The sequence below is a fragment of the Triticum urartu genome, chromosome 2A, assembly GCF_056163025.1.
Source record: "Triticum urartu cultivar PI428250 chromosome 2A, HENAU_Tu73, whole genome shotgun sequence".
NCBI lineage: Eukaryota > Viridiplantae > Streptophyta > Magnoliopsida > Poales > Poaceae > Triticum > Triticum urartu.
Window position 1 is genome coordinate 327892552 of NC_141874.1, and position 144179 is coordinate 328036730.

Here is a 144179-nt window from a genome sequence, read left to right on the forward strand (position 1 = left end):
CCGAAACAAGAATTCAGCCCAGTCGGTTTCACGGTTACCCGGACATCCGGGAGTAGGTCCGGATGATTCGGGTTCGTCAACTGGATTTCTGGCGCGTGGGGTGTCCGGACATCCGGGAGAGGGTCCAGCTGATCCGGATGATCCGGAAGCACTTCCGGATGATCCGGGCAGGTCAAACTGCTCGGGATTTCTTCTCGGGGATGAATTTTTGGGCGGAAATGGATGATTTTCGGGGTAAAATTGAGGAGATTTTGTGGATAGAAGGTGGGGAAACTTGGGGAGATGCTAGGTCCACTCGAAACCAAGCAAATCCATCGATCAAAATCAACAAAACATCATCCAAACCAACAAATTACAAAAAAATTGGGGCTATTTTTGGTGGGGATTTTTCGAAATTGGGATAAAATCAAGCTAGAAAAAGAGGGGTAGAGGATCCAAATACGTGATCAACATGGCTCACGATACCAATATGATATCATGAGACAAGCTGGCTCTGATCCAAGATGATGTAGGGTAGAACCCTAGTGGCCCGATCTTTCACGATTGGAGTGGATCCCCTCAAAGAACATGATGAACACGGGGAAGAACAGAGAGAAATCACAAAGGAAAACACTCAAGAACAAGTCCAATCACACATCCACTAGACTGAAATCCACACAAGATCCATAAAGGTACAAGAACAACAAAGGGAAAGATACAAGGTACAGTTCATCTTCAAGAGGAGATCTTCAGGTGTTCTCCGTGAGGAGGTCTTGAATCCAAGGTGGATCTTATCCAAAGAGGCACGCGGTCTCTCTCTCGATGGAGTAGATCCGTAACGGATGAGCAAAGCTCTATCTTGATGCAGAGCATCCCAAGGTCATTCCCATGGACCTACCATCATCTCACCAAGTGCCTAGCGGACCCATGACACGAGCACGTGCAAGAGCTCTCGAAACCGAGGTGACATCTCTCCTCTCACAAGTCCACTTCGTCGCACATGAGACATGGATACTACCTCAAACAGAGACATTGTGCATACTCAGGTATCAAAGAGTTAGCCATTAGGAAGCTAAGGAGCAAGGAGAATCATAAGAGGAAGATGGACGTGAAGACGGAGAAGAAGGAGAGCTGCGGAAGAAGCTACAGGCACCGGACGACCGGCCCATCCCGGATGTCTGACCCCTAGATGTCCCAACAGCCCAAGGAACTCAGGCCTGCAAACGCTACACCGGCCGGACGACCGACCAGGACCGGACGTCCAACGACTCCCAGGCTCCGGACGACCGACGCTACGCCAACAGAACGAAATTAGCGGAAGTCTGAGGAAGACCGGACGACCGGACACCTATGGACGTCCGAGGCCATGGCGATAAAACCTAATCTATGGATATCCGAAGATCTACGGACGTCCGGACCTCCGCGAGCCTCCGGACGTCCGGACCCTGGCTGTGTATAGTTTCGGGCCGAAGCCCATGTACCCCTCCACTTCGCCCCTCTACTGCACTAAGACTATAAATAGACCTCTCCCTCCTCATAGTTAGGGTTAGCAAAGGATTAGCTCATATTTCGTGTGAGAGCTTTTCTCATCCACTTGGTTACCCTCTCCTCAGAGATAGCACCTCCTTGGAAAAGATCCCCCAAGCGGATTCAAGACCCCTTCACGGGAAGAACCTCAAGACCTCCTCACGAAAAAGATCGTGCTGCTTGTATCGTCCTTAGTTGACCGTGGACCTTGTGATCTCTATGTGTAGTCGGATCTAGCATATGTGTGACTATTTCTTGTTGGTTTTAGTGATTCCCTCGTGTTCCCCCTCGTGTTTCCCCTCGTGTTCTTCGTGTTCTTTGCGGGATCCGATCCTTTCTTGAAAGATCGGCCGTATAGGGTTCCACCCTACATCATCTTGGTATCTAGAGCCATCTTGATCATGATTTCGGAGCCTCCCCGTTGTGTTTCTAGCCTTGTTTTTGTTAATTTTGTTCCTAATTTGAAAATTCCCCACAAAAATAGCCCCAATTTTTCTTTTTGTGATTTGTTGGTGTGATGAAATTTTGTTCGATTTGATCCGTGGATTTGCTTTGTCTTGAGTGGATCTAGCTTTTCCCCTTCGTCTTCACCTTTTCCATCCACGAAATAACCCGGATTCGACGAATTTTGTCCTCCCCATTACGAACCCTAGCTGTTCTTCCTGTGCCCGAATTAAGCCCAGGCAGCGGACGTCCGACCATCTCTGGATGTCCGACGACCGGACAACCGTAAACCCTCGGACGTCCGGCGTTCCCTGGCGAAACTGAATTTTATTCAGTTTGGTCTCCACCACCGCCACACCTCCGCATACGCAATCCCACGACCTCTACACAATCACCACTTCCGCATAGCACCTCCTTTGCTTACCCTTTTCGCACTCCGACTCATTTTGCAACTTTGTGCTTTGAGAATTTGAGTTGCGGTTCCGTGTCCTATTGTGTTTCAGCTATTTAGGTACGGTTCGACATCAACATCACCGCCACTCATCTTCACCACGGACGGATCATCGACAACAACTGCTACACCATTTTGGCACCACACCATAAGCAAGAACGGTAACATCTTCTTGGTATTGGATACATCATTATTGCCATTACATTGATAGCCATCATAGCCTTACTCCTTTGCGTCGCTTACCCATCGAGACTAGCCTTTGAGTATTTCCGGCAACGTGACTTGTGCACATTAGTGATCATACTTCCCATGGCATACATACATCATTGGTGCATATCTTGGTATCATCTCTTGTGTCACAAGGTTGTCATCGCATACACAATTGCTATCTTGCTTCACGAAGCATTGCATGAGAAAAGAGCTCAAACAACAAAGAGCCAAACAAGCTTTTAAGCAAAAAGGGAAAGATAAGCAAAGAGCTTTTAAGCAAGAACCATAGCATCATACAACATTAAGATTGTCATACTAGATCATCTTGGATCATATCATCGAAACAGCATAAATAGAGCATACTTGGGATAGAAGTTGTTGCATTTTTGCTTAGTAGGTTGTGCACAAGTCTTCATATCCGCCTATTGTGCAATCATACTAGCGACTTTCTAGTGTTGTGCAACAAGAGCATTTTCGTGGATTCCACATTTTGGCTCATCCTTGGTTGCACGACCCCACTTATATCTTTGCATGTGTGTTCCCGTGTACCTTATATTGCTTGGTCTACTTGTTGCATTGCAAACTTGCGAATCTTTTCCAACATTATTGAAGCTCACTAACAATTGCATCAAATTTTGTGCCACCATCCTAACCAAGCTCCACCATAAGATTTTACTTGTGTAGGTGTGAGAAACCGATAAGAATTGGTACCAATTGTGCTATTTCCTTGTTCCACACTGGAGTGATCATTGATCCACCTTCAACTTTGGTGAAGGTACATCTGGTATACGTTCTTCTCTTTCTACCACTCACATATTTTCCTTGGAATGATGGATAGGCCAAGTACTTCTACCAACCCACTCTTTCTCGAGCAAGACGACGACATGAATTCCTTCATCACAAAGAGCCACCTCTTTGGTGCACAACGTGCTTTGCATCAAGAGCACCAAGCAATGAGTGACCGCATCGACCATCTCGCCGCCGACTTGCGACTATCCGGGCAAAGTACACAAGACTTCTTCGACCACAAGCTCGACGATCACAATCAAGAGAGTGATGCAAGAATGGACGAGATTCGTGCTTTGTTGCTCAACCGCTCTTCTTCCACTTCGTCCTCATCAAGACGGAGCCACTCAAGTCGACACTCCGACTACACCATCTCCGGCTCAACTACACCGACATTGAACACTCTTCATCATGCCGCGCGTCAAGATCGTCACGCAAACCGCAATCCTCTACATGACATCGACTCTCAAAAACAAACTCATGCGCAAGAACATCGACATCGTCAAAACCAAGCTACTCTTGAGCAAGCACAAGAACAGCAATGAAAACGCCAACGAGAAGAGGAAGAGCGAGAATGCCTACACCAAGATGCACAAGATGCCGAGAAACAATGCCAAGGACAACAACTAAATGAAGCTCAAGCAATTGAGGCACAACGTGCCCTTCGAGATTCAAGTAACGCCGTCGCCACACGCAATCGCCATAGGCGTGAACAAGAAGAAGCACTTCGCGAAGAAGTTCAAGAGAGGATTTACCAATCATGTGTGCATCGTCAAGTTCCTCAAGTTCGTCCTCGAGCTCAACAAGCCCCTCCACAAGATCCACAAGAACCCCAAGTTCACCAAGAGCATGAAGACAATGGACATCCTCCACGACAAGAGCAACACGAGGTTGACAATCCTCCTCTCCAAGAGCAACATGAGTTTGCCAATCCTCCACAACATGGGCGTCATCATCCTCGACCCCAACAAAATGAAGAGCAACGCTATGGCAAGCTAAAGTTCACCAAGCCCAAGTTTTCCGAAAGCAATGATCCTGAAGAGTACCTATCATGGGCATTGAAGGTAGACAAAATCTTCCGCTTGCACAACTATGACGAAGAGAAGAAGATCGCGATGGCATCCCTTGAGTTCCAAGAAAATGTCCTCATTTAGTGGGAACAAGTCATTGAGCGCCGTGAGGAAAGAGGTGAACCACCCATCACTACTTGGGCGCAAATGAAGGCTGTCATGAGAGCATGCTTCATGCCTACCTACTACAACCGCGACCTCTTCAAGAAACTCCAACTACTCAAGAAAGGAACCAACAGAGTTGAAGAGTACTATAATGAGATGGAGATGGCAATGATGCGAGCCAATGTCACGTAAGATGATGAGCAAACTATAGCATGTTTCTTGAGTGGACTCAATCATCCCATCAAGAAGATCGCCGACTTCCAACCATACTCGAACCTCATCGAGCTAGTGCATCAAGCTACCAAAGCGGAACGTCAAGTGCAAGAAGACTTCAAGTATGCCAAGTTCTCATCCAAGTCATGCGGCTTCTCCAACACCCAAGCTTCAATGACTCCAACACCTTCTACATCAACAAAGCCTTCTACAAGCAACATCGACAAGTCGAGTTACAAGAAAGCTTCGTCAACCCCAAGTCATCCTCCTACAAAAGCAACTTCAAGCCGAGAGCTTCATCATCATCTACCCCAACCGATGAAACCGTCAAGACAAGTTCCTTCAAATGCTTCACATGCGGAGGCCGAGGCCACAAGTCCTTTGAGTGCACCAACAAGCAAACCATGATCCTCAACGACGATTGTACATACGACTCCATCAGCAAAGGTGAAATGGAAGCACTTGAGAAAGTCGCCATGCACCGGCAAGTGAACAATGAAGAGGAACAAGTATTTTGTGATGAAGATTCAAGTCCCGCTCTCGTTGTCTCCAAGGTCTTGACTCTTCAACATCACCAAGAAGAAGACCAAAGATGCCATATATTTCATACCAAGGCCGACATCAATGGAAGGTCCGTCAAGGTCATCATCGATGGAGGGAGTTGTCATAACTTAGCAAGTGAAGAACTTTGCTCCAAGCTCCAATTTCCCAAGAGGAAGCACCCACATCCCCACAAAGTTCAATGGCTTAGCGACTCCGGCACTATCCAAGTCGAGCATCGAGTACAAGTCTCCTTCAAAATTGGCGCCTATGAAGACACTTTGGAGTATGATGTCGTTCCAATGACCGTTTGCCACCTTATTCTTGGATGCCCATGGCAATTTGATAGAAGTGTCATCCACAATGGTCGAACGAACCACTACATCTTCAAGATGAAAGGAAAGTAGTACATACTTCGCCCTATGTCTCCAAGCCAAGTGATCGTCGACAAGCAAGCCACCCATCATGGAGAGACTAGTGAGAGAGCGAACCACCAAAAAGAGAGTGAGTGCCACAAGCCCAAATTGAGTGCCTCTACGATGAGCGACAAAAAAAACTTAGTTCTATTTGCCACCAAAAGTGAGATAAGAGGAGTGTGTGAGAACCCATCTAGTGTCCTACACTATGTCCTTTTGTGCAAGGACGGCGCACCAAAAGCTAACAACTCTCACGCTCTACCTTTAGTGTTGTCTTCTCTTTTGCAGGAATTCCAAGATGTTTTCCCCGATGAGCTACCTCCGTGACTACCTCCACTACGAGGCATCGAGCACCGCATCGACCTCATCCCTGGAGCACCTCTTCCGAACAAAGCTCCCTACCGAGTCAACACCGAAGAAACCAAAGAAATGCAAAGGAAAATAAAGCATCTCATAGACCATGGACATGTGCGTGAAAGTTTGAGTCCTTGTGCCATTCCCCTCATTCTTGTGCCAAAACGAGACGGTAGTTTTCGCATGTGCTCCGATTATAGACCTATCAATGCTATGACCATTCGCTATAGGTATCCCATTCCATGCCTTGATGATATGCTTGATGAACTTAGCGGTGCCACTATATTTTCCAAAATTGATCTTAAAAGTGGTTACTATCAAATCCGCATACAAGAGGGTGATGAATGGAAATCCGCTTTCAAAACAAAGTTTGGCTTGTATGAGTGGTTAGTCATGCCTATGGGTTTATCGAAAGCACCGAGTACTTTTATGTGTCTTATGAATCATGTGTTTCACCCTTACATTGGTGACTTTGTTGTGGTCTACTTCGATGATATCCTTGTTTATAGCAAATCTCTTAAAGATCATGTCACCATGTCCGAACCGTTTTGCAAACTCTTCGAAAAGAGCGTCTCTATGCTAACATGGAAAAGTGCCTTTTTGTCGTTGATAAGCTCGTTTTCTTGGGCTTTGTAGTTTCCTCTAAGGGTGTTCATGTTGATGACTCTAAGATCAATGCTATCAAAACTTGGCCCCAACCAACCAATTTGCAACAAGTGCATAGTTTCGTTGGTTTAGCCGGTCTACCATAGATTCATGAAGGACTTTAGCACCATTTCTTCACCTTTCATTGCTTTGAGAAAGAAAAATGCGCCTTTTGTTTGGGGACCATCCCAAGATACCGCTTTCAATGAGCTTAAGAATTTGCTTACTCATGCTCCCGTGCTTGCATTACCCAACTTTGACAAGCCCTTTGAGATTCATTGTGATGCTAGTGGTAATGGCATAGGAGGTGTCTTAATGCAAGAGAAGCGCCCCATAGCTTACTTTAGTGAGAAACTTTCCGGAGCGCAACTCAATTACCCCATCCATGACAAAGACTTATATGCTTTAGTGCGAGTTTTGCATGAATGGGAACATTGTCTTCGCCCTCATGAATTCATCATTCATACCGATCATGAAACGCTTAAATACCTTAAGGGTCAAACTAAGTTGAACAAGCGTCATGCTAAATGGAGTGAATTCATTGAGTCTTTTCCTTATATCATCAAGTACATCAAAGGTAAGGAAAATGTTGTGGCGGATGCACTTTCCCGTATATGCATGCTTGTTACTCAACTTGAATTTGATATCATTGGCTTTGAGCACATAAAAGACTTGTATGAGCATGATCCTACTTTTGCTATTCCTTATGCCAAATGTTATGCATACCTCTTGGGAATGCTATTACATCAAAAATGGATATCTTATGAGAGCTAATAAGCTTTGCATCCCCGAGTCTTCTCTTCGTTTGTTGCTTTTGCAGGAATCTCATGGAGGAGGCCTAATGGGTCATTTCGGACGTGACAAGACTTTCGGTATGCTCTCCAAAAACTATTTTTGGCCCAAGATGTTTCGCGACGTCAACCGCTTCACCAACCGATGCTCCACATGTCGCAAAGCTAAGTCTAAAGCTCAATCTCATGGCCTTTACATGCCTCTCCCAATTCCATATCAACCATGGGAAGATATTAGGATGGATTTTGTACTTGGATTGCCTACGACTGGGAATGGAAAGGATTCGGTATTTGTTGTTGTGGACCAATTCACTAAGATGGCACATTTTATACCATGCAACAAGATAGACGATGCTTCGCATGTTGCCAATCTCTTCTGTAAGGAAATATTGCATCTACATGGAGTGCCAAAGACGATTGTCTCGAACCGCGACGTCAAGTTTCTAAGCTACTTTTCGAAGACCCTATGCGCCAAGCTCGGAATCAAGCTACTCTTCTCCATGGCGTACCATCCACAAACCGACGCCCAGACGGAGGTGACCAACCGCACACTCTCCGCTCTACTTCGCGTGCTCATCAAGAAGAATATCAAGGAGTGGGAGGAGTGTCTACCTATCGCCGAGTTCGCCTACAACCGCGCAAGACACTCAACAAATGGCAAGTCCCCCTTCAAGGTCGTTTATGGATTCAACCCATTGTCCCCATTGGAAATTCTTCCTCTACCACTACAAGAGAGCCTCAATATGGACGCAAGTGCACGTGTGAACCATCTCAAGAAGGTGCATGAAGATACAAGGCACGCCATCGCGCGCCAAGTACAACGACTTGCGACCAAACTCAACATCAACAAGCAACCCATGCTATTCCACATTTGTGATCTTATGTGGCTACACCTTCGCAAGGACCGCTTCCCCAACGAGCGCAAGTCAAAGCTTCTACCACGAGCCGATGGACCATTCAAGGTGCTTGCACGCTACAACAACAATGCCTACAAGATCGACATCCCATGCGACAAGTACTCCGTGAGCGACATCTTCAATGTCAAGGACCTCTCGCCCTACCATGGTGATGAAGAATTTGATCTGAGTCGGATCTTTCCCAGGTCATCCCCATGGACCTACCATCGTCTCACCAAGTGCCTAGAGGACCCATGACACGAGCATGTGCAAGATCTCTCAAAACCGAGGTGACATCTCTCCTCTCACAAGTCCACTTCGTCGCACATGAGACATGGCTACTACCTCAAACGGAGACATTGTGCATACTCAGGTATCAAGGAGTTACCCATGAAGAAGCTAAGGAGCAAGCAGAATCAGAAGAGGAAGATGGACGTGAAGACGGAGAAGCAGGAGAGTTGCGGAAGAAGCTACAAGCACCAGATGACCGGCGCATCCCGGACGTCTGACCCCTAGAGGTCCCAACAGCCCAAGGAACTCAGGCCTACAAACGCTACAATGGTGATGAGGACATCAATACCATTGTTACACCCACAACCCCTGCTGTCGGTGTCAAAACCGGCGGATCTCGGGTAGGGGGCCCCGAACTGTGCGTCTAGGATCGATGGTAATAGGAGACAGGGGACATGATGTTTACCCAGGTTCGGGCCCTCTCTATGGAGGTAATACCCTACTTCCTGCTTGATTGATCTTGATGAATATGAGTATTACAAGAGTTTTCTACCATGAGATCGTAATGACTAAACCCTAGAAGTGTAGCCTATGGTAATGAGTATATATGGTGTCCTTCCGAACTACCCCCTCCGGTTTATATAGCCACCGAGGGGATCTAGGGTTTACATGGAGTCGGTTACATAAGAAGGAATCTTCGATCACTAAGCTTGCCTCCCATGCTAAGTAGAGTCCAATCCGGACACGATGCAGTCTTCGTCCTTCATGTCTTCATAGCCCATCAGTCTGGCCCAAAGGATAATAGGCCGGACGCCCGAGGACCCCTTAATCCAGGATTCCCTCAGTAGCCCCTGAACCTGGCTTCAATGACGAGGAGTCCGGCGCACAGATTTGTCTTTGGTATTGCAAGGCGGGTTCCCTCCTTCCGAACTCCAGAATAGTCTTCGGATGCGACGATTGTATCTGGACCTGTCGCACACACCATATATAACCGCAGAGAGAGTATATATTCTTACACGAGTTTAATCCACTAACAGCTTTTACAACATGACATCGCGTTTGTCCGGTCGTAATTTCGAACCGTTTTTCATCTACCGCTCCACGTTGCGAGATGCGGTTGTCATTGGCATGTCTTATCTAAGCAAAGATCATGCCCCCTTATCACGGGATTCTCATCAATACGGGCATGGGTAACCCAACCGTGCCATTTTGCATGACTCTCGGGAATAGGCGAGTTCAAGGCGAGTGGGGAGGCGCTCGATATTCGCGGTCTTTATAAGGGGATAAGGACATTCTTCCTTTACCCACGTCCTTCTTCATCTCCAGTCCCTCTGTCCTTGAGCTCTAGCGCCCAAGCTTTCGGCTTTTCCTCGTTCGAGAAGACATTCCAATCATGTCCGGATCCTAGGCTGGAGGCAAGTGGATGGCCTCCTCCATTAAGGAGAAGAACATCACGGAGCTCCGGGAGGCCGGCTATCTAGCCAAGGAGATTGCTCACTGACTCCCGGAAAAAGGGCAGATTGTCCCTACTCCCGATCCCCATGAGAGGGCTGTTTTTCTCACACACTTCATCCATGGGCTGGGATTCCCTCTTCATCCATTTGTTTGTGGATTGATGTTTTACTATGGGTTGGATTTCCACGATCTGGCCCCCAACTTTATCCTCAATATCTCCGCATTCATAGTTGTGTGCGAAGCCTTTCTCCGCATCCCACCTCACCTGGGCCTATGGCTGAAGACTTTTAATGTAAAGCCAAAGGTGGTGTGCAGCCAACAGGCCGAGTGCGAAGGTGCCATGGTGGGCAGGAAGCCCAATACCACCTGGCTCGAAGGCTCCTTCGTAGAGATGGTGAAGGGACGGCAATCGGGGTGGTTCTATATCACCGAGCCGCGCGACGCCAAGTGGGCGGCGGCTCCCAAATTCCGATACGGAGTCCCGATGCGGCTTACCACCTGGTAGGAGAAGGGCCTGACCTGGGGATCTCCGGAAGAGATCACGGGGCTCCAAACGTGCCTCCAGAATATGATAACCCGGAAGATCAAGCTAGTTGATGTGATCTAGGTCATGCTTGTACGCCGGATCCTTCCATGTCAGCGCCGGACCTGTTATTTGTGGGAGTTCAATCTGGCCGAGCACCAGACGCTGCTAAGGCTCTTCGGCATGACACACGAAGATATATGGAAGGTGCTCTTCAAGGGGAGCAAGACGCCGCCACCCTTGACTAAAGACCGCGGGCTCAACTTTAAGCGTCAGGCCAATTCGGTAAGCCGTCAAGGTGTAGTCTTTAAGGACACATTTCGAGGGAGGATACTAAGCCTTCTTATGAATTTCTTTTTTAGGACAGGGTCAATCTAGCGGGACGGATTAATAGTCCGGCTCCGCTGCCCGAAGATGAAGAAACCCCACTTCTTACCAAGATGCTATTTCTAGCGCCTTACGACATGCCAGAGAAGAAGGTCAAAACCACGGTCAAGGGGACCAGGCATGGGCTTCGCCGAAGGAGCACCTTGGTCGTCTCGTCTGATGACGAGACATACCCCTCAGCCACCGAAGACGACGACAAGGAGGGAGGCGACTCCCCCTCCCCTACGAGAGGAAAGGAGAAAAGGGAGTCCTCCCCGAGTTTGGAGGCGGAGGCACCCAAGAGGCGGAGAGGCTCCTTCACGGATAACTCGTCGGACCAAGCCTCGGGCCGCCTCGTGAGTACCAGAATCAAAAACATTCGGCCTTCTCGGTTTGCAATATTGATGCATATTAAACTTGTCGTTGCAGTCCGGCACGCGACGGCTCCCCACGATCCTCAACAAAGGATTCGCTGGACTCAAAGGAGATGGCTAGCATGTCACCGCCGCATGCTCATTCCATCTCACCCAAGGGTGACGACGAGGTGGCGTCCAAAAAGACTTTCCCAAGCCGGGGGGAGATTCTAGACACCATCGGGGTGATGCCCCAGGATGGCTCCTCAGCCGTCGGACATACGGGGGAAAAAGCCCCCACGGGGACCGGTGATGGTGCTCGAGTTCCCTTCGGGCCTCAGCCGGATACCATTTCGGAGATCTACAAGGCTCCGGGGTCTAGTGAACGGCATTCCCCCCATGGAGGGAACATGCATGTTCCACCGGTGACCTCTAATCCAACCAGAGGCACCGGATAATCTGCTTGAGGCGCTACGAGGTGCCTCTATCGTGGATGAGCATCCTGTTCTTATGGACACGGTAATAGACAAGGTCCAGTTTGTCAAAATCAAACTGACTGAAGCCTGCACCAGCCTTCTAACGGGCTTTGAGGTGAGTAATGTGATTGTAGGAAAGATATCGCCGTATAGACAGTAGCCCCTGATGCTCTGTTTGGTGTTCGGGAGGAAAAGCCAAACCGAGGTTCGAAAATAAATATCGCAGGAGTCTAACATGAGTTGTCTATGTGAATAAGCAGGTATCGCCGTAGGCTGCCACTGCTCATGCCGCGGAAGTGTCCGGACTGAAGCGGAAGCTGGAGCGGGCCGAGGAAGAGCTCGGCCTCGTGAAGAAGCAGCTGGAAGACAGCCAAGGTATGCAGTAACCTATGGGTATATTTTGAAAAAATGAGCAGTCCAGCCGGACTAAAGCGTCATAAACTTTATTAGTGGCCATGACTGACATGGCGGCACTTAAGAATGCGTTAGCCGAGGCCGAGGACAAAGCGGCCACGGAACGTGCTGCGTGCGAGAAGCACGAGGCCCAGGTTGCCGAGGCGCTGCAACAGCTCTAGGGCGTGATCGAGATATTTGAGTCCTTGGAGCGCAATTGTAAGGTGCAGGAGTCCAAACTGGCGGAGGCCCGCCGGAGTGCACATGATGCACGAGCCGAAGCCCAGGACGCTCTCCAGAAGACTCAGGCGGCTAAGAAGATTACGGCGGGTAAATCTTTCACTCTGCATAGCAAGTGTGTGTGTAAGAGACGTTCCTTGCACTTATCCAGATTCGTGTTTTCTAGGGTCGTTTACGGATCTTCCGCGTAGTATATCTGATGCTGCTGAGTATTACAGAGCCGAAGAAGGAATGTCTATAGAGAAGCTATTCTGGTCCCAGTATCTTGGACCCAAACATCCGTTGCCCTTCATTGACCAGCTGAAGCAGTTGGTCGAGCTGCACAAGTCAGCGGAGCTAGCCATGAAGGACCTGATAGTCTGGTTGTGGCCTGCCGAGCTTGTACCTAGCAGCTATTTCAAACTTGTAAAGCGACTTGTTAACGCCTGTCCGTGGCTCGGTCTGCATCGAAGGTGCACGTATGGCCTTTGCCCGCGTCAAGACGCATTGGGCAAAGCTGGATGCCAAGAAGCTGATGACCGAGGGACCGCCAGAGGGCAAGGAGCATTGTCGACCTGAGCTCTATTTTGACGGCGTCTTGGAGGGGTCCCGCCTTGTGGCGAAACAATGTTCGAAGGATATCATTTTCCCATGAGAACATTTGTATTATACTGTCCTGTAATATGGATCAGTGATGTTATGTATTATAATGCTTATGATTTACATTTTACCTCCTTGGCGGCCGTTTATGAAATATGAGGGTTGACCAGTCGTCGGCTTCTGTCCCCATGTAGATGGTACAGGGGTGTTCGGGATAAATCTAAACACTCTTTACTCCACATTCTGGTCCTTAAAGGAGGTGTTTAGTGCAACGAACAAGGCAATCAGACTATGCGGCCTTTACCGCCCTCACTTAGCCATAGGAGTTTGACAATTAAAAAGTTTGGCGAAGCCCCTAGTATTCGGAAAGCCGAACTAGGGGCTCTATACATGCCTAATCGGAGGAATCGATTCTTCACGCAAAGCAGAAAAAATCTCTAACGGTTTGGAACCTCTCGAACAGCTGACCGGCTCTCACCGCATCATGACAGTCAGTTTTCGGCTTTCTCTACTGAGGTGCTCGTCCGGAAGAACCGGGACACAATCGCAGTAGTTCTCCCTTTACTACCCTAGCCGATATAGCGGAACGTAAGGTAGTAAGCACAGGAACCGGGCAACCCAACTATTGACCAAACACATGATTCGGAGCCGATGCATATAATGCTATAAGTTCGGGGTGCCGGACTATACTATAAAGTGTTCGAACTTTTTATTGCCGTAGTGTTGGGTGTAATGAAGCCCCTAGCGTAGTAATATGTACCATAGTGTACGTGTGCGGTAGGTGATTAATACCGAGGCGAGTAAACGGAAAAAATGAAATAATGAGCTGACACTACCGTGTATTCACCATTGTGATGTAACTAGTACGTCAGGGCATACTTTGCACAAGTAATATGATAAGCAAAAATAGGGCTATTTAACCTGCCGCAACCAAGGGCGAGCTACATGCGGGTATGAAGAGCAAGTATGGCAATCGTTTAGTGGAGACCACCTGGGGATTCCCTTGTAAGCCAAAGCTCCTTGCCTCCTTGGTGTGTTATGCAAGCAGGTTGTCCGCATAGACCTTCAAAAGAGAAGAAAACTCGTGAAAAGGAAAAGTGAAATCATGCAAATCCCAGGGTTGGGCGAGCCGTACAGTGGATCGCGAACGAGTTATGCCTCCGTCAATTCCCCTAGGGTTTTGAGTGCGTAGTTTATGTACGCGCGGTATTGGTGTCGTTGCCTTATCAGGGCTGGGACGGGGGTCGAATTGCTAATTCGGCCGAGCTGCGCTGTCCTGCTGCAGTGTGGTCCGGACCCTCTTGATGATGTCCAGGGGCTCGGCAGCCGGATTATAATGATGCTCGAGAAGGCCGCTCTGTACTTATGCTGCTAGGGCGGCGGTGTGTTCCTCTATACGGAGGGAGTGTTCCGTGTTACCATTTACTATAATGATGCCACGTGGGCCGGGCATCTTGAGCTTGAGATAAGCGTAATGTGGCACCGCATTTAATCTAGCGAATGCGGTTCGTCCGAGTAGAGCGTGATAGCCGCTGCGAAATGGGGCGATATCGAAGATTATTTCTTCGCTTCGGAAGTTATCTGGGGAACCGAATACTACCTCCAGTGTTACTGAGCCCATACAGCGGGCCTCTACGCTTGGTATGACTCCTTTAAAGGTAGTCTTTGTGGGCTTGAGCCGTGAGGGGTCGATGCTCATTTTACGTAGTGTATCGTGATAGAGCAGGTTGAGGTTGCTACCACCGTCCATTAGGACCCGCGTGAGGTGAAATCCATCGATGATTGGGTCGAGGAACAGTGCGGCTGAACCACCGTGGCGGATGCCGGTTGGGTGATATCGGCACTCGAAGGTGATCAGGGATGTCAACCACGGATTGAATTTCGAGGCGACTGGCTCTAACGCATAGACGTCTCGAAGTGCGCGCTTGCGCTCCCTTTTGGGGATGTGTGTAGCGTATATCATGTTCACCATTTTGGCTTGAGGGGGGAATTTCTTTTGCTCCCTAGTGTTCGGCTGCCGGGGCTCTATGTCATCGTCCTCGCTCTGTGATTCTCCTTCCTTGTTTCTGCTGTTGACCTTGCTGGCTTGTTTAAATACCCGGCAATCTCTGTTGGTATCGTTGGCCGGTTTGTCTGGGGTGCCATGTATCTGGCAGGGACGATCGAGTATGTGGTAGAAGCTGGATGGTCCTCCACTACTCTTTTTATAGGGCTTCTTTCGCTGGCAGATGCTGTGTTTAGCCTCGGAGGGGCCTGTTTCGTTGATTGTGTTTTTACTGCGAGCCAGCCAACTATCCTCTCCCACGCAAAAGCGGGTCATAAGTGCCGTGAGGGCTGCCATGGATCTCGGCTTTTCTTGGCTGAGGTGGCGGGCAAGCCATTCATCCCGGATTCTATGCTTAAAGGCCGCTAGGGCTTCAACCTTCGGACATTCGACGATCTGGTTCTTTTTGGTTAGGGACCTAGTCCAGAATTTTTTGGCTGATTCTCCAGATTGTTGAACTATGTGGCTTAAGTCATCGGCATTGGGTGGCCGGACATATGTACCTTGGAAGTTGTCGAGGAAGGCCTCTTCCAAGTCCTCCCAGCTGCCGATGGAGTTCTCAGGTAGACTATTTAGCCAGTGTCGAGCTGGTCCTTTGAGTTTTAATGGGAGGTATTTGATGGCATGGAGGTCATCTCCTCGGGCCATGTGTATGTGAAGAATAAAATCTTCCATCCATACTGCGGGGTCAGTTGTTCCGTCGTATGATTCAATATTGACAGGCTTGAACCCTTCGGGGAACTGATGATCCAGCACATCGTCTGTGAAGTAGACAGGGTGTGCGGCGCCTCTATAATGGGCCATGTCACGGCGTATCTCCGATGACGTCCGTCTATGATTATCGGCCCGGATGTGATTAAGTTTGTCACGTCCGAGTAGGTAGCCGTCGTCGCGCCTCGAGGCACGTCCTCGTATACGTAGATCGATCTTGTGTGTCCTGCTCTACTATCCAGGGTCTGTCAGAGGTCATACGTATGATTCTGGACTCTTCCATCCCTATTTTGACGGGGTGGTGGGGTGGTCTGCTGTTCGGCCTGAGTTGCCGCTTTATCTCGACCACGGGGTGGCCGTTCTGCCGCCCCGTCCCGACCACGTGGTGGTCGATCCACATTGCGTGAGGGAGATATATGCTCTGGCGCTTCCTCATCGAATTGAGGTAGCAGTCTGCGTTTCGGGTAGCTCTTGGCTGGGCGGTTGAGCCCATATTCCTCGGCTGTCAGGACGTCAGTCCATCTGTCGACGAGCAGGTCTTGTTCAGCTTGAAGCTATTGTTGTTTCTTTTTCAGGCTCCTTGCAGTGGCTATGAGCTGAAGCTTAAAGCGCTCCTGCTCAAGAGGATCCTCAGGCACGATGAAGTCTTCGTTGCCGAGGCTTGTATCCTCCTCGGAGGGCGAATGGTAACTATCATCCTCCGAGTTATCTTCTATGGCCTGTTCGTCAGTGTTGTCTTGCCTGCTGTCGTGTTCCTGTTCGGATGTAGCCCCAGCGGGGTCTTCACTGTTTTCGGCGTCGCCCAGAGTACTATTTTCTCTGGTGCCAGTGTTGTCGTCCTTTTAGTGACGGGGCTTAGGGCGGTGTTTGGGCCGCTGGCGCTTGGACTATGTCTCGGAGGTTTTGTTCGTATCCGGCTCTTCTTTGTCGTCTCCAGATCCTTTAGGTGTATCAACCATGTACACGTCGTATGAAGAGGTGGACGTCCAGCGTCCAGTGAATGGCGGGTCTTGGCCTTGCTCCTTGTCGGCATCGTCGTCCATACCGTCGATGTCTTCGGAGCCATAGTCAAGCACGTCGGTTAAGCCATCGACGGTGGCTATGAAGTGGGTGGCGGGTGAGAAGCGAAATTCCTCATCATCTGTCTCTAGCTCAAACCGGACATAGTTCGGATGTGAGTCCTTTTCCAAGGACAAATTCTTTAAAGATTTTAGCACGTCACCCAAAGGCGAGTGTTGGAACACGTCAGCGATGCTAAACTCGAGGATCGATAACCGATCTAGCTCGGTGTCCTTAGGTGTACACAATCCGGAACTTGTAGCCGAAGACGAGTCCGAAGTTCCGTTAAAGCGAATATCATAGGGCATCGAGTCCACGTGCGGCTCCAACACCGCGGACTCTGAGGCTTCGGATGGCTCGGTCTGCTTTGGCTCTAAGGACATTGTAGTCGTAGGAACCATCTCCTGGGTGTGATCCGATGACAGATTTAAGTCACGTTCATCGGGATGAGGGGGAGCGATCCCCGTGGGCTCCAGTCCCTCGAAGATCAAGTCTCCATGGATATCCGTGGCATGGTTCAAGCTTCCGAATCTGACCTGATAGCCAGGGGCGTGGCTGTCGATCTGCTCCAGATGGCCAAGCGAGTTGGCCCGCAGTGCGAAGCCGCCGAATATGAGGATCTGTCCAGAGAGGAAGGTTCCTCCTCGGACACCATCATTATTGACGATTGGGGGGCCATCGAACCATTTGTTAATGACATAGTGGAACTCTCAATGAAAGCACCTATGCGTCTAGGATCAATGGTAATAGGAGACAGGGGACACGATGTTTACCCTGGTTTGGGCCCTCTCTATAGAGGTAATACCCTACTTCCTGCTTGATTGATCTTGATGAGTATGAGTATTACAAGAGTTGATCTACCACAAGATCGTAATGACTAAACCCTAGAAGTCTAGCCTATGGTAATGAGTATATATGGTGTCCTTTTCGGACTACCCCCTTCGGTTTATATAGACACCGAGGGGATATAGGGTTTACATGGAGTCGGTTACATAAGAAGGCATCTTAGATCGCTAAGCTTGCCTCCCACGCTAAGTAGAGTCCAATCCAGACACGATGCAGTCCTCAGCCTTCATGTCTTCACAGCCCATCAGTCCGGCCCAAAGGATAATAGGCCGGACGCCCGAGGACCCCTTAGTCCAGGACTCCCTCACCTGCTGCTATACATACTGGACCAATTACTAGAGCTCGTGCACGCCAATTAAATTATCAAGTACTTTCGTTTCTTCGTAATGATTCTAATGTTCATGAGAATATAATGCTGCCTAATTTGGATACATTTGTTTTGCTTACAAATGAAGGGCCCGACATGGATAAGAGGGATGAACACTGGAGCAAAACCAAGCATGGAGATGATGGCATGCGCAGGGGGATCAAGAACGGACTTACAAGTGATAATTTCAGGACTTTGAAGCCACCATAAGGAGTGCATGAAGCCTTGGACGAAATATACAAGATGCCACTTCATAAATTTTGTCCAGAGGCTATTCTAGGTGTTGCGTCACCTTATTATTCGGCCAGGCCCATGTATTTTCGAAATACTTAAGTATAGTCTGTTTTTAAAGTCCGTATGTGTGGGGAAACAAGTGTTAGGGTTAGTTTCAGACCCCTCCTCCAAGGGCCACGAAATTCCCCCCCTCTTCCTCCATATATACAGCCCTTAGGGCGTCGTTTAGATTTTGGGTTTTGTTTAGATTAAAGTTCACCATAGCCGCAACTTCACGTACTTCGTTTGTGTTCAATGACCAGACAAAGGCGTCAGAGAACCCCACCTTGATCAGTAAAGCTTTCCTCTTATATTCGAAATATCCAGATTGCAATCTCAATTTCTTGCTTGTTCTTCGTTTGCCTGCAGGAAAAGAGCTTCGTGGTCAGGTTGATCGTGCTCCGGCGTGGTCAATAAACTCTCGGAGTTGGTTTAGCGATTGCTAAGGCGCGACGTCCTCGCACGTTCGTAGTCAGATCGTCAAAGTCGACTTCCTCCAAAACGATTGCCACCATCTCACCGAAAGATGGGACACCTTTGCCTCTATCAAGTGGTATCAGATTTCTAGGTTGCTCGGTGATATTTTACAGTTTTTCGTAGTTTAGATCGAGTCTGTTCTTCATACCTACAGTCCACAAAAAAATTTAGGGTTAGTTCAACATATCCGAACCAATCTGAGCCTTTGCATAGTCTTTTTAGAGTTTTGCTTTGTTGAATTTGCGGTTGCATCATTGTGTCGAGTTGTTGGTCTTAGCATCTAGTCCCTTAGAGTTTCGAGTTCTGTTGACAGGTTGTCACGCCACCGCCGCACCATCATCATCATCATTGCCATATACCACCACCCCACCATATACGTCGTCACTGCCATATACAACCACCAATCCGAGTCCACATATACCATCACCATATACAACCACCAATCCGAGTCCACATATACCATCGCCATATACCATAACCAATCCGAGTCCAGATATACCATCGCCATATACAACCACCAGTCTGAGTTCCACCAGTTTCATCTCCGCCACTAGTTCTAGTCCGAGTCCAGTATTTGTTGCTTTGTTTTTGAGTTCCAGATCACACGATACTTCGAGTCGTGATAGAGTAGGACTCCTGAACTTCCGTGTTATCCGCAGTAGAAAAATAGTTCCAAACTCAAAAGAAAATTGGAAAATTCTGGCTAGGCAATTTTTAGACAGTTTTTAGACTTTTTCGTAAAAAAATGTTGCGGAGCAAAAAAACAGGAAAAAAAGTGAAAAAAGGAAAAAAAATCAGAGTGTGCTCCTTCCTTGTTTACGTGCAACGCCGTGATTTTGTTCATGTTCTATGCTCGCGTCTCTAGCACAGTCTAGCCTAGGACCAGCACACTACCGTCGTTGAGCGTTTATTCAACTTTGCATCTCTGAATTGATTATTGCTGATATTTTTGCTACCATATCATAAGCCTTCCCAGCTCCACATACATCTACGTCGTGCGTTTGACTCTCCCTGGTAATCGCTCTATCCAAGCTTTGAGAGTTTTGACTACATCCTTTGCCGATCACCGCCTGCTGCTGGGTAAGAACTGGTAAGAATTTGAGATTTGCTTGACGGTTTTGTGACACCCACCACCACCATTTTCTTCCCAGATGGTAGATAAGTTCCTGATATATATCTTACTTGGGAGTTAGAAACTGAACAACGTTTTACATGTTTACAATATCCCGAGGAGAGACGTGTTCCTGCTGTTGTTTGTGCTTTCACTAGTTTTGCATGTGTTTGGTGGTCTGAACATTGTAGATTCTATCCCATTCCAGCTACTTGGGCTGCTTTGAAAACTACTATGCGTACTCGTTGGGTTCCACCATATTATCAACGTGAATTACTTCAAAATTGTAGCGTTTAAGACAAGGAAAAAAAATCTATAGAGGAATATTATCAGGAATTACAAACTGGCATGATTAGATGTGGTATTGTTGAGGAGAATGAGTCCATGCTTGCACGTTTTATGGGTGGATTAAATAGAGAGATTCAGACCATTCTAGAGTATAAGGAGTATAATAATATCACTCATTTATTCCATCTTGCTTGTAAAGCTGAACGTGAAGTGCAGGATCGACAGGCATTGGCGCGGACTAACTTTTCTGCAGGTCGACCTTCATCATGGACACCGCGTGCATCCTCTACTTCCACACATTCTACTGCACCGACACCTCCATCAGTTGTTACCTCCAGCCGTGATACAAGGAAGCAGGCACAACCACCATTATCTGCCCAGAGCACACCTATCGGGCCTGCACAGAGTTCTTCTTCTTCCATGGCATCAGCAGGGCACACAAGTGATATTATTTGACGTTTTTGTAAGGGAAGAGGACATTTGGCGAGAGAATGCAAATCTCAGTGTGTGATGATTTCTAGTGATTATGCTGGGTATGAGTCCTCTAGTGACTATGATGAGGAGACTTTGGCTCTTATTACACGTGAAGAACACGGTGGAGATAATTCTGATCATGAGACGCAATACATGGCTCCTGAAGATGCTGACAGGTATGAATGTTTAGTTTCTCAACGTGTTTTGAGTGTGTAGGTCACACAAGCTGAGCAAAAATCAAAGGCATGATTTGTTCCATACAAAGGGAGTTGTGAAGGAATGTTCTGTTCGCATCATCATAGATGGAGGGATCTGCAACAACTTGGATAGCATGGAGATGGTGGATAAACTATCTCTCACCACAACACCGCATCCACATCCTTACTACATCCAATGGTTCAACAACAACGGCAAGGTTAAGGTAACACGTACTGTTCGTGTGCATTTTAGTATCTCTACATATGCTGATTATGTTGACTGTGATGTGGTACCCATGTAAGCATGTTCCTTATTTGATGTAGGGTAGGAACCCTAGGGGGCGATCTTTCACGAAACGAGCGGATCCCACGAAGAACACGAGGGGGAAAACGAGGGAAATCATGAGTGGAAACATGAGAGAATCACTAAACCAACAAGAAATAGTCACACATATGCTAGATCGATGAACACAAAGGAAGATACAAGATCCACGGACAACTAAGGACGATACAAGTAGCACAATCTTCTCCGTGAGGAGGTCTTGATGGTCTTCCCCGCGAGGAGGTGTTGAATCCAAGTGGATCTTCTCCGTAGGGGCCGCGGTCTCTCTTGTGGAGTAGATCTGATATGGATGAGCGAAGCTCTATCTCTCAAATGAGCTATGACAACGCTAACCCTAAAACGTAGGTAGGAGAAGAGTATATATAGTCTAGGTGGACGAAGGGGTACACGGGCCTCGGGCCCTTACACTGTGCGCAGACAGGGGAGGTCGGACGTCCGGGCGTCAGGCTGGATGTCCGGGCGTTGGCAGAGTGCCGGATGTCCGGGCTGGAGGGACCGGATGTCCGGGCTGGCAGGGTTTCCCTTCTGTTCCATGTAGCAGCTTGTCCGGATATCCGGGCGAGAGGCCGGATTTCCGGGCTGGGGCCGGATGTCCGGGGCCTGTAGATGCTCGGTGGCTGGAATGCTGCTGTAGTTGGAGTCTCCAGCAGCCGGATGTCCGGGCTCGGGGCCGGATGTCCGGGTCCTGGAGCTACCTTCTTCTCCTTTCGGTGTTCCTCTTCATCCGTGGACTTGGCGGCTTGTCCGTCTTCATGTGCATCTTCGGGAGGGTCCTCTTGGTACCTAATCATGCACAACATCTTAGACTTAGGTAGTAGCCATGTCTCCAGGGGATCATATGGAATATCACTAAGGAGAGAAGTCACCTCGATCTCGAGAGCTCTAGCTCTAGCTCGAGTCATAGGTCCTCTTGGCACTTCATGAGACGATGGTAGGTCCATGGGGATGACCGTAGGATGCTCCGCATCATCTCCTCTCCCTTGGGGAAGATCCGACCTCGGATCAAAATCCTCATCACCATGGTAGGGCTAGAGATCTTTGACGTTGAAGATGTCGCTCACGGAGTACTTGCCACGTGGAATGTCGATCTTTTAGGCATTGTTGTTGTAGAGTTCAAGCACCTCGAAAGGTCCATCCGCTCGTGGTCGAAGTTTGGACTTGCGTTCGTGGGAGAAGCGGTCCTTGTGAAGGTGTAGCCACACAATATCTCCAATGTTGAATACCATGGGGTGCTTGTTGATGTTGCACTTGGTCACAAGTCGTTGTACTTGGCGCTCGATACTTTGCCTTGTATCTTCATGCACCTTATTGAGATGGTTCACACATGCACTTGCGTCCATATTGATGCGCTCTTGTAGTGGTAGAGGAAGAATGTCCATTGGGGACAAAGGGTTGAATCCGTAGACGACCTCGAAGGGGGACTTGCCGGTTGTTGAGTGTCTTGCGCGGTTGTTGAGTGTCTTGCGCGGTTGTAGGAGAACTTAGCGATAGGTAGACACTCCTCCCACTCCTTGATGTTCTTCTTGATTAGCACTCGAAGTAGAGCGGAGAGTGTGCGGTTGGTCACCTCCGTTTGGCCGTCGGTTTGTGGATGGTATGCAGTGGAGAAAAGTAGCTTGATTCTGAGCTTGGCGCATAGGGTCTTCCAAAAGTAGCTTAGGAACTTGATGTCGCGGTCTGAGACAATCGTCTTTGGCACTCCATGTAGACGCAATATTTCCCAACAAAAGATATTGGAAACATGTGAAGCATCATCTATCTTGTTGCAAGGAATGAAATGTGCCATCTTAGAGAATCGGTCCACAACAACAAATACCGAATCCTTTCCATTTCGAGTTCTAGGCAAAATCCATGCTGTTGTCTTCCCATGGTTGATATGGAATTGGGAGAGGCATGTAAAGGCCATGGGATTGAGCGGTTGACGTCGTGAAACATCTTGGGCCAATAGTAGTTCTTGGAGAGCGTAGCAAAAGTATTGTCACGTCCAAAATGTCCCTTTAGTCCACCTCCATGAGATTCCTACAAAAGCAACAGATGAAGAGAAGACTCGGGGATGCAAAGTTTGTTAGCTCTCATAAGATATCCATTTTTGATGTAATAGCGTTCCCAAAAGGTATGCTTCAAACATTTGGCATAAGGAATAGCAAAGGTAGGATCATGCTCATACAAGTCTTTATGTGCGCAAAGCCAATGACATCCAATTCAAGTTGAGTAACAAGCATGCATATGCGGGAAAGATCGTCCGCTACAACATTTTCCTTGCGTTTGATGTACTTGATGATATAAGGGAAAGTCTCAATGAATTCACTCCACTTAGCATGACGCTTGTTCAACTTAGTTTGACCCTTAAGGTATTTAAGCATTTCATGATCGGTATGAATGATAAATTCATGAAGGCGAAGATATTGTTCCCATTCATGCAAAACTCGCACTAAAGCATATAACTCTTTGTAATAGATGGGGTAATTGAGTGGCGCTCTGGAAAGTTTCTCACTAAAGTAAGCTATGGGGCGCTTCTCTTGCGTTAACACGCCTCCTATGCCATTACCACTAGCATCACAATGAATCTCAAAGGGTTTTTCAAAGTTGGGTAATGCAAGGATGGGAGCATGAGTAAGAAAATTCTTAAGATCATTGAAAGCGGTATCTTGGGATGGTCCCCAAACAAAAGGCGCATTTTTCTTGCTCAAAGCACGCAAAGGTGAAGCAATCATGCTAAAGTCCTTCACAAATATATGGTAGAAACCGGCTAGACCAAGGAAGCTACGCACTTGATGCAAGTTGGTTTGTTGTGGCAAAGTTTTAATATCATTGATCTTGGAGTTATCAACATGAACACCCTTTAAGGAAACGACAAAACCCAAGAAAACGAGCTTATCAACGCCAAAAAGGCACTTTTCCATGTTAGCATAGAGACGCTCTTTTTTAAGAGTTTGTAAAACGGTTCGGACATGGGTGACATGATCTTTAAGAGATTTGCTATAAACAAGGATATTATCGAAGTAGACCACAACAAACTCACCAATATAAGGGCGAAAGACATGATTCATAAGACGCATAAAAGTACCCGGTGCTTCCGATAGACCCATAGGCATGACTAACCACTCATACAAACCAAACTTTGTTTTGAAAGCGGTCTTTCATTCATCACCCTCTTGTATGCGGATTTGATAGTAACCACTTTTAAGATCAATTTTAGAAACTATAGTGGCACCACTAAGTTCATCAAGCATATCATCAAGGCGTGGAATGGGATACCTATGGCGAACGGTGATAGCATTGATAGGTCTACAATCGGAGCACATGCGAAAGCTACCGTCTCGTTTTGGCACAAGAATAACCGGAACGACACAAGGACTCAAACTTTCGCACACATGTCCATGGTCTATGAGATGCTTTACTTTACTTTGTATTTATTTGGTTTCTTCGGGGTTGACGCGGTAGGGAGCTTTGTTCGGAAGAGGTGCTCTGGGGATGAGGTCGATTCAGTGCTCGATGCCTCGTAGTGGAGGTAGTCTCGGAGGTAGATCGTCGGGGAAAACATCTTGGAATTCCTGCAAAAGAGAAGACAACACTAAAGGTAGAGCGTGAGGGGTGTTAGCTTTTGGTGTGTCGTCCTTGCACAGAAGGACATTGTGTAGTACACTAGATGGGTTCTCACACACTCCTCTTATCTCACTTTTGGTGGCAAATAGAACTAAGTTCTTCTTTTCGCTCATCGTGGAGGCACTCAATTAGGAGTTGTGGCGCTCACTCTCTTTTTTGTCTTCGCTCTCTAACTATTCTCTCCATGATGGGTGGCTTGCTTGTCGGTGATCACCTGGCTTGGAGACATAGGGCGAAGTACGTACTCCTTTCCTTTCATCTTGTAGACGTAGTGGTTCATTTGGCCATTGTTGATGACACCTCTATCAAATTTCCATGGGCGTCCAAGAAGAAGGTGGCAAACGGTCATTGGAATGACATCGCACTCCAAAGTGTCTTCATAGGCACCAATTTTGAAGGAGACTTGTACTCGATGCTCGACTTGGATAGTGCCGGAGTCTCTAAGGCATTGAACTTTGTAGGGATGTGGGTGCTTCGTCTTGGGCAATTGGAGCTTGCAGCAAAGTTCTTCACTTGCTAAGTTATGACAACTCCCTTCATCGATGATGACCTTGACGGACCTTCCTTTGATGCCAGGCTTGGTGTGGAAGATATGACATCTTTGGTCTTCTTCTTGGTGATGTTTAAGAGTCAAGACCTTGGAGACAACGAGAGCGGGACTTGAATGTTCATCACAAAAGACTTGTTCTGTGTCTTCTGTGTTCACTTGCCTGTGTATGGCCACTTGCTCAAGGGCTTCCATTTCTCCTTCACTCATTGAGTCATAAGTGTCGTCGTCGTCATTGAGGATCATGGTCCGCTTGTTGGTGCACTCATAGGATTTGTGGCCTCGGCCTCCGCATGTGAAGCATTTGAAGGAACTCGTCTTGACGGTCTCATAGGTTGGGGTAGATGATGATGAAGCTCTCGGCTTGAAGTTGCTCGTTGTAGGAGAATGACTTGGGGTTGACGAAGCGTTCTTATAACTCGACTTGTCGATGTTGCTTGTAGAAGGCTTTGTTGAGGAAGGTGGTGTTGGAGTCGTTGAAGCTTGGGTGTTGGAGAAGCCATATGACTTGGATGAGAACTTGGCATACTTGAAGTCTTCTTGCACTTGACGTTCCGCTTTGGTAGATTGATGCACTAGCTCGATGAGGTTCGAGTATGGTTGGAAGTCGGCGATCTTCTTGATGGGATGATTGAGTCCATTCAAGAAACGTTCCATAGTTTGCTCATCAACTTCTGTGACATTGGCTCGTATCATTGCAATCTCCATCTCCTTGTAGTACTCTTACGCTCTTGGTTCCTTGCTTGAGTAGTTGTAGTTTCTTGAAGAGGTCGAGGTTGTAGTAGGTACGCATGAAGCGTGCTCTCATGACATCCTTCATTTGTGCCCAAGTAGTGATGGGTGGTTCACCTCTTGCCTCACGGCGCTCAATGACTTGTTCCCACCTAATGAGGACATGGTCTTGGAACTCAAGGGATGCCATTGCGATCTTCTTCTCTTCTTCATAGTTGTGCAAGCGGAAGATTTTATCGACCTTGAATGCCCATGAAAGGTATTCTTCGGGATCATTGCTTCCATTAAACTTGGGAATGGTGAACTTTAGCTTGCCGTAGTGTTGCTCTTCATTGTGTTTGGGTCGGGGATGATGACATCCTTGACAAGGAGGATCGTCTCTCATAACTTGCTCTTGCCGTGGAGGATGTCCAATGTCATCTTGTTGTTGTTGAACTTGATGTTCTTGGCGAGCTTGTGGAGGAACTTGTCGAGCTTGACGTTGCACGCGAGCTTCATATCTTCGTTCGTGAACTTCTTCGCGAAGTGCTTCTTCATGTTCACGAGCTTGTCGGCCTCGGTTGGCTACGGCTCGACTTGAATCTCGGAGGGCTTGTTGCGCCTAAAGTGCTTGAGCATCTCGCAATTGTTGCTCTTGACGTTGTGCCTTGACATCTTGTGCTTCTTGGTGTAGATGTGCTTGCTCTTCCTCTTCGTGTTGGCGTTGTCGTTGCCGTTCTCATTCTTGCGCAAAGGTCGCTTGGTTTTGATGATGACATTGTTCTTGAGAGTTGTTCTCACGTAGAGGATTGAGTCTTGCTTGACGATCGTTGCGCGCGGCATGGTGAAGAGTGTTCGATGTCAGTGTACTTGAGCCGGAGAGGGTGAAGTCGGAGTGTCGACTTGAGCGGCGCCTTCTTGATGAGGACGAAGTGGAAGAAGAGCGTTTGAGCAACAAAGCATGAATCTCGTACATTCTTGCGTCGTTCTCTTGCTTGTGATCGTCGAGCTTGTGGTTGAAGTAGTCTCGTGTACATTGTTCGGAGAGTCGCAACTCGGTGGCGAGGTTGTCGATGCGTTCACTCATTGCTTGTTGCTATTGATGCAAAGAACGTTGTGCACCAAAGAGGTGGCTCTTTGTGACGTAGGAGGTCATGTCGTCGTCTTGCCCGATGAAGAGTGGGTTGGTAGAAGTACTTGGCCTATCCATCATTCCAAGAGAAATATGTGAGTGGGATAAAGAGAAGAACGTATACCAAATGTACCTTGACCGAAGTTGAAGGTGGATCAATGATCACTCCAATGTGGAACAAGGAAATAGCACAATTGGTACCAATTCTTGTCGGTTTCTCACACCTACACAAGTAAAATCTCATGGTGGAGCTTGGTTAGGATGATGGCATAAAATTTGATGCAATTGTTAGTGAGCTTCAATAATGTTGGAAAAGATTCGCAAGTGTGCAATGCAACAAGTAGACCAAGCAAAATGAGGTACACGGAAACACACACGCAAAAGAATAGTGGGGTCGTGCAACCAAGGATGAGCCAAAATGTGGACTCCACAAAAATTCTCTTGTTGCACAACACTAGAGAGACGCTAGCACGATTGCACAATAGGTGGATACGAGGACTTGTGCACAACCTACTAAGCAAAAATGCAACTACTTCTATCCCAAGTATGCTCTATGTATGGTGTTTCGATGATATTATCCAAGATGATCCAGTATGACAATCTTAATGTTGTATGATGCTATGGTTCTTGCTTGAAAGCTCTTTGCTTATCTTTCCCACTTGCTTAAAAGATTGTTTGGCTCTTTGTTGTTTGAGCTCTTTTCTCACGCAATGCTTCACGAACCAACATAGCAATTGCGTATGCAATGACAACCTTGTGACACAAGAGATGATACCAAGATACGCACCAATGATGTATGTATGCTATGGGAAGTATGATCACTAATGTGCACAAGTCACGTTGCCGGCAATACTCAAAGGCTAGTATCGATGGGTAAGCAACGCAAAGGAGTAAGGCTATGATGGCTATCAATGTAATGGTAAGAATGATGTATCCAATACCAAGATGATGTTACTGTTCTCGCTTATGGTATGGTGTCAAAATGGTGTAGCGGTTGTTGTCGATGACGCGTTTGTGGCGAAGATGAGTGGCGATGATGTTGATGTCGGCTCGTACCTAAATAGCCGAAACACAATAGGACACGGAACCGCAACTCAAATTCTCAAGACAAAACGGGAAAAAATTGTCGAAGTTGGTAGAGGTAAGCGATGGTGGTGTATGTGGTATATGGTTGTGCTATGCAGAAGTGGTGGTGGTATGCGGATGTGTATGTGGGCACCAGAACAAAATTTTGCGAAATATGGACGGAAAATGGGGCGGCGGATGGAGATGTTGCTGCCAGGGGCCGGATACCCGGGCTTGATGGCCAGATGTCCGGGGTGCCGGATGTCCGGGCTATCAGGCCGGACGTCCGGGCTCTAGATTCGGATGAACTCCGCGTGGAAGGTGGCAAATCCGAGCAAAATTTGGAGGAATTTGTGGTTGGAAATTGGGGAAAAGTGGATGGAAAGCTAGATCTACCTGCAACACACGAAATCCGCGGATCAAATCCAACAAAACTTCATCACACCAACAAATCACAAAAAAAATTGGGGCTATTTTTGTGGGGAATTTTTGAATTAGGGACAAAATCAACAAAAACAAGGCTAGAACCACAACGGGGAGGCTTCGAAATCATGATCAACGTGGCTATAGATACAAAGATGATGTAGGGTAGGAACCCTTGGGGCCGATCTTTCACGAAAGGAGCGGATCACGCGAATAACACGAGGAAAACAAGGGGAAATGAGGGAAATCACGAGGGGAAACACGAGAGAATCACTAAACCAACAAGAAATAGTCACACATATGCTAGATCCATGAACACAAAGGAAGATACAAGATCCACGGACAACTAAGGATGATACAAGTAGCATGATCTTTTCTGTGAGGAGGTCTTGATGGTCTTCTCCGGGAGGAGGTCTTGAATCCAAGTGGATCTTCTCCGTACTAGGGCCGCGGTCTCTCTCGTGGAGTAGATCCGATATTGATGAGCGAAGCTCTATCTCTCAAATGAGCTATCACAATGCTAACCCTAAAACGTAGGTAGGAGAAGAGTATATATAGTCTAGGTGGGCGAAGGGGTACACGGGCCTCGGGCCCTTACACTGTGCACTGACAGGGGAGGCCGGACGTCCAGGCGTTCACGGTGGGGCGAATGTCTGGGCTAGAGGGGTCGGGTGTCCGGGCTGGCGGGGGATCCCTTCTGTTCTCTGTTGCATCTTTTCCGGATATCCGGGCGAGAGGCCGGATTTCCAGGCCGGGGCCGGATGTCCGGGCCCTGTAGATGCTCGGTGGTTGGAATGCTGCTGTAGTTGAAGTCTCCAGCGGCCGGATGTCCGGGCTCGGGGCCGGATGTCCGAGTCCTGGAGTTGCCTACTTCTCCTTTCGGTATTCCTCTTCATCCGTGGACTTGGCGGCTTTGTCCGTCTTGACGTGCATCTTCGGGTGGGTCCTCTTGGTACCTAATCATGCACAACATCTCGGACTTAGGCAGTAGCCATGTCTCGAGGGGATCATATGCAATATCAGTAAGGAGAGAAGTCACCTCGGTCTCGAGAGCTCTAGCTCTAGCTCGATTCATAGGTCCTCTTGGCACTTAGTGAGATGATGGTAGGTCCATGAGGATGACCGTAGGATGCTCCGCATCATTATTACTTGGTAGACCATGGCAATTTGATAAAAATTCTATACACCATGGTAGAAATAATCAGTATACTCCTGTTCATAAGGATAGCCATATTACTTTGCTTCCTATGACTACTGATTCCATTTTGAAAGATGATATTAATAGAGCTAATAAAGCAAAACGGGAGAAATATAAGAGTGAAAATCAGATTGTGGCAAAAGAATTTGAGCAACAAATGAAACCTAATAATAAACCATCTAGTGTTGCTTCTGAACTTAAATTGAAAAGTGCATGTTTACTTGCCACAAAATCTAATATTGAAGAGCTAGATTTCAGCAAATCTGTTTGCTATGCTTTTGTGTGCAAAGAGGCATTATTTTCATTCGAGGACGTTCCATCCTCTTTGCCCCCTGCTGTCACTCACATTTTGGAGGAGTTCGCTGACGTCTTTCCACAAGACGTGCCACCGGGATTACCACCTATTCGAGGGATTGAGCATCAAATTGACTTAATTCTCGGTGCATTGCTACCCAGCCGTGCACCATACCATCCCAATCCAGAGGAGACGAAGGAGATTATGCGTCAAGTACAGGAGCTGCTCCACAAAGGTTATATACACGAATCTCTTAGTCCTTGTGATGTTCTTATTATACTAGTGCCTCAAAAGGATAGACCGTCGCGTATGTGTGTTGATTGTAGAGGCATTAATATATTACTATTCGTTATCGTCATCCTATTCCTAGGCTAGATGATATGCTTGATGAATTGAGTGGCTCTATAATATTCTCCAAAGTTGATTTGCGTAGTGGATACCATCAAATTCATATGAAATTGGGAGATGAATGGAAAACAACATTTAAAACTAAGTTTGGATTATATGAGTGGTCAGTTGTAGCGACCAGACCTCAAACAGTCTGATCTCTGTGCTCCGGTGTCATCCCTGGATCAGTAATGCTGACACCACACAGTACTCGGAGGATTTATAACAGAGTAGAAATCACACACTTACTACATCGACTGTCTCAAAAGAGAACTTATTACAATAAATATGGCTTAAGGCCATCTAATAACGATAACAGCAGAAGGCTTGGAAGATAAGTGAGTCCATCAACTCCAACGGCATCACTGAGTATAGAACCACGACCTAAAAACTCCTTAATCGTCGTCTGAAAAGTCTGCAACATTAACGCTGCAGCCCGAAAACGGGTCAGCACATGGAATATGCTGGCAAGGTAACACATAGAGAGTAATGGAATGCAACAGCTATACTATATGCATATTTGGATGGTGGAAAGCTCTATGGTTACAGTTTTTGCGTAAAGCCAATTTTCCCTACTTCAAAGGAATAAATTTAATTACTATCATGGTGGTTGTTAAACATTGAGAATGGTTGACAGCATTCTCAATCCCAATTAAGTAACATCATTAAAACCCAACAAAATCAATTTAGAGTAACATGTTGAGATTCACATGATAATCCAGGTACTAGATACTCAAGATGTCCATAACCGGGGACACGGCTAACCATGATTAGTTTGTTACACTCTGCAGAGGTTTGCGCACTTTTCCCCACAAGACTCGATCGCCTCCGTTTGGTTTCTCGCACTACAGGGTGTTTGAGAAATGGATGATCGAGACATAGTCTTTCAGAAGCGCTAGCACCTTACGATCGGGTAGACCGTACCACCTACATCCCCTACATCTGCTAGTCTACCACTGTAAGAGTTCGCACAACTTAGTCAACTATGCCAGAGCCCATAATGGCTTGTGGCTGCACACGGAAGTTTCTAGTATGAATAATCTCATGATCCCTTTGAGCCTGGGTGGCGGTCCAAAAGAAAAACAGGCAAGTCCTGGAAACCCCAGGTGCCTCAATCCACCCAGATGTGTGTTAGGTTGCCACCTTAGATAAACCATTAATTAACAATCTCACATCTGCCATGGATATCACTCACCCAATCCACGTCTACTAGCATAGCATGGCATAATAAGCAAACGTAGAAGTAACTCCCAAAGGTTTGATAATAAACAGGTAATAGGTACTACCTCATCTACTTCCCATCCCACAATTTAATTAGATCCTAATCATGCAACGTGTGAGGATTGATCTAATGCAATAAAACTGGGTTGTAGAAAAGGTATGATCAAAGTGTTACTTGCCTTGCTGATGATCCGCGAAACCTAGAGATTCGAAGTAACAGGCGGCGCACTCCGGGTATTCTATCACAGACAAACAAACAAGCATACAATAAGTACTCATCTAGTGCACAGGTAAAACTCAAATAGAAGATCTAACCAGAAAGTTCAACTTAAGAACCCTGGTTGGCAAAAAGAATCAAATCGAATGAAGCAAAAGAAATCAAACGGCGAAAGAAACAACTTCGTTCTAGTAATATGGATCTAAGTCAAATTTTACAGTAGAAAAAACATGTTTAAGTTGATTATTCGGAAAGAGGGTTTCGAGATGAAACTCCAGGCGCTTGAATCGCCTGATTCCGACAAACGAGCGAAAAGTTATACCAAAACGAAAATCGGATCAGAAATCGCGATCAGAAAATAACCGCGGAAAAATCCGATGAAAAAAAACGACGAACAATTTTTTTTAAACAGCACGGAAAACGAGGCGGCGGCGAACCTCGGGCGGCGCGCAACTCCGGCGGCGGCGGCGGCGGGCGGCGGCGGCGGCGGCTGGGGCTGGGGCTGGGGCGTGCTAGGGTTAGGGCGGCGGCGGTGGGCTGGCTCGGCTCGGGCCTCGGGCGAGCCTTATAAAGGCCCCGGCCAGGCGGAGTCCTGGCCGAGTATGGCCCAAAGTCAGTTCCGCGTTTTTTTTAATAATTACGCTCGGAAGAAAAATAAAAAGAAATACTAAACGGACTCCAAAAATCACGAAATAAATTTTTCCGGGTTTCTAAAATCAAGCCCGATAAAGTCAACATTTATCTGGGCCCAAAATACAACTTTGAAAAACACGCATTTTTCCTAAATTCAAATAAAAATACCGAAAAACTCCGAAATAAATCTTATTTGATTTTTTTTATTAAATCCTCAATATTTCTATATTTTGGGGAAGTCATTTTATTCCCTCTCTCATATTTTTGTAATAGAAATAATTGATGATAAAATAAATAAAATCAAATGATCCTGTTTACATAATTTGAGAAACCTCAAATATGTAAATAACAAAATCCCCAACTCTCTCCGTGGGTCCTTGAGTTGCTTAGGATTTTCTAGGATCAAAACCAAAAGCAAAATAAAATATGATATGCATGATGATCTAATGTATAACATTCCAAATTGAATATTTGGGATGTTACAAACCTACCCCCCTTAAGATGAATCTCGCCCTCGAGATTCGGGTTGCCTAGAAAATAGGTGAGGGTGGTCTTTGAGCAAATCTTCCTCTCGCTCCCAGGTGGCTTCATCCTCCGTGTGGTGGCTCCACTGAACTTTGCAAAACTTGATAACCTTGCTACGAGTAACTCGGCTGGCAAACTCAAGAATCTTGACTGGTTTCTCCTCATAGGTCAAATTGTTATCCAACTGAATTGCTTCCAATGGCACTGTGTCTCTCAAAGGTATGTCAGCCATCTCCGCGTGACACTTCTTCAACTGAGAAACGTGAAACACATCATGAACTCCTGTTAATCCTTCTGGCAATTCCAACTTGTAAGCCACTTCTCCCATACGCTCCAAAACTTGATATGGTCCTACAAATCGTGGCGCTAACTTCCCCTTAACTCCAAAGCACTTAATCCCTCGAAGTGGGGATACTCGAAGATAAGCTCTATCTCCGACTTCGTAAACTGTCTCCTTGAGTTTAGAATCTGCGTAGCTCTTCTGCCTGGACTGGGCTACCTTGAGCCTATCGCGAATCAACTTCACCTTCTGTTCAGACTCCTTAATCGAATCTGGTCCAAACAACTGGCGGTCTCCAACTTCGTCCCATGACAACGGTGTCCTGCACCTCCTTCCGTACAAAGCCTCAAAAGGGGCCATCTTCAAACTGGTCTGATAGCTATTATTGTAAGAGAACTCTGCATATGGCAAATTATCGTCCCAACTAGATCCATAATCTAGCGCACAAGCTCTCAGCATATCCTCCAAAATCTGATTGACTCTCTCAGTCTGTCCATCTGTCTGCGGATGAAAAGCTGTACTAAATTCTAACCTAGTACCCAAAGTCTCATGCAACTGCTTCCAGAACTTTGAGGTAAACTGGGTTCCTCTATCTGATACGATGCTCCTCAGAACTCCATGCAAACATACGATCCTGGTCATGTATATCTTTGCCAACCTAGCACTGGTGTAAGTGGTCTTTACTGGGATGAAATGAGCTACCTTCGTTAATCGATCAACTACGACCCAAATCGAGTCATAGCCTGAACGAGTCCTTGGTAATCTCGTGATAAAATCCATGCCTAGCTTATCCCATTTCCATTCGGGTATCGGCAATGGTTGCAACAATCCTGCTGGCTTCTGATGCTCTGCCTTTACTCTCTAACATACGTCACAAACTGCTTCATACTCTGCAATATCCTTTTTCATTCCGGTCCACCAGAAAATATCCTTCAAATCCAAATACATCTTGGTATTTCCTGGGTGAATCGAATACGGTGAATCATGTGCCTCTTGCAGAATCAACTTTCTGATCTCCGGGTCATTGGGCACGTAAACACGGTCTTCAAACCATAGGGTGTCGTGCTCATCCTCACGAAATCCTTTAGCTTTTCCCTTGCTCAGTTTCTCCTTTATAGCGGCAATCTCTTTGTCAGTTTTCTGAGCTTCTCTTATTCTGTCCATCAAAGTTGACTGAATTTCCAACGTTGCTACATAGCCTCTCGGAACTATCTCCAAACATAGCTCACGAAGATTTTCTGCTAACTCCTTGGGTATTTCTCCCGTCATTAACGTATTGACATGGCTCTTGCGGCTTAATGCATCAGCTACTACATTAGCTTTTCCGGGATGGTAATGTAATTTCATATCATAATCCTTGATGAGATCCAACCATCTCCTTTGTCTGAGGTTCAACTCCTTCTGCGTGAAAATGTACTTCAGACTCTTATGATCCGTGTACACCTCACAATGATTTCCAATGAGGAAATGTCTCCATGTCTTCAATGCATGCACTACGGCTGCTAAATCCAAATCATGCGTAGCATAATTCAATTCGTGAGGCTTCAGTTGTCGTGAAGCATACGAAACAACTCTCCCTTCCTGCATAAGCACTGCTCCAAGTCCTCGACGTGAAGCGTCGCAATACACCTCATAGTCCTTGGTTTGATCTGGCAAAATCAACACTGGTGAGGTAACCAAACGTTTCTTCAATTCCTGAAAACTTTCCTCACACTCATCAGTCCATTTGAACTTAGTATCCTTCTTCAACAACTCCGTCATAGGCTTCGCAATCCTTGAGAAATTCTCAATAAACCTCCGGTAGTATCCTGCGAGTCCAAGAAAACTCCGGATCTCTCCAACGGTAGTTGGGGCTTCCCACTTGGTCACGGTTTCAACTTCAGCGGGATCTACTGCTATACCTTCTCCAGATATAACATGTCCGAGGAATCCTACTTCCTTCAACCAAAATTCACATTTGCTGAACTTGGCATGTAATTGATGTTCTCTGAGCTTTCCAAGTACCAAACGCAAATGCTCCTTATGCTCCTCTTCATTCTTAGAATATACCAGGATATCATCAATGAACACTACGACGAACTTATCCAAAAACTCCATAAACACTTTGTTCATCATGTTCATAAAATAGGCAGGCGCCTTTGTCAGTCCAAATGACATAACGGTATACTCATACAGCCCATACCTGGTGGTAAAAGCTGTCTTCGGAATGTCCTGCTCTCGAATCTTCAACTGATGGTATCCTGATCACAAATCGATCTTGGAAAACACTTTAGCTCCTTGCAATCGATCAAATAGATCATTGATCATTGGTAGCGGGTACTTGTTCTTGATTGTTACTTCATTCAATCCTCGATAGTCAACAACCATCCTTAACGATCCATCCTTCTTCTCTACTAGAAGTACTAGTGATCCCCAAGGCGAAGAACTTGGGTGAATGTAACCTTTATCCAGTAACTCCTTAATCTGCTTCTTAATTTCCACCAAATCTTTTGCTGGCATCCTATATGGTCTCTTTGATATTGGCCCAGTGCCTGGCAAAAGCTCAATCAAAAACTCAATGTCTCTATCCGGTGGCATGCCTGGCAACTCTTCGGGAAATACATCAGGAAAATCCTTTACCACTGGTACTTCCTCCTGCACAACTCCTGATAAGGAATTTACTTGTGTCCTCTTTGGTGCATGCCGGGATACATACTTGATCCTTCTCCCTTCTGGTGTGGTAAGCAAAATTGACTTACTAGCGCACTCAATATTCCCTTCATACTTTGATAACCAATCCATGCCTAATATCACATCCAATCCTTGAGATTCCAATACTATTAGGTCTGAGGGAAAAACATAGTTACCAATCCTTAATGGTAACCGATCACACCATAGGCTAGCCACATACTCTGCTCCTGGCGAGGTTACTAACATGGGTGACCTAAGGGCTTGGGTTGGTAGGTTATACTTATCCACAAATCCCCTTGATATGTATGAATGCGATGCACCAGTATCAAAAAGAATGAGTGTAGTAAATGACTTAACCAAAAACTTACCTATTATTGCATCGGGCTGAGCTTCAACCTCCTCCACGGTAACGTGGTTCACCTGTCCCCTGTTGAAAGGGTTCAGCTTCTTCCTAGAACTTCCATTGCCGTTTTGGCCTTCAGGACATTCATTTACATAGTGTCCTGGCTTCGAACACTTATAGAAAGTGACGTGGCTCAAGTCCTTCTTGGCTGGGGTGGATGGGGTGTTGCGGTTCTGTCCGTTGCTTCTTCCATTCCCATTACCATTCTTGGTGCCATTGTGATTGTGCAAGCTACCTACTCCATGGGTATGCTAAAAATGTCCTCCTGGCCTAGGGGTAAAACGAGGCTTCTGCTGAGCTCCTGAATTATACTTTCCTTGTCCATACATCCTCTTGCGGTTCTCAATTTGCTGCTGCTTCCCTTCAATCATAAGAGCACAATCTACCAACTCCTGGTAGTTGTTGAAGGTGGCTACCATCAACTGCATACTCAACTCATCATTCAATCCTTCCAGGAATTTCTCCTGCTTAGCTGCATCTGTAGCAACGTCATCTGGGGCATATCGTGCTAGCTTACTAAACTCCTCCACATACTGGCCAACTGTCCGTCCTCCTTGGCGCAAGTTACGAAACTCACGCTTCTTCATGGCCATTGCTCCTGCTGAAACATGGGCAGTACGAAAATCCTGCTGAAACTGGTCCCATGTGACAGTGTCGACTAGGAAGGTGGCTGTGAACTTCTCCCACCAAGATGCTGCGGGTCCTTCTAACTGATGTGCGGCAAACTTAACCTTCTCCATATCTGTGCATCCTGCTGTGGTCAACTCCCTAGCTATCTTGCGGAGCCAATCATCTGCTACTATCGGCTCGGTGCTACTGGAAAACACTAGTGGATTTAGCCTAAGAAAACGGGCTAAGTGGTCAACAGGTGGTGGTGGTGGGTTATTGTTGTTGTTCCCTTGATTCTGATTCTGAACTAGCAACTGCATCAAGGTGTTCTACCGCTGGATCAACTGGGTGAGCTCCGGCGGAAAGGCAAGTCTGGGGTCACGTCTCGGAGGCATTTGAGGGTTTAGAAAAGATGAGATATAAGAATAGAGGGGGTCTAAAGGGAAAACACTACCCATATGCACATGAGGCAAAAACAAACAATTCACTTCAATCAATCAAACAAGGACATACAATCGATCTAGCTATCGCAAAAGTGCTCGGACTACTATATTTACATGGTGGACTACTACTACTGATGAGGTGGTCTACTAGAAATATTCTACGGTTGTAGACTCCATGATATCTGCTCCTACTTCATCCACATAGTCATCATCGCTACTATCTTGTTCCGAGTCGGTGCCGTCAATGATGATGTAGTCTTCCGGGCTAATCTCCTTGGGTTCCTCGTCTTCATCTACTGGTGTCGGGCCTCCCATAAATATTCCAATCTTCTTGATCAGATCGTCATTCTTCTCCACCAATACTTCAATTTCTTCTTCATAATCTTCACGTGTAGCCTTGAGTTCTTCCTCTAGTTCCTTGATTCTAGTCTTAGCCTTCTTCAGATCTATCATGTCGGTGCACATCTGATTCTCCTGTCGTCGAATGTGCTGGTTTAACTCCTGAATAAAAGCTGCAATTGATCTATCTTTCCTTTTGCTGATCATTTCCCAGTGTTCATCTCCGCGCCCACAAATCTGGTAGATAGTATCCTTGAGATCCTTGCGGTAGACTTCTCCAATGCGTCCCATGGCGATGTGAGCTGCCATACTCTTTCCTAGACTCCAAGTTGGTGCATCAAAAGAAAACTCTATGGGCTTAGTGACTGGCATGAACGTCCTTCCTGGAACTTGAACTTGAATCATCCAGCGCTCTTCTTCAGGTAAAGTGGCGTTGTAGGTTCCCGTGAAGCTTGGTACTCCTATGTTCAGGTATCTAGTGACTTCCTTCAAGTGGCGTCCAAAGGGTGTATCTTCATCTGGTTGGGTGAACTTGTTCCTTGCATCCGCCATCCTAAAGAGTAGAAAAGATGAGAAGTCAGAAGAGATGAGAGTGAGTAGTGATCTAGGTCTTTAGCTTAGTGGTCGTGTCCTACAGTCAGCGTGTGCTCTGATACCATCTCTGTAGCGACCAGACCTCAAACAGTCTGATCTCTGTGCTCCGGTGTCATCCCTGGATCAGTAATGCTGACACCACACAGTACTCGGAGGATTTATAACAGAGTAGCAATCACACACTTACTACATCGAGTGTCTCAAAAGAGAACTTATTACAATAAATATGGCTTAAGGCCATCTAATAATGATAACAGCGGAAGGCTTGGAAGATAAGTGAGTCCATCAACTCCAACGGCATCACTGAGTATAGAACCACGACCTAAAAACTCCTTAATCGTCGTCTGAAAAGTCCGCAACATTAACGTTGCAGCCCGAAAACGGGTCAGCACATGGAATATGCTGGCAAGGTAACACATAGAGAGTAATGGAATGCAACAGCTATACTATATGCATATTTGGCTGGTGGAAAGCTCTATGGTTACAGTTTTTGCGTAAAGCCAATTTTTCCCTACTTCAAAGGAATAAATTTAATTACTATCATGGTGGTTGTTAAACATTGAGAATGGTTGACAGCATTCTCAATCCCAATTAAGTAACATCATTAAAACCCAACAAAATTAATTTAGAGTAACATGTTGAGATTCACATGATAATCCAGGTACTAGATACTCAAAATGTCCATAACCGGGGACACGGCTAACCATGATTAGTTTGTTACACTCTGCAGAGGTTTGCGCACTTTTCCCCACAAGACTCGATCGCCTCCGTTTGGTTTCTCGCACTACAGGGTCTTTGAGAAACGGATGATCGAGACATAGTCTTTCAAAAGCGCTAGCATCTTACGATCGGGTAGACCGTACCACCTACATCCCCTACATCTGCTAGTCTACCACTGTAAGAGTTCGCACAACTTAGTCAACTATGCCAGAGCCCATAATGGCTTGTGGCTGCACACGGAAGTTTCTAGTATGAATAATCTCATGATCCCTTTGAGCCTGGGTGGCGGTCCAAAAGAAAAACAGGCAAGTCCTGGAAACCCCAGGTGCCTCAATCCACCCAGATGTGTGTTAGGTTGCCACCTTAGATAAACCATTAATTAACAATCTCACATCTGTCATGGATATCACTCACCCAATCCACGTCTACTAGCATAGCATGGCATAATAAGCAAACGTAGAATTAACTCCCAAAGGTTTGATAATAAAAAGGTAATAGGTACTACCTCATCTACTTCCCATCCCACAATTTAATTAGATCCTAATCATGCAACGTGTGAGGATTGATCTAATGCAATAAAACTGGGTTGTAGAAAAGGTATGATCAAAGTGTTACTTGCCTTGCTGATGATCCGCGAAACCTAGAGATTCGAAGTAACAGGCGGCGCACTCCGGGTATTCTATCACAGACAAACAAACAAGCATACAATAAGTACTCATCTAGTGCACAGGTAAAACTCAAATAGAAGATCTAACCAGAAAGTTCAACTTAAGAACCCTGGTTGGCAAAAAGAATCAAATCGAATGAAGCAAAAGAAATCAAACGGCGAAAGAAACAACTTCGTTCTAGTAATCTGGATCTATGTCAAATTTTACAGTAGCAAAAACATGTTTAAGTTGATTATTCGGAAAGAGGGTTTCGAGACGAAACTCCAGGCGCTTGAATCGCCTAATTCCGACAAACGAGCGAAAAGTTATACCAAAACGAAAATCGGATCAGAAATCGCGATCAGAAAATAACCGCGGAAAAATCCGATGAAAAAAAACGACGAACAATTTTTTTTTAAACAGCACGGAAAACGAGGCGGCGGCGAACCTCGGGCGGCGTGCAACTCCGGCGGCGGCGGCGGCGGCTGGGGCTGGGGCTGGGGCGCGCTAGGGTTAGGGCGGCGGTGGTGGGCTTGCTCGGCTCGGGCCTCGGGCGCGCCTTATAAAGGCCCCGGCCAGGCGGAGTCCTGGCCGAGTACGGCCCAAAGTCGGTTCCGCATTTTTTTTAATAATTCCGCTCGGAAGAAAAATAAAAAGAAATACTAAACGGACTCCAAAAATCACGAAATAAATTTTCCCGGGTTTCTAAAATCAAGCCCGACAAAGTGAACATTTATCTGGGCCCAAACTACAACTTTGAAAAACACGCATTTTTCCTAAATTCAAATAAAAATACCAAAAACTCCGAAATAAATATTATTTGATTTTTTATTAAATCCTCAATATTTCTATATTTTGGGAAAGTCATTTTATTCCCTCTCTCATATTTTTGTAATAGAAATAATTGATGATAAAATAAATAAAATCAAATGATCCTGTTTACATAATTTGAGAAAACTCAAATATGTAAATAACGAAATCCCCAACTCTCTCCGTGGGTCCTTGAGTTGCTTAGGATTTTCTAGGATCAAAACCAAAAGCAAAATAAAATATGATATGCATGATGATCTAATGTATAACATTCGAAATTGAAAATTTGGGATGTTACATCAGTCATGCCTTTTGGGTTAGCTAATGGACCTAGTACTTTCATGAGACTAATGAACGAAGTTTTACGTGCTTTCATTGGACGATTTGTGGTAATCTACTTTGATGATATACTGATTTATAGAAAGTCTTTGGAAGAACATTTGGAACATTTATGTGTTGTTTTTATTGCTCTACGGGATGCACGTTTGTTTGGTAACCTTGGGAAGTGCACCTTTTGCACCGACCGAGTATATTTTCTTGGCTATGTTGTTACTCCATAGGGAATTGAAGTTGATAAAGCTAAGATTGAAGCTATTGAGAGTTGGCCGCAGTCCAAAATGGTCACACAAGTGAGTAGTTTTCTTGGCCTCGCTAGATTCTATAGGTGTTCTATGAGAGATTTCTGCACCATTGATGCACCTCTCAACACGCTTACAAAGAAGGATGTGCCTTTTGTTTGGGGTACCGCACAGGAAGAAGCCTTCACGGTATTGATAGATATGTTGACACATGCTCCTTTACTCCAACTTCATGATTTTAATAAGACGTTTGAGCTTCAATGTGATGCTAGTGGAATTGGATTAGGAGGTGAGTTATTACAAGATGGCAAACCTGTTGCATACTTTTCTGAAAAATTGAGTGGGCCTAGTCTGAACTATTCTACTTATGATAAAGAATTATATGCTCTTGTTCAGACGTTAGTAACATGGCACCATTATTTATGGCCCACGGAATTTGGTGTACATTCTGATCATGAATCTTTGAAACACATTAAAAGTCAAGCAAAACTGAACCATAGACATGCTAAATGGGTTGAATTCATTGAGACTTTCCCTTATGTCATTAAAAACAAGAAGGGTAAAGAAAATGTTATTGCTGATGCTTTGTCTCATCGTTATACTATGCTTTCACAACTATGTCCATGATGCTGATTTTAAAGATGTAATGCAGAATTGTAAAGAAGGAAGAACGTGGAACAACTTTTTCATTAATGATGGATTTGTGTTTCTTGCTAACAAGCTATGCATTCCAGCTAGCTCTGTTCGTCTTTTGTAGTTGCAGGAGGCACATGGAGGAGGATTAATGGGACACTTTGGCATGAAGAAGACGGAGGGTATACTTGCTACACATTTGTTTTGGCCAAAGATGAGACGTAATGTTGAGCATTTTGTTGCTCGCTGCACTACATGTCAAAAAGCTAAGTCACGACTAAATCCTCATGGTTTATATATGCCTTTGCCTGTACCTAGTGTTCCTTGGGAGGATATATCTATGGACTTTGTTTTAGGTTTACCTCGAACAAAGAAGGGGAGGGATAGCATATTTGTTGTCGTGGATAGATTCTCGAAAATGGCACACTTTATACCATGTCATAAAAGCAATGGTGCTGCTAATGTTGCTGATTTGTTCTTTCATGAAATTAGTCACTTGCATGGTGTGCCAAATACTATTGTATCAGATCGTGATACTAAATTTCTAAGCCACTTTTGGAGATGTTTATGGGCTAAGTTGGGGACTAAACTGCTTTTTAGTACTACTTGTCACCCCCAAGATGATGGAAAAACTGAAGTAGTCAATTGAACATTGTCTACTATGCTTAGGTCTGTTTTGAAGAATAATAAGAAAATGTGGGAAGAATGCTTGCCTCATATTGAATTAGCTTATAATCGTTCATTGAATTCTACTACTAAGATGTGCCCTTTTGAAATTGTGTACGCTTTCCTACCTCGTGCACCTATTGATTTGTTGCCTCTTCCATCTTCGGAGAAGGTTAATTTTGATGCTAAAGAACATGCTAAATTGATTTTAAAAATGCATGAGTTAACTTAGGAAAACATTGAGCATATGAATGCTAAATATAAACTTGCTGGAGATAAGGGTAGAAAACATGTTGTGTGTGCACCTAGAGATCTTGTTTGGTTACATTTGCGTAAGGATAGATTTCCTAATTTGCGCAAATCAAAGCTAATGCCACATCCTGATGGTCCTTTTAAGGTGTTAGAGAAAATTAATGATAATGCATATAAACTTGAGCTGCCTCTAGATTTTGGGGTTAGTTCCACTTTTAACATTGCAGATTTGAAGCCTTATTTGGGTGAGGAAGATGAGCTTCCGTCGAGGACGACTTCATTTCAAGAAGGGGAGGATGATGAGGACATCAATACCATTGTTACACCCACAGCCCCTGCTGCTGTACATACTGGACCAATAACTAGAGCTCGTGCACGCCAATTAAATTATCAGCTACTTCCGTTTCTTCGTAATGATTCTAATGTTCATGAGAATATAATGCAGCCTAAATTGGATACATTTGTTTTGCTTACAAATGAAGGGCCTGCCATGGATAAGAGGGATGAATACTGGAGCAAGACCAAACATGGAGATGATGGCATGTGCAAGGGGATCAAGAATGGAGATACAAGTGATGATTTCAGGACTTTGAAGCCACCATAAGGAGTGCATGAAGCCTTGGACGAAATATACAAGATGCCACTTCATAAATTTCGTCCAGAGGCTATTCTAGGTGCCGCGTCACCTTATTATTGGGCCAGGTCCATATATTTTCGAAATACTTAAGTACTATCTGTTTTTAGAGTCCGTATGTGCGGGGAAACAAGAGTTAGGGTTGGTTTCGGACTCCTCCTCCAAGGGCCACGAAATCCCCCCCTCTTCCTCCATATATACAGCCCTTAGGGCATCGTTTAGAATTTGGTTTTTGTTTAGATGAAAGTTCGCCATAGCTGCAACATCGCGTACTTCGTTTGTGTTCAACGACTAGACAAATGCGTCACATAACCCCACCTTGATCAATAAAGCTTTCCTCTTATATTCGCAATATCCAGATTGCAATCCGAGTTTCTTGCTTGTTCTTCGCTTTCCTGCAGGAAACAGACCTTCGTGGTCAGGTTGATCGTGCTTCGGCATGGTGAATAAACTCTCGGAGTTGGTTTAGCGATTGCTAAGGCGCGACATCCTTGCATGTTCGTAGTCGGATCGTCAAAGTCGACTTCCTCCAATACGATAGCCACCATCTCATCGAAAGACGGGACACCTTTGCCTCTATCAAGCGCCCGGACGACCGACCAGGACCGGACATCCGACAACTCCCAGGCTCCGGACGACCGAACCCCTCCGGATGACCGACGCTGCGCCAACAGAAAGAAATTAGCGGAAGTCCGTGCAAGTCCGGACGACCGGACACCTACGGACATCCGAGGCCGCGGCAACATAACCTAATCTCCGGATATCAGAAGATCTAAGGACCTCCGCGAGCCTCCGGACGACCGGCGCCTCATGAACGTCCGGACCCTAGCTGATGTAGGGTAGGAACCCTAGGGGCCGATCTTTCACGAAAGGAGCGGATCCCGTGATGAACACGAAGAACCCGAGGGGAGACACGTGGGGAAATCACAAAGGGGCACAAAGAGAAACACTCAAACCAACTAGAAATAGTCACACATATGCTAGATCCTCGAGTACATAAGAGATCACATGATCCACGGTCAACAAAGCACGATACAAAGGTAGCCGGTTCTTCTCCGTGAGGAGGTCTTGATAGGGCCGCCCAAAGGGGGGTCTTGAATCCAAAGGGATCTTCTCCGAAGAGGGGCCTCGGTCTCTCTCGTGGAGTAGATCCGATGTGGATGAGCAAAGCTCTGTCTCTAATGAGCTACTACTTTGCTAACCCTAGTACAGAGCTAAGGGACAAGTATATATAGTCCAAGGGGTAAGTTGGGGGATACATGGGATGAAACCCCTTTCACTGCGCACAGGCAGGGCGGTAGTACCGGTCATGGGGATGGTTGTACCATTGGGCGCTCAGGTACCGGTTCCTAGAGGTGCTTCCGGATGTGCTCAGCGGTTGTACCGGTGCTTGGGGCGGTTGTACCGGTCAGGTGGCTGTTACGGGGATAAACCGGTGTTGCACCGGCCTTGCACCGCTCGATCACAGAAGCTTGTCCGGTTATTGGGCGGTGTGTAACACCCCAAGTGTCATGCTACAGTAATCCCCTTTTAATGGTGCCACGTCATCATGTTACTGTTGCTAATCCTTGCTTGATCCAGACCTTAATTCAAATTCACGTTCAAACTAAAGTCCAAAATTCAAATTTGCCAAACATGAAAACTAAAATGTTCAAAGTGTGGCAAATAATCCCTGGATATTTGTCATGTTGGAACCAACCTATTTTGGATTCCCAAAGTGCCATGGGAATTTTATTTAGTGGTCCAACAATAATTAAATTTGCCTTTTTAGTTTCTAAAAATGGTTAGACAACTCCTTTTGAGCCCAAACTTTTTGGTGCCATCTAAGAATATTGTATAGTATTTATATGGCATGTTTCACATTTTACTAAAGGTTGTTTGGTGGAACAACTAAATGCAAAACATGGGCTAAAAACTAAAACAGTAAAGTTTAAGAAAACAAAAGAAAAGGAGAAAAGCCCCACCATCTTTTCCCTATAGACCCAAACCTACATCCCAGACCCTGTCCCACTGGGTATTGGCCCATCTAGCAACAAAAACAAGCCTAGCCCACACCCCAGTCCTCTCTCTCCTCACGCTACAAAAGCAGGGGGCGTCGTGGTGGCCATCCCATGGCGCCCCTGGTCCCGTGGCGGCCATCCCGCGCCTCTCCGTCGTTCCCCTGCGCGTATAAGACCGCCTCGGCCTCCTAGACGAACCCTAGATCCCCAGTTCCCCCTCCCCTATCCCCTCGCTCCCTTTCTCGATCTGGACCGGCGCCCGAGCGCTGCCATGGCTGCGCCGTCATCGTCCGCATAGCCGCCGGCATCCTCTCGCCTCTCCGTCGAGTCCACGAGATCCGCCCGCTTCCGCTACGTCGTCCTCGACCACGAGTCTGAGTAGGGGATCACTGCATCGCCGCCACGCCGTCGTCTTCCTCCTCGGGACGCTGGAGCTCCACCGCCGCCGTTCGTTTGCCCCAGGCCTCCCCCGAGCCCACTCTGCTCCTCTACAGGCGCCTTGTGAGCACCTCCCTCTCCTCCCCTACTCCCCTATCGTTTCCCATGCCCGTAGGCCATCGTTGCCGCCGTAGCCGAACTCGTCGCCGCTGCTGAGCCTCTCCATTTCGATCACCACCGACCGAGCTCGCTTTCGAGCGCGGCTTCGTGCCTGTAGCGCTGCCAGGAGGCCTCCCAGCCGTCCGCGCCTCCTCCCGTGCCTCTTAGCGTGATCCCCGCCCCCCTCTTCTGCCGCCGCCGCGCTACTACAGCCCGCCGCTACCTGTGCTCTGCCGGCCACGTCCCGTTCGCCCACCCGCGTCGTCTGTCCCGCCCCTCTCTGCGCCATCGCCTGCAGCAGCCCCGACGTGCCTGGCACCCGCTGACCCGCGCCCAGCCATGCACTGCGTCGCCCGCGGCTGCTGCCCTCGCGCGCGCAGCTCGCCGTCATTCCAGCCCTGTCGCTCGCCACCGCCGCCCGCTAGCGCTGCCGCTGCTCTAGCACGCCTCCGGCAGCTCCTCCGACTGCGCGCCTTGCCGCGCCTATCCGCGCGCACGCCCAGCCGCGTCGCCTGGCTCGCCACTGCCTCCCCCCCGCTCGCCTCGCCGCCCACACGGCCCCTGCCCACCGGTGCCCGCGCTCTCCTCCCTCGCTAGCCACTGCCGCCGATGTGGCACTGGCCAGGGCCGCCCCGGGTGGCTGCCAGCGGGCCCCATGGCTCCAGTTGACTGGTCAACTGGCCAAGTTGACCAGCTGATTGGGCAGTTGACCAAGTCAACGGGGCCCCACCGGTCAGTCTCTGGTGCACCCCTGGGTGCACTGCACCAGGTGCACTGCACCAGGTGCACCCAGTTTTAACTGGCGAATTTTTTCGAAATAAAATTTAAATAAGATATTTCAGAAATTTTTTAAATCTTTGAAAATTCATAGAAATTAAATCGTAGCTCGGATCAAAAAACTTTGTACATGAAAGTTGCTCAAAACGACGAGACGAACCCGGATTCGCAGCCCGTTCGTCCACCACGCATCCCTAGCATAGAGAACATGCAACTTTCCCCCTCTGGTTCATCTTTCTGAAAACGCGAAACACCGGGGATACTTTCCCGGATGTTTTCCCCCTTCGCCGGTATCACCTCCTACCACGTTAGGTCACACCCGGCACATCTTATTGCCATGTTATGCTTTGTGGTGCTATGTTTGCTTTATATTTACTGTTTCTTCCCCCTCTTCTCTCCGGTAGACCTCGAGACCGATGCTGCCCCTGTGATCGACTACGTCGACGACGACCCCTCCTTGCCAGAGCAACTAGGCAAGCAAACCCTCCTTGAGCATTCCGATATCGCCCATTTCTTTCCCTCTCATGCTTGCATTAGAACTGCTACTGCTTTATGTATGATCCTACCCTGATGCATAGCCTGTTTTTCTTACCTGCTTTCATACCTTACCTGCTTATTCTAAACTGCTTAGTATAGGTTGGTTAGAGATCCATCAGTGACCCCCACCTTGTCTCAGTTCCCCCGCTTTATGTTCAATGACTCGATGAACGTGATCGACATACAGGCCCCGACACCGTACATCACCCCCTAGTTGTATGACTCTGCAGAGTTACCATCGAGTGCCGAGGGTGGAGCCTCTTACATCACTCCTGATGAGATCTCTGTAGTGTAGTTATACGGTCGAGGTCATCGAGGGTGATTTCCTCCTTAACCACTTCCGATACGTCTCTGTCGTGCAACCCCTCAAGTGTGAACCTCGAGGGTGGATCCTCTTATGTTCACCTTGATGATTACATCGAGTGGAAATCACCGGGGGTGATTCCTCGGGTTTTCCCCTTGGTGTTAGACACACAGTTACTATGGTTACTATGACTTTGCACTGAGCCATGTTATTAAAGACGGGTCGGCCCTAAGGGGTACCCGCGCGAGCTTAATTGCGAGTGATCTGGAGTCGGGTTGACCTGGAAGGTGCCCGCGAGATACTTACGAGGCGTGGCCGGGCATTCTTAGTCCTTGTCGCAAGTACTCTAGACGGGGCAACGAGGTCACATCTTTCATGAGTCTCTGCTTGTTACCTCGCGTTCCTAATCCACTGCGATTTGGATATTTGATCCGAGGGGCCTCTGGCCTGATAGCACTAACCATCACGTGGGCATTGTATGGGCGTTCTGCGTTGTATGTATCAGCCGAAGCTTAATAGACGTCATGCGACTGAGAGGCGCGCGCCGGGTTGGACTGGTAAGCTCCTGCCTTGTTGAAGGAGGTAGCTAGGTCTGCTCATCGGGCGCCCATGCAACGTGCAAGAGTTCCCGGGGAGATGGCCCATGACCCCTGGGGGAATAGGTTTAGTCCGGCGTGCTGACCTCTCTATTAAGCCTAGGTAGGGTTGCGGCGTATTGTTTGGCCGAGGCCGGGCATGGCCCAGGAAAGTGTGTCCGGCCAGAGTTAATCGAGCATTGTGGGTAAGTTGGTGCACCCCTACAGGGAAGAAAACATCTATTGATAGCCTCTCCTATGATAACGGACACTTGGAGTTGTATCCCGATCGATACAACTAGAACTGGATACTTGAGATGAGACATGGTTATGAGAAATGGATAGTATGGCTCTAGGATTGCTTTCTCGCTGGGAGTCGAGAAAGGATCTCTGGCCGAGGTTGATAACACTACTACTACTTCACATTATGTTGATCTGTACTCTTCTATATGCTGGAAGATGCTTGAAGATGCTAGTCTTCGATAGGCTAGGCTTTCCCTTTCTTTTCTGGCATTCTGCAGTTTAGTCCACAAATACAACCCATTTCCTTTGATACAGATGCATACTTTGTTTAGATCTGATGTAAGTCTTGCGAGTACTTTGGATGAGTACTCACAGCTGCTTTGCTACCTCTTTTTCCCCATACCCGATTGTTGCGACCAAATGACGGATCCCAGGAGCCAGACGACGCCACTGATGACTACTACTACCCGGAGGATGCCTACTACTACGTGACGGCCGCTGACGACCTGGAGTAGTTAGGAGGCTCCCAGGCAGGAGGCCTTGCCTTTTCGATCGTTGTTGCTTTTGTGCTAGCCTTCTTAAGGCAAACTTGTCTAACTTATGTCTGTACTCAGATATTGTTGCTTCCGCTGACTCTTGTGTTTTCAAGCTTATGTATTCGAGCCCTCGAGGCCCCTGGCTTGTAATATAAAGCTTGTATTATTTTAATTTGTGTCTAGAGTTGTGTTGTGATATCTTCCCATGAGTCTGTGATCTTGATCGTACACATTTGCGTATATGATTAGTGTACGATTGAATCGAGGGCGTCACACGGTGGTTGAGCGGTTGTACCGCTTGTGGGCCTTCAGCGGTAGTACCGCTTGGTGTAGGCGGTAGTACTGCTCGGGCTGTAGCAGCTGGCTCTCCTTCCCTTGCTCCCGCGCACACTTGGCCTTGGTCCTTAGCCTCTCCATGATCTCCTCGGATGGACCTGAGTATGCATAAGGTCCGCGCTTGAGGTAGCATCCATGTCTTACATGCGGAAAGGGAAGATTCGGAAAGGAGGGAGTTCACCTTATGTCCAATGGCGTATGCTTGAGGTCTCAACATGTGGGCACTAGCGGCTTGGGGAGGAGTCGTAGTGTACATGGGGATGGTCATAGGATGCTCCGCATCACTGGCTGCGTCCAGTTTCGGTCCGAAGCCCATGTACCTCTCCACTTCGCCCCTCTTTTACAATAAGACTATAAATAGACCTCTCCCTCCTCCTAGTTAGGGTTAGCAAAGGATTAGCTCATATTTTGTGTGAGAGCTTTGCTCGTCTGCTTGGTTACCTTCTCCTTGGAGATAGCGCCTCCTCAGAGAAGATCCCCCAAGCGGATTCAAGACCCCTTCACAGGAAGAACCTCAAGACCTCCTCATGGAGAAGATCGTGCTACTTGTATCGTCCTTAGTTGACCGTGGACCATGTGATATCTATGTGTACTCGGATCTAGCATATGTGTGACTATTTCTTGTTGGTTTTAGTGATTATCCCATGTTCCCCCTCGTGTTTTCCCTCGTGTTCTTCACGAGATCCGCTACTTTCGTGAAAGATCGGTTGTATAGAGTTCCACCCTACATCATATATCTCATGAGCTACTACTTTGCTAACCGTAGAAAGGAGGTGGAGGAGGTCTATATATAGTCTAGTGGGCGAAGGGGTAAATGAGGAGAGAATGGGTACACGGGCCTCGGCCCATGTCATGAACGCAGGCAAGGGCCGGATGATCCGGATGGGGGTCCGGATGATCCGGGCATCGTCCGGATGATCCGGCTCCGCCGAGTAGATTCTGCAAGGTTTGGCCCTCGCGGTGTATGGATTACCCGGATGATCCGGGGTCGGCCCGGATGATCCGGCTGAGCCCGGATGTCCGGCCAGACTTCAGCAGCCTCTCCGTCTTCTTATCCTTTCTTTTGTCTTCTCTTCCATGTTTCCCTCGCGGATGGTGTAGTCGTTCCTTGGTGCGTTCACTCCTCCTTGACATTCGTGAAGCTCCGACAATACCTATGCATGCACATGGGAGAAGTGTCAAGTAGTATACCATCCTTGAAGGGGTCAAGTGAGCACGTGAAAAGGAGATGATTCACCTTTGTGTATGTGAAGTAGATGTCGCACATGTCACTTGCCAAACAGACTCTTGACATGGTGATGTCCGTAAGATGCTCCACGTCATTTGCTCTCAAGAGCTCATTTCATCAACTCATGGGATTGTGAGGTTGACAATTGTTCATGAGTACCTACACAAAACAAAGAGAAAGGGAAAATTGTGTGTGCGTGGTATATGTACACATCATCCATCATGATGCACACATGCTTGTGTTGGTTATCACAAAATATGCAATGCTCAAATAAATGACATGCGTGATATAGAAACATGTCATCCATCATGAGAGGTTTGTTATTATGTATAGCATAATGGAGACTCAAATTGTGTAATGCATCATGAGAAATATGTAGAGCATTGTTATTCATGTAATGCATATGGTGCATGGAATTATGGGAATCATGCAAAGTATGGAATGCATCAAAATCTCCTAATATGTATGAGGAAACTATGGGGGTCTCCTCATGAGCATTAATGGAAACATCACTTGGAGAATATTGACAACATCCAAAACAAAGCATATTTGGAACAATGTGATCATGGCATGGTATAGTAGATGAATTGCGCAAATCATGTAAAGGAAGCATGGCAATATGATCACATGAAAAACAAAAGCCAAGGACCATCATCTCGTCATCTATTCCATAAGTGCAAATGGGATTGATTTTAATGGGGCATGCATAGTTACTATGTTGAGATTGAAATGATGCAATATGTGATATCTCATTCATAGCATATGACAATGTTAAAGGGTTGTCGAACATGATGTGACCAAAATAATTTTCACATGATATCCTATGGAGCATAGCATCACAACTAGGCAACTCAACATGCTCATCATCATATTCATCATAAATGGGTAAGTCATGACATGAGGAAGTCGCACTAGCATGAGGCATGGGAATAGGTGGATCAACATCATGCAAGCAATCATTGGTGAGATAGTCCACTAGTGGGACAAGACAAGTACCATCACCTGTGTTACATTTGGAGCATCGCTCATGTGTTGTAGGTGAGGTGTTGAAGACCAAGGCGTGTTCATCTTCACCTTGATGGAACCATGTGGGGGGTGCAACTTCTTCCACCGTGGCCATCTTCGTCTCCATTGGAGGTATGGACTCGTCAAGGATAGGCATGTCGTCGTGTAGGAGACCTAGCACCAAAGAAAACACACACGGAGTAGAGGTTACGTCGTTAGAAATCATAGTTGCCTCACGTACCGTGTCAACTAACTCACTCACTAAGTGTTGTGGCTCACTCACTCCCTCTTCGATGCTCTCACTCGTATGGTGGGTGGAGTCACTCAAATGGCTCTCAACCTCACATAGGGTGTGTGGTATGCTCTCATGTGTGGGGCTAGTGGTGGTCACACTCATCCTCTCATAGGAAATGCTCTCAATGTCACGTATGGTTGAGTCACTCATCTCACTCATGGGGTGGTGGCTCTCCTCACATGGCAATTGGGGCATCTCATGATATGTGGGTGTCGGAGAGATGTAGGTGCAAATGTCTCCATGCTCAATCATGTCGTAGTCATAGCCGTGGATGAAGGCCGAAGATGGCACATCATCACTCTCCTCTAAAACCGAAGATAAGGTCTCATTTGCGGTCTCATAGCTTGACTCGTGGAATGAGTCCTTTTAGGGCACCGTTTCATGTAGTTTAAGAGGTTCATGCTTGTTGACGTGGTCGAAGGTGATGGCCCTTGCGCGACCTTCTTGTCATCGTCTTGTTGTTGGAGGCCCATATGATGTGGCACCTCGTAGCTCATCTCCATGACCGATGGGAATTTCCCATGCTCGGCCATCTTCCTTGAGGGGCTTCCGAAGATGGAAGTGTCGCCCTCGCTTGTAGGTGGTCGCCTCATTTGTGAAGATGTTGATGTAGGCGAACTCATGGGAAGTAGGCAAAGATGCCGTACGCCCGAAGGCGAAGATGCCTTGAGAACACTTGGCAAAGATGCAAAAGTGGTTGGTGTAGCTGTAGCTCCGTCTTGGTGGTTCTCGTCTCGCGGTCTTCTCTTATGCTCATGTAGGTTGGCCTTGGCGTGATGTAGGGCTTGTTGGGACTTGTGCATTTGTGCTTGGCGAGCATCTTCATGATGATGGTGTCGTTGTCGTGCTTGAGCTCGATGGCGTTCGTCGTGGTCGTGCACATGATGCTTGGAGGTGACTTGCCCTTCATGGCGATGTGGATCACAAACGTGATGGTGGTCGCCATGGAGATGTGGACATGGACGACTTGCGCTTGCATCATTTTTGCACTCCAAAGACTTGTGACTTGAACGTCGCGCCTTGAGGATGATGAAGGGGAAGAACGGTTGATCAACAAGGTCCAAATCTCCTCCATCCTTGCATCTTGCTCCTCCGTTTGTGCGGAAAGCTTGTTGTCGATGTAGTCCCTTTTCCTTGCTTCGGAGTGACGAATGTCGATGGAGAAGTTCTTGATGCACTCTCGCAATCTTGATTGTGCGCCTTGCATTTGTCGTTGTAGATCGAAGATTGACGCTTTGGTGATGTAGTTGTTCACGCCGTCGTTGTTGTGGAAGACCGGAGATGAAATGCCTTGCCTATCCATCACAATACTCGAGCAAATATGAGTGGAGAAAGGAGAAGAACTATACCAAATGTAGCTTGACCGATGTTGAAGATGGATCAATGCTAACTCAATTATGTAATAAGGAAATAGCACAATTGGTACCAATTCTTGTCGGTTTCTCACACCTACACAAATAAGGCTTATGGTGGAGCTCGGTGAGGATAGTGGCACAAAAATTTGATGCAAAATGTTAGCAAGAGTCAATAATGTTGAAAGAGATTCACAAATTCACAAGTGAAACAAGTATACCAATAGCAATGAATGGCACACGGAAACACACACATGGATAGATAAATGGAGTCATGCCACAAAGGATGAGCACAAAATGTGGAATCCACGAAAAACGCTCGTATTGCACAACTCAAGAGAGATGCTAGAACGATTGCTCAATAGGCGGATACGACACTTGTGCACAACCTATAAGATGCAAAATGTATGAGCTTTTATCCCAAGTATGCTATGTATGTATGTTCCGTTGCTTTAGCACAAGATGATCCCAGATGATCGGATATGACAATCTTATATGCAATGAGGTTTGATGCTATGGCTATTGCTTACAAGCTTCTTTGCACTTTCTCTTTTTCTTTGCTTAAAAGCTTATTCTTTTTTGTATATGGCCACAGTGCGGAATGCACAAACCAAGATAGCGATTGGGTATATGCGGGAACAAACTTGAGGCACAAGAGATGATATGATGATACCAATATAATATGGTATGTATGTAATGGAAGGTGTAGACCACTAATGTGCACAAGTAACATTGGCGGCAATACTCAAATGGCTAGTCTCGATAGGCAAGTGACGCAAAATGGGCTAGGGGTTAACAATGTAATGGCACGGAGAATATACAGTGGATGGATACCACGATACCAAGATGATATGGACGTTACCGTCCGCGGTGATGATGAGTGGCGGTGTTCTTGATGTAGATACCAAGATGATGGAGACTCGTCCATATGTAGCTGAAACACCTTAGGAAACGGGAAAACAACGAACTCAAAATCTCAAAGGCAAATGTCAAATGGTGGTAGCGGGATGTGGTGGTGGTTTTGTTGAAGCTCAATGGAATTACGGAATGGCAATGATGGGTTGTGGAGTACGCAATGCGGAAATGGAGGGTAAGGTGGTGGACTATACACGGTGTCGGAGTTGGAAGAACGGTCCCTAAGTAGCCGAAACACCTTAGGAGACACAACTCACAACACAAACAAAATTGGTTTAAGTTGCAGTGGCGGAAGTGTATGGTGGTCAAGCCTATGCGGAAGTTATGGTGGTGGTGGTGGTTGATGAAGAAGCAACCATCCCTAAGTAGCCTAAACACCTTAGGAGACTCGAATCACAACTCAAACAACCACTAATGCTAAGGGGAACAAAATTGGTTAGGTTGCGGAAGGCTATGGTGGTTTTGCGGAAGTTATGGTGGAAGCTAATGTAGGGTGGAACCCTATACGGCCGATCTTTCACGAAAGGAGAGGATCCCAACTAAAAACATGAAGAACGTGGGGAAGAACAGAGAGAAATCACAAGGGGAAACACTCAAGAACAAGTCCAATCACACATCCACTAGACAATCAAACACACAAGATCCACAAGGTACATGAACAACAAAGGGAAAGATACAAGGTAGGGTTCATCTCCATGAGGAGGTCTTAAAGGGGTCCGCCCAAGAGAGGATCTTGAATCCAAGGGGATCTTCTCCAAAGAGGGGCCGCGGTCTCTCTCGTGGAGTAGATTCATAATGGAGGCGCAAAGCTCTATCTCAAAATGAGCTACTACTTTGCTAACCCTAACTAGGAGGAGGTGGAGGAGTATATATAGTCTAATGCCACAAAGGGGTAAGTGAGAAGGGGATACATGGGCCTCTGGCCCGGCTGTGCATGCGCAAGTGTTGGATGTCTGGGCTGGGGAGCGGATGTCCGGGGCTTCAGGAGGCGCCGGATGTCCGGGGCTCGGTCCGGATGTCCGGGCTGAAGTGGCCAAACTTCTGGTGTGTTCTGTCGTCGATGCCAGATTTCCGTGGAGAGGCCGGATGTCCGGGAGTTGGCGTGGCGCCGGATGTCCGGGCACACGGGCCGGATGTCCGGCCGCTGATGCTTCGGCCGTCTATTGGTGCAGCTCCTTGGAGGCTGCACAGGCGCCGGATGTCCGGGGCTTGGTCCGGATGTCCGGGCTGAAGTGGCCAAACTTCTGGTGTGTTCTGTCGTCGATGCTGGATTTCTGGGGAGAGCCCGGATGTGCGGGAGTTGGCGTGGCGCCGGATGTCCGGGCACACGGGCCAGATGTCCGGCCGCTGATGCTTCGGTCGACTGTTGGTGCAGCTCCTTGGAGGCTGCACAGGCGCCGGATGTCCGACTGTTGTAGCTTCAGCAGCTCCGTCTTCTTCCGTCATCGCTTCCAGGCTTCCCTCGCGGATGGTGTAGTTGTTCCTTGCCGCTTGCACTTCTCCTCAACATCTGTGAAGCTCCGAGAATACCTATGCATGCACACGGGAGAAGTGTCAAGTAGTATACCATCCTCGAAGGGGTCAAGTGAGCACGTGTAAAGGAGATGAATCATCTTTATGTATGTGAAGTAGATGTCACACGTGTCACTTGCCAAACAGACTCTTGACATGGTGATGTCCAGAGCATGCTCCACATCATCTCCCCTCCCTTGGGAAAGATCCGACCTCGGATCGAAAACCAAATCACCATTGGAAAGAGACGGCTTCACCATGTAGAAGTGGATGTTCACCAAGTACTTGTCATCTTGAAGGTCGAAATGGGCACTCTCCAATGTCGCACCGTATTGTGATTCCTTGAAAAGGAGTAAGGACAACAAACACATGGAAAAACAAATGTGGTTAGCATTAGTGCAAAACCAAGCATTCAAGAGGTTATTCACCAAACAAGTGTCGTCATCATGCAAAGCATATGGTGTGACAAAGGATTGTGACATGGCATGCAAGCATATCAATCGAGCACAAGCAATGAAATCATGGGAACAAACATGTGAATGTGAGGTAGTGATGCAAATATGTGTGACAGGAGAAGAAGCATCTACCTCAAGTTCATAGCAAGCATTCACAAATTTCTCAATGAAAGGTCTATGGTAGGCATAGGAAACATTCACAACACCAAATAAAATGAAGTGTCTAAACACATTGGTCAAGTGCAAGACAATCCAAGCATAATGTGCATGGGGAGTAGTGAATACCGTGTGGCACTCAACACAATGGAAAGAGCAATTGTTCATCATGTGTGAGGCAATCAAGGCAAGCATGTAGCAATCAATGGGACATGGCATATGTGAAGTGATGACATTGTTGCAACCAAACATATGAGAGGAGCAGGTAATCCAAGAATTGGATGCAACACACAAGGCATATATATCATGATGCATGGAACGATAAAAATGACAAGTCGAAGAAAGATCTCTAACATGTGTGCAATCAAGTGGTCCAAGATGAACAATAAGTCTCATGGTGCAAGCAACTCAAGTAGTATGATCCGTCATATCCATGCTCAAGAAAGATGTTACCTTGTAGGCGTGTCCTTACGCGTCCTTCACAATGCCGAAGTACAATCAAGTGCAATGTAGAATCGTCATGGTAGAAGGTGGTTCGCTCTCAAGAGCTCGGATTATCAACTCACGTGACGTGGAAGTTGATATGAAGTACAAGTATCCTACACATGCACACAACAAAAGAAAGAACGTATGCGCATGGTAGATAAACACATCATCCATCATGATGGTTCTCTTCTCTTGCACATAACCATTAGAAGCACAAGTGCATGAATAATATGCTCCAACAATGGCAATATTCATCGCACTAGGTATATGGTGCAAAGAGGTAATACAAGTATGCTTCACAAGAAATATGTCAAAATCTCCAAATATATGCGAGAATGCTATGGGGGCAAACTCATTATCAAGACTAAAGGCATAGTTGCACTCAATACATGGCAAATCATCTAGCATGAGAGAGGAACACATGGAGATATATGACAAGAAGCAATAACAATCGCGTGCAAAGCATTGTAATGGTTGTCATCAACCGCATGAAATGAGCAAGTATGAATCATCGGTGATGCAACAAGGCAAGCAATCATAGTAATCAAGTCATGCAAGCTGGCAGTGCGAAGATGCAACATACTAGAGGAAATCATGGCAATCATGTCACGTGAGAAAATAATAGGCATAGAACCAAGCACGGACACAAAGCAAGATCATAGTATCATCATAGGCATGGGGCACAAAGCAAACATGACAGTAACAAATGATATCTCCACCAAGCTTGCAAATACACATACAAGTACTAGAATCAATCATCATGTGTAATGCAAAGAATGGGTCACAAATGCATGTCAAAGGCATATGAATGAGCATATCATGCAAAGTGAACATGGCAAGATGGGCATATAATATGTAATGGATAATAGCCCATAGCCACGTGAGGGCCATGTAGAAGAAATGCACGAAGTCTTTACGCGAAGAGAGCAGTGGGAAAGACAATCCATGAGATCCAAATCATCATTGCTCTCTATAGCTTGTTTTGTCAACTCGTGGGATTGCGAGGTTGACAAGTATTCATGGGTACCTACACAAAAGAAACACAAATGAAAGAAATTGTGTGTGTGGTAAATGTACACATCATCCATCATGATGTGTATGTGCACATGAGAGTTAGCACAAGATAAGCATCGCTCAAAGAAATTTGAGGCATGGTATAAGAACATGTCATCCATCATGAAAGAATAGCTATTATGTATGACACGATGGGGACACAAATTGAGCGTACAAGTATAAGGCACAACAATACCATTTTTATTCATGGGGAGCATATTGTGCACACAAGTATTGCGATCTTGCAATGAATGGGATGAATCAAAATCTCCTAAAATGTATGAGGAAACTATGGGGGTCTCCTCATGAGAAATGTTGGAAACATCATACGGAGAAAATGGACAACATCCAAAGCAATGCATATCCGAAGCTAGGTTGTCATGGCATGGCATATGAGATAGATGATGCAAAGGGAGCATATCAATATCATCACAAGAAAAAAATGCCAATAACCATGGGCTTGTCATCCATGCCATATGTGCAAATTGGGTTTATTTTAATAGCATATGCATAGTCACTACGATGAGATTGCAAATATGACATATGGTTGATCTCATGCATAGCATATGACAAGTCAAGCGGACTGTCGAACATGATGTGACCTAAAGAATTGTCACAAGAAATCCTATGTAACATGGCATCTGATAGAGGCGAAGGTGTACCGATGTTCCGATGATATGGTGGCTATTGTTCTCTGTGGGAGTCGACCTTGACGATCCGACTACAAACGTGCGATACGTCGCGCCTTAGAAATCACTAAACCAACTTCCGACGGGTTATTGACCACGCCGGAGCATGATCAACCTGAACACGAGGGTCTGTTTCCTGCGAGCAAACGAAGAACAAGAAAGAAACTGAGATTGCAATCTGGATATTGTGAATATAATATGAAAGCTTTATTGATCAAGGTGGGGTTCTGTGACGTCTTGGTCTGGTCGTTGAACACAAACGAAGTACGCGAAGTTGCAGCTATGGCAAACTTTTGATCTAAACAAAACCCAAAGTCTAAATGATGCCCTAAGAGTTGTATATATGGAGGAGAGAGGGGGGACTTTCGTGGCCCTTGGAGCAGGGGTCCGAAACCAACCCTAACTCTTGTTTCCCCACACATACGGACTCTAAAAACAGCCTATAATCAAGTATTTCCAAGTCATGTGGTTTCTCCAACACCCAAGCTTCAACGACTCCAACACCGCCTTCGTCAACAGAGCCTTCTACAAGCAACGTCGGCAAGTCGAGTTACAAGAAAGCTTCGTCAACCCCAAGTCATCTTTCTACAATGAGCAACTTCAAGCCAAGAGCTTCATCATCATCTACCCCAACCGATCAGACCGTCAAGACGAGTTCCTTCAAATGCTTCACATGTGGAGGCCAAGGCCACAAGTCCTATGAGTGCACCACCAAGCGGACCATGATCCTCAACGACGATGGTACTTATGACTCAATGAGTGTTGTATATATGGAGGAGAGAGGGGGGAATTTCGTGGCCCTTGGAGGAGGGGTCCAAAACCAACCCTAAATCTTGTTTCCCCAGACATACGGACTCTAAAAATAGCCTATAATCAAGTATTTCAAAGTTAAATGGGCCTGGCCCAAAAATAAGGTGACGCAGTACCTGGGATAGCCTCTGGATGAAATTTATGAAGTGGCATATTGTATATTTCGTCCAAGCCTTCATGCACTCATTATGGTGGCCTCAAAGTCCTGGAATCATCACTTGTAACTCCGTTCCTGTTCCCCTTGCGTACGCCATCATCTCCATGCTTGAACTTGCTCCAAGGTTCATCTTTCTATTCCAAGCTAGGCCCTTCATTTATAAGCAAAACAAATCTATCCAATTTAGGTAGCATCATATTCTCATGAACATTAGAATTGTTACCAACAAACGAAAGTACCTGGTAATTTAATTAGCGTGCGTGAGCTCTAGTAATTGGTCGAGTATGTATAGCAGCAAGGGCTGTGGGTGTAACAATGGTATTGATGTCCTCATCATCCTCCCCTTCTTGAAATGAAGTCGTCCTCGATGGAAGCTCATCTTCCTCACCCAAATAAGGCTTCAAATCTGCAATGTTAAAAGTGGGACTAACCCCCAATATCTGCAGGCAGCTCAAGTTTATATGCATTATCATTTATTTTCTCTAACACCTTAAAAGGACCATTAGCACGTGGAATTAGCTTTGATTTGCGGAAATTAGGAAATCTATCCTTACGCAAATGTAACCAAACAAGATCTCTAGGTGCAAACACAACATGTTTTGTACCCTTATCTCCAGCAAGTTTATATTTAGCATTCATACGCTCAATGTTTTCCTTAGTTAACTCATGCATTTTTAAAATCAATTCAACATGTTCTTTAGCATCAAAATTAACCTTCTCCGAAGATGGAAGAGGCAACAAATCAATAGGTGCACGAGGTAGGAAACCATACACAATTTCAAAAGGGCAAATTTCAAAAGGGCACATCTTAGTAGTAGAATGCAATGAACGATTATAAGCAAATTCAATATGAGGCAAGCATTCTTCCCACAATTTCTTATTATTCTTCAAAACATCCCTAAGCATAGTAGACAATGTTCTATTGACTACTTCAGTTTGTCCATCAGTTTGGGGGTGACAAGTAGTACTGAAAAGTAGTTTAGTCCCCAATTTAGACCATAAACATCTCCAAAAGTGGCTAAGAAATTTAGTATCACGATCCGAAACAATAGTATTTGGCACACCATGCAAGCGAATAATTTCACGAAAGAACAAATTAGCAACATTAACAGCACCATCACTTTTATGACATGGTATAAAGTGTGCCATTTTCGAGAATCTATCCACGACAACAAATATGCTATCTCTCCCCTTCTTTGTTCGAGGTAAACCTAAAACAAAGTCCATAGATATGTCCTCCCAAGGAACACTAGGTACAGGCAAAGGCATATATAAACCATAAGGATTGAGTCGTGACTTAGCTTTTTGACATGTAGTGTAGTGAGCAACAAAACACTCAATATCCCGTCTCATCTTTGGCCAAAAGAAATGTGTAGCAAGTATGTCCTCCGTCTTCTTCACGCCAAAGTGTCCCATTAATCCTCCTCCATGCACCTCCTGCAACAACAAAAGACGAACGGAGCTAGCTGGAATGCATAGCTTGTTAGCACGGAACACAAATCCATCATTAACGACAAACTTGTTCCACGTTCTTCCTTCTTTACAATTCTGCATTACATCTTTAAAATCAGCATCATGCACATATTGATCTTTGATGGTCTCCAAACCAAATATTTGGAAGTCAAGTTGGGAAAGCATAGTGATGCGGAGCATCCCACGATCATCCCCATGGACGCATATACACCTCCAACGACACCACTTGGACCAATGACAAGAGCTCGAGCAAAGGCTATCGAAGATAAGGTGAACTCACTCCTCTCCGAACTACCACTTTCTATGCATGAGACTTGGCTACTACCTCAAGCGGAAACCCTATGTGTGATCAGGTGCTTGGAGGAAAGCCACGGACCAACTACACTCAACGGACAAGACGGTAAGGACGCCAAGCTCAATGGACAAGAAGAAGGATTGCTTGAAACTCCCAGGCTCCGGACGACCGGCGAGCTACGGACGTCCGACGACCTCCAGGCACCGGACGACCGGCCCTCTCTAGACGACCGACACACCCACACCCGAGCCGAATCTACGGATTTCCGAAGCCCCCCAGACAACCGACGCCCTGGACGTCCGACCCCGACCGGACGTCCGGCCGAAGCCCACCCGAGCCGAATCTACGGACGTCCGACGAGCACCCACGTCCAGACCCTCGCGAGCCTCCGGACGACTGGTAACTCCCGGACGTCCGACGCGTGTGTGCTGTTTACGTGTTGGGCCGTAGCCCATGTACCCCTTCGACTTCTAAGACTATATATAGATCTTCCCCTCCTCTTTTCTAGGGTTAGCATTGGTTTAGCTAATATGTGAGATAGAGCTTTGCTCATCCATACGGATCTACTCCTTGAGAGAGACCGCGGCCCCTCTTCGGAGAAGATCCACGTTGGATTCAAGACCCCCCTCTTGGGTGGACCCCTTCAAGACCTCCTCATGGAGATGAACCTTACCTTGTATTTTCCCTTTGTTGTTCATGTACCTTGTGGATCTTGTGTGTTTGATTGTCTAGTGGATGTGTGATTGGACTTGTTCTTGAGTGTTTCCCCTTGTGATTTCTCTCCGTTCTTCCCCGTGTTCTTCGCGTTCTTAGTTGGGATCCGCTCCTTTCGTGAAAGATCGGCCGTATAGGGTTACACCCTACATCATCTTGGTATCAGAGCCACATTGATCACAATTTCGGAGCCTCCCCGTTGTGTTTCTAGCCTTGTTTTTGTTGATTTTGTTCCTAATTCAGAAAATCCCCACAAAAATAGCCCCATTTTTTGTGTGATTTGTTGGTGTGATGAAATTTTGTTGGACTTGATCCGTGGATTTGCTTTGCCTTGACTGGATCTAACTTTTCCCTTTCGTCTCCACCTTTTCCATCCACGAAATCGCCCGGATTCGACGAATTTCGTCCTCCACATCACGAACCCTAGCTGTTCTTCCCGTGCCCGATTTTCGCTCAGGCACCGGACGTCCGACCGCCTCCGGATGTCTGACGACCAGACAACCGTAAACCCCCGGACATCCGGCGTTCCCTGACGAAACTGAATTTTTTTAGTTTGATCTCCACCACCGCCACACCTCCACATACGCACTCTCACCACCTCTACACCATCACCACTTCCACATAGCACCTCCATTGCATACCCGTTTCGCACTTCGACTCGTTTTGCAACTTTGTGCTTTGAGAATTTGAGTTGCGGTTCCGTGTTCTATTGTGTTTCAGCTATTTAGGTATGGTTCGACATCAACATCAATGACGCTCATCTTCGCCACGGACGCGTCATCGACAACAACCACTACACCATTTTGACACCATACCGTATGCGAGAACGGTAACATCATCTTGGTATTGGATACATCATTCTTGCCATTACATTGATATCCATCATAGCCTTTCTCCTTTGCTTCGCTAACCCATCGAGACTAGCCTTTGAGTATTGCCGGCAACGTGACTTGTGCACATTAGTGATCATACTTCCCATAGCATACATACATCATTGGTGCATATCTTGGTATCATCTCTTGTGTCACAAGGTTGTCATCTTATACACAATTGCTATCTTGGTTCGTGAAGCATTGCATGAGAAAAGAGCTCAAACAACAAAGAGCCAAACAAGCTTTTAAGCAAAAAGGGAAAGATCAACAAAGAGCTTTTAAGCAAGAACCATAACATCATACAACATTAAGATTGTCATACTAGATCATCTTGGATCATATCATCAAAACACCATACATAGAGCATACTTGGGATAGAAGTCGTTGCATTTTTGCTTAGTAGGTTGTGCACAAGTCTTCGTATCCGCCTATTGTGCAGTCATGCTAGCGTCTCTCTAGTGTTGTGCAACAAGAGCATTTTCGTGGATTCCACATTTTGGCTCTTCCTTGGTTGCACGACCCCACTTATCTCTTTGCGTGTGTGTTTCCATGTACCTTATGTTGCTTGGTCTACTTGTTGCATTACAAACTTGCAAATCCTTTCCAACATTATTAAAGCTCACTAACAATTGCATCAAATTTTGTGTCACCATCCTAACCAAGATCCACCATAAGCTTTTACTTGTGTGGGTGTGAGAAACCGACAAGAATTGGTACCAGTTGTGCTATTTCCTTGTTCCAGATTGGAGTGATCATTGATCCACCTTCAACTTCGGTCAACGTACATTTGGTATACGTTCTTCTCTTTCTCCCACTCACATATTTCTCTTGGAATGATGGATAGTCCAAGTACTTCTACCAACCCACTGTTCATTGGGCAAGACGACGACATGAACTCCTACGTCACAAAGAGCCACCTCTTTGGTGCACAACGTGCTTTACATCAAGAAATGATTGAACGCATCGACAACCTCGCCACCGACTTGCCACTCTCCGAGCAACGTACAAGGGACTACTTTGACCACAAGATCGACGATCACAAGCAAGAGAACGACACAAGAATGGACGTGATTCGTGCTTTGTTGCTCAACCGCTCTTCTTCCACTTCGTCCTCATCAAGACGGAGCCGCTCAAGTCGACACTCTGACTTCACCCTCTCCAGCTCAAGTACACCAACATCGAACACTCTTCGACGTGCTGTGCGCAACAATCGTCAAGCAAGCCTCAATCCTCTACACGACACTGACTCTCAAGAGCACTGACACCGTCAAAAACGAGCTACCTTTACGCAAGCACGAGAACGGAAACGACAACACCAACACGAAGAGGAAGAGCGAGCGCGTCTACACCAAGATGCACAAGATGCCAAGGCACAACGCCAAGAACAACAACTCCGTGAAGCTCAAGCACTTGAGGTGCAACATGCCCTTCGAGATTCAAGTCACGCCGTCGCCACACGCAATCACCATGGTCGTGAACAAGAAGAAGCACTTCGCGAACAAGTTCAAGAGAGGATTTACCAATCACGTGCGCATCGTCAAGTTCCTCAAGTTCGTCCTCGAGATCGACAAGCCCCTCCACAAGCTCCACAAGAACCCCAAGTTCACCAAGAGCAAGAAGACAATGGACATCCTCCATGAAAAGAGCAACACGAGGTTGACAACACTAGTCACCAAGAGCAACACAAGTTTGCCAATCCTCAACAACATGGGCGTCATCATCCCCGACCCCAACACAATGAAGAACAACGCTACGGCAAGCTAAGTTCACCATGCCCATGTTTTCCGGAAGCAATGACCCCGAAGAGTACCTATCATGGGCATTGAAGGTCGACAAAATCTTCCGCTTGCACAACTATGACGAAGAGAAGAAGATCGCGATGGCATCCCTTGAGTTCCAAAACTATGTCCTCATTTGGTGGGAACAAGTTATTGAGCGCCGTGAGGCAAGAGGTGAACCACCCATCACTACTTGGGCGCAAATGAAGGATGTCATGAGAGAATGCTTCGTGCCTACCTACTACAACCGCGACCTCTTCAAGAAACTCCAACTACTCAAGCAAGGAACCAAGAGCGTTGAAGAGTACTACAAGGAGATGGAGATTGCAATGGTACAAGCCAATGTTACGGAAGATGATGAGCAAACTATGGCACGTTTCTTGAATGGACTCAACCATCCTATCAAGAAGAGCGCCGACTTCCAACCATACTCGAACCTCATCGAGCTAGTGCATCAAGCTACCAAAGCGGAATGCCAAGTGCAAGATGATTACAAGTATGCCAAGTTCTCATCCAAGTCATATGGTTTCTCCAACACCCAAGCTTCAACGACTCCAACACCGCCTTCGTCAACAGAGCCTTCTACAAGCAACATCGACAAGTCGTGTTACAAGAAAGCTTTGTCAACCCCAAGTCATCTTTCTACAACGAGCAACTTCAAGCCAAGAGCTTCATCATCATCTACCCCAACCGATCAGACCGTTAAGACGAGTTCCTTCAAATGCTTCACATGCGGAGGCCAAGGCCACAAGTCCTATGAGTGCACCACCAAGCGGACCATGATCCTCAACGACGATGGTACTTATGACTCAATGATTGAAGGAGAAATGGAAGCCCTTGAGCAAGTGGCCATACACCAACAAGTGAATGAAGAAGACACGTAACAAGTCTATTGTGATGAAGATTCAAGTCCCACCCTTGTTGTCTCCAAGGTCTTGACTCTCCAACATCACCAAGAAGAAGACCAAAGATGCCACATCTCTCATACTAAGGCCGACATCAATGGAAGGTCCGTCAAGGTCATCATCGATGGAGGGAGTTGTCATAACTTAGCAAGTGAAGAACTTTGCTCCAAGCTCCAATTGCCCAAGAAGAAGCACCCACATCCCTGCAAAGTTCAATGGCTTAGCGACTCCGAGACTATCCAAGTCGAGCATCGAGTACAAGTCTCCTTCAAAATTGGCACCTACGAAGACACTTTGGAGTGTGACGTCGTTCCAATGACCATTTGCCACCTTCTTCTTGGACGCCCATGGCAATTTGATAGAGGTGTCATCCACAACGGCCGAACGAACCACTACATCTTCAAGATGAAAGGAAAGGAGTATGTATTTTGCCCTATGTATCCAAGCCAAGTGATCGCCGACAAGCAAGCCACCCATCATGGACAGAATAGTGAGAGAGCGAGCCACCAAAAAGAGAGTGACTGCCACAAGCCCAAATCGAGTGCCTCCACGATGAGTGAAAAGCAGAACCTAGTTCTATTTGCCACCAAACATGAGATAAGAGAAGTGTGTGAGAACCCATCTAGTGTGATACACTACATCCTTTTGTGCAAGGACGACGCACCACAAGCTAACACCCCTCACACTCTACCTTTAGTGTTGTCTTCTCTTTTGCAGGAATTCCAAGATGTTTTCCCCGACGAGCTATCTCTAGGACTACATCCACTATGAGGAATCGAGCACCGCATCGACCTCATCCCCTGAGCACCTCTTCCGAACAAAGCTCCCTACTGCGTCAACCCCGAAGAAACCAAAGAAATAAAAAGGCAAGTAAAGCATCTCATAGACCATGGACATGTGTGTGAAATTTTGAGTCCTTGTGCCGTTCTGGTCATTCTTGTGCCAAAACGAGACGGTAGCTTTTGCATGTGTTCCGATTGTAGACCTATCAACGCTATCACTGTTCGCTATAGGTATCCCATTCCATGCCTTGATGATATGCTTGATGAACTTAGTGGTGCCACTATATTTTCCAGGATTGATCTTAAAAGTGGTTACTATCAAATCCGCATACAAGAGGGTGATGAATGGAAAACTGCTTTCAAAACAAAGTTTGGTTTGTATGAGTGGTTAGTCATGCCTATGGGTTTATCGGAAGCACCGGGTACTTTCATGCGTCTTATGAATCATGTCTTTCGCCCTTACATTGGTGAGTTTGTTGTGGTCTACTTTGATGCTTGTTTATAGCAAATCTCTTAAAGATCATTTCACCCATGTCCAAACCGTTTTGCAAACTCTTCGAAAAGAGCGTCTCTATGCTAACATGGAAAAGTGCCTTTTTGGCATTGATAAGCTCGTTTTCTTGGGTTTGTTGTTTCCTCTAAGCGTGTTCATGTTGATGACTCTAAGATCAATGCTGTCAAAACTTGGCCACAACCAACCAATTTGCAACAAGTGTGTAGCTTCCTTCGTTTAGCCAGTTTCTACCGTAGATTCGTGAAGGACTTTAGCACCATTGCTTCACCTTTGCATGCTTTGAGCAAGAAAAATGTTCCTTTTGTTTGGGGACCATCCCAAGACACCCCTTTCAATGAGCTTAAGAATTTGCTTACTCATGCTCCCGTGCTTGCATTACCCAACTTTGACAAACCCTTTGAGATTCATTGTGATGCTAGATGTAATGGCATAGGAGGTGTGTTAACGCAAGAGAAGCACCCCATAGCTTACTTTAGTAAGAAACTTTCCGGAGCGCAACTCAATTACCCCATATATGACAAAGAGTTATATGCTTTAGTGTGAATTTTGCATGAATGGGAACATTATCTTTGCCCTCATGAATTCATCATTCATATCAATCATCAAGCGCTTAAATACCTTAAGGGTCAAACTAAGTTGAACAAGCATCATGCTAAATGGAGTGAATTCATTAAGTCTTTTACTTATATCATCAAGTACATCAAAGGTAAGGAAAATGTTGTGGCGGATACTCTTTCCCGCATATGCATGCTTGTTACTCAACTTGCATTGGATGCCATTGGCTTTGAGCACATAAAAGACTTTTATGAGCATGATTCTACTTTTGCTATTCCTTATGCCAATGTTTGGCCCATACCTCTTGGGAACGCTATTACATCAAAAATGGATATCTTAGCTAACAACCTTTACATCCACGAGTCTTGTCTTCGTTTGTTGCTTTTGCAGGAATCTCATGGAGGAGGACTAATGGCACATTTTGGATGCGACAAGACTTTCGCCACACTCTCCAAGAACTACTATCGGCCCAAGATGTTTCACGACGTCAACCGCTTCACCAACCGATGCTCTACATGTCGCAAAGCTAAGTCTAAAGCACAATCCCATGGCCTTTACATGCCTCTCCCAATTCCATATCAACCATGGGAAGACATTAGCATGGATTTTGTACTTGGATTGCCTAGGACTCAAAATGGAAAGTGTGGGAGTCCTGGATTAGGGGGTCTCCGGATAGCCGGACTATCTCCATTGGCCGGACTAATAGACTATGAAGATACAAGATTGAAGACTTCGTCTCGTGTCCGGATGGGACTCTACTTGGCGTGGAAGGCAAGCTAGGCAATACGGATATGGATATCTCCTCCTTTGTAACCGACCTTGTGTAACCCTAACCCTCTCCGGTGTCTATATAAACCGGAGGGTTTTAGTCCGTAGGACACAACAACTACAACATACAATCATACCATAGGCTAGCTTCTAGGGTTTAGCCTCTCCGATCTCGTGGTAGATCTACTCTTGTACTACCCATATCATCAATATTAATCAAGCAGAACGTAGGGTTTTACCTCCATCAAGAGGGCCCGAACCTAGGTAAAACATTGTGTCCCCTGCCTCCTGTTACCATCCGCCTTAGATGCACAGTTCGGGACCCCCTACCCGAGATCCTCCGGTTTTGACACCGACATTGGTGCTTTCATTGAGAGTTCCTCTGTGTCGTCGCCGTTAGGCTTGTTGGCTCCTACTATCATCGATAGCGATGCAGTCCAGGGTGAGACTTTTCTCCCCGGACAAATCTTCGTCTTCGGCGGCTTTGCACTGCGGGCCAATTCGCTTGGCCATCTGGAGCAGATTGAAAGTTACGCCCCTGGCCACCAGGTCAGGTTTGGAAGCTTAAACTACATGGCCGATGTCCGTGGAGACTTGATCTTCGACGGATTCGAGCCTCTGCCTTGTGCGTCACGCGGTCACGATGAGTACGATTTAGCTCTACCATCGGACAGTGTCCAGGAGATCGCACAGGCAGCCGCCCTGACCCTCAATTCGGAGCCAATTGCGCCATCCGTGGACAGGTGGATGGACCCCACCATGGAGGCCTTACCCTCAGCGGCGATCGACCCAAACATCGACCTTACCTTACATGAGAGCCATGTTGTTAAATTGTCGGATCCTTCTCCGGCCACAGACTCCGAGCCGCCTGCGCCCGTTCCTATCGAATCAGATTGGGCGCCGATCATGGAGTTTACCTTCGCGAATATTTTTCAGCACTCGCCTTTTGGCGACATACTAAACTTATTATGGTCTCTCTCCTTGTCAGGAGGATCCTGGCCGAACTATGTCCGGCAGGACTGGGATGCGGACGACGAAGAAATTCACGGCCCACCCACCACCCACTTAGTAGCCACTATCGATGACTTAACCAAGATGCTCGACTTCGACTCCGAAGAAATCGATGGTATGGACAACGATGCGGGAGACAAAAAGGAACCACTGCCCACAGGGCACTGGACAGCCACTTCACCACATGACGTATACATGGTGGACACACCAAAGGAAAACGACGACGAGGAACGGAAGGATGCAACGAAGAGTTGTTCCCTCGAGAGGCAGTCAAAGCGGAGCCATAAGCGCCGCCCCAAATCCCGCCTTGGTAGAAACAACGATCATACAGACCCAACGTTAGATCAGGGTAAACCATTGCCGGACCACGGCAACACGGAGAATCAAACCGAACAACCCGATTCTGTCAAAGATAATAGTCTGGATGACATAACACCGGACAGACACCCGGAGCAATAGAATGCTCATCAAAGGCTGGTTGCCACTTCGAGGAGTCTAAAAAAGCAGAATCAAAGGCTCAAGGCTGTGCAAGACACACTCCAAATCAGATGGAGCAAAGTACTCAACACAGCAGCGAAGTATGGCGGTAATCACCCCACCAAGAGCTACCCAAAGCGGAAGTTGCTACTTGAATTCGATGAGGAGGCCTTAGATCCCCTGCAACCAAAAATTAAAACGGCCACCTGGCCGGATAGATGACCTCACGGCCAAAATAGAGCGGCAAGCAATGCCGCACATAAGCCAATGCGTGATCCACGTGAGGGCTCGCATCAAAAGGACGGCGCAACCAGATCCATCTATGGACCACGCAGGCGCGCTCCAGCACGCGATGCAACACAACAAACATCCGAACACTACGGTCCACCCAGATACAGGGGTGCTGCACACCCCCTATGTTTCACCGACGAGGTGCTGGACCATGAATTTCCAGATGGATTCAAACCCGTAAACATAGAGGCATACGACAGAACAACAGACCCTGGGGTCTGGATTGAGGACTATATCCTCCATATCCATATGGCTTGAGGAGATGATCTCCACGCCATTAAGTATTTACCCCTCAAACTCAAAGGGACAGCTCGGCACTGGCTTAAAAGCCTCCCCGAAAGCTCCATTGGAAGCTGGGAAGAGCTCGAAGGCACTTTTCGGGCAAATTTTCAAGGGACTTATGTCCGACCTCCGGACGCGGACGATTTGAGTCATATAACTTAACAGCCCAGAGAGTCAGCTCGAAAGCTTTGGAACAGGTTTCTTACTAAAAAGAACCAAATAGTCGACTGTCCGGACGCCGAAGCCTTGGCAGCTTTTAAGCATAGTGTCCGTGACGAATGGCTTGCCAGACACCTCGGCCAAGAAAAGCCAAGAACAATGGCAGCATTAACAAGCCTCATGACCCGCTTTTGTGCGGGTGAGGATAGTTGGCTAGCCAGATGCAGCACTAGCAACCCCAGTACATCCGAAGTTAGAGATGGAAACGGGAAATCACGGCGCAACAACAATAAAAAACGTCGGAATAAAGAAGACAGCACGAAGAGCACGGCAGTAAACGCCGGATTCAAAAGCTCTCAGCCAAGTCAGCAAAAGTCGCGCTCTAAAGGCACCAGAGACAAACTGTCCAGCCTCAACAAAATTCTGGACCAAATATGTCAGATCCATAGCACCCTTGGTAAACCCGCTAATCATACCCACAGAGAATGTTGGGTCTTCAAGCAGTCCGACAAGCTCAACACCGTACACAAGGGGGAGGATACACCAAGCGAAGACGAGGATGAGCCTCTCAAGCAAGACACTGGGGAACAAAGAAAATTTCCACCAGAAGTCAAAACAGTAAACGTGTTACACGTGATCAAGGGGAGAAACAAAGCGGCACTCCCAGAAAAATATGCCCAAGGGCCTATCACCGCGGAGTCCTGCCACTAGTCGTCTCAACCGATCACTTTCGACCATCGTGATTACTCAGCAAGTATCCGGCGTGCAGGATGGGCTGCCCTGGTATTAGACCCAATAATTAATGGATACCACTTTACACGAGTCCTGATGGACGGTGGCAGCAGTTTAAACCTGATATACCAGGATACAATCCGCAAAATGGGGATAGACCCAACGAAAATTTGCCTCAGCAATACTACCCTTAAAGGAGTAACTCCAGGACCAGGGGCTCATTGCACGGGCTCCCTGCTACTAGAGGTTATATTCGGCTTCCCCGATAACTTCCGAAGCGAAAATTTAACATTCCACATTGCTCCATTCCAAAGTGGCTATCAAGCACTACTTGGACATGAAGCTTTCGCTCGCTTTAATGCAATACCGCATTACGCTTCCCTTATGCTTAAGATGCCCTGTCCACGTGGCATCATTACAGTGAATGGAAATATTAAGCGATCCCTGCGTGCCGAAGAGAGTGTGGCTGCCTTGGCAGCCGCACACTAAAACGGCCTCACCAGCTAAAATACTCGATAGGTCGTCAAGACCACAGACACGGTTAGACGAGTCCGACGCAGCTATATGAAATTTGTACAGGTTTGATGGCCACACCCCCCTCATAAACACAAGGGGCTCAACACGCGCAGACAAGTGGAAATTTTTCCTCATCTTGAATTATACTTGGTTTCTTTAAACCTACCATTTTGCATGACAACTTTTCACCTAAGTTTCTCTCTTTTACAGATAACCATCATGCTACACCTGTCCAGGATACGGCACAACGGAGACACAGGCGCAGACATGCAGCAGGGACCCGCCCCAAGGATTCTTTTTAGATTAAGACCCTTTGTCCACCTTTTTTACTGTCTCTTGGTGATACACATCCCTTGGATTCTCAGTACAATTGAGAAGGATGCTGGCATCTTGGCATGTGGCCACGTCAGAATAATGCACGTACCTGGACACCAGGGGCTTCTTACAAAGGGCACTATTTAGGCCCGTTTATACCATAAAGACCGAATACCTTAGGGAGTGTTCGGCGTCGCGAGTTTGGCCTTATATGCATCAGCTCCGAATCATGTCTTTGGTCAAATGTTGGGTTTGCCCAGCTCCTATGTTTTGGTACCTTACGTTCCGCTCTAACGGCTAAGGTAGCACTAGGAGAACTACTACGATTGTGCCTCGGGTCATCCGGACGAGCACCTCAGTAGAGAAAGCCGAAAACTGACTGTCATGATATAGCGTGAGACTGGTCAACCACTCGATGACCTATCGGAATGTTAGAATTCCTCCGCCTTAACGAAGGGCCGTTTCTGGGCCAGGCACGTATGCACCCCGAATCTGGGAGAATGCGGAGCCAACAGGGGCTATATAGTGGCCCCACCATCAAACTCCTATGGCTAAGTGAAAGTTATAAAGCATTATAGTCCGGTTGCCTCGTTCGCTGCGCTATCACCTCCTTAATAGGACCAAGACGTTGGGTTAAGTGTGAACACGCATCTTCTGCGTACACCTCCGCATTATATGCGTGGGGGCTGAAGCCGACGACTGCAATCTTTCAGGTTATACACATGTATACATAAACGGCCTCACAGGAGGCATCATATTACTTTCAGGCAAAAGTATAAACACAGCCTTAATAAATTTCATAAAAACATTGTGTTTACAATGGGAATACATGTCACTCAAACATAATATGCTTCGAGCACTGGGCCTCTATCAAATGAGCACCCTCGAGAACCTCTTCGAAATAGTGCTCGGCAGCCACTCGGCCTATGGCCGAACCCTACGCCGCAACAGTGGTAGCATCCATCTCCACCCAGTATGCTTTAACACGGGCGAGGGCCATCCGCGAGCCTTCTATGCATGCCGACCTCTTCATCGCATTGATGCGCGGCACCGCACCAAGGAACTGCTGCACTAAGCTGAAATAGTTGTTCGACTTTGGCTTTTCCGGCCACAGCTGATCCACGACAGACCTCATGGCGAGTCCGGACAACCTATTTAGTTTGGCCCATTCGGCTAGCTGATCAGTCGATGGAAGCGGATGCTCTGGAACGTTGAATTGCGACCAGAACAGCTTGTCCACTTCACGATCTATTTGACCTTGGAAGTATTTGGCCGCATCGGCAGCCCTCGCCGCCAAGTACATATATGCGTCGGCCGAACTCCACAGCCGATCCAGAGGGGCATACCGTGGATCTCTAAACTTTCTCCGTAGCATGAAGGGCTTCCTAGCCGCAATATCCCCAGCTTCACGCAGCTCCTCCTTCTTCGCTCTCATAGCAGAGCGGGTGTCTTTGTTCGCCATCGTGGACTTTTCAAGGTCTGCTGCCTTCAATCGGTTCTCTTTTTCAAGGAACTGGCAACGGTCGGCAGTGTATTTTAATTCTACGGCCATCTTGGCCATCTTCTCTTTGCTCTCGCAATGTGCGGCCTTCTTGGCTTTCAACTCTTCAGCCGCCTTCAAAGCAGCCGCATTACTAATCCTTGCTTGTTCTTTGGCTCGGGCAAGTTCCGCCCGCAGGGTTTCCATGGTGGTAGCTCCATCTGCAGTCACAACATATTAAAGATACTGGCATCATGCTGCTCTTACTATGTGGCATTCACCAGAAAATAACACTTACCCTGTGCCTCGTCAAGCCTCTTGTTAACAAGCTCGATGTCGGCATCCGCCGCATCCAGTTGCCGCTTCAGTTCGGCAAACTCATGAGTCCGGCTAGCCAACAGAGCTCCCGCTACCTACACATCAAAGCGGTATGGTTATTGCCTGGGACTACGATCCTCTGTTTGCCGTCGTTCTCGACGACAACCAGAGTCTCAGGGGCTACTATCTACACAGGACACACCTAAAAATGTGCGGTACCATCACAAATGTACATCATTTTACGTACCTCAAAGCCTGTCAGTAGACTCATAAAGTCATCATGCAACCCGCTTTCGGTGGACGAGATCTTTTCCATCACCGTACCCATCAATGTATGGTGTTCTTATGAGATGGCCGCTCGCTCCAACAACTCTCTCAGTACATCCGACCGCATACCAGATGGTGCCGGACTCTTCTGTTTGCGTTCTTCGAGAGCCGGACGCTGGGGACTTCGGGTAACTATAGGATTATCTTCTGGCCTCACCGGATCCGGAGAGGCCCTCCGTGACGACACTTCAAGGTCGCCCGCTTCTTGAGCGGAGGAGTCCGGGGGAGGCGTTTCGCTCTCCATCATCTCCGGAAGAAGATCCCCCGAGGACGAGCTCTGCTGAGAAGGGCTAAGATCCGAACTGCAATAAATACTTCGGTTATTTTCCTCAGAGGTAAGGTAGTATATCTCCACTATTAAAGTACTCTTTGATTACTTACAGCTCGTTGGAGGGCTGATCTCCGCGCGGACTTTGTGCGGCAAGAGCACCCTCCAAGGCAGGACCCTCTGGTGGAGATTTCTTCTCCCGCTTGGAAACCTTGGTTTCCGGATCTTCAGAGGTAGTCCTCTTCCTTCCCCAGGGTGAGAGAATGTCCGATTCCTCCCCGCGATTATCCTCCCTCACGGAGGCGCTCGTTCCCTCGGTCGGAATAGGTAGCGATGGAGGCCCCCTTTCGCCGTCATTATTCCCCCCTTTGTCTTCCTTCGAGGGCTCCGGGAAAGGTGCTAGCCCGAGCATCTTTTCCAGCACCGGATTTTCCAAACCCTCAGGAAGGGGCGCCGATCACCGAATCATCTTCGCCTTTGTTATCCAGTCCTGGTCAAAGAGCGATTTCTCAGAATGACGTCGTGGTAAATAAAAGACAGTGTGTTCGACTAAAGGATTACTTACTTGTTCGGCGGTACGGTTGCTGCTCAGGCCCATGTCCTCGGTATTATCCGGACACTCTATTTGGGGTCCGAAGAATGATTTGTACATCTCCTCGTGCGTCAGGCTGAGGAAATTCTGAATAGTACGTGGCCCTTTTGGGTTGAACTCCCACATGCGGAGGGGCCGGCGTTTGCAAGGCTGGACTCGACGAACCAGCATGACTTGCTCCACCATAATCAAACTGAAATCTCATTCGAAGAGATTTTGGATGCGGCTTTGCAGTACAGGCACGTCCTTGGCAGGACCCCAGCTCAGCCCTCTGCTAATCCATGACATCAGTTGTGGTGGATGGCCTGAGCGGAAAGCAGGGACAGCCACCCACTTGGCACTTCGGGGAGCTCTGATGTAAAACCACTCCTGTTGCCATAATCCGGACACCTCTGGAAAGGAACCTTTGGGCCACAGAGCTCCTGCTATCTTGCTTATTAATGCGCCTCCGCACGCTGCATACTGCCTCTCGACCATCTTCGGCTTCACGTCAAAGGTCTTGAGCCATAGGCCGAAGTGAGGGGTAATGCGGAGGAAGGCCTCACACACGACAATGAATGTCGAGATGTGGAGAAAGGAGTCCGGGGCTAGATCGTGGAAATCTAGCCCGTAATAAAACATCAACCCCCTAACGAAGGGATCCAGAGTGAGGCCTAGACCTCGGAGGAAGTGGGAGATGAACACGACGTCTTCGTTGGGTTCAGGAGTTGGGACGACCTGCCCTCGAGCAGGCAGCCGATGTGAAACCTCGGCGGTCAGGTATCTGGCCTCCCTCAACTTCTTGATGTCTTCTTTTGTAACTGAGGAAGGCATCCATCGGCCTTGAAGGCTAGATCCGGACATGATTGAAGGTCCGGAGCACCTAACCTGGGCTTTTGGTGTTAGAACTCAAGGCGGGGGAAGGATTCGACTGAGCACGGGAGGGAAAAAAGTAAAAGCCTTGTCCCTTTATAAAGAGGGTGAATATCAATCGTCCTCTCCGTAGCCGTTTGGGACTTGCCTATGATCTAGGAGTCCTAGACAGCGTTGGGTTACCCACGCCCGTATTGATGAGAATCCCGTGATAAGGGGACACGATCTTTCCTTTGACAAGACGTGTCAAAAAACTGCCTCGCGTTATGTGCGGGGCTAGTTAAAGGAAACGGTTCGAATAATCACCGGGCCACGGCTTAATGTCATGTTGCCAAAACAAGTCAGCAAATTGGATTTGTGAAAATATTATTCTCTCTACGGTGGTATGTGGAACTTATTTTGCAGGGTCGGACACTATCCTTATATTCAAATTCTTTCGTGGTATATTCGGAGGAGGAACCTGCCTTGCAATGCCGAAGACAATACTGCGCGCCGGACTCATCGTCATTGAAAGCCTGGTTCAGGGGCTACTGTGGGAGTCCTAGATTAGGGGGTGTCCGGACAGCCGTACTATCTCCATTGGCCGGACTGTTAGACTATGAAGATACAAGATTGAAGACTTCGTCTCGTGTCCGGATGGGACTCTACTTGGCGTGGAAGGCAAGCTAGGCAATACGGATATGGATATCTCCTCCTTTGTAACCGACCTTGTGTAACCCTAACCCTCTCTGGTGTCTATATAAACCGGAAGGTTTTACTCCGTAGGACACAACAACTACAACATACAATCATACCATAGGCTAGCTTCTAGGGTTTAGCCTCTCCGATCTCGTCGTAGATCTACTCTTGTACTACCCATATCATCAATATTAATCAAGCAGGACGTAGGGTTTTACCTCCATCAAGAGGGCCCGAACCTGGGTAAAACATTATGTCCCCTGCCTCCTGTTACCATCCGCCTTAGACGCACAGTTCGGGACCCCCTACCCGAGATCCGCCGGTTTTGACACCGACAGAAAGGATTCGATATTTGTTGTTGTGGACCGATTTTCTAAGATGGCACATTTCATTCCTTGCAACAAGATAGACGATGCTTCACATGTTGCCAATCTCTTTTGTAGGGAAATATTATGTCTACATGGAGTGCCAAAGATGATTGTCTCAGACCACGACATCAAGTTCCTAAGCTACTTTTGGAAGACCCTATGCACCAAGCTCGGAATCAAGCTACTCTTCTCCACGGCGTACCATCCACAAACCGACAGCCAAACGGAGGTGACCAATGGCACACTCTCCGCTCTACTTCACGTGCTCATCAAGAAGAACATCAAGTTATAGAGGCAACGGTGTCCCGTCTATCGATGAGATGGTGGCTATCGTTTTGGGGGAAGTCGACTTTGATGATTCGACTACGAACGTGCGAGGACGTCGCGCCTTAGCAATCGCTAAACCAACTCCGAGAGGTTATTGACCACGCCGGAGCATGATCAACCTAACCACGAAGGTCAGTTTCCTGCAGGCAAATGAAGAACAAGCAAGAAACTAAGATTGCAATCTGGATATTGTGAATATAAGAGGAAAGCTTTATTGATCAAGGTGGGGTTCTGTGACGCCTTTGTCTGGTCGTTGAACACAAACGAAGTACGCGAAGTTGCAGCTATGGCGAACTTTAATCTAAACAAAACCCCAAGTCCAAACGATGCCCTAAGGGCTGTATATATGGAGGAGAGAGGGGGAATTTCCTGGCCCTTGGAAGAGGGGTCCGAAACCAACCCTAACTCCTGTTTCCCCACACATACGGACTCTAAAAACAACCTATAATCAAGTATTTTGAAATTACATGGGCCTGGCCCAAAATTAAGGTGATGCAGCACCTAGGATAGCCTCTGGACAATATTTAGGAACTGGCATCTTGTATATTCCGTCCAAGGCTTCATGCAGTCATTATGGTGGCTTCAATGTCCTGGAATCATCACTTGTAACTCCTTTCTTGTTCCCCTTGCGCACGCCATCATCTCCATGCTTGAACTTGCTCCAAGGTTCATCTTTCTATTCCAAGCTAGGCCCTTCATTTGTAACCAAAACAAATGTATCCAATTTAGGCAGCATCATATTCTCATGAACATTAGAATCGTTACCAAGAAATGGAAGTACCTGATAATTCAATTGGCTTAACTCATGCATCATATTCCAAGCTTTGATTTGTGCAAATTAGGAAATCTATCCTTACGCAAATGTAACCAAAAAAGATCTCCAGGTGCAAACACAACATGTTTTCTACCCTTATCTCCAGCAAGTTTATATTTAGCATTCATACGCTCAATGTTTTCCTTAGTTAACTCATGCATTTTTAAAATCAATTCAGCATGTTCTTTAGCATCAAAATTAACCTTCTCCGAAGATGGAAGAGGCAACAAATCAATAGGTGCACGAGGTAGGAAACCATACACAATTTCAAAAGGGAAAATTTCAAAAGAGCACATCTTAGTAATAGAATGCAATGAACGATTATAAGCAAATTCAATATGAGGCAAGCATGCTTCCCACATGATGCAGAGCATCCTATGGACATCACCATGTCAAGAGTCCGTTTGGCAAGTGACACGTGCGACATCTACTTCACATACATAAAGGTGAATCATCTACTTTACACGTGCTCACCTAACCCCTTCGAGGATGGTATACTACTTGACACCCCTCTCGTGTGCATGCATAGGTATTGTCGGAACACTACGGACGACGAGGAGGAGTGCAAGCGACAAGGAACAACTACAACATCCGCGAGGGAAGCATGGAAGCGACGACGGAAGAAGACGGAGACAGCTTCCAGGACCCGGACATCCGGCCCTGGCCCGGACATCTCGCCCCTGGACGTGTCACCAGCAGCAAGGAGCCAGCGGCCAAGTCTACAGGGCCCGAACATCCGGCGACCAGCCCGAACATCCGGCGCATTCCGAGCCACGAACATCCGGCCTCCAGCCCGGAAATCCGGACCCCGCCATTCCAGAGAGCAACAAGGTTGGACCCTGCCAGCCCGGACATCTGGCCCCAGCGCCCGAACATCCGGCGTCTCGGGAAGGCCAGGACATCTGGCCCGACGCCCGGACATCCGCCCCCCTACCTGCGTGCAGTGCATATGGGCTGTGGCCCATGTACCCCTTCGCCCCTTAGACTATATATACTCCCCCTCCACCTACGTTTTAGGGTTAGCATTGGTTTAGCTCATATTTAGAGATAGAGCATTGCTCATCCATATCGGATCTACTCCACGAGAGAGACCGCGGCCCCTCTATGGAGAAGATCCACCTTGGATTCAAGACCCCTTGATGTGGAGCATCATTCCATCATCCCCATGGACTATACACCGACACATCAAGCCCCACATGGACCTATAACAAGAGCTAGAGCACGTGCTTTGGAAACCTAGGTGAACTCCTTCCTACTTAGCTTGCATATGGATACGGATGGAACATTGTTGCTACCTCACCAAGATATGCTATGTCTCATTAGGTACGAAGAGGAACACCACCAAGAGGCTCAGGAGCACCCCCAAGGAGAAGAGGAACCACCCCAAGGCCACGCGGACCAAGACGGAGTGCAACAGCAGCAAAACTGGAAGTCCCAGGTGACCCCGTGCGCACGGGCCCCCGAGACCCCGTGCCCACGGACTATCCAGGAAGTTGACGCTGGAACACCCCGTGCGCACTGGCCTGTACCGTGCCCACGGGACCCCCGTGCGCACGGGCCCAACTTACTCCGTGCGCACGGGCCTCCCAGGATGGACGGCTGAGATCCCCAAACTGAGCCGCTCTTCATCTCTTTCGACCCCAAGACTATATAAACCGTACCTAGGGCTATGTTTAGGGTTAGCAAAGTATGAGACGAGATATTTGTGAGCTTTGCTCCTTCTACCTTCCCACTTGTGGAATCAAGGCCCCCTTTGGGAAGAATCCTAGTGGATTTCAAGACCTCCTCTAGGAGAAGACTATCTTCAAGACCTCCTCTAGGAGAAGACTATCTTCAAGACCTCATCTCCTAGGAGTGGGAAGAACTTTTCCATTGTATCTTTCGTTTGATTGTGTTTGTGACTTGTGGATCTTGTATTTCTATTCTAGTGGATGTGTAATTGGGGAATTGTTTGAGTGATTTCCTCTTTGTGTTCTTGAGAGTTTGCCCTTTTCCCCCTCCAAGTGTGAAAAGATCCCCCTCTAGGATTTCATCCTATATCATTTTGGTATCATGAGCAAGGTTGATTCACATCTTGGAGTCCCATCCCCCCATCGATTTTGTTGTTTTTCGTCCAAATTCAAAAATCCCCACAAAATAGCCCCAAAAAAAATTTCTTGCAATTTGTTGGATCTTGTGAGATTTGGTTGTTTTGATCCACGAATTGGGAGTTTGGCAAGTGGATCTACCCATCTTCCTATTTCCCCACCTTCCAAACCCTCGAAATTGCCTTACCTTGGAAAATCCCCATGGATCCGGAGCCTTTCATCCGCTCCCAGCACACCCCGTGCACACGGGCCCTCGAGACCCTGTGCACACGGGACCCCTTGCGCATGGACCATCCAGTAACTTTCGTCCATCTTTTCTTTTGCACCATTTTGCTTCCAAACCAGCACTCGGGTTCTTCCGCACTATCTCTCGTGGTTGTTTGAGTTTCGGACCGCGGTTTCTCTTGTGTCCTAAGGTGTCTCGGCTACTTAGGCGCATTTGGACATCATCATCGCCGCCACTCGATCATCAACTCGGACGCCACACCGGCTTCAACAACTTCATTCTTACCGTAAGATCGGACGGTAACCACGACGACATTTCATTTTGCTTTTGCATTGATAACCCGAGCCATTTCGCGTCGCTTACCCATCGAGACTAGCAAGTTAAGAATTGCCGGGCCACGCTATTGTGCACCATAGTCATCTTGTTACCATCTTAGTGCCATAAGTCTCTCCCGTGCATATCTTACATACTTGTCTCATATCATACTTGGCTCTAGCTTCAAAAAAACAAGAAAAGCTTTTAAGCAAAAGAGGAGCAACAAAGAGCTCGTAAACAATAACATCGAGCCATTTTGCATATCATCTTCGACACCTCATACGTAGCATAGTTGGGATTGAAGATGGCACGTTTCTCTTATAGGTTGGTGCACATGCGTATCTAGCCCATTTGAGCAATCAAGCTAGCGTCTCTCTAGTATTCGCACAACAAGAGCATTTTCCGTGGTTGCACATTTTGAGCTCACCCCTTGGTTGTGCGGATCCCATCTATCTTCCGTGTGTGTGTTCCTAGTGATATCATTGGGTTTGATCTATTTGTTTTTACTTGCATTTTTGTGGATCTTCTCAACCTTATCGATATCTTGACTAATATTTGCTTGAAATTTTTGCCACCATCCTAACCGAGCTCCTCCATAAGCCTTTTACTTGTAGGTGTGAGAAACAATTCCCGCTACCAATTCCCCTATTATAGCATCATGAGATCGTACTTGTTACATCCACAATCTTCAAAAATGGTAACTTTGGTTTTGTTCTCTCAGTTTTCCTACTCACCACCACTTTCTCATGATGGATAGGCCAAGTACTTCTACCAACCCAGTCTTCATGGAGCAAGACGACGACATGAACTCCTTTGTCACCAAGAGTCACCTCTTTGGTGCACAACGTGCTTTGCATCAAGAGCAACAAGCTATGAGTGAACGCATCGACAACCTTGCTGCAGACTTGCGACTTTCCGAGCAACGTACAAGGGACTACTTCGACCACAAGCTCGACGATCACAAGCAAGAGAATAACGCAAGTATGGATGAAATTCGTGCTTTGTTGCTCAACCGCTCGTCTTCCACTTCAAGAAGGAGCCGTTCAAGCCGCCACTCCGACTTCACCCTCTCCGGCTCAAGTACACCGACATCGAACACTCTTCGTTGAGCTGCACGCACCGACCGTCAAGCAAGCCTCAATCCCCTATGAGACACCGACTCTCAAGAGCGCCGACAACGTCAAACTCAAGAGGCCTTTGCGCTAGCACGAGAACGACAATGACAACGCCAACATGAAGAGGAAGAACGCGCGCGTCTACACCAACATGCACAAGATGCCGAGAAACAACGTCAAGAACAGCAACTCCGTGACGAGAAAGCACTTGCGGCACAACAAGCTCTACGCGATTCGAGTCGAGCCGTTGCCGACCGAGGCCGTCAAGCCCGTGAACAAGAGGAAGCACTTCGCGAAGAAATTCAAGAACAAAGATTTCAAGCTCGCGTGCATCGTCAAGTTCCTCCTCGAGCTTGCGAAGCTCCCCCACAAGCTCACCAACACCATCAAGTTCATCGAGAGCATGAAGACAATGGAAATCCTCCACGACAAGAGCAACATGAGGTTGACAACCCTCCGCGTCAAGAGCACCACGAGTTGAACAATCATTTACAACATGGGCGTCATCATCCCCAACCCCAATACAATGAAGAGCAATGCTATGGCAAGCTCAAGTTCACCATGCCCAAGTTCAACGGAAGCAACGATCCAGAAGAGTACCTTTCATGGGCATTGAAAGTTGACAAGATCTTCCGTTTGCACAATTATGAAGAAGAGAAGAAGATCGCGATGGCATCCCTTGAGTTCCAATACTATGTCCTTATTTGGTGGGAACAAGTCATTGAGCGCCGAGAGGCAAGAGGTGATCCACCCATCACTACTTGGGCGCAAATGAAGGATGTCATGAGAGCATGCTTCGTTCCTACCTACTACAACCGCGACCTCTTCAAGAAACTCCAACAACTCAAGCAAGGAACCAAGAGCGTTGAGGAGATGGAGATTGCAATGATAAGAGCTAATGTCACGGAAGATGATGAGCAAACAATGGCACGCTTCTTGAATGGCCTCAACCATCCCATCAAGAAGATCGCCGACTTCCAACCATACTCAAATCTCATCGAGCTAGTGCACCAAGCCACCAAAGCGGAACGCCTAGTGCAAGATGATTTAAAATATGCCAAGTACTTGTCCAAGACCTACGGCTCCTCTTATCAAGCTCTCGCGACTTCGGCACCTCCTACCTCAACTAGAGAATCACCAAGTACCGGCGACAAGTCAAGTTCCAAGAAATCTTCGTCAACTACAAGCCATCCTCCTACGAGCAACTTCGAGCCGAGAGCTTCATCATCATCAAACCCAACCGATGAGACCATCAAGACGAGTTCCTTCAAGTGTTTCACTTGCGGAGGCCGAGGCCACAACAAGCGAACCATGGTCTTCAACGACGATGGCACTTATGACTCCATGAGCGAAGGCGAAATGGAAGCCCTCGAGCAAGTCACCATGCACCGCCAAGTGAACAATGAAGAAGAACAAGTCTTTTGTGATGAAGACTCAAGTCCCGCACTTGTTGTCTCCAAAGTCTTGACTCTCCAACATCACCAAGAAGAAGACCAACGATGCCACATATTCCACACCAAGGCCGGCATCAATGGCCGATCCGTCAAGGTCATCATCGATGGAGGGAGTTGTCATAATCTCGCAAGTGAAGAACTTTGCTCCAAGGTCCAATTGCCCAAGACGAAGCATCCACATCCATACAAAGTGCAATGGCTTAGTGACTCCGGCACTATCCAAGTGGAGCACTGACTACAAGTCTCCTTCAAGATCGACGCCTACAAAGACACCTTGGAGTGCGACGTCGTTCCAATGATCGTTTTTCATCTTCTCCTTGGACGGCCATGGCAATTCAATAGAGGAGTCGTACACAACGGCTGAACGAACCATTACATCTTCAAGATGAAGGGCAACGAGTACGTCCTCCGTCCAATGTTGCCAAGTCAAGTAATCGCCGACAAGCAAGCCACCCATCGTGGAGATCATAGTGAGAGAGCGAGCCACCAAAAAGAGAGTGAGCGCCACAAGCCCAAATCGAGTGCCTCCACTATGAGCGAAAACAAGAACCTAGTTCTATTTGCCACCAAACATGAGATGAGAAAAGTTTGTGAGAACCCATCTAGTGTCCTACACTACGCCCTCGTGTGCAAGGACAATGCATCACAAACTAACACTTCTCACACTCTTCCTCTAGTGTTGTCTACTCTTTTGCAGGAATTTCAAGATGTTTTCCCCGATGAGCTACCTCCGGGACTACCTCCACTACGAGGAATTGAGCACCGCATCGACCTCATCCCTGGAGCACCGCTTCCGAACAAAGCTCCCTACTGCGTCAAGTTCTTGAGTTACTTTTGGAAGACCTTATGCGCCAAGCTCGGAATCAAGTTACTCTTCTCCATGGCATACCACCCTCAAACCGACGGCCAAACGGAGGTGACGAACCGTACACTCTCCACTCTACTACGAGTCTTGATCAAGAAGAACATCAAGGAGTGGGAGGAGTGTCTCCCAATCGCCGAGTTCGCCTACAACCGCGCAAGACATTCGACAACCGGCAAGTCCCCTTTCGAGGTCGTCTATGGATTCAACCCATTGTCCCCATTGGACATTCTTCCTCTACCACTACAAGAGCGCATCAACATGGACGCGAGCGACCGAGTGAACCACCTCAAGAAGATGCATGAAGATACAAGGCACACCATAGAGCGCCAAGTACAACGACTCATGACCAAACGCAACACCAACAAGTCCCCAATGGTGTTCCAACCAGGTGACCTAGTTTGGGTACATCTCCGCAAGGATCATTTTCCCAAGGAGCGCAAGTCCAAGCTACATCCAAGAGCCGATGGCCCATTCAAGGTACTCGCACGCTACAACGACAACGCCTACAAGGTCGACATCCCACGAGACAAGTACAATGTGAGCGACACATTCAACGTCAAAGACTTGGCCAAGTACCATGGTGATGAAGATCACGATCCGTGGACGGATCTCTCCCAAGGGGGGGGGAGATGATGCGGAGCATTCTTCCATCATCCCCATGGACTCTACACCGACACATCAAGCCCCACGTGGACCTATAACAAGAGCTAGAGCACGTGCTTTGGAAACCTAGGTGAACTCCTTCCTACTTAGCTTGCATATGGATACGAATGGAACATTGTTGCTACCTCACCAAGATACGCTATGTCTCATTAGGTACAAAGAGGAACACCACCAAGACGCTCAGGAGCACCCCCAAGGAGAAGAGGAACCACCCCAAGGCCACGCGGACCAAGATGGAGTGCAACAGCAGCAAAACTGGAAGTCCCAGGTGACCCCGTGCGGGCGGGCCCCCGAGACCCCGTGCCCATGGACTATCCAGGAAGTTGACACTGGAGCACCCCGTGCGCACGGGCCTGTACCGTGCCCACGAGCCCAACTAACCCCGTGCGCACGGGCCTCCCAGGATGGACGGCTGAGATCCCCAAACAGAGCCCCTCTTCATCTCTTTCGACCCCAAGACTATATAAACCGTACCTAGGGCTATGTTTAGGGTTAGCAAAGTATGAGATGAGATATTTGTGAGCTTTGCTCCTTCTACCTTCCCACTTGTGGAATCAAGGCCCCTTTTGGGAAGAATCCTAGTGGATTTCAGGACCTCCTCTAGGAGAAGACTATCTTCAAGACCTCATCTCCTAGGACTGGGAAGATCTTTGCCATTGTATCTTTCCTTTGATTGTGTTTGTGACTTGTGGATCTTGTATTGCTATTCTAGTGGATGTGTAATTGGGGAATTGTTTGAGTGATTTCCTCTTTGTGTTCTTGAGAGTATGCCCTTTTCCCCCTCCAAGTGTGAAAAGATCCCCCTCTAGGATTTCATCCCATATCACCCCTCATGGGAAGATCCCCTTGTGGATTCAAGACCTCCTCTACGAAGAAGAACCGGTTACCTCTTGTATCGTCTGTTGTTGACTTTGGATCTTGTATCTCCTTTGTGTTCATGTATCTAGTGCATGTGTGATCATTCTTGTTGGTTTGAGTGTTCTCTTGTGCCCCCCTCGTGATTTTCCCCTCGTTTTCCCCCTCGTGTTCTTCGTGTTCATCGCAGGATCCGCTCCTTTCATGAAAGATCAGGCCACTAGGGTTCTACCCTACATCATCTTGGTATCAGAGCCACGTTGATCATGATTTTGAAGCCTCCCTCGTTGTTTTCTAACCTAATTTTGTTGTGTTCTTCCCCAATTTCGAAAATCCCCATCAAAAATAGCCCCAATTTTTTTGTGATGTGTTGGTTTGACGAAGTTTTGTTGGATTTGATCCATGGATTTGCTTGGTTTCGAGTGGATCTAGCATACCCCACTTTCCCCCACTTTCCATCCATGAAATACCATCAATTTTGCCCCCAAAATCATCTATTTCCGCCCCCAAATCGAGTTTCGAAGTCCAAATCCCGATCTGGAATAGTCGGGCCGGACATCCAGGCCAAAGGCCGGACATCCGGGCCATCGAGCCGGACATCCGGGCCCCAAGCCGGACATCCGGCTCCTGGAGTGCCAAATCTGCACGGTTCTGGACATCAGGTCCCGGATTTCCGGCCCCGAGCCCGGATGTCCGGCCCCTGACATCTCAGCCATCCTCGTTTCACCGTTTTGTCCATAACTAATTCATCCGGAGTCCGATTTTCGCGTTCTTTAGCTCATTGAGAAGCTCTTGACATCCCCCTTCCCATAAAAATACTACCATTACCATTTGACTCCATCAAATTTTTAGAACTTTGGCATCTTTGCCTAGGGCTTCCACCACAACCTCCGCATAACCACCAATAACTTCCGCATAGTTTTGCCCACCATACACTTCCACCATCCCAACTTAACCCAATTTTGTTAGTGTTGTGAGTTGTGTCTCCTAAGGTGTTTCGGCTACTTAGGGACCGTGTTTCAACTCCGACACCGTGTATAGTACACCACCTTACCCTCCACTTCCGCATTGCCTACTCGCAAAACCCATCATTGCATTTCCGCAATGCCATTGAGCTTCCGCAACCACCACCGCATTCCCGCTACCACCATTTGACATTTGACATTTGAGATTTTGAGTTCGCGGTTTTTCCGTTTCCTAAGGTGTTTCGGCTAGTTAGGGACGAGTCTCCATCATCTTGGTATCTCCATCAAGATCACCGCCACTCATCATTGCCAAGGACGGTAACCTCCATATCAACTTGGTATCGTGGTATCCCTCCATTGTATATTCCCTTGCCATTGCATTGTTAACCCCTAGCCCATTTTGCGTTACTTGCCTATCGAGACTAGCCATTTGAGTATTGTCGGCAACGTTACTTGTGCACATTAGTGATCTACACCATACATTGCATACATACCATACCATATCGGTATCATATCATCCCTTGTGTCAGAAGATTGTTCCCGTATATACCCAATTGCTATCTTGGTTTGTGCATTTCGCAAAGTGGCCATACAAAAAAAAGAATAAGCTTTTAAGCAAAGAAAAAGAGTGAACAAAGAGCTTGTAAGCAAGTGCCATAGCATCATACCACATTGCATAAGATTGTCATATCCGATCATCTTGGATCATACCATCGGAACATCATATTGTAATGCCCCGAGACTGATGCGCCAGGTGTCTCCCAGTTATTCGCTGTTGTTGCCATGTCATTTGCTTGCGTGTTGCATTTCATCATGTCATCATGTGCATTTCATCATCTGGTTTCAAAACTTGCATCCGTCCGGATCTTTCGGTTCTCTCCATTGTCCGTTCTGAGCCCAGACACACTTGCACGCGCCCGCGGCACGTCCGAAATAGTATTTTATAAGTGGACGAAAAATGTTCTCGGAATGGGATGAAACTTGGCGTGCGGTGTTGTTATGTTGTCAGTAGGCCGCCTGCCAAATTTCATCGCATTCGGACTTCGTTTGACGCCCCAACGATTAACTATAGCGATAATATAGTCGGTCAAACGTCGGACGTTTTCGGCCTCCAAAAACAGTCGCCGGGCCCTCTCTCTCTCTCTCTCTCTCTTCTCTCCTCTCAGCCTCGCCACAGCCCACCTAGTCCATCCACCTAACCCTCTTCGCGTCCGGAGTCGTCCAATGCGATCACACGGTCTGAAAACCCTCTCTGTGTAGTGCATCAAACCCCTCGCGCGCGTCCGGAAGTTGTCCCGAACCCGACCCGGGGAGTTGTCACCGTTGGACTCAGAACATCCCCAAACATCTACAAAACATCACCGTTTTCTCATTTGGATTTCCTAACCCATTTATTCTCGACCGTTGGATTTCAATCAGATGATCCAAACTCCCCTCTTTCCCTATATATATAGACTCCCTAGTCTAATTTAGGACCTAACCCTAAATTTTAGGCCTCATGTCCCATCCACACATCGCCTCCGCCGCCACTACACCAAATCCCCCTCGCGATCTCCCCTGGCCGATCCACCCAACCAGCCTCCTTCCCGATCCACCCCCCGTCATCCCACTCCTCTGCATCGGCAGCCAGGTGCTCGAGGCCACGCGCTCCTCCCCTCGCGCAACACCTCATCGCCCGCGCCTCCCTCCGCGGTCGGGGCTGAGCAGGAGCTCCCCAAGCCGATGCTCGTCCGTCGTAGACCCGCCGCCGTGTAGCCTTTCCATCGTCGGAGCCCTCCTCCGCCTCAGATGCGTCGCTCGCCTCAACATAGCAGCCGCCCACGCCCAAGCAGGGGCTCATCCCAAGCATCCCCGATCAGATAAGCCGCCGTCCACTTTCCCTTTCTCTTCCCGTTTCCCTCCTTCCTCCTCTGAACGACCTCATGTCTCTCTGTTTTCTCTCTCTCAGGAGTTCTCTCATGGTGCTCGAGGAAGCAACCACCCTGCCGGGTGCCCTCGTCAGCGTCCGATGCCGCCGCGCCCGTTCTCGACCCCCACGACCCTCTCCCACCTCGCTTGCTTTGTCTCCGTCGAGTCCCGATGCCAGCGAAGCTGCCCGCGCCCCCTGCCTCATGTCATTTTCGTCCAGAGCCTCGATCTGGTCGCCAGCCAGCTCCGTTGACCGCGCCCGCGTGGACCAGGCCTCGACCACCTCGATCCCAAACCGGCCCAGCGCATCGCCCCTGCCGGCCTCTCCTCTCCACCGACAGGCCAAGGCCCATGGTGAGCATGCAACACCCCTGCTCCTATGGGCCCAGCCAGTTTCAGCACATGGATGTTTTCTCCCTTGGACGACTTTGCTAAATATCCATCACATGCATAATTACAGAAAATTGCCATCATTTTAAAATGCTCACACCTAAATAACCATGCATCGTATTAAAACAAACCATAAATGTAAAATGCTTAGAATTCGATCTACTTCCATAATATGCCACTTTCATCCATGTTTAAAATGTTTAAATGTATTGTTTGATTTAATTTGCATAAATAGCATGTTAAAATGGATTATTTCATAACTAATTAACCATAGCTCCAAATTTAATAAACTTTATATGTAAATGGGGTAGAATTTTGCCTAGTTTAACATGGTGTACTTGATTTGCATGTTTAACAACTCTAAAATTGTGTTTAGGGCAGATCACTACCAAACCTAAAATATGCACATGAGGAGTTTCCGGACTTGTTGTTTTGTTGTTCTGGCCTCATTTAAACTTGCCTAGATAGATAGTTTTATTATGCTTCACCTCTTACCATGCTAACAACATTTAATTTTGTTGAGTTCATAAACGAGATCGAACTAAATAAGTCATGTGGTGTTTCGTCAATATGCAACGGAGTTGCATATTGTGCTCCACTTAATTTGTAGGATTGTTTGTGCACTTTGCCATGCCATGCTTCATTAAACCGAACATGCATCATACTTGATTGTGCATCATGCCATGTTCATGTGTTGGTTGTTTACTTTGTTGTGTACTTCTTTCCGGTGTTGCTTCTTCGGGTTGGTTCCGATAACGTCGCGTTTGTGAGGATCCGTTTGACTTCGTCCGTTTGTCTTCTTCATGGACTCGTTCTTCTTCCTTGCGGGATCTCAGGCAAGTTGACCATACCCTCGAAATCACTTCTATCTTTGCTTGCTAGTTGCTCGCTCTATTGCTATGCCTATGCTGCCATACCTACCACTTGCTTATCATGCCTCCCATATTGCCATGTCAAACCTCTAACCCACCTTGTCCTAGCAAACCATTGTTTGGCTATGTTACCGCTTTGCTCAGCCCCTCTTATAGCGTTGTTAGTTGCAGGTGAAGATTGGAGTTTGTTCCTTGTTGGAACATGTTTTACATAATGGGATATCACAATATCACTTATTTTAATTAATGCATCTATATACTTGGTAAAGGGTGGAAGGCTCGGCCTTATGCATGGTGTTTTGTTCCACTCTTGCCGCCCTAGTTTCCGTCATACCGGTGTTATGTTCCTTGATTTTGCGTTCCTTACGCGGTTGGTTTATAATGGGAACCCCTTGACAGTTTGCTTTGAATAAAACTCCTCCAGCAAGGCCCAACCTTGGTTTTACCATTTGCACTAACAACCTACCACCTTCCCTTGGGTTCTACAGACTCAAGGGTCATCTTTGTTTAACACCCCCGGGCCAGTGCTTCTCTAAGTGTTGGTCCGAAACAGAGTCACTTCCGGCGCCACCTCGGGGAAACTTGAGGGCTGGTTTTAGCTGTACGTAGTACTCATCCGGTGTTGCCCTGAGAACGAGATATGTGCAGCTCCTATCAGGATGTCGGCGCATCGGGCGGCTTTGCTGGTTTAGTTTTACCATTGTCGAGATGTCTTGTAACCGTGATTCCGAGCCTGATCGGGTCTTCCTGGGAGAAGGAATATCCTTCGTTGACCGTGAGAGCTTGTGATGGGCTAAGTTGGGACACCCCTGTAGGGTTTTGCACTTTCGAAAGTCGTGCCCGCGGTTATGGGCAGATGGGAATTTGTTAATGTCCGGTTGTAGAAAACCTGGAGTTTAACTTAATTAAAATGGATCAACCGCGTGTGTAGCCATGATGGTCTCTTTTCGGCGGAGTCTGGGAAGTGAACACGGTGTTGGAGTTATGCTTGACGTAGGTTGTTCTAGGATCACTTCTTGATCATAGTTTCTCGACCGTGCTTTTCCTTTCTCTTCTCGCTCTCATTTGCATAAGTTAGCCACCATATATGCTACTGCTTGCTGCAGCTCCACCTCATACCTTTTACCTTACCCATAAGCTTAAATAGTCTTGATCGCGAGGGTGTGAGATTGCTAAGTCCCCGTGACTCACAAATTCCTTCCAAAACCAGTTTGCAGGTGTCGATGAACTCGTGCAGGTGACGCAACCGAGCTCAAGGAGGAGCTCGATGAAGACCTCGTTCTTTGTGTTGTTTCGTTTTCCAGTTGATCAGTAGTGGAGCCCAGTTGGGACGATCGGGGATCTGTAGCATTAGGGGTAGTCTTCTTTTATTTTGGTTTCGTAGTCGGACCTTGATTGTATCTAGATGATGTAATGCTTTATTCATGTATTGTGTCAAGTGGCGATTGTAAGCCAACCCTGTATCTCTTTCTTATTCTGTACATGGGATGTGTACTGATTACCCCTCTTGCGACATTGCCTTCAATGCGGTTATGCCTCTAAGTCGTTCTCCGACATGGGGGAGATATAGCCGCATCGAGGGTGTTACACATATACATAGCATACTTGGGATAGAAGTCGTTGCATTTTTGTCACAAGTGTCGTATCCGCCTATTGAGCAATCGTGCTAGCGTCTCTCTAGAGTTGTGCAACAACAACATTTTCCGTGGATTCCACATTTTGAGCTCATTCCTTGGTTGCACGAACCCATTTATCTATTCGTGTGTGTGTTTCCGTGTGCCACATATTGCTATTGGTCTACTTGTTACACTTGCGAATTTGTGAATCTTTTTCAACATTATTGACTCTTGCTAACATTTTGCATCAAATTTTTATGCCACTATCCTCACTGAGCTCCACCATAAGCCATATTTGTGTAGGTGTGAGAAACCGACAAGAATTGGTACCAATTGTGCTATTTCCTTGTCCACGTTGGAGTGATCATTGATCCACTTTCAACTTCGGTCAAGGTACATTTGGTATTCGTTCTTCTCTTTCTCCCACTCATATTTTCTCGAGTCTTGTGATGGATAGGCAAGGCATTTCATCCTCGGTCTACAACAACAACGATGAGTTCGATGCCATGCAAACCTCCACCGACGCCAAGATGCAAGCTCAAATGGAGGAGATCAAAGCACTCATCAAGTCCTACAAGCGGTCTTCCTCATCTTCGAGAAGACGCTCAAGAGCACATGTCTCTGAGCTACCATCTCCGGCAAGGTCACATCGGCATTGACACCATCACTACCATGAATGTGATGGTCAAGAGCTCAACACCAACAACCGCTCACCGACTTCACCATCTCCCTTGGCATCTTCACCAAGCGACTTCAAGGCATCTTCGCCTTCGGATATACGTCATCTTCGCCAACAAGCACCTCAAGACTACGCTCAAGAGAAGCTCCCCAAGGTCAAGTCCGCGACTTCCACGAGCTACTACGACCTCGACATCGACCACGCGATTCCTTTCTATGGGACTCAAGAACCCGAGGAGTATATCGAGTGGGAGCGTTTGATGGACGGCTACCTCAAGCTACATCAAGTTCCTCCCGAAGGTCAAGTGAAGTGCGCCACAAGAAACTTCCACTACTACGCGTCCAAATGGTGGCTTCACGCACCTTCGGAGAGCTACGCCATGAGTTGGCCCAAGATGAAGAGATCTTTGCGGCATGAGTTCGTGCCCCCAACCTGCACGGAACAACTTCAACGCCAATTGGAGAACACCATCCAAGGATCCAAGTCCATCAATGAGTACTTCAAGGAGATGAAGATTGCCTTGCAACGAGCCGGCGTGGACGACCCCATTTCGATGAAGTTCCACTTCATGATGGGATTACACAACAACATCTCCAAGACGATCTTCCTCGAGAAGTACAAGTCCCTCGACGACAACTACATTGTGCTCTGAAGGCGGAACAAGAACTCATGAAGGTCAAGGCTTCTCGACCCCAAGCAGACTTCTCAAAGACCAAGCTCCAAGAAGACGAGCATGAGGATAGTACAACCAAGATGTCCAAGCCCGACGAGCTCCGAGACGATGCTCCCAAGTTCGACTTCACTACCATCCCTCTTTGTGGCATTGATGATGCCGAGTCTACTTCGACTCTTTTTCAAGATGGTGCGGCGACAAGTACTACTACGGACAACCTCAAGGACCAAGCTTTGGAGGCGAGCGACAAGGTGGCGAGCAAGGATGATGCTTCCATCTTAGGAGGCGAGAGTGATGATGTGCCATCTTCGGCCTTCATCCACGGCGACAACAACGAGATGGTTGAGCATGTGATTTTCCCTGTGACCACGGCGCCGTGTGATGACTTGAGTGACTTTAGCCACCATATTGAGAGCAAGAGTGACTTCATCACTAGCCCCATATATGATGTGTTGCCACAATTCCCATGTGCGGAGAGACACAACCCCCACCACTTGAGTGAGATGAGTGACTCCACCATATGTGAGATTGAGTGCACCTACCTTGATGGAGTGAGTGAACCATCAGATAGAGACAGTGAGAGAGTTGATAGGTCATGTGAGGCCACTTTCAACAATAACGACTTGACCTCTACCTCTATTGTGTCTTCTCATTTGGTGCTAGGTCCCTTATATGATGACGCGCCGATTCTCGACGACTTCGTCCTACCTTTCGACAAGACGATGGCCATGGTGGAATGTGATGCACCGTCCACATGGTTCCATCAAGATGTAGATGACCACCATTTGGTCTTCCACATGACCTACACCACATGAGTGGAATGACAAAGGTAACATAGGTGAAGGTGATGCTCTAGTCCCACTAGTGGACATTCTTAACGTTGATTTCTTGCATGATGTTGATCAACCTATTTCCATGCTTCATGCTAGTGTGACTTCCCCATGCGATGATTTACCCATTTATGATGAATATGATGATTGCCATGTGGAGTCTGTTAGTTGTGATGCCATGTTACATAGGATTTCTTGTGCTAATTCTCTCGGTCACATCATGTTTGCCAATCCGCTTGACTTGTCATATGCTATGCATGAGATCCATCATATGTCATATTTGCAATCTCATCATAGTGACTATGCATATGCTTTTAAAATGAACCCAATTTGCACATATGGCACAGATGACAAGCCCATGGTTATTGGCATTTGTTTTTCTTGTGATGATATTGATATGCTCCCTTTGCATCATTTATCTCATATGCCATGCCATGAACACCTAGCTTCGGATATGCATTGCTTTGGATGTTTTCCATTTTCTCCATATGATGTTTACAATATTGCTCATGAGGAGACCCCCATAGTTTCCTCATACATTTTAGGAGATTGTGATCACTCCCATCCACTGCATGATCCTTATACTTGTATGCTCAATTTGCATCCCCATAGTGTTATACACAATAACTATTCTTTCATGATGGATGACATGTTCTTATACCATGCGTCAAATTTCTTTGAGCATTGCTTATCTTGTGCTAGCTCACACGTGCACATACACATCATGATGGATGATGTGTACATTTACCACACACACAATTTCTTTCGTTTGTGTCTCTTTTGTGTAGGTACCCATGAATTCTTGTCAACCTCGCAATCCCATGAGTTGACAAAACGAGCTCTAGAGAGCAACGATGACTTGGGATCCCATGGAGTGTCTTTCCCACCGCTCTCTTCACGCAAAGACTTCGCGCATTTCTTCTACATGACCCTCACTTGGCTATGGGTTAGTGTCCATTATATATCCTTTGCCCATCTTGCCATGTTCACTTTGCATGATATGCTCATTCCTATGCCTTTGCCATGAATTTGTGACCCATGCTTTGCATTACACATGATGATTGATTCTAGTACTTCTATGTGTATTTGCAAGCTTGGTGGAGATATCACTTATTATTGCCATGTTTGCTTTGTGCCCCATGCCTATGACTATACTATGATCTTGCTTTGTGTTCGTTCTTGCGATATGTCATGTGCATTGCCTATGCCTATTATTTACTCACATGACATCATTGCCATGATTTCCTCTAGTGTGTTGCATCTTTGCTCCACTAGTTTGCACAGCATGATTGTTATTGCTACTTGTGATATCTCCCCATATGTTGCCGCTCTCATGCTAGATGATTTGCCATGTATTGAGTGCAATTATGCCTTTAGTCTTGATAATGAGTTTGCCCCCATAGCATTCTCACATATATTTGGAGATTTTGACATATCCCTAATGAAGCATGCTTGTCTTACCTCTTTGCACCATATACCTAGTGCCATGAATATTGCCATTGTTGCATCATATTCTTCACGCACTTGTGTTTCTAATGGTTATGTGCAAGAGAAGAGAACCATCATGACGGATGATGTGTTTATCTACCATGTGCATACGTTCTTTCTTTTGTTGTGTGCATGTGTAGGATACTTGGACTTCGTGTCAACTTCCACGTCACGTGAGTTGACAATTTGAGCTCTTGAGAGCGAACCACCTTCTACCACGACGATTCTACATCGCATTTGCTTGTACTTCGGCATTGTGAAGGACGCACAAGAACATGCTTTCAAGGTGATATCCTTCTCTTTTGAGAACCCCCAAACCATGAGCATGCATATTGTGGATCATACTACTTGTGTTGCTTACACCATGCGACTTATTTGTCATCTTGGACCCCTTGCTTGCGCACATGTTAGAGATCTTGGTTCCACTTGTCATTTTCACAATTCCATGCATCATGATATATATGCCTTGTGTGTTGCATCCAATTCTTGGATTACTTGCTTCTATCACATGTTTGGTTACAACAATGTCATCACTTCAAATATGCCATGTCCCATTGACTGCTACATGCTTGCCTTGATTGCCTCACACATGATGAACAATTGCTCTTTCCATTGTGTTGAGTGCCACACGATATTCACTACACCCAATGCACATTATGCTTGGATTGTCTTGCACTTGACCCATGTGTTTAGACACTTCATTTTATTTGGTGTTGTGAATGCTTCTTATGCCTACCATAGACCTTTCATTGAGCAATTTGCCCATCCTTGCTATGAACTTGAGGTAGATGCTTCTTCTCTAGTCACACATATGTGCATCACTACCTCACATTCACATGATTGTCCCCACGATTTCTTTGCTTGTGCTCGATTGATATGCTTACATCTCATGTCATAAACCTTTGTCACACCATATGCTTTGCATGATGACGACACTTGTTTGGTGAATCACCTCTTGAATGCTTGGTTTTGCACTAACGCTAACCACATTTGTTTTTCCAAGTGTTTGTTGTCTTTGCTACTTTTGAAGGAATCCCAAGATGGTGCGACATTGGAGAGTGCCCATTTCGAGCTTCAAGATGACGAGAACTTGGTGATCGACCACTCCTACACTGCGACGCCATCTCTTTCCCATGGTGATTTGGATTTTGATCCGAGGTCGGATCTTTCCCAAGGGAGGGGAGATGATGCGGAGCATCCTATGGACATCACCATGTCAAGAGTCCATTTGGCAAGTGACACGTGCAACATCTACTTCACATACATAAAGGTGAATCATCTCCTTTACACGTGCTCACTTGACCCCTTCGAGGATGGTATACTACTTGACACCCATCTCGTGTGCGTGCATAGGTATTGTCGGAACACTACGGACGACGAGGAGGAGTGCAAGCGCTAAGGAACAACTACACCATCTGCGAGGGAAGCATGGAAGTGACGACGGAAGAAGACGGAGACAGCTTCCAGGAGCCGGACATCTGGCCCTGGCCCGGACATCCGGCCCCTAGACGTGTCACCAGCAGCAAGGAGCCAGCGGCCAAGTCTATAGGGCCCGGACATCCGGCGACCAGCCCGGACATTCGGCGCGTCCCGAGCCCCCGGACCTCCGGCCTCTAGCCCGGAAATCCGGACCCCGCCATTCGAGAGAGCAACAAGGTTGGACCCTGTCAGCCTAGACATCCGGCCCCAGCACCCGGACATCCGGCGTCTCGGGAAGGCTCGGACATCCGGCCCGACGCCCGGACATCCGGCCCCCTGCCTGCATGCAGCGCATCTGGGCCGTGGCCCATGTACCCCTTCTCCCTTAGACTATATGTACTCCCCCTCCACCTACGTGTTAGGGTTAGCATTGGTTTAGCTCATATTTAGAGATAGAGCATTGCTCATCCATATCGGATCTACTCCACGAGAGAGACCGTGGCCCCTCTACGGAGAAGATCCACCTTGGATTCAAGACCCCTCATGGGAAGATCCCCTTGTGGATTCAAGACCTCCTCTACGGAGAAGAACCGGTTACCTCTTGTATCGTCCATTGTTGACTTGGGATCTTGTATCTCCTTTGTGTTCATGGATCTAGCGCATGTGTGATCATTCTTGTTGGTTTGAGTGTTCTCTTGTGTTCCCCTCGTGATTTTCCCCTCGTTTTCCCCCTCGTGTTCTTCGTGTTCATCGCGGGATCCGATCCTTCGGTGAAATATCAGGCCACTAGGGTTCTACCCTACATCATCACATTTTCTTATTATTCTTCAAAACAGACCTAAGCATAGTAGACAATGTTCTATTGACTACATCAGTTTGTCCATCAGTTTGGGGGTGACAAGTAGTACTAAAAAGCAGTTTAGTCCCCAATTTAGACCATAAACATCTCCAAAAGTGGCTAAGAAATTTAGTATCACGATCCGAAACAATAGTATTTTGCACACCATGCAAGCAAATAATTTCACAAAAGAACAAATCAGCAACATTAACAGCATCATCGCTTTTATGACATGGTATAAAGTGTGCCATTACCGAGAATCTATCCATGAAAACAAATATGCTATCTCTCCCCTTCTTTGTTCGAGGTAAACCTAAAAGAAAGTACATAGATATGTCCTCCCAAGGAACACTAGGTACAGGCAAAGGCATATATAAACCATAAGGATTGAGTCGTGACTTAGCTTTTTGACATGTAGTGCAGCGAGCAACAAAACGCTCAACATCACGTCTCGTCTTTGGCCAAAAGAAATGTGTAGCAAGTATGTCCTCCGTCTTCTTCACGCCAAAGTGTCTCATTAATCCTCCTCCATGCGCCTCCTGCAACAACAAAAGACGAACGGAGCTACCTCGAATGCATAGCTTGTTAGCACGGAACACAAATCCATCACTAACGACAAAATTGTTCCACATTCTTCCTTCTTTACAATTCTGCATTACATCTTTAAAATCAGCGTCATGCACATATTGATCTTTGATGGTCTCCAAACCAAATATTTTGAAGTCAAGTTGTGAAAGCATAGTATAGCGACGAGATAATGCATCAGCAATAACATTTTCTTTACCCTTCTTGTGTTTAATGACATAAGGGAAAGTCTCAATGAATTCAACCCATTTAGCATGTCTATGATTCGGTTTAGCTTGACTTTTAATATGTTTCAACGATTTATGATCAGAATGTATAACAAATTCTTTGGGCCATAAATAATGTTGATATGTTTCTAAAGTCCGAACAAGAGCATATAATTCTTTATCATAAGTAGAATAATTCATACTAGGGCCACTCAATTTTTTAGAAAAGTATGCAACAGGTTTGACACCTTGTAATGACACACCTCCTAATCCAATTCCACTAGCATCACATTCAAGCTCAAATGTCTTATTAAAATTAGGAAGTTGGAGTAAACGAGCATGTGTCAACATATCTTTCAATACCGTGAAGGCTTCTTCCTGTGCGGTACCCCAAACAAAAGGTACATCCTTCTTTGTAAGCTCATTGAGAAGTGCAGCAATGGTGCTGAAATCTCTCACAAAATGCCTATAGAATCCAGCGAGGCCAAGAAAACTCCTCACTTGTGTGACCATTTAAGGCTGCGGCCAACTCTCAATAGCTTCAATCTTGGCTTTATCAACTTCAATTCCCTGTGGAGTAACAACATAGCTATGAAAAGATACTCGGTCGGTGTAGAAGGTGCACTTCGCAAGGTTACCAAACAAACGTGCATCACGTAGAGCAATAAAAACACCACGTAAATGTTCCAAATGTTCCTCCAAAGATTTGCTAGAAATCAGTATATCATCAAAATAGACTACGACAAATCGTCCAATGAAAGCACGTAAAACTTTGTTCATTAAACTCATGAAAGTACTAGGTGCATTAGTTAACCCAAAAGGCATGACTAACCACTCATATAATCCAAATTTAGTTTTAAATGTTGTTTTCCATTCATCTCCCAATTTCATACGAATTTGATGGTATCCACTACGCAAATCAACTTTGGAGAATATTGTAGAGCCACTCAATTCATCAAGCATGTCATCTAGCCTAGGAATAGGATGACGATTACGAATAGTAATATTATTAATGCCTCTACAATCAACACTCATACGCGACGTACCATCCTTTTTCGGCACTAAAATGGTAGGAACAGCACAAGGACAAAGGGATTCGCGCATATACCCTTTGTCGAGTAGCTCATGTACTTGACGCATAATCTCCTTCGTCTCCTCTAGATTGGTACGGTATGGCGCACGGTTGGTAATGATGCAGCCGGAATTAAGTCAATTTGATGCTCAATCCCTCTAATAGGTGGTAATCCCGGTGGCACGTCTTGTGGAAAGACGTCAGCGAACTCCTGCAGAATGTTAGTGATAGCAGGAGGCGAAGAGGAAGCCATGTCCTCAAATGAAAATAATGTCTCTTTGCACACAAAAGCATAGCAAACAGATTTGCTATAATCTAGATCATCAATATCAGATTTGGTGGCAAGTAAACATGCACTTTTCAATTTAATTTCAGAAGCAACACTAGATGGTTTATTATTAGGCTCCATTTGTTGCTCAAATTCTTTTGCCACAATCTGATTTTCACTCTTATTTTGCTCCTGTTTTGCTTTATTAGCTCTATTAATATCATCTTTCAAAATGGAATCAGGAGTCATAGGAAGCAAAGTAATATTTTTGTCCTTATGAACAAGAGTATACTGATTGTTTCTACCATGGTGTACATAATTTTTAACAAATTGCCATGGTCTACCAAGTAATAAGGAACATGCTTGCATAGGTACCACATCACAATCAACATAATCAGCATATGTAGAGATACAAAAATGCACACGAACGGTACGTGTTACCTTCACCTTGTCGTTGTTGTTGAACCATTGGATGTAGTAAGGATGTGGATGCGGTCTTGTGGTGAGAGAGAGGTTCTCCACCATCTCCATGCTAGCCAAGTTATTGAATAAAAATGCTATTGTTGTGCCTTATACTTGCACGCTCAATTTGTGTCCCCATCGTGTCATACATAATAACTATTCTTTCATGATGGATGACATGTTCTTATACCATGCTTCAAATTTCTTTGAGCGATGCTTATATTGTACTAACTCACACGTGCACATACACATCATGATGGATGATGTGTGCATTTACCACACACACATTTTTTTCGTTTGTGTTTATTTTTTGTAGGTCCCCACGAATACTTGTCAACCTCACAATCCCATGAGTTGACAAAACGAGCTCTAGAGAGGAATGATGACTTGGGATCCCATGGATTGTCTTTCCCACCGCTCTCTTCACTCAAAGGCTTCGCGCATTCATTCTACATGGTCCTCACATGGTTATGGGTTATTGTCCATTACATATTATATGCCCATCTTGCCATGTTCACTTTGCATGATATGTTCATTCCTATACCTTTGACATGCATTTGTGACCCATGCTTTGAATTACACATGATGATTGATTCTCATACTTGTATGTGTATTTGCAAGCTTGGCGGAGATATTGCTTGTTATTGCCATGTTTGCTTTGTGCCCCATGCCTATGATGATACTATGATCTTGCTTTATGTTTGTGCTTGCGTTATGTCATGTGCATTGCCTATGCCTATTATCTGCTCACATGACATGCTTGCCATGATTTCCTCTAGTATGTTGCATCTTCGCACTACTAGCTTGCACAACTTGATTCCTACGATTGCTTATGTTGCATCACTAATGATTCATACTTGCTCATTTCATGCGGTTGATGACAACCATTTCCATGCTTTGCACATGATTGCAATTGCTTCTTGTCATATCTCTCCATATGTTGCCTCTCTCATGCTAGATGATGTGACATGTATTGAGTGCAACTATGCCTTTAGTCTTGCTAATGAGATCACCCCCATAGTATTCTCATATATATTTCAAGATTTTGACATATTCCTTGTGAAGCATGCTTGTCTTACCTCTTTGAATCATATACCTAGTGCCATGAATATAGCCATTGTTGCATCATATTATTCATGCACTTGTGCTTCTAATGGTTATGTGCAAGAGAAGAGAACGATCATGATGGATGATGTGCTTATCTACCATGCGCATACATTCTTTGTTTTCTTTTGTGAATGTGTAGGATACTTGGACCTTGTGTCGACTTCCGCTTCACGTGAGTTGGCCATTCGAGATCTTGAGAGCGAGCCTCATACATTTGACCACGACTTGCTTCTACAACACCTTTCCTACCAATTCGGCATTGTGAAGAATGCACAAGGACACACCTTCAAGGTGACATCTTTCTTGAGCATGGACATTGCGGATCATACTACTTGCGTTGCTTGCACCATGAGACTTCATGTTCATATTGGACCACTCGATTGCTCACATGTTAGAGATCTTGCTTCGACTTGTCATTTTCACCGTTCCATGCTTCATGATATATATGCCTTGTGTGTTGCATCCAATTCTTGGATTACTTGCTCCTCTCATATGTTTGGTTGCAACAATGTCATCACTTCACATATGCCATGTACCATTGATTGCTACATGCTTGCCTTGATTGCCTCACACATGATGAACAATTGCTCTTTCCATTGTGTTGAGTGCCACACGATATTCACTACATCCCATGCACATTATGCTTGGATTGTCTTGCACTTGACCAATGTGTTTAGACACTTCATTTTATTTGGTGTTGTGTATGTTTCCTATACCTACCATAGACCTTTCATTGAGCAGTTTGTGAATGCTTGCTCTCACATTCACATGCTTGTCCCCATGATTTCCTTGCTTGTGATCGATTGATATCTTACATGCCATGTCACAATCCTTTGTCAAATCATATGGTTTGCATGATGACAACACCTGTTTGGTGAATAACCTCTTGAATGCTTGGTTTTCAACTAACGCTAACCACATTTGTTTTCCCAAGTGTTTGTTGTCCTTACTCCTTTTGAAGGAATCACAAGACTGTGCGACATTGGAGAGTGCCCAATTTGAGATTCGAGATGACAAGTACTTGGTGAACGTCAACTTCTACACGGCGAAGCCATCTCTTTCCCATGGTGATTTGGTTTTCGATCCGACGTCGGATCTTTCCCAAGGGAGGGGAGATGATGTGGAGCATCCTATGGACATCACCATGTCAATAGTCCGTCTGGCAAGTGACACGTGCGACATCTACTTCACATACATAAAGGTGAATCATCTCCTTTACACATGCTCACTTGACCCCTTCGAGGATGGTATACTACTTGACACTTCTCCCGTGTGTATGCATAGGTATTGTCGGAGCCTCATGGATGTTGAGGAGGAGTGCAAGCACCAAGGAACAACTATACCATCCGCGAGGGAAGCCTGGAAGTGACGATAGAAGAAGATGGAGTTGCTGAAGCTACAGTGGCCGTACATCCGGTCCATAGGCCGGACATCCGGTGCCTATGCAGCCTCCGAGGAGATGCACCAACAGATGACCGAAGCATCAGCGGACGGACATCCGGCCCGTGTTCCCCGACATCCGGCACCCCGCCAACCCCCGGACATCCGGCCTCTCCCCTGGAAATCCGGCATCGACGACAGAATGCACCAGAAGTTTGGCCACTTCTGCCCGGACATCCGGCCCCCTGCCCGGTCATCCGGCACCTGCACATGCACAGCCGGGCCAGAGGCCCATGTATCCCTCCTCTCACTTACCCCGTCGTGGACTATACTATATATACTCCTTCACCTCCTTCTATTTAGGGTCAGCAAAGTAGTAGCTCATTTAGAGATAGAGCTTTGCTCATCCATTACGGATCTACTCCACGAGAGAGACCACAGCACCACTTTGGAGAAGATCCACCTTGGATTCAAGACCCCTCACGGGACGATCCCCTCGTGGATTCAAGACCTCCTCATGGAGATGAACCTTACCTTGTATCTTTCCCTTTGTTGTTCATGTACCTTGTGGATCTTGTGTGTTTGATTGTCTAGTGGATGTCTGATTGGACTTGTTCTTGAGTGTTTCCCCTTATGATTTCCCTCCGTTCTTCCCTGTGTTCTTCGTGTTCTAAGTTGAGATCCGCTCCTTTCATGAAAGATCGGCCGTATAGGGTTCCACCCTACATCACAAAGGCTCAGACTGGTTCGGATATGATGAACTAACCCTAATTTTTTTGGCTTTTTCGTGGAGTGTAGGTATGAAGAACAGACTCGATCTAAACTACAAAAAACTGTAAAATCCCACTGAGCAACCCGGAAATCTAATACCACTTGATAGAGGGTAGGGTGTCCCGATTTTTCGATGAGATGATAACTATCGATTTGGTGGAGACAACTTTGACGATCCAATTACAAACGTGCACGACGTTGCACCAAAGCAACCGCTACACCAATCTCCTGAGGTTACTAACGATGCCGGAAGCATGGTCAGCCTGACCACAAAGGTCTATTCCTGCAAGCAATCGAAGAACGAGCAAGAATATGATAAAGCAATCTCAATATTGCGAATATATATGAAGAATTGATAATGGTGGGGATCCGTAAGCGATCTTGGTTTGGTCGTTGGACACAAACGAAGTACACAAAGTTGCAATGGCTAACTATTAACTAAACAAATCCCAAAGTCTAAATGATGCCCTGAGGGTTGTATATATGGAGGAGAGAGGCGGGAATTTCGCGGCCATTGGAGGAGGGGTCCGAAACCAACCCTAACTCTTGTTTCCCCACACATACGGACTCTAAAAACAACCTATAATCAAGTATTTTGAAATTACATGGGCCTGACCCAAAAATAAGGTGACACAGCACCTAGGATAGCCTCTGGACGAAATTTATGAAGTGGCATCTTGTATATTTCGTCCAAGGCTTCATGCACTCATTATGGTGGCTTCAAAGTCCTGGAATCATCACTTGTAACTCCGTTCTTATTCCCCTTGCGCACGCCATCATCTCCATGCTTGAACTTGCTCCAAGGTTCATCTTTCTTGTCCAAGCTAGGCCCTTCATTTGTAAGCAAAACAAATGTATCCAATTTAGGCAGCATCATACTTGCATGAACATTAGAATCGTTACCAAGAAATGAAAGTACCTGGTAATTTAATTGGCGTGAGTGAGCTCTAGTAATTGGTCCAGTATGTATAGCAGCAGGGGTTGTGGGTGTAACAATGGTATTGATGTCCTCATCAGCATCACAACTAATAGACTCCACATGGCAATCATCAAACTCATCATAAATGGGTAAATCATCGCATGGGGAAGTCGCACTAGCATGAAGCATTGTAATAGGTTGATCAACATCATGCAAGCAATCGATGTCAAGAATGTCCACTAGTGGGATTAGAGCATCACCGTCACCTATGTTACCGTTTTCATTCCACTCAAGTGGTGTAGGTGAGGTGGGAAAGACCAAATGGTGGTCATCTTCATCTTGATGGAACCATGTGGGGGGTGCATCATATTGCACCATGGCCATCGTCTTGTCCAACGGCATGTCATCGTGTATGGGACCTAGCACCAAATGAGAAGACACAATAGAGGTAGAGGCTAAGTCGTTAGAAATCATAGTGACCTCACTCTCTCTATGTGGTGGTTCACTCACTCCCTCAAGGTAGGTGCACTCAATCTCACGTATGGTGGAGTCACTCATCTCACTCAAGTGGTGTGGGTTGTGGCTCTCCTCACATGGGAATTGTGGCTACACATCATATATGGGACTAGTGGTGAAGTCACTCTCACTCTCAATATGGTGGCAAAAGTCACTCAAATCATCATATGTCGTCGTGGTCGAAGCGAAAATCCCATGCTCAACCATCTCGTCGCCGTGGATGAAAGCCGAAGATGACACATCATCACTCTCGCCTCCTAAGATGGAAGCATCATCCTTGCTCGTCACCATGTCACTCGCCTCCAAAGCTTGGTCCTTGATGGTCTCCGTAGTCGTAGTCGTCGCCGCACCATCTTGAAAAAGAGTCGAAGTAGACTTGGCATCATCAATGCCACAAAGAGGGATGGCGGTGAAGTCGAACTTGGGAGCATCGTCTTGGAGCTCGTCGGGCTTGGACATCATGGTGGTACTAGCCTCATGCTCATTCTGATGGAGCTTGGTCGTCGTGAAGTGAGCTTGGGGTGGAGAAGCTTTGGCCTTCATGAGTTCTTGTTCCGCCTTGAGAGCACCAATGTAGTTGTCATCGAGGGACTTATAGTTCTCAAGGAAGATAGTCTTGGATATGTCGCTGTTTAATCCCATCATGAAGTAGAACTTCATCGAAATGTGGTCGTCCATGCCGGCTCATCGCAAGGCAATCTTCATCTCCTTTAAGTACTCGTCGATGGACTTGGATCATTGGGTGGTGTTCTCCAATTGTCGTAGAAGTTGTTCCATGTAGGTTGCACGCACAAACTCTCGTCGCAAAGCTCTCTTCGTCTTGGGCCAACTCATGTCGTAGCTCTCCAAAGGTGTGTGAAGCTACCATGTGGACGCGTAGTCGTGGAAGTTCGTTGTGGCGCACTTCACTTGATATTCGGGAGGAACTTGATGTAGCTTGAGGTAGTCGTCCATTAGGCACTCCCACTCGAGATACTCCTCTGGTTCTTGAGTCCCAGAGAAAGGAATCTTGTGGTCGGTGTCGACGTTGTAGTAGCTCGTGGAAGTCGCGAACTTGAGCTTGGGGAGCTTCTCTTGAGCATAGTCTTGAGGTGCTTGTTGCTGAAGATGTCGTATGTCCGTAGGCGAAGATGCTTTGAAGTCGCGTGGTGAAGATGCCAAGGGAGATGGTGAAGTCGTTGAGCGGTTGTTGGTGTTGAGATCTTGACCTTCATGTTCGTATTGGTGATGGTGTCGATGCCGATGTGACCTTGCCGGAGATGGTAGCTCGGAAGCGTGTGTACTTGAGCGTCTTCTCAAAGATGATGAAGATCTCTTTTAAGACTTGATGAGGGATTTGATCGCATCCATTTGAGCTTGCATCTTAGCGTCAGTAGAGTTATTCATGGCATCAAACTCGTCGTCGTTGTTGTAGACCGAAGGTGAAATACCTTGCCTATCCATCACAATACTCGAGTAGAGGTGAGTAGGAAATGAGATAAACAATACCAAGTTACCTTTTGCCCAAAGGTGAGGATGTATCCCGTTTCACTCAATGTGAGATGAAAGAATAGTGGAATTGGTACCAGACTTGTTCACTCACACCTACAAACTAAAGCTTATGGAGTAGCTCGGTGATGATAGTGGCACAAAAATTTAATGCAAAATGTTAGCAAGAGTCAATAATGTTGAAATAGAATCACAAATTCGCAAGTGAAACAAGTAGACCAATAGCAATGAATGGCACACGGAAACGCACACACTGATAGATAAATGGGGTCGTGCAACCAAGGAATGAGCTCAAAATGTGGAATCCACAGAAAATGCTCTTGTTGCACAACTCTAGAGAGATGCTAGCACGATTGCTCAATAGGCGGATACGACACATGTGCACAACCTATAGGAGACAAAAATGCAACGACGTCTATCCCAAGTATGCTATGTATATGATGTTCCCGGTGTTTATCTCAATATGATCCAAGATGATCGGATATGACAATCTTATATGCAAAGTGTTATGATGCTATGGCTATTGCTTACAAGCTTCTTTGCTCTCACTTTTTCTTTGCTTAATAGCTTATTCTTTTTTTGTATATGGCCACAATGCGAAATGCACAAACCAAGATAGCAATTGGGTATATACAGGAACAATCTTGTGACACAAGGGATGATATGATACCAATATGATATGGTATGTATGCAATGGATGGTGTATATCACTAATGTGCACAAGTAGCGGTGCCGACAATACTCAAATGGCTAGTCTCGATAGGCAAGTGACGCAAAATGGGCTAGGGGTTATCAATGCAATTGCACGGGAATATTCAATGGAGGGATACCGATACCAAGATGATATGGAGGTTACCGTCCGCGGTGATGATGAGTGGCGGTGTTTTTGATGTAGATACCAAGATGGTGGAGACTCGTCCCTAAGTAGCCGAAACTTCTTAGGAAATGGAAAAACCGCGAACTCAAAATCTCAAATGTCAAATGGTGGTAGCAGGAAAGCGGTGGTGGTTGCGGAAGCTCCATAGGATTGTGGAAATGAAATGATGGGTTTTGAGATGCAATGCGGAAGTGGAGGGTAAGGTGGTAGACTATACATGGTGTCGGAGTTGGAAGCACGGTCCCTAAGTAGCCGAAACACCTTAGGGGACACAACTCACAACACTAACAAAATTTGGTTAAGTTGGGGTGGCAGAAGTGTATGCTGGGCAAGCCTATGCGGAAGTTATGGTGGTGGTCGTTGATGAAGAAGCAATTGTCCCTAAGTTGTCGAAACACCTTAGGAGACTCAAATCACAACTCAAACAACCACAAATATAATGGGGAACAAAATTGGTTAGGTTGCGGAAGGCTATGGTGGTTTTGTGGAAGTTATGGTGGAAGCCCTAGGCAAAGATGCCATAGTTTCAAATTTTTGATGGAGTCAAATGGTGATAGATGTATTTTTCTGGGATTGGGGATGTCAAGAGGTTCAAAACGAGCTAACGAACGTCAAAATCGGACTCCGTATGAATTAATTATGGACAAAACGGTGAAATGGGAAAGGCTGAAGTTACAGGGGCCGGACATCTAGGGTCGGGGCCGGATATCCGGGACCTGATGTCCAGAACGCTGCGCGAAAATGCGCTCCAGGAGCCGAATGTCCGACCCGATGGCCCGGATGTCTGGCCTGAGGCCCGGTTGTCCAGCCCGACAATTCCAGATCTCGTTTGGGGTGGAAATTTTCGAATTGGGCCGGAAATTGATGATTTCGGGGGCAAAATTTGATGGATTTCGTGGATGGAAGGTGGGGAAACTTGGGGAGATGCTAGATCAACTCAAAACCTAGCAAATCCATCGATCAAAATCTACAAAACTTCATCAAACCAACAAATCACAGAAAAAATTGGGGCTATTTTTTATGGGGAATTTTCGAATTTAGGACGAAATCAACAAAATTAGGCTAGAAAACAAAGAGGGGAGGCTTCGAAATAGTGATCAACGTGGCTCTAGATACCAAGATGATGTAGGGTGGAACCCTATATGGCCGATCTTTCACAAAAGGAGCGGATCCCAACTAAGAACACGAGGAAGAACGGAGAGAAATCACAAGGGGAAACACTCGAGAACAAATCCAATCACACATCCACTAGACAATCAAACACACAAGATCCACATGGTACATGAACAACAAAGGGAAAGATACAAGGTAAGGTTCATATTCATGAGGCGGTCTTGAAGGGGGCCACCCAAGAGGGGGTCTTGAATCCAAGGGGATCTTCTCCGAAGAGGGGTCGCGGTCTCTCTCGTGGAGTAGATCCATAATGGAGGAGCAAAGCTCTATCTCTAAATGAGCTACTACTTTGCTCAATCACCAATCTGAGTCCGCATATACCATCGCCATAGACCACCACCAATCCAAGTCCAGCTATACCATCGCCATATACAACCACCAGTCCGAGTTCCACCAGATTCATCGCCGCCACTAGTCCGAGTTCCACTAGATTCATCTTTGCTACCAGTCCTAGTCTGAGTTGGTTTAGCGATTGCTAAGGCGCGACGTCTCGCAAGTTCGTAGTCGGATCGTCAAGGTCGACTCCCACAGAAAATGATAGCCACCATCTCATCGAAACATCGGGACACCTTTGCCTTTATCAAGTGGTATCAGATTTTCAGGTTGCTCGCTGAGAGTTTACAGTTTTTCATAGTTTAGATCGAGTCTGTTCTTCATACCTACAGTCCATGAAAAAAAGCCAAAAAAATTAGGGTTATTTCATCATATCCGAACCAATCTGAGCCTTTGCATAGTCTTTTTAGAGTTTTGCTTTGTTGAATTTGCGGTTGCATCGTCGTGTTGAGTTTCTGGTCTTAGCGTCTAGTCCCTTAGAGTTTCGAGTTCTATTCACAGGTTGTCATGCCGCCGCCGCACCATCGTCATCATCATTGCCATATACCACCACCCCATCATATACATCGCCGCTGCCATATACAACCACCAATCCGAGTCCATACCATCGCCATATACAACCACCAATCCGAGTTCGCATATACCATCGCCATATACCACCACCAATCCAAGTCCAACTATACCATCGCCATATACAACCACCAGTCCGAGTTCCACCAGATTCATCGCCGCCACCAGTCCGAGTTCTACAGCGGCACCAGAATTTTGCCCAGGGTCAATGGGAACGCGTTGTGCTCGTCCCACTTGATTTGGAAAGCGACGTTGTTGTAGTAGTAGTAGTAGTTGTTGTTGTTGTAGAGGTGCGTTAGGGGCAGCCGGCGGTGGTGGTGGAAGACGCGCGAGCAATTCATTAAACTTATTATCGAGCTTTGTTTCGAACGTCTTCTCCATGCCATCTATCTTCTCCATGGCATCTTCAAATCTGTTTAGCACATCTTGCACCTATCCACTCATCATTTGCTGAAATTTATCATGCAGCTCCTTATTCGTCATGTTTTCCCAGTCAGTCTCGTCGGCTTGTGATCATGCAAGGTTAGCAGCAATAAAAACACACAAGAATATGATCATACAGACTACTAACAAGAGGTGGTGGTGGATGTCACAAATCCATCAAGCAAATCTCAAATTCTTACCAGTTCTTACCCAGCAGCACGCGGTGATCGGCAACCGTCGTAGTCAAAACTCTCAAAGCTTGGATAGAGCGATTACCAGGGAGAGTCAAACGCACGACGTAGATGTATGTGGAGCTGGGAAGGCTTATAATATGGTAGCAAAAAGGGTCAGCAATAATCAATTCAGAGATGCAAAGTTGAATAAACGCTCAACGACGATACTGTGCTGGTCCTAGGCTAGACCGTACTAGAGACGCAAGCCTAGAACACGAACAAAATCACGGCGCGGCACGTAAACAAGGGAGGAGCACTCTCTGATTTTTTTTCCTTTTTTCACTTTTTTCCTCTCTTTTTTTTGCTCCGCAACAAATTTTTTTCGAAAAAGTCTACAAATGGTCTAAAAACTGCCTAGCCCGAATTTTCTAGACTTAGTTTCTTTTTTGAGTTTGGAACTATTTTTCTTCTGTGGGTAGCACAGAATCTCAAGAGTCCTACTCTGTCACGACTCGAAGTATCGCGTGATCGGGAACTCGGAAACAAAGCAACAAATAATGGACTCGGACTGGTAGCGGAGATGAATCTGGTGGAGCTCGGACTAGTGGTTGTATATGGCGATGGTATAGCTGGACTCGGATTGGTGGTGGTATATGGCGATGGTATATGCGGACTCGAATTGGTGGTTGTATATGGCGATGGTATATGTGGACTCGGATTGGTGGTTGTATATGGCAGCGGCGATGTATATGATAGGGTGGTGGTATATGGCAATGATGATGACGATGGTGCGGCGGCGGCGGCGTGACAACCTGTGAACAGAACTCAAAACTCTAAGGGACTAGATGCTAAGACCAGCAACTCGGCACGATGATGCAACCGCAAATTCAACAAAGCAAAACTCTAAAAAGACTATGCAAAGGCTCAGATTGGTTCGGATATGATGAACTAACCCTAATTTTTTTGGCTTTTTTTCGTGGACTGTAGGTATGAAGAACAGACTCGATCTAAACTATGAAAAACTGTAAAATCTCACCGAGCAACCTGAAAATCTGATACCACTTGATAAAGGCGAAGGTGTCCCGATGTTTCAATGAGATGGTGCCTATCGTTTTCTGTGGGAGTCGACCTTGATGATCCGACTACGAACGTGCGAGACGTCGCGCCTTAGCAATCGCTAAACCAACTTCAGAGGGTTATTGACCACGCCTGCTAAATGGGTTGAATTCATTGAGACTTTCCTTTATGTTATTTAGCACAAGAAGGGTAGAGAAAACGTTATTGCTGATGCATTGTCTCGTCTCTACACTATGCTTTCATAACTTGACTTCAAAATATTTGGTTTGGAGACCATCAAAGATCAATATGTGCTTGATGCTGATTTTAAAGATGTAATGCAGAATTGAAAAGAAGGAAGAACGTGGAACAAGTTCGTCGTTAATGATGGATTTGTGTTCCGTGCTAACAAGCTATGCATTCCAGCTAGCTCCGTTCGTCTTTTGTTGTTGTAGGAGGAGCGAGGAGGACTAATGGGACACTTTGGCCTCAAGAAGACAGAGGATATACTTGCTACACATTTCTTTTGGCCAAAGATGAGACGGGATGTTGAGCGTTTTGTTGCTCGCTGCACTACATGTCAAAAAGCTAAGTCACGACTCAATCCTCATGGTTTATATATGCCTTTGCCTGTACCTAGTGTCCCTTAGGAGGATATATCTATGGACTTTCTTTTAGATTTACCTCGAACAAAGAAGGTGAGGGATGGCATATTTGTTGTCGTCGATAGATTTTTGAAAATGGCACACTTTATTCCATGTCATAAAAGCGATGATGCTGTTAATGTTGCTGATTTGTTCTTTCATGAAATTATTCACTTGCATGGTGTGCCAAATACTATTGTTTCAGATCGGATACTAAATTTCTTATCCACTTTTAGAGATGTTTATTGGCTAAGTTGGGGACTAAACTGCTTTTTAGTACTACTTGCCACCCCCAAACTGATGGACAAACTGAAGTAGTCAATAGAACATTGTCTACTATGCCTGGGGCTGTTTTGAAGAATAATAAGAAAATGCGGGAAGAATGCTTGCCTCATATTTAATTTGCTTATAATCGTTCATTGCATTCTACTACTAAGATGTGCCCTTTTGAAATTGTGTATGGTTTCCTACCTCGTGCACCTATTGATTTGTTGCCTCTTCCATCTTCGGAGAAGGTTAATTTTGATGCTAAAGAATGTGCTGAATTGATTTTAAAAATGCATGAGTTAACTAAGGAAAACATGTTGTGTTTGCACCCGGAGATCTTGTTTGGTTACATTTGCGTAAGGATAGATTTCCTAATTTGCGCAAATCATAGGTAATGCGACGTGTTGATGGTCCTTTTATGGTATTAGAGAAAATAAATGATAATGCATATAAACTTGAGCTGCCTGCAGATTTTGGGGTTAGTCCCACTTTTAACATTGTAGATTTGAAGCCTTATTTGGGTGAGGAAGATGAGCTTTCGTAGAGGACGACTTCATTTCAAGAAGGGGGGGTGATGAGGACATCAATACCATTGTTACACCCACAGCCCCTGCTGCTATACATACTGGACCAATTACTAGAGCTCGCGCACGCCAATTGAATTATCAGGCACTTCCGTTTCTTGGTAACGATTCTAATGTTCATGAGAATATGATGCTGCCTAAATTGGATACATTTGTTTTTCTTACAAATGAAGGGCCTAGCTTGGACAAGAAAGATGAACCTTGGAGCAAGTTCAAGCATGAAGATGATGGCATGCGCAAGGGGAACAAGAACGGAGTTACAAGTGATGATTCCAGGACTTTGAAGCCACCATAATGAGTGCATGAAGACATGGATGAAATATACAAGATGCCGCTTCATAAATTTCATCCAGAGGCTACTCTAGGTGCCGCGTCACCTTATTTTTGGGCCAAGCCCATGTAATTTTGAAATACTTTATTATAGGCAGTTTTTAGAGTCTGTATGTGTGGGGAAACAAGAGTTAGGGTTGGTTTCGGACCCCTCCTCCAAGGGCCACGAAATTCCCCCCCTCTCTTCTCCATATATACAACCCTTAGGGCATCATTTAGACTTCGGGTTTTGTTTAGATTAAAGTTCGCCATAGCTGCAACTTCGCGTACTTCGTTTGTGTTCAACAACCAGACAAAGGTGTCACAGAACCCCACCTTGATCAATAAAGCTTTCCTCTTATATTCGCAATATCCAGATTGCAATCTTAGTTTCTTGCTTGTTCTTCGTTTGCCTGCAGGAAACAGACCTTCGTGGTCAGGTTGATCGTGCTCCGGTGTGGTCAATAACCTCTCGGAGTTGGTTTAGCGATTGCGAAGGCGCGACGTCCTCGCACGTTCGTAGGCGGATCGTCAAAGTCGGCTTCCACCAAAACGATAGCCACCATCTCATCGAAAGACGGGACACCTTTCCCTCTATCATTTCCGAGGGAGAGGCCGGATGTCTAGGAGTTGGTGGGGCGCTGGATGTCCGGCCGTTGATGTCGTTGGCCGTCTTTTGGGGCAGCTCTTGTGCGGCTAGCTAGGCGCTGGATGTCCGGCCGCTGTAGCTTCAGCAGCTCCGTCTTCTTCCGTCGTCGCTTCCAGGCTTCCCTCGCGAATGGTGTAGTTGTTCCTTGGTTCTTGCACTCCTCCTCATCATCCGTAGTGTTCCGACAATACCTATGCATGCACACGAGTGGAGTGTCAAGTAGTATACCATCCTCGAAGATGTCAAGTGAGCACGTGTAAAGGAGGTGATTCACATTTGTGTATGTGAAGTAGATGTCGCACGTGTCACTCGCCGAACGGACTCTTGACATGGTGATGTCCATAGGATGCTCCGCATCAAGTAAGGATGTGAATGTGGTCTTGTGGTGAGAGATAGCTTCTCCACCATCTCCATGCTAGCCAAGTTGTTGCAGTCCCCATCATCTATGATGACGCGAACAGAACGTTCCTTCACAACTCCCTTTGTATGGGACAAATTATGCCTCTGATTTTTCTTAGCCTGAACACTCAAAACACATTGAGCTACTAAACATTTATACCTGTCAGCATCTTCAGCAGCCATGTATTGCATCTCATGATGAGAATCATCTCCATGTGTTCTTCACATGTAATAAGAGCCAAAGTCTCCTCATCATAGTCATTAGCGGACTCAAACCCATGATACGTCTCCAACGTATCTATAATTTATGAAGTATTCATGCTGTTATATTATCATTCTTGGATGTTTTACAATCATTTTATAGCAACTTTATATCATTTTTTGGGAAAAACCTATTGACCCAGTGCCCAGTGCTAGTTGTTGTTTTTTGCTTGTTTTTTACATCGCAGGAAATCAATATCAGACGGAGTCCAAACACCGCGAAACTTTTTGGATATTTTTTATGGAGCAGAACACCCAGGATGGGCCAGAGCAGCACCTAGGGGTGCCCCGAGGGGGCACAACCCACCAGGGCACGTCTGGGGGCCCAGGCGCACCTAAGTGGGTTGTGCCCACCTCAGTGGCCTCCCACACCCCCTCTTTACCCTATAAATTCCCAAATATTCCAGAAACCCTCGGGGTTAACCTAGATCAGAAGTTCTGCCGCCGCAAGGCTCTCTAGCTACCGAAAACCAATCTAGACCCCGTTCCGGCACCCTGTCGGAGGGGGTAATCATCACCGGTAGCCATCTTCATCATCCCGGCGGCCACCACGATGAGGAGGGAGTAGTCCATCCTCAGGGCTGAGGGTTTGTACCAGTAGCTATGTTTTTAATCTCTCTCATGTTCCTGAGATTTCACGATCTTGATGTATCACGGGCTTTGTTAATATAGTCGGATCATATGGTGTTTTCCCCTCTCTATCTTGTTGTGATGAATTGAGTTTTTCCCTTTGAGATTTCGTTGTTATCGGATTGAATACTTTTATGGATTTGAGAACACTTGATATATGTCTTGCAATTGAATACTCGTGGTGACAATGGGGTATCATATTGATTCACTTGATATATGTTTTGGCATTCAACTCGCGGATTCCCGAGGTGACATTGGGGTAATCTATGCATAGGGGTTGATGCACGTTCTTGTCTTTGTTACTCCAGTAGAAATCTTGGGGCACTCTTTGAAGTTCTTTGTGTTGGATTGAATATTATGAATCTGAATTTGCTTTCGTGTTATTTTAGTATGAACTCTTGGTTAGATCAATCAGAAATAATAGCTTCGTGTTATTTTAGTACGAACTCTAGGATAGATTGATCGGAAAGAATAGCTTTGAGGTGGTTTCGTAACCTACAAACAGTTCTGTCTTATGTTCTCTGCTAGATAGGAACTTTGGAGTGATTCTTCGTTGCACGTTGAGGGACGGTTATATGATCCAATTATATTAGCATTGTTGAGAGATTGCACTAGCGAAAGTACAGACCCTAGGCCTCATTTTCAAGCATTGAAATACCGTTTTTGTGCTCGTTTACTAGTTTCTACCTTGTTGTTTTTATTTATTCAGATTATAAAAATATATTTTCTACCATCAATATTACACTTTTGTCACCATCTCTTCGCCGAACTAGTGTACCTATACAATTTGCCATTGTATTGGGTGTGTTGGGGACACAAGAGATTTCTTGTATTTGGTTGCAGGGTTGTTTCAGAGAGACCGTCTTCATCCTACACCTCCCACGGATTAATAAAACTTAGGTCATCCAGTTGAGGGAAAATTTCTACTGTCCTACAAAACTCTGTGCTCGGGGGCCCAACACGAGTCTACAAGAATAAAGCTGCGTAGTATAAATTAACCCACCATCCACAGTAGCAATCATAACACGTAGAAATTTGCATTCTCTAGCATAATTTCCTCTACCCTTACAACGACGACAAATAATATCATGTGTGTGCTTTGTTGATGGCATGGATGAAGAGGAGCTCTGTTGATGTAGGGTGGAACCCTAGATGGCCAATCTTTCACAAAAGGAGCGGATCTCGCGAGGAACACGAAGAACACAAGGGGAAACACGAGGGGAAATCACAAAGGGAAACACAAGAGAAACACTCAAACCAACAAGAACGATCACACATATGCTAGATCCAAGTACACATAGAGATCACACGATCCAAAGTCAGCAAGGGGCGATACAAGGGGTAACGGTTCTTCTTCGTGAGGAGGTCTTGATGGGGGTCTTCTCCGTGAAGGAGGTCTTGAACCCAACGTGGATCTTCTTTATGAGAATGTCAAAAATGTTGGTGTCGCGCATCGTGTACGCATTCACATGACCAAATTGTCTCACGATGGTATCGCCTTGTGAATCCTTCAAAATGAAAGAACATGACAAACACTCGAAAAAACAAATGAGGTTAGCGTAAGTGCAAAACCTATCATTTGTGTGGTAAGATACCCAACAAGTGTATGCATCATGCTCATCATAAGAAAGGACAAGGGAGCATTTCATAGTATGGAGGCATATGATGCGAGAACAACCAAATACAATAGGCTCAATCAAACAAGCCTGCATCACAAGTAATATGTCCAAGTCTCCAAGAGCAATAAGCATAGATGCAACAATTGGAGGCAAGCGGCAATGAACAAGATATATCATGTGAGAGGAATGAACATATATGTCATCAACCCAAGAAAGCGAGTAAGAATAGAACATGGGCGATGCGACAAAGCGAGCAATCATACTGATCAAGTCAAGCAAGCTAGTAGTGCGAAGATGCAACGTACTAGAAGGAATCATGTCAAGCATGTCATGTGTGCAAATGGTGGGCATGAATAATTCACATGACATATCACAAGCATGAAAGTAAGATATGAGGAAGGTATCATTATTGTATTTGCAAGAAGTCCTAGGTAAATAGAAATGGAACATCATGACTCTCCCAACACAACAAGCATCAATAGCATGAGGCACAAGGAAAATATAGTAATAGTAACAAGGATCTCCACTAAGCATGCAAATACACATAGGAGTATCATAATTGTGAATCATGGGTAGATGCAAGCAAGGGTCACAATAGCATGGTGAATCATGTAAAGAGGCATAACATGCAAAGTGAACATGGTACGATGGGCATAAATCAACAAGTGGTACATAGCCCATAGCCGTGTGAGAGCCAAGTAGAAGAGATGCGCGCAGTCCTTGCACGAAGGGAATGGTGGTAAGGATAGTCCACGAGATACCAAATCGGCAACACGAGTTTGACAATCCTCAACAACATGGGCGTCATCATCCCCGACCCCAACACAATGAAGAGCAACGCTACGGCAAGATTAAGTTCACTATGCCCAAGATTTCCGGAAGCAATGATCCCGAAGAGTACCTATCATGGGCATTGAAACTTGACAAAATATTTCGTAGCATAACTACGACGAAGAGAAGAAGATCGCGATGGCATCCCTTGAGTTCCAAGACTATGTCCTCATTTGGTGGGAACAAGTCATCGAGGTCGTGAGGCACGAGGTGAACCGCCCATCACTACATGGGCGCAAATGAAGGATGTCATGAGAGCACGCTTCGTGCCTACCTACTACTACCGCGACCTCTTCAAGAAACTTCAACTACTCAAGCAAGGAACCAAGAGCGTTGAAGAGTACTACAAGGAAATGGAGATTGCAATGATACGAGCCAATGGCATGGAAGATGATGAGAAAACTATGGCACGTTTCTTGAATGGACTCAATCACCTATCAAGAAGATCGCCGACTTCCAACCATACTCAAACCTCATCGACCTAGTGCATCAATCTACCAAAGCGGAACGCCAAGTGCAAGATGATTTCAAGTATGCCAAGTTCTCATCCAAGTCATACGGCTTCTCCAACACCCAAGCTTCAACGACTCCAACACCGTCTACCAAGCCTTCTACAAGCAACGTCGACAAGTCGAGTTACAAGAAAGCTTCGTCAACCCCAAGTCATCCTTCTACACCGAGCAAACTCAAGTCGAGAGCTTCATCATCATCTACCCCAACCGATGAGACCGTCAAGACGAGTTCCTTCAAATGCTTCACATGTGGAGACCGAGGCCACAAGTCCTTTGAGTGTACCAACAATGTGGTATGATGCTATGGCTATTGCTTACAAGCTTCTTTGCTCTTTCTCTTTTGATTAAAAGCTTTATTCCTTTTTTTGTGTATGGTCACTTTTGCACAATGCACAAAACAAGATAGCAATTGTGTATATGCGGGGACAAACTTGAGGTACACAAAATGATATGATACCAATATGATATGGTATGTATGCAATGTGATGCGGAGCATCCTACGGTCATCCCCATGGACCTACCATCATCTCACGAAATGCCAAGAGGACCTATAACTCGAGCTAGAGCTAGAGCTCTCAAGACCGAGGTGAGTTCTCTCCTTAGTGATATTACATATGATCCTCTCGAGACATAGCTACTACCTAAATCTAAGATGTTGTGCATGATTAGGTACCAAGAGGACCCTCCCGAAGATGCACGTGAAGACGGACAAGCCCCCAAGTTCATGGATGAAGAGAACTGACAGAAGGAGTCAAGAACAACTCCCAGTCCCCGGACATCCGGCCATGACCCTGGACATCCGGCCCCTGGAGGTGTCACCTGCAGCAACGGACCAGCGGCCAAGTCTATAGGGCCCGAACATCTGGCGTCCAGCCCGGACATCCGGCCCCGACCCGGAGATCCGGCCTCCTGCCCAGATATCCGGACACCACCTATCCAGAGGATAGAAGAGAAGCACCGTCAGCCCGGACATCCGGCCCGACGCCCGGACATCCGGCCCCATCTGTCTGTGCACAGTAAAGGGTCGAAGCCCATGTACCCTTTCGCCCCCTAGACTATATATACTCTCCTCCTACCAACGTTTTAGGGTTAGCGTTGTGATAGCTCATTTGAGAGATAGAGCCTCGCTCATCCATATCGGATCTACTCCTTGAGAGAGACCGCGGCCCTCTTCGGAGAAGATCCACTTGGATTCAAGACCTCCTCACGGAGAAGACCATCAAGACCTCCTCACGGAGAAGACCGGTTACCATTTGTATCGTCCCGTGTTGACTTTGGATCTTGTATCTCCTCTCATGTTTCGAGGATCTAGCACATGTGTGACTTAATCTTGTTGGTTTGAGTGTTTCTTTTTGTGCCCCTTTGTGATTACCCCCTCGTGTTTCCCCTCGTGTTCTTCATGTAAATTGCGGGATCCGCTCCTTTCGTGAAAGATCGGCATCTAGGGTTTCCACCCTACATCATCTTCATATCTAGAGCCACGTTGATCATGATTTCAGAGCCTCCCCGTTGTGTTTTCTAGCCTTGTTTTGAGGATGATAGAGGCGAAGGTGTCCCGATGTTTCGATGATATGGAGGCTATCGTTTTGTATGGGAGTCGACCTTGACGATCCGACTACGAACGTGCGAGACGCCGCGCCTTAGCAATCGCTAAACCAACTTCCGAGGGGTTATTTACCACGCCGGAGCACGATCAACCTGACCACAAAGGTTTGTTTCCTGCACACAAACAAAGAGCAAGCAAGAAACTAAGATTGCAATCTGGATTTTCCGAATATAATAGAAAAGATTTATTGATCAAGGTGGGGTTCTGTGACGCCTTTGTCCAGTCGTTGAACACAAACGAAGTACAGGAAGTTGCAGCTATGGAGAACTTTAATCTAAACAAAACCCAGAGTCTAAACGACGCCCTAAGGGCTGTATATATGGAGGAAGAGGGGGGGAATTTTGTGGCCCTTGGAGGAGGGGTCCGAAACCAACCCTAACTCTTGTTTCCCCACACATACGGACTCTAAAAATAGCCTATACTTAAGTATTTCGAAAATACATGGGCCTGGCCCAATAATAAGGTGACGCAGCACCTAGAATAGCCTCTGGACGAAATTTATGAAGTGGCATCTTGTATATTTCGTCCAAAGCTTCATGCACTTCTTATGGTGGCTTCAAAGTCCTGAAATCATCACTTGAACTCCGTTCTTGATCCCCTTGCGCATGCCATCATCTCCATGCTTGGTCTTGCTCCAGTGTTCATCCCTCTTATCCATTCCAGGCCCTTCATTTGTAAGCAAAATAATTGTATCCAATTTAGGTAGCATCATATTCTCATGAACATTAGAATCGTTACCGAGAAACGAAAGTACCTGATAATTCAATTGGCGTGCTGTAGGATCGAAAGTATGTCTAGAGGGGGGGTGATTAGACTACTTGACCAAATAAAAACTTAACCTTTTCCCAATTTTAGTTCTTGGAAGATTTTAGCTATTCTAGGACAAGTCAAGCAATCATCACACAATTCAAGCAAGCATGCAAAGAGTTTATGGGCAGCGGAAAGTAAAGCATGCAACTTGCGAGAATGTAAAGGGAAGGGTTTGGAGAATTCAAACGCTATTGGAGACACGGATGTTTTTCCCGTGGTTCGGATAGGTGGTGCTATCCTACATCCACGTTGATGGAGACTTCAACCCACGAAGGGTAACGGTTGCACGAGTCCACACAGGGCTCCACCCAAGGGCAATGGTTGCGCGAGTCCACGAAGGGCTCCACCCATGAAGGGTCCACGAAGAAGCAACCACCCACAAAGGGTCCACGAAGAAGCAACCTTGTCTATCCCACCATGGCCATTGCCCACGAAGGACTTGCCTCACTAGCGGTAGATCTTCACGAAGTAGGCGATCTCCTTGCCCTTACAAACTCCTTGGTTCAACTCCACAATCTTGTCGGAGGCTCCCAAGTGACACCTAGCCAATCTAGGAGACACCACTCTCCAAGAAGTAACAAATGGTGTGTAGGTAATGAACTCCTTGCTCTTGTGCTTCAAATGATAGTCTCCCCAACACTCAACTCTCTCTCATAGGATTTGGATTTGGTGGAAAGAAGATTTGAGTGGAAAGCAACTTGGGAAGGCTAGAGATCAATATTCATATGGTAGGAATGGAATGTCTTGGTCTCAACACATGAGTAGGTGGTTCTCTCTCAGAACAAATGAGTTGGAATGATGTGTGTGTTCTGATGGCTCTCTCTCTCTGAATGAGAAAGAGGTGGAGGGGTATATATAGCCTCCACACAAAATCCAACCGTTACACAGTTTTCCAATCTCGGTGGGACCGAATAAATAAACTCGGTCGGACCGAAAATGTAAACCTAGTGACCGTTAGGAATTTCGGTGGGACTGACATGTAACTCGGTAGGACCGATTCGGTTAGGGTTTGCGCATAACGTAATCTCGGTGAGACCGATTACACAAACTCGGTGAGACCGAATTTGGTAATTAGCTAACCAGAGAGTTGGTCAGGCAAACTCGGTGGGACCGATTTGCTCTTTCGGTGAGACCGAGTGGAACTCGGTGAGACCGAAAAGTTACAAAGGGGAAACACTGAGTTTACATTGCAATCTCGGTGGAACCGATTCGCTCTTTCGGTGGGACCGAAAAGTTATGAAAGGGAAACAGAGAGTTTGCAACCCCATCTCGGTGGGACCGAGATCCTTATCGGTAGAACCGAATTGCTAGGGTTTGGCAGTGGCTAATGACAAGTGAAACTCGGTGGCGCCGGATAGGAAGAATTGGTAGGACCGAGTTTGGCTTAGAGTTTAGGTCATATGTAGATATGGGAATGTAGTTGAGGGTTTTGGAGCATATCACTAAGCACATGAAGCAAGAGGCTCATTAAGCAACACCTCATCCCTCCTTAATAGTATTGGCTTTTCCTATGGACTCAATGTGATCTTGGATCACTAAAATATGAAATGAAGAGTCTTGAGCTTTTGAGCTTGAGCCAATCCATTGTCATTTGCATTTTGAGGGTTCCACTTTCATATCCATGCCATGCCAATCATTGAGCTTTCCTGAAATAATCATCTTGGAATAGCATTAGCTCAATGAGCTATATGTTGTTATGAATTACCAAAACCACCTAGGGATAGTTGCACTTTCACGTGCGCGAGCTCTAGTAATTGGCAAGTATGTATAGCCGCAGGGCCTGTGGGTGTAACAATTGTATTGATGTCCTCATCATCCTCCCCTTCTAGAAATGAAGTCGTCCTCGATGGAAGCTTGTCTTCCTCACCCAAATAAGGCTTCAAATCTGCAATGTTAAAAGTTGGACTAACCCCAAAATCTGCAGGCAGCTCAAGTTTATATGCATTATCATTTATTTTCTCTAACACCTTAAAAGGACCATCAGCACATGGCATTAGCTTTGATTTGCGCAAATTAGGAAATCTATCCTTACGCAAATGTAACCAAACAAGATCTCTAGGTGCAAACACAACATGTTTTCTACCCTTATCTTCAGCAAGTTTATATTTAGCATTCATACGCTCAATGTTTTCCTTAGTTAACTCATGCATTTTTAAAATCAATTTAGCATGTTCTTTAGCATCAAAATTAACCTTCTCCGAAGATGGAAGAGGCAACAAATCAATTGGTGCACGAGGTAGGAAACCATACACAATTTCAAAAGGGCACATCTTAGTAGTAGAATGCAATGAACGATTATAAGAAAATTCAATATGAGGCAAGCATTCTTCCCACATTTTTTTATTATTCTTCAAAACTGTCCTAAGCATAGTAGACAATGTTCTATTGACTACTTCAGTTTGTCCATCAGTTTGGGGTGACAAGTAGTACTAAAAAGCAATTTAGTCCCCAACTTAGCCCATAAACATCTCCAAAAGTGGCTAAGAAATTTAGTATCACGATCTGAAACAATAGTATTTGGCTCACCATGCAAACGGATAATTTCATGAAAGAACAAATCAGCAACATTAAGAGCATCATCGCTTTTATGACATGGTATAAAGTGTGCCATTTTCGAAAATCTATCCACTACAACAAATATGTTATCCCTCCCCTTCTTTGTTCGAGGTAAACCTAAAACAAAGTCCATAGATATATCCTCCCAAGGAACACTAGATATAGGAAAAGGCATATATAAACCATGAGAATTGAGTCGTGGCATAGCTTTTTGACATGTAGTGCAGCGAGCAACAAAACGATCAACATCCCGTCTCATCTATGGCCAAAAGAAATGTGTAGCAAGTATATCCTCCGTCTTCTTGACGCCAACGTGTCCCATTAATCCTCCTCCATGCGCCTCCTGCAACAACAAAAGACGAACGGAGCTAGCTGCAATGCGCTTGTTAGCACGAAACACAAATCCATTGTTAAGAACGAACTTGTTCCAAGTTATCCCTTCCTTACAATTCTGCAATACATCTTTAAATTCAGCATCATGCACATATTGATCTTTGATGGTCTCCAAACCAAATATTTTAAAGTCAAGTTGTGAAAGCATAGTATAACAACGAGACAATGCATCAGCAATAACATTTTCTTTACCCTTCTTGTGTTTAATGACATAAGGGAAAGTCTCAATGAATTCAACCCATTTAGCATGTCGACGGTTCAGTTTTGCTTGACTTTTCATGTGTTTCAAAGATTCATGATCAGAATGTATAACAAATTCCTTGGTCCATAAATAATGTTGCCATGTTTCTAAGGTCCGAACAAGAGCATATAATTCTTTATCATAAGTAGAATAGGTCAGACTAGGCCCACTCAATTTTTCAGAAAAGTATGCAACAGGTTTGCCATCTTGTAATAACACACCTCCTAATCCAATTCCACTAGCATCACATTCAAGCTCAAAAGTCTTATTAAAATCGAGAAGGTGGAGTAAAGGAGCATGTGTCAACTTATCTTTCAATACCGTGAAGGCTTCTTCCTATGCGGTACCCCAAACAAAACGCCTATAGAAACCAGCAAGGCCAAGGAAACTCCTCACTTGTGTGACCGTTTTGGGCTGCGACCAACTCTCAATAGCTTCAATCTTGGCTTTATCAACTTCAATTCCCTGTGGAGTAACAACATAGCCAAGAAAAGATACTCGGTCGGTGCAAAAGGTGCACTTTCCAAGGTTACCAAACGAACGTGCATCACGTAGAGCAATAAAAACATCACGTAAATGTTCCAAATGTTCCTCCAAAGATTTGTTATAAATCAATATGTCATCAAAGTAAACTACCACAAATCGTCCAATGAAAGCACGTAAAACTTCGTTCATTAGTCTCACGAAAGTACAAGGTGCATTAGTTAACCCAAAAGGCATGACTAACCAATCATATAATCCAAACTTAGTTTTAAATGTTGTTTTCCATTCATCTCCCAATTTCATACGAATTTGATGGTATCCACTAAGCAATCAACTTTGGAGAATATTGTAGAGCCACTCAATTTATCAAGCATATCATCTAGCCTAGGAATAGGATGACGATAACGAATAGTAATATTATTAATTCCTCTACAATCAAAACACATACGCGACGTACCATCCTTTTTAGGCACTAGTATAATAGGAACAGCACAAGGACTAAGAGATTCGCGTATATAACCATTGTTGAGCAGCTCCTGTACTTGACGCATAATCTCCTTCGTCTCCTCTGGATTGGTACGGTATGGTGCACGGTTGGGTAGCGATGCACCGGGAATTAAGTCAATTTGATGCTCAATCCCTCGAATAGGTGGTAATCCCGGTGGCACATCTTGTGGAAATATGTCAGCGAACTCCTGCAAAGTGTGAGTGACAGCAGGGGGCAAAGAGGAAGGCACGTCCTCGAATGATAATAATGCCTCTTTGCACACAAAAGCATAGCAAATAGATTTGCTGAAATCTAACTCATCAATATTAGATTTTGTGGCAAGTAAACATGCACTTTTCAATTTAATTTCAGAAGCAATACTATATGGTTTATTATTAGGTTTCATTTGTTGCTCAAATTCTTTTGCCACAATCTGATTTTCACTCTTATTTTTCTCTTTTTTGCTTTATTAGCTCTATTAACATCATCTCTCAAAATGGAATCAGGAGTCATAGGAAGCAAAGTAATATTTTTGTCCTTATGAACAAGAGTATACTGATTGTTTCTACCATGGTGCACAGAATTTTTATCAAATTGCCATGGTCTACCAAGTAATAAGGAACATGCTTGCATAGGTGCCACATCACAATCAACATAATCAGCATATGTAGAGATGCTAAAATGCACACGAACATTACGTGTTACCTTAACCTTGCCGTTGTTGTTGAACCATTGGATCCAGTAAGGATGTGGATGTGGTCTTGTGGTGAGAGATAGCTTCTCCACTATCTCCATGCTAGCCAAGTTGTTGCAGCTCCCTCCATCTATGATGACGCGAACAGAACGTTCCTTCACAACTCCCTTTGTATGGAACAAATTATGCCTCTGATTTTGCTCAGCTTGTGTAACTTGCACACTCAAAACACGTTGAGCAACTAAACATTCATAGTTGTCAGCATCTTCAGCGGCCATGTATTGCGTCTCATGATCAGAATCATCTCCACCGTGTTCTTCATGTGTAATAAGAGACAAAGTCTCCTCACCATAGTCACTAGCGGACTCATACCATCATCCTTAGTAGCAATCATCACATGCTGAGATTTGCATTCTCTCGCAAAATGTCCTCTTACCTTACAACGATGACAAATAATATCACTTGTGTGCCCTGTTAATGCTATGGAAGAAGAAGAGCTCTGCGCAGGCCCGGCAGGTGTGCTCTTGGCAGAGAGTGGTGGTTGTGCCTGCTTTCTTGTATCACGGCTGGAGGTGGCACCTGATGGAGGTGCTGGTGTAGTGGAAGTAGAGGATGCATGTGGTGTCCATGATGTAGATCAACCTGCAGAAAAGTTAGTTCACACCAATGTCTGTCGATCCTGCACTTCACGTTTAGCTTTACAAGCAAGATGGAATAAACAAGTGATATTATTATACTCCTTAAACTCTAGAATGGTCTGAATCTCTCTATTTAATCCACCCATAAAATGTGCAAGCATAGCTTCATTCTCCTCAACAATACCACATCTAATCATGCCAGTTTGTAATTCCTGATAATATTCTTCGACAGCATTTTTTCCTTGTCTTAAATGCTGCAATTTTTGAAGTAATTCACGTTGATAATATGGTGGAACCCAATGAGTATGCATAGTAGTTTTCAAAGCAGCCCAAGTAGCTGGAATAGGATATAATCTACAATATTCAGACCACCAAACACATGCAAAGCTAGTGAAAGCACAAACAGCAGTAGGAACACGTCTCTCCTCAGGATATTGTAAACATGTAAATCATTGTTCAGTTTCTAACTCCCAAGTAAGATATATATGAGGAACATATCTACCCTCAAATGGTGGAACATTCAATTTGAGTTTAGGGAGATGGTCATGATCTCGTACCTGAGGGGCAGCCCTACCATTGCCATTATTTGCATGTGGACGACCGGGTGGTTGTGGTGCTGGTGGTTGCGGTGCCGGTGGTTGCACGTAGTTCTGATTTTGATCAACCTCATCCTCATAATCTCCCGCATAATCATCCTCCTCGTCATCAGCAGCAGGAGCCACAGAAGTATCAATAGCAGCACCAACAGTTTGGCCAGGCGCAAGAGGGACACGGCTCGCTCGGCGAAGGGCTGGTTCGCGACGTGGAGGTAGTCGTCGTCGTCATCGTCGTCGTCGTTGTTGTTGTTGTTGTTGTTGTTGTAGAGGTGCGTTAGGTGCAGCCGGTGGTGGTGGTGGAAGACGCGTGAGCAATTCATTAAACTTGTTATCAAGCTTTGTTTCGAACGTCTTCTCCATGCCATCTATCTTCTACATGGCCTCTTCAACTCTGTTTAGCACATCTCGCACCTGTCCACTCATCATTTGCTGAAATTTATCATGCAACTCCTTATTCGTCATGTTCTCCCAGTCAGTCTCATCGACTTGTGATCCTGCCATGGTTAGCAGCAATAGAAACACACAAGAATATGATCCTACAGACTACTAGAAAATAGTGGTGGTGGGTGTCACAAATCCATCAAGCAAATCTCAAATTCTTACTAGTCTTACCTAGCAGCAAGTGGTGATCGGCAACCGATGTAGTTAAAACTCTCAAAGCTTGGATAGAGCGATTACCAGGGAGACTCAAATGCACGACATAGATTTATGTGGAGCTAGGAAGGCTTAGAATATGGTAGCAAAAAGATTAGCAATAATCAATTCAGAGATGCAAAGTTGAATAAATGCTCAACGACGGTACTGTGCTGGTCCAAGGCTAGACCATGCTAGAGACGCGAGCCTAGAACACTAACAAAATCACGGCGTTGCACGTAAACAAGGGAAAAGCACACTCTGGAAAAAAAATTGCTCCTCTTTTTTTGCGCTCCTTTTTTTTGCGAAAAATAACTATAATGGCGAGTGTCTCAAAACTCTTCCCATGTCAAACTGACAGGATAGGCACAAAAAAAATTGAATTTTTCGAAAATCAGGGCAGCGACGACAAAAAAGTGCGACAAAAAATCACTATGATGGCATGCGGCTCAAAAGACTCAGAAAAGCCTAAAAATAGGATAGGGAAAAAATATTTTTGCCTGCGAAAATTTTGGCCTAAAAACTGCCCGGGGGTCTCTAGACTTTTTTCCGAAACCTACTCAGGCAAGGAAACACGAATCGGAAATTAGACGGATCTCGAAAACAAACCTAATATGAAAGGACTCGGATTGGTGTGGATATATGGTGGTAGGATATGGCAGCGGTGGTGATGAGGACATGACTACCTTGGATACGACCAAAAATATTGCATACATTCATATTTGTCAGGTGATTTCTAGTGCAAACTATTCAATAATCTATTTATGTTATCCAGAACAAAAATACTTCACACACTTTTGTGTTTTGTCTAATTGCAGGTGTATGGGACATTTGTATAATCCACCTATGAAGATAAGGGAAAAGGAGAAGTTTAGCTTCTGTTCAAAAAGTCCTCTCACGTCACTTTTGGGCCAAGAGAAGATAGAGTCCAAGTCTCTCACGTTCTGGATTCAGATTCGGACTGCACAGACATACCTGAATCAAAACGTCAACAACTTTTTCATACAGACTCTGAATTGGGTGATTCTTTTTTTGTTGGAAAGTAGATTTCGTGCTCTTTCCAACCCAATTGGAATCACCTTTAAATTCATCCGGAGCATTGAGATATCGACGAAACAATCTGACGCTGCAGCAGAATCTGAGTCACACAACAAGTCCAAAGGTGTTGCACCACCTCCACTTGGGCCCATGAGCTTTGTACGACCTAGGGTTAGTTTTAGGCTGCCTTGGGAAGTCCTCCCACCTCCTTGGCCGTCACCCCTTGCTCCTATATAAGTAGATCCATCTAGTAGCTTTTTGCTTGGGATTTGTTTAGTTAAAATTTAGCCATTGCAACTTCGTGTACTTCGTTTGTGTCCAACGACCAGACCAAGGACGCTTACGGATCCCCACCATTATCAATACTTCATATATTTGCAATATTCAGATTGCTTTATCATATTCTTGCTCGTTCTTCGATTGCTTGCAGGAATAGACCTTCATGGTCAGGCTGACCGTGCTTCCGGCATCGTCAGTAAACTCAGGAGATTGGTTTAGCAATTGGTAAGGCGCAATGTCGTGCACGTTTGTAGTCGGATCGTCAAAGTCGTCTCCACCAAATCGATAGTTATCATCTCATCGAATGATCAGGACACCCTGCCTCTATGAAGTGGTATCAGTTTTGTGGTTGATCGGTGAGAATTTCCAGTTTTTCCTAGATTAGATTTATTTTCTTACCTATTGTCAAAGAAAAAGCCACAAAAAAAGTTAGATCTATTCATCCTTTGTCCAAGCTGGTCTGAGCCTTTGCAATTTTCTTTTGATTGCTTGCATAGTTGAATTATCAGTTGCATCGTCGTGTCGAGTTGCTGGTCTTAGTGTCTAGTTCGTTTAGAGTTTTGAGTTCTGTTCACATTAGTCACGCCGCCGCTGCATCATTATCCCTTCCGCTGTCCACCACCCATCCACCAATTTCCTCCACGTGCTACCCACCGTTCATTGTCATAATCATAGTTGAGATCGTTCTCATCTTCGTTTGATCCAATCTACATCTTATCTAGTTTCTTTTGGAAAGAGGGAGAGAGAGAAAAGACATGAAAGAAAGAGAGAAAAAAGTAAAAGTAAAAGAAAAAGAAAAAAGTGTGCGGAAAAAAAGAGAGGAGAAAAAAAAACAAAATTTGGATCTATCTAGACTCGATCTCATAGTTGAATTTGGATTGGAATCTGTTTTGTGCACTGTTCAGTAAAATAGGCATAACTTCCTCATACGAAGTCCGTTTTGGCTCTGCGAGTACTCAAATGAAAGCTAGCGACGAGCCGCATCTAAATAGTTGCAGAAGCAAGTTCAATATTTGGCACCTCAACATCGGCTTCTAAATAGGCCTTTTTGCCCTCCCAAGTTCACGAACATAGCTTATTCCAGTTTTTCAGGTCATTTTTAGAATTTTTTGACTCCTCATATCAACTCGGAATTGAGTGATTCCTTTTGTGTTTGAAAGCTTGAGTCAATACCATTCTTGAAAAAAAAATTATCGAAAAATTGGCACAAAATTTTCCAGAGGAAAGTTGGAGAGAAAGTCGTTGATATATTCTGCTTGGCTGTTGTTTCACATCATTATCTTTATGACTATTGTGATCTTCACTTATATTTTGCTGTCCAGAGCTACTTCATATCCTTTATTGAAGTTAGTTGTTCTACGGCGTGACCTCGTTAGTGTTCTAGGCTCGCGTCTCTAGTCCGGTCTAGCCTAGGACCAGTATAGTACTATCGTTGAGCGTTTATTCAACATTGCATCTCTGAATTGATTATTGCTAATCTTTTGCTACCATATATAGCCAACCCAGCTCCACATATTTCTATACTATGTATACGTATGTTCCCCTAGCAATCGCTTTACACAATCTTCGGAGTTATTTGACAACGCTGGTTTCCTGTCACCACCTGCCGCATGGTAAGAACTTGTAAGATATTGATATTTGCTTTAGTGTGAGCACTTTACAACCACATCCTATGGTGTAGGGTGGAACCCTAAGTGGAGATATTTCACGAATTGGAGGGGGAATCCCCAAGAACAAGATGAACACAAGTGGAAAAACAAGAGAAACACTCAAGAACAAGTCCAATCACACATCCACTAGATAATCAAACACACAAGATCCACAAGGTACATGAACAATCAAAGGGAAATAAGATACATGGTAGAGTTCATCCCAAATCCTATGAAGGAGATGAGGGCTTGATGATCTAGATAGATCCTTCCCTCAAGGGGGTCTTGAATCCACTAGGGATCTTCTCCAATGGAGTGTCTCTCTCTCAAGAGGAATCCCACAAGGGGAGATACATGAGCTAAGCTCTAGTGTTTAGATCTATTCTTAGCTGAGTCTAAATGGAGGAGATGAAGGAGTATATATAGGTCCAATGGATGAAGGGGTAAGCAGGGGCGAAATGGGGATTACATGGGCAAAGCCCGCAGCAATACACAGGGGGGCCCATGTGCACGGGGTAAGTGGTGCCCGTGCGCACGGGGTATCCAGAGACCTGACGCAAGGGCCCGTGCGCACGGGGTCCGTTGGGCCTGTGGACATGGGGGTCCCGTGGGCATGGTACACGCCCGTGCGCACGGGGGTTTCAGGACCGCCAGCCTGGGAGGCCCATGGGCACGGGGTCGGAGGGGCCCGTGCGCACGGGGTTGCCTGGGAGCTGTTGCCTTCTTCTTGGCGCTTCCTTCTCCGCTTCCAGGCTTCCCTCTTGGATGGTGTAGATGTTCTCTTCTTCTTGGACTCCTCCTCGATGAATGTGTAGCTCCGCTCACGTATGTATGCATACGAGAGAGGGGTCAAGTAGTATACCATCCTCGAGAGGTACAAGTGGACACGTGTAAAGGAGATGATTCACCTTTGTATGTATGAAGTAGATGTGGCACGTGTCACTTGCCAAATGGACTCTTGACATGGTGATGTCCATAGGATGCTCCGCATCATCCCCTCCCCCTTAGGAAAGATCCGACCTCGGAATCCAAATCACCATGGGAAAGAGATGATGTTGTCGTGTAGTAGTGGATGATCACCAAGCATTCATCATCTTGTAGTTCCAAATGGGCACTCTCCGATGTCGTACCGTCTTGTAATTCCTTCAAAAGGAGCAAAGATAACAAGCACTTGGCAAAACAAATGTGGTTGGCGTAAGAGCAAGACCAATCATTCAAGAGGTTATTCACCCAACAAGTGTTGTCATCAAGCATAGCATATGGTTTGACAAAGAAGTGTGGCATGGCATTTAAGCATATAAGGTGAGCACAATCAAGGACATCATGGAAACAAGTATGCAAATGGGAGGTAAAGATGCTAATATGTGTGACAAGTGAACAAGCATCAACCTCAAGATCATAGCAAGAATGGGCAATGTTCTCAACAAAAGGTCTATGGTAGGCATAGGAATCATTCACAACACCAAGTAGAATGAGGTGTCTAAACACATGGGTCAAGTGCAAGACAATCCAAGCATAATGTGCACGGGGTGTAGTGAATATAGTGTGGCACTCAACACAATAGAAAGAGCAAGTGTTCATTATGTGTGAGGCAATCAAGGCAAGCATGTAGCAATCGATGGGACATGGCATATGTGAAGTGATGACATTGTTGCAACCAAACATATGAGAGGAGCAAGTAATCCAAGAATTGGATGCAACACACAAGGCATATATATCATGATGAATAATAAGTCTCATGGTGCAAGCAACACAAGTAGTATGATCCGCAATAGCCATGCTCAAGAAAGATTTCACCTTGAAGGCGTGTCCTTGTGCATTCTTCACAATGCCGAAGAGGTAGCAAAGGTGTTGGAGAAGCGAGTCATGGTCGAATGTATGAGGCTCGCTCTCAAGAGCTCGAATGGTCAACTCATGTGAAGCGGAAGTCGACACAAGGTCCAAGTATCCTACACATGCACAAAACAAAGCAAAGAACGTATGCGCATGGTAGATAAACACATCATCCATCATGATGGTTCTCTTCTCTTGCACATAACCATTAGAAGCACAAGTGCATGAATAATATGATGCAACAATGGCAATATTCATGGCACTAGGTATATGGTGCAAAGGGGTAAGACAAGCATGCTTCACAAGAAATATGTCCGAATCTCCAAATATATGCGAGAATTCTATGGGGGCAATCTCATTAGCAAGACTAAAGGCGTAGTTGCACTCAATACATGGCAAATCATCTAGCATGAGAGAGGCAACATGTGGAGATATATGACAAGAAGCAATAATAATCATGTGATAAGCATGTAGATGGTTGTCATCAACCGCATGAAGTGAGCAAGTATGAGTCATCGGTGATGCAACAAGGCAAGAAATCATAGGAAACAAGTCGTGCAAGCTAGTAGTGCGAAGATGCAACATACTAGAGGAAATCATGGCAATCATGTCATGTGAGCAAATAATAGGCATAGGCAATGCACATGACATATCGCAAGCACGAACACAAAGCAAGATCATAGTATAATCATAGGCATGGGGCACAAAGCAAATATGGCAATAACAAGTGATATCTCCACCAAGCTTGCAAATACACATACAAGTATTAGAATCAATCATCATGTGTAATGCAAAGCATGGGTCACAAATGCATGGCAAAAGCATAGGAATGAGTATATCATGCAAAGTGAACATGGCAAGATGGGCATAGAATATGTAATGAACAATAACCCATAGCCAAGTGAGGGTCATGTAGAAGAAATGTGCGAAGTCTTTGCGCGATGAGAGCGGTGGGAAAGACAATCCATGGGATCCCAATTCATCATTGCTCTCTAGAGCTCGTTTTGTCAACTCATGGGATTGCGAGGTTGACAAGTATTCATGGGTACCTACACAAAAGAGACACAAATCAAAGAAATTGTGCGCGTGGTAAATGTACACATCATCCATCATGATGTGTATGTGCATGTGTGAGTTAGCACAAGATAAGCATCGCTAAAAGAAATTTGATGCATGGTATAAGAACATGTCATCCATCATGAAAGAATAGTTATTGTGTATAACACGATGGGGATGCAAATTGAGCATACAAGTATAAGGATCATGCATTGGATGGGATGAAGCAAAATCTCCTAAAATGTATGAGGAAACTATGGGGGTCTCCTCATGAGCAATAATGGAAACATCATATGGAGAAAATGGGCAACATCCAAAACAATGCATATCCAAAGCTAGGTGTTCATAGCATGGCATATGAGATAAATGATGCAAAGGGAGCATATCAATATCATCACAAGAAAAACAAATGCCAATAACCATGGGCTTGTCATCTATGCCATAAGTGCAAATTGGGTTAATCTGAATGGCATATGCATAGTCACTATGAAGAGATTGCAAACATGATGTGACCGAGAGAATTAGCACAAGAAATCCTATGTAACATGGCATCACAACTAATAGACTCCACATGGCAATCATCTTACTCATCATAAATGGGTAAATCATCGCATGGGGAAGTCACACTAGCATGAAGAATGGAAATAGGTTGATCAACATCATGCAAGCAATCAATGTCAAGAGTGTCCACTAGTGGGACTAGAGAATCACCTTCACCTATTTTACCTTTGTCATTCCACTCATGTGGTGTAGGTGAGGTGGGAAAGACCAAATGATGGTCATCTTCATCTTGATGGAACCATGTGGGGGGTGCATCACATTCCACCATGGCCATCGTCGTCCAAAGGTAGGACGAAGTCGTCGAGAATCGGCGCGTCATCATATAAGGGACCTAGCACCAAATGAGAAGACACAATAGAGGTAGAGGTCAAGTCGTTAGAAATCATAGTGGCCTCACATGCCCTATCAACTACCTCACTCTCTCTATGTGGTGGTTCACTAACTCCCTCACAATAGGTGCACTCAAACTCACATATGGTGGAGTCACTCTTCTCACTCAAGAGGTGGGGGTTGTGGCTCTCCTCACATGGGAATTTTGGAAACACATCATATATGGGGCTAGTGGTGAAGTCACTATCACTCTCAATATGGTGGCAAAAGTCACTCAAGTCATCATGTGTTGCCGTGGTCGAGGTGACATACTCAACCATCTCATCGCCGTTGCCATGGATGAAGGCCGAAGATGGCACATCATCACCCTCGCCTCCTAAGATGGAAGCATCATCCTTGCTCGCCACCGTGTCGCTTGCCTCCAAATCTTGGTCATTGAAGGTCTCCGTAGTTGAACTCGTCGCCGCACCATCTTGGAAAAGAGTCGTAGGAGACTTGGCATCGTCAATGCCACAAAGAGGGATGGCAGTGAAGTCGAACTTGGGAGCATCATCTTGGAGCTCGTCGGGCTTGGACATCATGGTGGTACTAGCCTCATGCTCATCGTGTTGGAGCTTGGTCTTCGAGAAGTGAGCTTGGGATGGAGAAGCCTTGGCCTTCATGAGTTCTTGTTCCGCCTTGAGAGCACTAATGTAGTTGTCATCGAGGGACTTGTAGTTCTCGAGGAAGATAGGCTTGGAGATGTCGTTGTTCAATCCCATCATGAAGTGGAACTTCATTGACATGGGGTCGTCCACGCCGGCACGTCGCAAGGCATGCTTCATCTCCTTGAAGTACTCGTCGATGGACTTGGATCCTTGGATGGTGTTCTCCAATTGGCGTAGAAGTTGTTCTGTGTAGGTTGGAGGCACGAACTCTCTCCACAAAACTCTCTTCGTCTTGGGCCAACTCATGTCGTAGTTCTCCGAAGGTGTGTGAAGCCACCATGTGGACGCATAGTCGTGGAAGTTTCTTGAGGCGCACTTCACTTGATCTTCAGGAGGGACTTGATGTAGCTTGAGGTAGTCGTCCATCAAACGCTCCCACTCAAGATACTCCTTGGTTTCTAGAGTCCCATAGAAAGGAATCTCGTGGTTGTTGTCGAGGTCGTAGTAGCTCGAGGGAGTAGTGGACTTGAGCTCGTGGAGTAGGCGAAGATGCCGTACGTCCGAAGGCTAAGATGCCTTGAAGTCACTTGGTGAAGATGCCAAAGGTGTTGAAGAAGTCGTAGCCTTGTAGTCGATGTTGCTGTACTGTATGGCCCGTGCGCACGGGGGGGCTGGAGGTCGTGTGCACGGGGATCGAGGGCCCGTGTGCACGGGGGTGGCAGAGAAGCCAACTCTTGTCCAGTAGGTCGCTCTTCATGGTCTTGTCGATGTCGATGCTTGTGTGTACTTGCTGGAGATGGTAGCACGAAAGTCTTTGCACTTGAGCGTCTTCTCGAAGATGAGGAAGACCGCTTGCGGTTCTTGATGAGGGTCTTGAGCTCCTCCATTTGCTTGTCCATCTTGGCGTCGGTGACGTTCTTCATAGCATCGAACTCATTGTCGTGGTTGTAGACCGGAGGTGAAATGCCTTGCCTATCCATCACAAAACTCGAGCAAAGGTGAGTAGGAAATGAGATAAACAATACCAAGCTACCTTTTCCCAAAGTTGAGGATGTATCTCGTATCACTCAATGTGAGATGAAAGAATAGTGGAATTGGTACCGGACTTGTTCACTCACACCTATCAAGTAAAGCTTAAGGAGGAGCTCGGTGAGGATAGTGGCACAAAATTTTTATGCAAAATGTTAGCAAGAGTCAATAATGTTGGAAAAGATTCACAAATTCGCAAGTGAAACAAGTAGACCAATAGCAATATGTGGCACACGGAAACACACACACGGATAGATAAATGGGGTCGTGCAACCAAGGAATGAGCACAAAATGTGGAATCCACGGAAAATGCCCATGTTGCACAACTCAAGAGAGACGCTAGCATGATTGCTGAATAGGCGGATACGACACTTGTGCACAACCTATAAGATGGAAAATGTATGAGCTTCTATCCCAAGTATTCTATGTGTATGATGTTCCCGCTGTTCTTCTCAAGGTGATCCAAGATGATCGTATATGACAATCTTATGCGCAATTTGGTATGATGCTATGGCACTTGCTTACAAGCTCTTTGCTCTCTTTTCTTTGGCTTAAAAGCTTATTCTCTTTTTTTATGGCCACTATGCGAAATGCACAAACCAAGATAGCAATTGTGTATATGCGGGAACAATCTTGTGACACAAGAGATGATATGATGATACCAATATGATATGGTATGTATGCAATGGAAGGTGTAGATCACTAATGTGCACAAGTAACGTTGCCGACAATACTCAAATGGCTAGTCTCGATAGGCAAGTGACGCAAAAGGGGCTAGGGGTTATCAATGCAATTGCAAGGGGAAAGTACAATGGTGTCGTCGAGGTTACCGTCCTTGAAGATGGTGAGTGGGGGTGTTCTTGATGTAGATACCAAGATGATGGAGACTCGTCCCTAAGTAACCGAAACACCTTAGGAAACGGTAAAAACCGCGAACTCAAAATCTCAAGAGGAAAAGTCAAATGGTGGTAGCTGAGATGGCAATGTGGAAGTGGTAGTGATGGATGATGAAGAAGCAACCATCCCTAAGTAGCCGAAACACCTTAGGAGACTCAAGTCACCACTCAAACAACCACAAATGCTAAATTGAGCAAAATGGGTTAGGTTGTGGAAGGCTATGGTGGATTTTGTGGATGGTATGGTGGAAGGCCTATACAAAGATGCCAAATGTGAAAATTTTGATGGAGTGAAATGGTGATGGAACCTATCTAGGTGGATGGGGGATGTCAATAGCTACTCAACAAGGTAAAGAACGCGACAATCGAACTCCGGATGTGGAAGTTATGGCCGAAACGATGAAGTACTTGCGGCTGTCCTCGGGGGTCGTGCGCATGGGGGTAGGAGCCCGTGGGCACGGGGTCCCGTGCACACGGTACAGGTCTGTGGGCATGGGGTGTCCAGAGACTTTTCGGGGGGGAGTGCGCACGGGGTCTGGGGTCCGTGGGCACGGGGTCACATGGGACACGCGGGTTTGGCGGATTTCTTCCCGATCTGGGCTCCAAATGCATGGATCTCTTTGCTTTGGTGTAGCTGGGGTATGGGGGTGTTATGAGAGGGTGGGAGGTCGAAGGGACAGCGGCCGAAGCGCACTGGAAGGTCCGTGCGCACGGGGTCTGTCTGGCCCGTGTGCACGGGGTCCCGTGTGCATGGGGTGCTATGTGAGCGGACGAACTGCTCCGGATCCGTGGGTAATATCGAAATTGGGGTCAAAATCGAAGGATGGAAGGTAGGGGAAGGAGGAGGAAAGCTAGATCCACTTGAAACCAAGCAAATCCATGGATCAAATCCAACAAAACATCATCAAAACCAACAAATCACAAAAAAATTGGGGCTATTTTTGGTGGGGAATTTTCGAATTTAGGACGAAATCAACAAAACTAGGCTAGAAAACAAAGAGGGGGGCTCCAATTTCGTGAGAAACCATGGCTCATGATACCAAATGGTGTAGGGTGGAACCCTAAGTGGATATCTTTCACGAATTGGAGGGGGAATCCCCAAGAACAAGATGAACACAAGAGGGAAAACAAGAGGAACACTCAAGAACAAGTCCAATCACACATCCACTAGACAATCAAACACACAAGGTCCACAAGGTACATGAACAATCAAAGGGAAATAAGATACATGGTAGAGTTCATCCCAAATCCTATGAAGGAGATGAGGGCTTGATGATCTAGATAGATCCTTCCCTCAAGGGGGTCTTGAATCCACTAGGGATCTTCTCCAATGGAGGCCTTGAACTCCAATTGAGTGTCTCTCTCTCAAGAGGAATCCCACAAGGGGAGGTACATGAGCTAAGCTCTAGTGTTTAGATCTATTCTTAACTGAGTCTAAATGGAGGAGATGAAGGAGTACATATAGGTCTAAGGGATGAAGGGGTAAGCAGGGGCGAAATGGGGATTACATGGGAAAAGCCCGCAGCAATACCAGACGCAAGGGCCCGTGCGCATGGGGTCCGTTGGGCCCGTGGACACGGGGGTCCCGTGGGCACGGTACACGCCCGTGCGCACGGGGGCTTCAGGACCGCCAGCCTGGGAGACCCGTGGGCACGGGGTCGGAGGGGCCGGTGCGCACGGGGTTGCCTGGGAGCTGCTGCCTTCTTCTTGGTGCTTCCTTCTCCGCTTCCAGGCTTCCCACTTGGATGGTGTAGATGTTCTCTTCTTCTTGGACTCCTCTTCGATGAATGTGTAGCTCCGCTCACACCTATGTATGCATACGAGAGAGGGGTCAAGTAGTATACCATCCTCGAGAGGTACAAGTGGACACGTGTAAAGGAGATGATTCACCTTTGTATGTATGAAGTAGATGTGGCACGTGTCACTTGCCAAATGGAATCTTGACATGGTGATGTCCATAGGATGCTCCGCATCATCCTAGTAGTTCATACGAACATTATTCTCGAATTTTGTTTCTTGTTTCTACTAATCATGACAGGTTCCGGAGATAGAAGTTCTTGGGTGACGGACACATCTTCACCATCATGAGAGTTGGGACAACACACAAATGCACATGGTTAGGTTATCTCTTTACCGTCATTTGAGGGTAGATTTAATCCTGCTATTTATCTAGCTTGGGAGCTTGAAGTAGAACAAGTTTTTACTCACCATGATTTTTCTGAACTTGAGAGAGTACAAGCATCCACTAGAGCATTTACTCGTTTTTCTTCTGTTTGGTGGAGTGAACATTGTAAGAAAAACATTGATAAACAACCGAAAACTTGGAAAGTTTTGAAAGCTCTAATGAGACAACAATTTTTTCCTCCTTACTATCGTCGTGAATTGCTTCGCAAATTGGAACAATTAAAACAAGGCAGTAACACTGTTCATGCTTACTACCAAGAGTTCAAATCTTATATGCATCATTGTGACATGGAAGAATCTGAGGATGACACAATGAATAGATTGTTTGGTGGTTTGAACCATGATATCCATGCAAGGTTTCAGTATATTCCTTGTTGCATTACTGGTATGTATGTTCGCGCTTGTACCTTTGAGAGACAGATACAGGAGGATGCATTGGGTGACTACAACAACTACTATTCCAGTTCATACTCACCACCGCCGGTTGGTTCCTCCACTGTTGCACCTACTAGAGCAGCCCTACATCGAATTGTGAGCGCGACATCATCTCAAGAGTATGGTACATTGTCAACATGCGTATCTACATCAGCTACGTCTTTGCGACAAGGTAACAATAAAGGTATTGATGATATAACTTCACATGAGAATGATGCATGCCTAGTTAACTTGAATGCATCATGTGTTGAGTTACCTGTTGATTTGAGCACGCCACCTATTTTAGAGAATCTTGTTACTATCATGAATGCTTCATGTGATCAAATAACTGAAATACCAACAATTTTGATTGCACCCATTGAATTAACTATTGATGCAAAAGAACCGATGTTTAATCATTTTGATATGACCTCTAATCTTGGTGATGATTCTATGTCCAATGACTTATTGCATGTTTGCTTATTTAAGCATGTTGTAGCATGTAAATTTGATGCAAGTGAGGTCTATTCACCAATGTTGGGATAGTTTAATGATGAACATTGTCAATCTTTTGAAATGAATAAGAGCTTCACTTATATGTGCAAACTGAGTTGCAATATTTTCATGCCTTCTACTTCTTGTGATAATTTTTTGGCTTTAGATTTTATGAACTATGAAAGTTACTCATGTATACATGTGTCACATGTGCAAAAATCAAGGGAAGTAAAAATGGATGACATATACATATACAACATGTACACCTTGTCTCTTTTGTTAGCCACATTTCAGATTAAGCAACGCCGAGGACGGCTTTTTTTTCAAGAAGGGGAGGATGATGAGGACATGACTACCTTGGATACGACAAAAAATATTGCATACATTCATATTTGTCAGGTGATTTCTAGTGCAAACTATTCAAATTTTCTATTTATGTTATCCAGAACAAAAATACTTCACACACTTTTGTGTTTTGTCTAATAGCATGTGTATGGGACATTTGTATAATCCACTTATGAAGATAAGGGAAAAGGAGAAATTTAGGTTATGTTCGAAAAGTCCTCTCACGTCACTTTTGGGCCAGGAGAAGATAGAGTGTAAGTCTCTCATGTTCTGGATTCAAATTCGGACTGCACAGACATACCTGACTCAAAATGTCAACAACTTTTGCATACAGACTCCGAATTGGGTGATTCTTTTTTTGTTGGAAAGTAGATTTCGTGCTCTTTCGAACCCAATTGGAATCACCTTCAAATTCATCCGGGGAATTGAGATATCAACGAAATAATATGATGCTGCAGCAGAATCCGAGTCAAACAACAAGTCCAAAGGTATTGCACCACCTCCATTTGGGCCCATGAGCTTTGTACGACCTAGGGTTAGTTTTAGACTGCCTTGGGACGTCCTCCCACCTCCTTGGCCGCCACCCCTTGCTCCTATATAAGTAGATCCATCTAGTAGCTTTTTGCTTGGGATTTGTTTAGTTAAAAGTTAGCCATTGCAACTTCGTGTACTTCGTTTGTGTCCAACGACCAGACCAAGACCACTTACGGATCCCCACCATTATCAATACTTCATATATATTTGCAATATTCAGATTGCTTTATCATATTCTTGCTCGTTCTTTGATTGCTTGCAGGAATAGACCTTCATGGTCAGGCTGACCGTGCTGCCGGCATCGTTAGCAACCTCGGGAGATTGGTTTAGCGATTGCTAAGGCGCAACGTCGTGCACGTTTGTAGTCGGATCGTCAAAGTCATCTCCACCAAATTGATAGTTATCATCTCATCGAAAGATCGGGACACCCCGCCTCTATCAGGTGTGGTATATGGATACCGATTGGTGGTGGTATATGGATACGGATTGGTGGTGGTATATGGATATGGATTGGTGATGGTATATGGAGACGGATCGGTGGCGGATAAGCGTTGGTGGTAGATGGCAGGGGCGATGATGTTGGTGCCGTGGCGGTGTGACAATTATCACCAGAACTCAAAACTCTAAAAGACTAGACTCTAAGACCAGCAACTAGACACGATGATGCAACCACAAATTCAACAAAGCAAAATACTGAAAAGACTATGCAAAGGCTCAGAATGGTTCGGATATGATGAACTAACCTTATTTTTTGGCTTTTTTGTAGACTGTAGGTATGAAGAACAGACTCGATCTAAACTATGAAAAACTGTAAAATCTCACCGAGCAACCTGGAAACCTGAGACCACTTGATAGAGGTGAAGGTGTCCTGATGTTTCGTTGAGATGGAGGCTATCATTTTCTGTGGGAGTCGACCTTGATGATATGACTACGAACGTGCGAGACATCGCGCCTTAGCAATCGCTAAACCAACTTCTGAGGGGTTATTGACCACGCCAGAGCACAACCAACCTCACCACGAAGGTCTATTTCCTGTAGGAAAACGAAGAACAAGCAAGAAACTAAGATTGCAATCTGTATTTTGCGAATATAAGAGGAAAGCTTTATTGATCAAGGTGGGGTTATGTGACACCTTTGTCTGGTCATTGAACACAAACGAAGTACGCGAAGTTGCAGCTATGGCGAACTTTAATCTAAACAAAACCCAAAGTCTAAACGACGCCCTAAGGGTTGTATATATGGAGGAGGAGGGGGAATTTCCTGGCCCTTTGAGGAGGGGTCCGAAACCAACCCTAACTCTTGTTTACCCACACATACGGACTCTAAAAACAGCCTATACTTAAGTATTTCAAAAATATATGGGCCTGGCCCAATAATAAGGTGACACAACACCTAGAATAGCCTCTGGACGAAATTTATGAAGTGGCATCTTGTATATTTTGTCCAAGGCTTCATGCGCTCCTTATGGTGGCTTCAAAGTCCTGAAATCATCACTTGTAACTCCGTTATTGATCCCCTTGCGCATGCCATCATCTCCATGCTTAGTCTTGCTCCAGTGTTCATCCCTCTTATCCATGCCAGGCCCTTCATTTGTAAGAAAAACAAATGAACATTAGAATCATTACCAAGAAACGAAAGTACCTGATAATTTAATTAGCGTGCACGAGCTCTAGTAATTGGTCCAGTATGTATAGCAGCAGGGCCTGTGGGTGTAACAATTGTATTGATATCCTGATCAGTTGATTTTCTCCCTAATTCGAAAATTCCCCACAAAAATAGCCCCAAATATTTTTTGTGATTTGTTGGTGTGATGAAGTTTTGTTGGATTTGATCCGCGGATTTCCTATGTCGCGGGTAGATCTATCTTTCCATCCACTTTTCCCCAATTTCCATCCACAAATTCCCCCGAATTTTGCTCGGATTTGACCTCTCCATGCGAACTTCATCAAGTTCGTCCACGGATCCAGAACCCGGACATCCGGCCTGACAACTCGGACATCCGGCCTTCAAGCCCGGACATCCGGCCCCTGGCAGCATCACTTCCATCCACCGCCCGTTTTTCCGTCCATATTTCGCCAAATATTGTTCCGGTGCCCACATACACTTCCGCATACCACCACCACTTCCGCATACCACCACCATATGCCACATACACCACCATCTCTTACCACTACCAACTCTGACAATTTTGTCCCATTTTATTTTGAGAATTTGAGTTGTGGTTCCGTGTCCTATTGTGTTTCGCCTCTTTAGGTACGGTTCAACATCAACATCACCGCCGCTCATCTTCACCACGGACGCATCATCGACAACAACCACTACACCATTTTGACATCATATTGTAAGCAAGAACGGTAAACTCATCTTGGTTTAGTGATACATCATTCTTGCAATTACATTGATAGCCATCATAGCCTTACTCTTTTGCGTCGCTTACCCATCGAGACTAGCCTTTGAGTATTGCCGGCAACGTGACTTGTGCACATTAGTGATCATACTTCCCATAGCATACATATATCATTGGTGCATATCTTGGTATCATCTCTTGTGTCACAAGGTTGTCATCGCACACACAATTGCTATCTTGGTTCGTGAAGCATTGCATGAGAAAAGAGCTCAAACAACAAAGATCCAAACAAGCTTTTAAGCAAAAGGGAAAGATAAGCAAAGAGCTTTTAAGCAAGAGCCATAATACCATACAACATTAAGATTGTCATACTAGATCATCTTGGATCATACCATCGAAACACCATACATAGAGCATACTTGGGATAGAAGTCGTTGCATTTTTGCTTAGTAGGTTGTGCACAAGTCTTCGTATCCTCCTATTGTAAAATCATACTAGCGTCTCTCTAATGTCGTTCAACAAGAGCATTTTCGTGGATTCCACATTTTGGCTCATCCTTGGTTGCACGACCCCACTTATCTCTTTGCGTGTGTGCTTTTGTGTACCTTATTTTGCTTGGTCTACTTGTTGGATTGCACACTTGCGAATCTTTTCCAACATTATTGAAGCTCACTAACAATTGCATCAAATTTTGTACCACCATCCTAACTGAGCTCCACCATAAGCTTTTACTTGTGTAGGTGTGAGAAACCGACAAGAATTGGTACTAATTGTGCTATTTCCTTGTTCGACATTGGAGTGATCTTTGATCCATCTTCAACATCGGTCAACGTACATTTGGTATAAGTTCTTCTCCCTCTCTCACTCACATATTTCTCTTGGAATGATGGATAGGCCAAGTACTTCTACCAACCCACTCTTCATCGGGCAAGACGATGACATGAACTCCTACGTCACAAAGAGTGACCTCTTTGGTGCACAACGTGCTTTGCATCAAGAGCAATAAGCAATGAGTGACCGCATTGACAACCTCACTACCGACTTGCGACTCTCCGAGCAACGTACAAGAGATTACATCGACCACAAGCTCAACGACCACAAGCGAGAGAATAATGCAAGAATGGACGAGATTCATGCTTTGTTGCTCAACCTCTCTTCTTCCACTTTGTCCTCGTCAAGATGGAGCTGCTCAAGTCGACACTCCGACTACACCATCTCCGGCTCAAGTACACCGACATCGAATACTCTTCGTAGTGCCGCGCGCCAAGATCGTCAAGCCAACTGCAACCCTCTACACGACAACAACTCTCAAGAACAACGACATCGTCAAAACCAAGCTATCTTTGCGCAAGCACGAGAACGGCAATGACAACGCCAACACAAAGAGGAAGAGCGAGTGCGTCTACACCAAGAAGCACAAGATGTTGAGGCACAACATCAAGAGCAAAAATTGCGAGATGCTCAAGCACTTGAGGCACAACAAGCCCTCCGAGAATCAAGTCGAGTCGTAGCCAACCGAGGCCGACAAGCTCGTGAACATGAAGAAGCACTTCGGGAAGAAGTTCAAGAACGAATATATCAAGCTCGCGTGCAACGTCAAGCTTGACAAGTTCCTCCACAAGCTCGCCAAGAACATCAAGTTCAACAAGAGTAAGAAGACAATGGAAATCCCCCACAACAAGAGCAAGTTGTGAGAGACGATACTCCTCGTCAAGGACGTCATAATTCCCGACCCGAACACAATGAAGAACAATGCTACAGCAAGCTAAAGTTCACCATGCCCAAGTTCAATGGAAGCAATGATCCGAAGAGTGCCTTTCATGGGCATTGAAGGTCGACAAAATCTTCCGCTTGCATAACTATGAAGAAGAGAAGAAGATCGCGATGGCATCCCTTGAGTTCCAAGACTACGTCCTCATTTGGTGGGAACAAGTCATTGAGCGCCGAGAGGCAAAAGGTGAACCTGATGTAGGGCGGAAACCCTAGGGGCCGATCTTTCACAAAAGGAGCGGATCCCGCGATGAACATGAAGAACACGAGGGGAAATCACAAAGGGGAACAAAGAGAAACACTCAAACCAACAAGATTAAGTCACACATGTGATAGATCCTCGAAACACGAGAGGAGATACAAGATCCAAAGTCAACAAGGGACGATACAAGTGGTAACTG